Raw genomic sequence first — 144,179 nt, forward strand, 5'->3', positions numbered from 1 at the left:
AGAAATATGAAAAGATCAGAGAGAGCTACTTTCTTCTTTTTCTTCCAGTGTATTAAATAATTGGCCCTGGTGAGATCAGAGAATTGAATGTAACTCCCACATCCACATCCACATTTCTTTTTCTCTTACTTTTGGTGAACTCTGCAGGCAGTATAATTTAAGTCGGAAAGACATAGGATAGATGTAAGGAAAGCACACCTCTAACATATCCTTTTCAAGTCAGGTCTGGCCCATCGTCACTACATGCATTAACAGGAAAAAAAAGAGAACTCTTAAATTTTACACAGATGAGCACTATATCCTTATGGAGAAGTACATTTGTGGCTATCACATGTTGGTGCGATTTTTTTTTTAATGGGCAATCCACACTGAAGCGCCTTTTAGGATTTTCTTACAGTCACTAAACACCAATATTGCTTGTGCTCAGCTTTACATTATATTTCCCTTTCATTTTGAAGTAGTGATAGTACTGACCACAAATGTAAGCATAGGTTTCCTTTGTATGGGTATAATTTTTGAAATGCTAATTGAAAATAAAGTCACCACTCTGAGAAGGAAGCTCTCAAACTAAAGTAAAAAGAAATTGTAATTTCGGAATTAGAGATTTCTGATATTTACATTGGGGAAAAAAAGCCCTGTGTAGGATTTGGCAAAACATTTTTTTTGGATGTTTCGTAACTCAGGGAATTTCTGCTTCTTAAAAACAAAGCCACCCTTTACTTACAATCAGGAACATTCATGGGGAGGGGTCAAAAAACCAATATGGCCTTGTACTTAAAACCCTACATCTTTTTTATGTGCATGGCTATATACAATATAACAGGGAGAGGTGACCAGTCTTGCTCAGCATTTTGACTCCTGAGTGAATTCTAATGCTCTGTATTCTGCTGTGGTAACCAACAAATTTAACAAACATCCACAGCTTTCCATTTCACAGTAGAAAACTAAACCTTAACTGTTATCCCACCTTCTTTATCCAGGGTAACTAGTTTCTGAATTTCCAAAAGAAAGATGCAGAAGGATTTTGCAATGCTAGTTTATAAGCATTACTTGTTTGGGTGAACATGCTTTTCATTTGCAAATGCAAAATATAATTAACAATTGCACTCAGTATTTTTTTTCTTAGTAGTCAAAGTTTTCCTCCATATTAATACCTCCATTTTTGGTAACATTCATTATGAATGATTAATAATTAACTATTAAAATAATCCTTAAGCATTTCTATAATTTAATCCCTGATGTGCAATAATTTATTTCTTGCCTGTGTAACCATGACATGTGATAGCTACCTAGAGACTCAGCAAAAGAAAACAATTAGGAATTTAATTTATAGGAAACCATTTTGCACCAGCACTTTGCACTTCGTTCAGGTCATTTGTTAATTTGCATTAGCAAACCCAGCCTTTCTTTTAATTGGGTGTAATTTCTTGATTAGATAAAAAGGGGGATCTGAACAAGCAAAATGCCATTTATCTGATACAGCATTGCAAACCTGAAAAATTTTGGCCGCCTTGAAGAGAAAAATCTTCCCAATATTCCATTCCTGGTATGGTTTGATTTATGGAGTTCAACAGAATGATAATTTGTTTTCTTTATGGTGCTACTATATGCTCCTCACTCTTTAAAACCAGCCGTAAGTATATATTCATAAGACCCTGAAGTAAATTACAGCAGTGCTGACAAAAAAATACTACACTTGCATGCGTGAGAAACAATGTTCTCTTTTTAGCAAGGTGAAATGTCTTCTCACTTGTAGATGCTTGTTCGAATCTCTAGATACTCTTCAGCTTTTAAAAGTATCTTTTAATGTTTAATATGAGGAATATTTTTGCACTTATTTTTCACCCATCTACTGTATATTTCTCTCTTATTGCTCAAAATGGTCATGAAGCTTAATATAAAAATCTTTATCAAATACAAAACCCCAAAAGACTGGGTCTTTCACAACCCAGTATAATGTGGAATGTCAGGAATTCTCTTTTATATGCATCCTCTTTACTTTTCAAAATTTTATCCCTTTCTAGTGAGGCTGATTCTGCAAAGTCAAAGAAGATGGACACTGCAACTTTAATAAACTTAAATTCAAACTATTAAGAATATGTACCTTGCATCTATCCCCGTTAACCATGATGCCTATAAATGCCACACCAACATCTAGAAAACATGACTTTTCTATTTTTTATTCTCTCCCCTCATTCCCAAACGATAGGAAAGTTTATTACTGAACTCATTTTCCCCCCAACTTTATCCACATGTTTAATATTGCACTTCACAGGCTGCTAGGGTAATATTTTATTAGACATAATCAAAAATCAGAAGATCTACATTTTTTTAGCTATGTGGAAACTCCCATCTTTTAAGCAGAGGGAGGTGATTGATTAGGCTGAGCAAAAGAAAGCTATTTGGAATTAGATTAAATTTATAGCACTGATTGCCTCAAGTAAGGCCTGTAAATCATGTTTTAGACTATACCATCTTTCACATTAGAAAACAATGTATTGTATATAACTTAAATACTTCCTCTGAAAATTATATTTTAGTTTGCTATAACTTTGACACCTTGTTTTCAGAGCTAGTGGGGTGGGTTTAATCAGTGCTATAGATCTTTCCATTATCTTTATTTCAAAGCTGCTTCTTCATTTTTTTATTTGACTACTGTAACAAAATTCCTTCCTAATGTGTGAATGGTAATTTATGGAATGCATGAGGTGTATTTCTACTTACACTAATTTAGCCATTTATTCTTCTGCAACCATGATATACACTATAGAATGAATTAACTTATTTCTGGCATCTGTAATTTACAGACATTCGCAGAGGTTATTTTCTTATACCATTTGCAGACAGTTATTTTATTATACAACCATATAAGCAGGCAAGAAAAAAAATGCTATAATCCTTTTAAGGAAGATTCTTTTGTAACAAACTCTGATAAATAAAATTTGTGACTGGGTTCATGCAACACATTAAGCCATTGTATCAGTGGGTTGGTTTTGACCTAGTACAACATACGAACTCAGCTCTTGTGGCTTGTAAACCATGATTTATAGCTGAGCAGTATATAAAGCAGGCCAATACAGCTTGTTCCACAAACCATGGTTAAAATAAACTATGACTTGTGTGACATATGAAACCAGCCACTGTTATGTTATGTTAAATTAACATAACTCTTTAAACTTTATAACTTTAAGCAAAGCACAAATGGAAGTTAAAGGTGTCTTTATGCTACAGTTCATTATGGAACACTATTACAGTATTAATATAGATTGAGATTGAGCCTTTTTTATACCTAGCTTGTTTTTTTACCAGGATAATTCCACAATGTCTCTACCCTACAGATAAATATTCTGATTCAGAATATATTTTGTTTTTAATGTACTTACTTGCCATTATTTTCAATGGAATTAATTTACAAAATCCATATACTTTAGGATTACAGCTTTTGACAAAATCTAATCTATTTATGTCCAGAGCCAGTCAGGCTCAGCTTGGTGTCCAAAATTTGCATCAAATAACATTTCATGAGCTTGGTAGGCCTTCCATGGAAATAATGATGTGGACAGAATGAAGTGGCTGCTTTTTATGTACCAGATTCCCCGATTGATCTTTAATGGTTACATTTCTTCAGTAATGTGACATACATCACATCCCATGCTGACAGAGAGAAATGTCTTCTCAAACAGTATTTATAGTATTTGCCTAACCCTAACGATTGAATGACAAAGATTACTGACACCAGGAATTATTTGTTAAGCTACTAATGAACTCTATTGGTTCAAACAGTTCTAGTTTTTAGATGCATTTTGTTGAGATATACAAAGACAAAAATGAAAGCTATGTAAGTTTAAAATGTGTAAGGAACTGCAGCATTTGATCTCACATCTTTGCCTTTCTACAAAAGGACCAAACTACATTCTTAGGGGATTATGTCAACTGAATAGCACATATATAAATACCTCCTGATTTTTAAAACATTTATAAAATAAAAACAAGCAATATATTTTTTCACCATAATGATTGAAATCTGTTTTTCTTCCTTTATTAACAGTTAATTACAAAATATCTATATTGCTAATGCCTTGTTTTTATCCAAGCACATTGAGAGAGCAAATAAATTTTTAAAACCCAAATTATAGTTTGAATATGATTCAGACTCTGCCCCTTATGGCACACAACTGCACAAAATTGAAGAGGTGATACCTACAGTAACAACTGACTCTATGAAACAGGTAATATTTAACTTGTGCAACCTGTCATATATAACCTGCAAATGGATGAATAAACTGTACAGTAGATATAGGCAGTATATTATTGTGATTTTATTTTGTAATAGTCTATTTTAAAGCAGAGTTTTCAAATATTCTCATAATTAAAACTAAATACAATCCAGTCGTAGGATAAAACGCTAGCATTACCTATCAAAGCATGATGCTCTTATACAGTTTGGATGTATTGTTTTCTGCATGAAGAACAGTGCCTCCCCACACTTTCTGTAGATAATGTAGCTTATCTTGGTGTAATTTCAGTGAAATTGTGTATACAGTATTAATAGTTGGTATTTTATTTTAATTTAATTTAACTTCAACTCTGCTGGAATAGAAACTTATAATAATATGTTCGAAAATAGATTGGATTAAGTTGGCTGGCTTTGGCTGCTATATTGGTATTTCCATTTCCATATGTTTAACAGCAAAATTTCCATAATCTGCTAAGCACTGCTACATGGTGGTATAAGCAGTATAATTGTGTTTAAATAATTGCTATAACCCTTATGTTCGAGCCAGGTCATTTGTAAATATGTTATAGTACTTGTCTTTATATATCTAAACAAACAGCATGCATCTGAGGGTATGCGTGCAAATCCCTGGCACTTAGTGAATGTGAGTGACTGTCTGATGTTGCACTGTGATTGCAATAGCACTACTACTTTAATGAATAAATATAAGCACAGTATTATATTGATTATGTATTTTTCTGTATACATGATTGGAGATATAAAGACAGATGTTAATAAATCATTGCAACTGTCAACATTTTGATCCCTTGTAAAAAAAATCATGTTTTATTTTGAATGCTGTGTTTACCTTTTGAAACTGCAGTCTCAGCTTTTGCTTCTCAATCAGGACGTTGTGGTGATCTAACCCTTCAAGATTCCTCAAGTGTTCATTTTTCACTTCTTCACTGACCATAGTAACAAATCCAAATTCAAGGCAGTATGAGAAAAGACAAGACTTCTTTTTGAAGCATATTCTTTACTTGTTCATATTCCAGTGTTAATAGATCATGTGAAGAAAAATGATTGAGATAAAACTATGGTATAAAATATGCTTTCTTAGAGATTGTTATTTGAAAAAGGAGTCATTACATAAAGTTGAAATCAGGTAAAGCCAGGAAATTCAGGAAAAGGAGCAAAAAGGTCCCCAAATGTCATTTATGAAAATTTTGTGAGCCAAGTTGGAAAAACATACGTAACAGATCTCATATGAGTTATAAATCTCAGCACAAAGCTAGTTCTACTGCATTGCAATTGCATGCAAGATTCATTTCATGCTTTATATAATGTGTAAATTTAAATATAATTCATGATAACCCTGAATCAAATTAGTTACTACCCGTCTTAAATTCTCTAGTGCAATGTACCCAACCTCAAAAGCTTGAGATGTGTGGACTTCAATTCCTAGAATACCTGGGTGGGAGATTGTAGTAGTTGAAAGCCACATATCTTAGAAGTCACTAAGATTGGAAAGCAAGGCTGAAGAACTAGGTTGTAACTATTCCTCTTGACAGAACAAGGAACAGTTTTATAGTTGTAAACTGAATCTAGTTATTGCCCAAACATAGTTATATTATTTTGCTTCTGTAGGCCTTGAATGCATGGATATCATATAATTATGCATAGAAAGGGGAGATCCACTCAGTTCCAAGCTCTGCAGATATATTCAGCTAGGGGAATTATTGTGGTTATGATCTCTCGAGATCGTGGATCTTGTGTACATGACCTCTTAGACTGCAGTTAGTTGGTCACCATACATACAAAAGAAAGCACAAACCTGGCTTTGACTGTAATTAAAAATATTCATCTGAAAAATGAAATGGTGTATTGTATAATATCTATGCCATTTTGTGTACAATCTTAATACATGGAAATGCTAAATCTATTAATGTTGATTACTACAGTAGCAATGACTTGTTTACTACGCATTTTTCATAGTTCTTATCTCCTTTATAGCAATTATTTTCTTTTCCTGTGTGAACTGATTTCTGTAACTTGTATATAAAACAAAACTGGACATTCTTTATATACTGGAAATAATCAGCACAGACAGTATTTCACTAAATGTTGGATTTTTTATGTACATATCAATAAATGTGAATTCATAATTTTCATGGATAGAATCAATGTGAGTACATCTATTTACTTGCAAGCTCTAGACAGAATATGTGATGGAAGGATATATGAAGAGTTATAGTGCAGTAACAAATGTTTATTCGATATATGTATGCTAATTTGCCAATGATTGACATATCAAACCAACAGAGCTACTTTCACACATTACATTTGCAGTTCTGCAGATTTCTGTTCATCCATGTACTTTTATAAACAGTGAAGCTTCTCTAAAATAATTCAAGACATTTATGCTACCAAAATGTTAGGGTGTGTGTGTGTGTGTGTGTTTAATGCAGAAAAGCTGCCCATGAAAGTAAAAATGTACCCGCCCTGTTGTTCTTTAGACCAATATTGGCCATAGCATCTAAATGTGGGAAAATAGTTACACTTGAAGAAAATGCTTCATCATAGCAATTGCTTACATTAATTAGTCATTTTGTAAAACTAAGTTAGTACATTAAGTAATTATGTCTCAAATAATGAATTTCAAGCAAAAACAGGACAGGAGCACTTAGGTTAATGTACCTGTCAATCACATGGCTATAATAGAGCTAAGCCTCTGAACCCCTGCCCATCCGTTGCTCTTCTTTCCAATTTTTCCAGTTCTTCAATATCTTTTTTGTGTTGTGGCAAACTAAACATTAATTCAGGTATAGTCTTAACCACTGAAGCGTAAGGAAGTAATATCACTTCCAGTGATCCTGACATTATGCATCTGTTGATGTACCCCAAAATTAATTTGGGCAGCTGGTCATCTGTAGTCTACCAAAATACCCATACCCTTCCTGCAACTACTTCTAAACCAAGTGCAGGTAGTCCTCGACTTCCTACCACAATGAGCCCTAAAATTTCTGTTGCTAAGTGAAACAGTTAAGTGATTTTTGCCCCATTTTAAACCTTTCTTGTCACATATGTTAAGTGAATCACTGTAGTGGTTAAGTTAGTAACATGGTTATTAGCTTCCCCATTGAGTTCACTTGTTGGAAGGTCCCAAAATGGTGGGCATATGATTCCAGAACACTGCAACCATCACAAATATGAACCAGTTTCCAAGCATCCAAATTTTGATCACATGGCCATGGGGATGCTGCAATGGTTGTAGGTGTGCAAAATGGTCAGAAGTGACTTTTTTTCAGTAAGGGTGTAACTTCAAATGATCACTAAATGAACTGTTGTAAGTCAATGACTACCTGTACCTAAATTGTAGTGCATCTGTTTGTTTTGTCCTGCCAAATGGAGGACCTTACATTTTTCATTATTGAACATTTTATTGGATAGGACCAATGTTCAAGCCTATCAAAATCCTTCTGAAGCTTGAGCCTATCATCTAGGGTGTTAGAAAGTTTTCCAGCATGGTGTCAGCTGCAAATTTTATGAACAATCCTTTTAGTCCCTCATCAAAGTCAATTAAAGAACTGGGTTCTAGGCAGAGAACCCTGAGCTACCCTTTGCATGCTTCCTTCCATGTGGATGTAGACCTATTAAGGGCCATATGTTAGTTGTTGAGCCAGCTCAAGTCCATTTTGTAGTGTGATGATCATTGGTCCAGTTTATCAAGGTTATGGTCAAGTTTTTCAAATCCCTTTCTGAAATATAAAATGAAGTATAAAAAACCAATGAAGTCCATTTCTCCATGCACTTCTGATGTTATCTAGCCAGGTAATCTACAAGAAAAGCTGATTCAAATATCAAAAAGCCACAGAAGAACATGTTGCTAGGAATCAGAAGTAACATTTCTGATTAAAAGGAAAATTAAGTTTGCCATATAAACCGGATGACTGTTCAAAGTTTTATTCCAACATGTTTGAGCAAAGAAGTATATGGCATGAATTACTATATTGTAATTCAAATGGAAAGTGTGGTAGCTGACAATAAGTGTTTCCTTAACTTAAGCACATACAGGGTGATGGTTATACTCCAGGCATTCTTTCAGACTGAAAAACAATCCAATAAAAGTTCAAACAATTGTTTCTTATATCTGATCAGCTAAATTATCACAGTGGATTCCAAAATAAGGTAGTTAAGTCTATACTTTATATATCTATCTTATTACTAAAAAGCATAACATGACTGAAAACACTCAGTAACGCACGCACAACACAATATTCTACAAAATTGTCTCCAACCTTCAGTATCATATTTCTGGAAAATTGGGAGGCACATACAGTACATCCTACTAAAGGCACTTATTCTGTGTATGGAGATCCTGGCTGGATTTCAGCTAGTGGCATGTTTTCAGGGCAACAGAACTTCTGAATTACTTATTTCAAATATGTTTCATGTGTTCCTCCATTGTAAGTCATGACTGCACAGAAAAGATCTCACATAAATATACTCTGCTAGAACTGGAACTGTGTAGGAAAAGAGGTCCCCTGTTTTATTCTTAAGAATCTTTTTACTCTCTAGACTGTGACCTATTAATTCAGACGCAAATAGGAAATGGGTATTTCAAGGGAACGCAAACATTGAGGGACAGTGGGACAAGAAAAAAGGAATGTGTCTTGGTTTGGTCCCGTCCAAATATTCTAGGGTCAGTTCACAGCCCATAAGATAATGGGATCCCTAATAAATGGAATAAGATACACCAGAAGTACAGCAGGCTGACAAGGAAGGTGAACACTGAAATTTAAAGATAACATCACCACATTATTTAGATTATAGAGAATAAAAATTTATTTGCTATAAATCAGATTTGGATTTGGGGTTTGTTTTTTGGTCTTTCCACCCTTTTTTGGTTAGTGTGTTTTTAATATGGTGGAGATCTGTGGAATGTGTAAAAACATGCTTTTCATATTCAACTATTACAACATGTAATTCCAAAATATTAAAACATTAACAAGATTTAATAAACCTGACAATTTCTTAACTGACCAATAAAAATTCAATTCCAAAATCTATGAATCAAATCTCAAGATAGCCTATCGTCGTGAATTCCCTGGGAATGCATTTTATTATAATACCTTAATGGCTACAGATTCTGTAAAGTTCAAAAATTCTGTACGTCAAACTAAATAAATTTTGGTGTTTTGCCTTACCAAACTGATTGCAACTGGGGAACAAATACAAGTAATAAGATGATGGTCACTAATTTAAACTGGGCAAAATGATGCAATGTTGGGCAAAGCCAAAAATGACATGTTATTTTTGAAGCTGACCATTACAAAAGAAAAAAAACAAGAAAATGCTTAATTATGTTTTAAAGAGATCAGTAGCTCACTGCATTTCTGAGTTCTAGTCCCAGTTCAGTATGATGCTTTTTGTTTTCCCCAACTCTGATTCAATTTGATTGGCACAGCTTTCCTACATGCCACTCTTCAAGGGCACATCTTGTTGGTTCTGTGTTTCATCAATTGCTTGGAATTCGTCATGTGGGCCCTTTTGGTCTTCTGCCTTCTCTTTGTGTACCAAGTGCACCATTTCCTGAGATTTGCTGGCTTCTCCATTTAACCCATCTTTCTTTTTCTCATCTATGCCTCCTTTACCATTGTTGATCACAAGCTTCTTCTTCTGCCCACATCTAACAGAAAAGGGAAAAATTGTAAAGTAAAAATATTTAAAGACAGTATGTTATATACTGCCTTCATTTTGTCTCAAGTAGCAGATTACATTAAAAACATTCGTTCCTTGCTTATTTCTTAAGAACTTCAAAATTACTGCAGATTAATCTTTATTTCTGGTGTGTTGACATAATTGGAACAAAGCATAATTTATCAAAATAGCCTTCTAACAAATTCCTTAGTTTGAATGGAGGATAACTTTGGATTCTTCAGAAGGGTAAGGCTGTGTCTATGGTTCTCAAGTTACACATGGATTGAAGTAATTGATTATCTGAGGGAGGGAGGGAGGGAGGGAGGGAGGGAGGGAAGGAAGGAAGGAAGGAAGGAAGGAAGGAAGGAAGGAAGGAAGGAAGGAAGGAAGGAAGGAAGGACCCACAGTTATAAACTCATAACTCAAATGCACCATGTCATATATTTCAAAGAATGTCACAATTCATATACCAGTGCTCAAAAAGCAAATGCCTTTTCATCTTTTCATTTATCCACATGATCCGAGAAGGAATGGGCAAATATTTCTTGTCAGCAGTCTTCACCAAAATGTTCTTACCCAGTAGCAGCAATGTACATTAACAGCAGTTCTTACTATTATAATGGTTGTTCAGAAAAACGAAAGCAAATTTCAAAATGACATCAAAACTGAGATTCAAATGTATTAGTTGAAAACTATTTTTATACTGTGAGTTGGTTCATGTAACATTCAGAGATGGGAATACTAACTTATGAGTCTCCTTTCCCTTTCATTTGCATATCTGGTTTTAAATATTCAGAAGACAGCTGAAATGGGGGCATTTTGGGGGCAGCCTGGAATGTAGTATTTAGCCCTAGAATTTGAAGCAGGCTTTTATGTAGTTTTCCAATGAAACTGTAAAATCTTGCCCCTTCATTAAACTGAGATGTTTGATAAAAAAAAAACTTCTCAGACTGGGATAACAGACATTAAAGAAAAATTTATATGTGTTTCACATATTAAAAGAGAATTAAGCCATTAACTTTGGCATTCTATGATAGGGATGTGTCCCAATGTATTTTGGAAAAAATGTTTCATTTTAGAATACATCCATCCTAATTTCTTTAAAAGAAAACTCTTATATTCTCCTCCCACCGATACAATTTTGTTGAAAATTTTGGAAAGCTCAGTAACATGTTCTGATCCATTCATCAAATGGAGTATTTCTTCACTAACTTTGGAGTCAGTAACACATTACTACTGAAAACCAGATGCTACTCACAGAAAAATACAAATCGAATTTGCAATGAATGGTTTTTGTGGGTTCCAAATAAAGAAGTACATATCCTCTATGAGAAATGTTACAAATTGGCTTCCAGTTTGCGAGCGCGGCGCTTTTGGACGCGCAGGAAGACCTCTCTCCCTGCCGTCTGATCCTTCTTCATTGGAGAACCCTGAAAAGGGTCAAAAGTCGCCCTGGAGGGGCGACCACCACAAGGAGGCCCTCCTGTGATCGTGGAAGGGCGTCAGCCCTCTGCTTGAATCCAGAGCAGCTTCTTTTGGCCCAAAGAAGAGACTGGCCATCAAGATGGCCGATCATTAAGCTGTTCCCTGCCGAAAGCCAAAAGCACTACCTAGCACAACGAAGGAATCTGGAGGACCTGGGTGAGACCTTACCTTTCTTATCCCCCTAACTGCTGCCTGTGGGACTTTTCTGAAAATTTTCTCCCCCTTTTGTTTGAAACAATGGCATTTGTATACTTGGGGAATAACATTTTAAGCCTTAAAGCATGGAAGGGAAAAAAATCATCTGATTAAGCAAAGAAATTAAGCAATTAATTTCTTATTACTACCCATTAAAAAGCTCCTATTTTTGTGGGGAACTACTACCAAATTTTCTGTTTAAGGTGTGAATTACGGAAAAAAGAATGGACTAATTATACAAAAGCTTTATATTAATTTGGGGAAAAAAAGAACTTTACACCTTATTCTATATGCTATTGATGACATCTTGTAGCTAAACTTGGAATTGCAAGTAAACCTTTTGCTTATTGTGAGAGCTGACTGAATAACAGAGCTATCCTTGATACTATCTTCAAAGATAAGTGTGGGAACACCTTGCACTGAAAACAACTTTTAGGAGCATTGGAGGTGGAAACTTATTGACTCTTATTAAAATAGCCTCCATTGAAGACTTAGCTGTAAACACCAACAAAATGGATGACTATATCCCACCACTTAACTACAAATTGATATTGGACACAATCTTGGCTATAACTGAGCAAATTAAAGCCAAATTGCATGATAAACCTAACAACTTAAAGCCACTAAACCAAACGTTGTCCTTAAATGATGAATTGACAATTCAAAAACAAATAGAAGAAGTGGAAATTAACATCAAAATAGGAGACTTCAAAGAGCAACAAACGCAGCCTACAGAGAACCTTGAACTCCAAACTCCAACTTCAACTACAAAACTTACAACTCAATATAAAAACTGATTTTAAATTTAGGTTTTAGATCTTTAAAGGAAAACAAAATTAAGCTTTTAGAATAAAATTTTGAACTATACTATAGAATTTAGAATTTTAAAACAAAAGATAGTATTTTAATAATTGTTGAATGGTTAAGACAAAAATATTTTTCTAATAATTGGTGATTTGCTAAGATGAAAACTAGACTTTACTGGTAAATCATAAGTATGTTTTGTAATGAACAATGTAAGTTTTGTACACAAGAGAATTATTCTTTATTGAAATAGGGAATTGTGAGTTACCCAAAAATTAAGCTTTTTTCTGTATATTATAGGCTACTTTAGAGTATTTTATTGCAATTAGGTAAAACTTAAAAACAGGATTTTGATATGTATTAGTGAAATTATATTGAAAATTTTGTTAATTGACTAGGTCACAACTAGAAATGTATTAATTTGATTACTTTGACTATGTGAAAACTAAGGGAATCAGAGAGGGAATCTTTATTGATGCAACCTGAACTATTTACAAACAACTTGTTATTTGTTACTTTTAGTTTAGTTTAGTTTATTAAATTTTTATACCGCCCTTCTCCCGAAGGACTCAGGGCGGTGAACAGGGCATATAATAAAAATACACAAGTACAAAAGTTAAAAAAGAATTAAATTATTGCCCAAAGTAAAACAGTAAAAATATACAAATATTAAAACCCTGAGTTAACTCCCCATCAGGCCAGGCCAGCTTGTTCGAATAAATGGGTCTTTAACCCGCGCCGGAAGGAACGGAGATCCGGTGCCATCTGGAGCTCAACCGGCAGTTGATTCCACAAAGCCGGGGCGCCCACAGAGAAGGCCCTCCCCCTGGGGGCCACCAGCCAGCACTCTCTGACCGGAGGCACCCTGAGGAGGCCCTCTCTGTGGGAACGCACAGGGCGGAGGGGAGTCGACGCCGGCAGCAGGTGGTCCCCGAAGTATTCCGGACCCATGCCATGTAAGGACTTAAAAACCATCACCAAGACCTTGAACCTCACCCAGAAGACAACTGGTAACCAATGCAGCTCGCGGAGCAAAGGTGTAACATGGGAGTACCGGGAAACTCCCAAGACAACTCTCGCGGCCGCATTCTGTACCAGTTGGAGCCTCCGAGTGGTCTTCAAGGGAAGCCCCATGTAGAGAGCGTTGCAATAGTCAAGACGAGAGGTCACGAGCGCATGAGTGACCGTACACAGGGCATCCCGGTCTAGATAGGGCCGCAACTGACGCACCAGGCGAACCTGAGCGAAAGCCCCCCTAGTCACGGCTACTATGTGGTCTTCTAAGGCAAGCCGTGAATCTAGGAGGACTCCCAAGTTGCGAGCCCTATCCACGGGGGGTAAAGACTCACCCCCCATAGAAAGCGATGGAACATTTTGAATGTCCCGGGATGCCGGAATGTACAGCCAGTCAGTCTTGTCAGGGTTGAGTTGAAGTCTGTTCCTCCCCATCCAGACCCGAACCGCCTCCAGGCAACGGGACATCACAGCGAGGGCATCACTGGGGTGGTTTGGGGTCGAAATGAAAAGTTGGGTATCATCAGCATATTGATGATACCCAACTCCAAAACCACGAATGATCTCACCCAGCGGTTTCATGTAGATGTTGAACAGGAGAGGCGAGAGAACCGACTCCTGAGGGACTCCACAAACGAGAGACCTAGGGGCCGATCTCTGCCCCCCTGCCAACACCGACTGCGAACGTCCCAGGAGATAGGAGAACCACCGAAGAACCGTGCCTCCCACTCCCAATCCCCTGAGACGCCGCAGCAGGATACCATGGTCGATGGTATCGAAAGCCGCCGAGAGGTCTAATAGGACTAGGACAGAGGAATGTCCCCTATCCCGGGCCCTCCAGAGATCATTCACCAGAGCGACCAATGCCGTCTCCGTGCTGTACCCGGGCCTGAAACCCAATTGGTACGGGTCCAAATAATCCGCTTCATCCAGGACCAGAGGGAGCTGATGCGCCACCACACTCTCAACAACCTTCGCAAGAAAGCGAAGGTTGGAGACTGGGCGAAAGTTGTTCAACACAGCTGGGTCCAAGGCAGGCTTCTTGAGGAGAGGTCTCACCACCGCCTCCTTCAAGACGGTGGGGAAATTACCCTCACTCAAAGAAGCAGATATAACCGCCTGGAACCAGCCTCGTGTCCTCTCCCTAGCTGCATAAACCAGCCAAGAAGGGCACGGATCCAATAAACATGTGGTGGAGCTCAACCTCCCCATAATCCCGTCCACTTCATCAGGGGTCACAGAATCAAACTCCTCCCAGATAACATTGACAAGACCGCCCGTGTCCTGATCGTCAGACTCTGCCCAGCTGGAGTCCAAACCGGTCCGAATCCGAGCGATTTTATCCAACAGATGTTGACCAAACTCTTCGGCGCGACCCTGCAAGGGATCCTCCCTCACCTCCTGATTAAGGAGGGAGCGAGTCACCCTAAACAGGGCGGCCGGGTGATTATCTGCAGACGCGATGAGGGCAGAGAAGTAATTACACCTCGCCGCCCTCATCGCTGCAAGATAAGACCTAATATAGGTCTTATCGCCATATTGCTTCACAAATACATGTATATGTAAATATTAAACCAATAAAACTTGTAATAAAAAAAGAAATGTTACAAATTAAAATTACTACTAAAATCCTTTAGAATTCTTAATTGAAAATTTCCTGAATATTTTTCTGCAGAATTAAACCACAGAACTATTGCACATTTTCAGGAGATGCTATCTGTATTTGATTATCATTGATCAGCTTTAAAAAATATTTGTTTAAAAATTAGCAAAATGTGCCTTATTACAAAAACAATAGCATCAAAAGATCAAGATTTAATATAGATTAGTGAAGAGCAACACTTACTTAAATTAAGGAATTATGTTACAGAAAGCTGAACAAGCAGGAAATATGCTGGTTCTTAACTCACAGCTAGTGATTAATCTCCAGGCAAACATTTCATGTGAGAAATACCATCCAGCTATCTAATTACTTCAATATAATTTTGGTTTTTTATGTATACTATAACTAAATGGTCATTTTCAAATACTACTCAGCAAAATAATCCAGAGTAAATCCCAGCAGCTAACTTCAAGGTAGCTCTTTCCTCTGATTGAAGAGAAGAAGTTATCTGACAAATGTTGAGGCTGAAAATCCACTTTTGAATTGGCATGGAAAAGGACATATCTTACAATGAACATTGGACTAGGACAGGGGTAGGCAACCTCGGCTCTTTTATGACTCATGGACTTCAACTCCTGGGAGTTGAAGTCCATGAGTCATAAAAGAGCCGAGGTTGCCTACCCCTGGACTAGGAGATAAAGTAGTAAGCTTCTAATACATTATATGTTTAAAAACAGTTGTCTACAGCTTCCAAGTGTGCCTGTTGATTAAGTTCTCTGTAATGTAGGAACTGCTGTGTCTTTTGAATGCTCTAAAATTGCCAGTCCTAAAAATATCTCAGCAACAGACAGTTTTGGCACTGAGAAATGGAAAACTACAAAAGAATTCCTTACCTCCTTCGACTGTTTACAGCAATGCAAACACCAAGAATCAATGCCAGGGCCAAAAGAGAAGCAACTACAATAAGCCAATCTGCGGATAGAAAAAACATTACTCTGTTATCTGACCAGAGAACTGATATTCTCTTTAATATCTAATTTTACTTCCTTCAGAATAATGCCCATGAACTGTTATTTTTAGTTGACAGAAAACTATTCTTTATGATCTGGTTTTCACATAAGTAAAAGTTACGTTCCAGCTACTCTTAACAACAATTATATATAAACAATGATATTTGTGATGATAATTTATATCCATTATTGTATTGTCCTATGTGAGGTAGGGAACAATGACAGCTGCTGTTATTCAACAATTGGGAGTGTGGAACAAAATGTAACTCTGATTAAAAAAACATCTCATGGTTTCTATACTACTTTAGCCACAGTAAGATTTTCCAGAAAGTTGTATAGTCAAATGGCAGGGGGTGGAAAAAAACCTATAAGAAGGATAATAATCTAAGAATTAACTACATAACTTATTTTAATCTGACTTCAAAGCCAGTAATCAAATTACATGGTTTACAAATTAAAGTTCTGAAATTATAAAGTTATGATTCTTCAATAAAAGCAGTTTTCAATATTCAGATTAGCATCAATATTGCTGTGTTAAACATTTAAACAGCTATTCATTTTCTATGATAGATCGGACAACACTTATTGGGTACTGCATATATCACATATAAAAACTGTGTAAGAAATAAAGCAATTATGTAGTTGAACCATAAGATTTCACTTCTTTGCCATGGAGTTATTTCTGGATTACAGTTGTCATAGTTTCACCCATTCCATGCCACATTCTACCAAATTACACTATGTTCCTATATGCCAGTGAAATTGTGGCATTCTATAATGAAGTTCAACAGAATTTTCCCCTTGTTTGTACACTATTAAATATATGCATAGTTGAGCTATTTTTTCTGTTGGCAGTATTTTTCATGATTTAAGCCAAGTGTCAGAGAACTTTTAATTCTGATACATCCCAAGACATGGGCATATATACCTGTGGAGGTGGGGAGAAATGAAATGTGTGCAATAATATGACATCATTAGAATGTATATACTTAAAGGTGGCATTTGCATGTTTTAAACACAAAAGATGACAACAACAAAAATACAGGAACATCACAGTATGACGACTTCATGATAAGTACCAATGATAAAAGCACAGAAACAAACCTGGTATACGAGCCATTCGTGGTTGACTTTTTTCTGATCCTTCAGATAAAGGTGTCATATTTTTGTCTCTCGCTACACCAGAGTGTTTGTTTGGATCAGGACCTAGAGAAACGGCATGCATTAATCTCTGCATTATCAATATCTGTAATGTCTGCTTTTGTATTTGCAGAGGACAAAACAATGTTATTATTTAATCAGCATCTATGGACCGATGTGTTTCATTCATAACAAACCTTTAATTTCCATAAGCACTGTAAGCTATCACTACTTATGGAGATAGATTGGTCTTTTTGGCTTTTTCTTTACCCAAACAGGAATCATTATTTCACATATACCCCACAAAAAGGTTGCTTTTCTTTCAGAAGATGTGGGAGAGCTGTGCCATGCCAGGGAAATATCACAAAGCTTAATAATGTTTCAGTTTACTTCAGCACGTCTTTTGTAGGCAGAAATATCCAGACTGATTTGAATTGGAGAGTATAGCTAAATGCTAGGTGCAAATAAGTAAAAGACTATTCCTTTCAAAAATTGCTATTTCTAATATTATAAAACTATACTTGCCCCCACCTTTCCAACAGATCCTGCTGGTTTGTATTAGGAACAATGAAAATTGGTGATTTAAATGAATACAAAGGATAAAAAACTAAGTATTGGCATTTGAACACAAGGGTACAATACAGCATAACTGTGACAGTGAACATATGTTGCAATATATCTAATTCAGACAATTCCTAATGGCTACCAGATTATGAGCAAATCAAAATGAATCAACAAAGACTACACAGGGCTGATTAGAAAATCAGAAATAAAATACTCAAACTGATTTGTGAATTTGGAAAGAATTTATCCAGCAAAATATACTCTACACCAGATTAGGAAAACTGTACAGTGTCTGCTCTAGAATTCATGATTATAAATTCACATACAGTTCACAATTGCTATATTCTCGAAAAACAGACCTATAATTAGGATAAATTCTGTTTATTTCTACATTGATAGTTCACATTCTAAGATGTTGCTAGAAACCATCAAATGTAAATTATTATTAAATAACAAAATATTTTAAGTATTTTCTGCTAATGGAAAGATCAAAATGAGATATACAGGGTAGTGGCTTTTAATGGTCATACTATTATAAACATTCAGGATTCCAACCTGATCAAGCTCCTTTTATGTCTCTCGGTCTTAAGGGCCACCATGGATATCTCAAAAATGCCTTTTTTGCACTGAAAGGATCTAACACTTCCTTGCACTGAGATCTGAGCAAGCACAACAGAAGATGATGGAAAAGAAGGCCTTTTTAAGTATTGATCTGCTGTGGGAATTTTACTAGGAGGCATAGTGCTTTACCTAATCAATTCTGATATAAAAAGTCATTCTACAGGAGAATCTACTGCTACATGTTCTAGAACAGAGGTCTCCAACCTTTTGGGTACCAGGGACCAGTGCCATGGAGAAAGATTTTTCTGAGGACCAGAGGGGATGTGGTTTTGAATACTGCCTGCATGCCGAGGATGGAGCTTTGCTTGTTTGGATGGCCCGCTTGCTGGGATGCTGTGGACTTGTACTGGTCCACAGACCAAGGGTTGGGTACTCCTGTTCTAGAACTGGCAGCCCATGGGCCAGATACATCAGACACAGGCCATGCCCACCCTGGCTCCGCAAAGGCAAAAAACATCACGATACATTACGATACGTCACTGGATGCAATTGAGTTTGATACCTGTATTCTAGAATAAACAGCAGAACAAATACTGCAGGAGCTATCTGAAGTATTTATAAGGTAAGGTAAAGGTAAAGGTTCCCCCGCACATGCGTGCTAGTCGTTTCCGACTCTAGGGGCCGGTGCTCATCTCCGTTTCAAAGCCAAAGAGCCAGCGCTTGTCCGAGGACGTCTCCGTGGTCATGTGGCCGGCATGACTAGACGCCAAAGGCGCACGGAACACTGTTACCTTCCCACCGTAGTGGTCCCTATTTTTCTACTTGCATTTTTACATGCTTTCGAACTGCTAGGTTGGCAGAAGCTGGGACGAGTAACAGGTGCTCACTCTGTTACGCGGCACTCGGGATTTGACCCGCCAAACTGCCGACCTTCTGATCGACAAGCTCAGCGTCCTAACACACTGAGCCACCGCATATTTATACAAAGCCCATAAAAGCCCATAAGGTTTTTAAAGTGTTAAATTGGAATATCTGGAAAGCCCCATTTCCTCTTAAGCAGGAGCTGAACAAATCTCAGGTGACAGTCAGATGTAGCTGCTGCTATCAATTTGGAACCTCACTTGCTGATATCAAGGTTGACTTATTTGATTTCAGCTGGTTTATTAACATGGCATAATCTAAAGACTGGTAAACAATGACAGAAGATGCATTTAAAGTTCTAATTAAGGTAGCAAATATATTTAAACAATCTGCCTGCTTTTTCAAATTATTCTCTTGTACAGCTTTTAGACTGAAAATTGGCAATATTTCTGACCCCGAGTGTCCCACTCCCAAAAACAAAAAAGTGTGAAATATCATGCAATTTTATTACATCTTCTCAGAGCTCATGGAGCAATAGCAAGATTTTATGAGATTTTGATGTTCTCATGCAAGATTGTGAAAACCTGCAAATTACAGTATTTTATTATTTTAAGTGGGAATCTATGAAAATTCCCTAGTTTCAGCCAAATCAATTATATATAATCGGATTTACAAACAATAGTCAATTGTAAAACATTAGAAATTAGTTTCATGCATGTAATTATGTTCAAAGTGATACTACAGTAATTACTTATTCTTCGGAAATTCCAGAGTGAGGAAAGATAGAAAAATTATTACTCTAGCCGCAAAGTTAAAGAAATTTCATAGAGAATCACACACCTCCTGGTGGACAACATTCCAACCATATATCTTTATACAAAGCAATACAACAGAGAAGGTTTTATTAGTAGTAAGATTTCCAATGAAAATCAAGAGTGCTGCACTGCTTTCCTCATAATTTCTCTTTTTATTTTTATTGATAGGTTGCCCAGATTCATAAATTATGAGATAAGACCTCTAACAAAATGCACAAATAAAATTATAGGAATATATATGATAGGTCTTACTGTCAGTGGAAGGTGGATGTCTGTTTATAGGATCTTGACTGTTATTTACAAGAATTTAATCACTGGTCCATATAGGATGCCACTCTGGACCAAGATCTGATTTTTCATTTTTGTCTCCATCACTGGAGGCCACAACTGGGGTAACAATAGTTAAATCAATTATGAGCAGGATATATGCAGGATCAAAACTTTTCCCACCAAATTCTTACTTCTTCCACGTTTAAAAAAGTGGAAAAGAAGAGATGAAATATAACAGATATTCTCTCTTTTTTTTTACTGGCAAAGGCTGTGGCCTGTTACAATGCGTGCAGGATGATGGACCAAGTAGCAGATGAGGGACAGGAGGAAAAAAGAAAGAAATGCTTCGAATAACGCTCAGCATGAGGTCCATCTCCTACCTTACACTAGCAGGCAAAGTCACTTATATGTGTGTAGAGACATGAACATATATGAAGAAAGTTCATATAGTTTTACTTGTAATAAATGTAGTAACACCAGACTACAGTAATTGATGCTAAAAGCTACTGCAGTACATTGTATTTTCATTTTATTTCTTTTTAAGAAGGTAAACACAATATAGATAGTCCTCAACTTACAACAGTTCATTTAGTGACTGTTCAAATTACAACAGGACTGAAAAAAGTGACTTTTTTCACACGTACAATCATTGCGGCATCCCCGTGGTCACGTGATCAAAATTTGGATGCTTGGCAACTGGTTCGTATTTATGACGGTTGCAGTGTCCCAGAGTCATGTGATCAGCTTTTATGACCTTCTGACAAGCAAAATCAATGGGGAAGCCAGATTCACTTAATAACAATGTTACTAACTTAGCATTTGCAATGATTCACTCAACAACTGTGGAAAAAAAGATTGTCAAATGGGGCAAAACTCACTTAACAAATATTTCACTTAGCAACATAAAGCTTGGGCTCAATTGTGGCCATAAGTCAAGGACTATCTGAGTTTCATTCAACATTTTATCTCCACAGATAGATATTCTATGTATCACCACTACAAGTTATTTGAGGAATTCTTGACATGTAATTGGAACAACAAAGTAGAATGCACAATAAATACATCTCCTCTTATTAGCAAAGTTATGCATACTCTAAATGCCATTTTAAAAAAAGAACTGTAACGATAGCAGGAAACAATCCAATTATAAACAGGACTCCAAAAATTGCTATCTTATTACATTATCAACAGATATCCTCTGGTACATGAAATCTGCTAGTTGTGCTAACTTAAAAAAACATTTAAAGATATCACTAGGCACTGTGAAATGGTGTGTGTGACCTGAGAGCAAAATAAATGGCTTAGAAAATGAAATTTATAGATTCCAATATTTTATTTTATTTTTTATTTTATTTTAATTCCATTTATATCCCGCCCTTCTCCAAAGACTCAGGGCGGCTTACAATCTAAGCACAAACCAATGTGCTTAACAATAGCCTTCATTCTATGTATATGCCTGCTTATGAGGGCTTTCGCCCCCCCCAAAGCGGCATTATTACAAAGTCAGCTTATTGCCCCCAACAATCTGGGTCCTCATTTTGCCTACCTCGGAAGGATGGAAGGCTGAGTCAACCTTGAGCCTGGTGGGACTCGAACCTGCAGTAATTGCAGGCAGCTGGTGTTACTTAAGGAGGCATTAGCCCACTGCTCCACCAAGGCTCTTAGTTAAATGCAGTTCTATACAATATTGCATAAAAATTATCTAAATCATTTTAAAAATGAGTTTTAAATATATATGATACATGCTTTTCAAAATGTATACATCAGGAAAATGTAGCTCATTTCCTCATGATGCCAAATGTAAAGTTATTTTAATCCAGAATGGGCACTGAACTTTGAATGCCTCAGCAACATGTGATTCTTATGATCTTATTGGCCAAAAGCCAACAGAACAACCATGCCTATTGCATTCATAACAATCACATGCATTCTGGTATGAACATACTTATGCAGCTACTATTCTTCCACATAGAAAACAAATTTCAATGAAATACTACATTATATAAACATCTATATTACTGAAGATCTTGTGTTAGTCATTTCAAATCCTAATTACACTTAGTTCACTATTTAGTTAGTGAACTAATTACCATTAGTTCACTAGTTTCAGCTGTTGATTTCAAATTTTTCTTATCATCATCATGATGCAACAAATTAATTACCAATAAAGGAGAATATTTGTAGCTCAGGGTTGTAATGAGGGGTTCTTGTTGCTCTAGGAGCTTGGCTGTTTTCTTGCAGACATTTCATCACCCAGGCCAGGTAACATCATCAGTGCTAGCAGAGCATCAGAGAGCACCAAGGACCCCTCAACCGATTAATTATTTCCACCAAATAACTTGTATAACGCTAATGATACAGTAGGCTGAAATTTACAAATGAAAAGAGGATATAAGAATCAGCTTCTATTTATGTATTTGAGCACTAGAAATACCTGAAACAAAGATTACTGGCTGCATAACTTACAGAAATAAATAGAACCATTGAGACTACGAGTGAACCTCGGTTAAAGGAAAACTCTGCTTTCCAGACACTCGTTCTATCCAATGGAAAGTGACATACCTCATAAAGTGTTCGTAGACGCATTTTTTTTTACCTGCCTAAAATAGACACGGAAATTAAAAACAGAAGATTATCTCACCTAATAGAGGGATAAAAAAGATCCCACCACCATTCTAGTGGATACCTGTATGATCAGTTTTATTTTTTTGATTTATTCCTCTTCGAGGAACAATTCCGGAAAATAAGACATCCATTGTGGCTTTTGTAGTATACATGTCTTCACTAACCCATTGCCTCACTGGTTCTGGGGTTGAATCTTCTTTGGTCTCATAAAAGCCCACATCTATGGCAATGATAAAGCAATGGAGAATGAAACAAAACTATTAGCTGCATTTTCATTCCCTTGGCAGCATAGGTCCAATATTTTTTTTCTTGCAGAACAATAGAATACTGGTTATAATTCAGGCATACAAAAAAGCACACTATAACTCTAATAGCAAGTCCCATCCTAATTAACTCCTCTCTGTTTTCTTTCCTGTGTCCACCAAAGATTATTAGTGGTTATGGGTAGTAAATTTGGTATGTAGGTTTTCTATGTTTATTGTTACACAGTTTTAACAGACAACAAAATAATTCACAAGTAAGAACAATAATTGTCACTTAAAATTGGGATTTTTAAGGGTCTCCCCCCCTTTTTCCCCATCACTATTTATATTCTTGCTTTCGTAATATATCCTAATATATTTCGTAATATATCCTAAATCTAACCATCATTTTGCACACTCACGGCAAGTTTCCAACCAATTTGTTATCACAGAAATAATCACTGGATGCCATTGGAAAATTAGAAAAAAACATAATTACCATATACTGAATAAAATAATAAAAATATCAAAAGTATATTATAAGAGTAAGATTCAGAATGTATTTTTTGATTCAAGGCTTATATGAGGATTTATATAGAATCACAATGAAATTATACCATATAAATCAGCTGAAGAACAAAACAAATCAACGTAGAAATATTTAGTAAGTTGGTATATATTATTTGTATTATGATATGAATACTAGTCTAATATGAAAACCTTTCCAGGAGTTGTAATAATGAAAAATATATATACTGTAGGTACTATGAAACCATACTTCAATACCTTCATAAGAATCATGTTCATTTTCATGCAGTTTACTGATTTCTGTGCCATTACTGGAAGTATTAGTAGATTTTTCTTCACTGAACCAGTCTGGCTGGTAAATAGGAGGCGATGGTGATTGAGCTGAATCTTCAAAATCCTTGAGTATGGCAACTGTTTGATGAACCAATGATGAACATTTGGATATTTAAAATTTTAATCTGTGCATTGTCCAAATGAATTCCCATCCAAATAATCATTGCCCAAAATTTCTACTTCATTCATATTTTCTGTACTTTTTTTTAAAGAAGAGCTTTTGAGGATGTTTGCCATCTGGTCAATTATATTCACTGAATAAAAATAATCTAATGACTCACTCGATGTAATATATCCCCAAGGACCAGTGGTGGGATTCAGCTGGTTTGCAACACTTCGGCAGAACCGATAGCTAATTTTTTGTTGCCCAGGCCCAGAATGGACTTCCAGAAGCGGCATTTACAAAAAGAACCGCTTGTTAACATATTTGAATCCCACCACTGCCGAGGACCACTGTAGTTGGAAGTATATTAGCCATTACTATCCATATGAAAGGTTTTTGCTGCACTACTCTGTCCAGTTGATGGAATAACATGTACTGCTCCTGTGACTTTTGTGAGATTTTTATCTTCTTTATTCCATTCATCATGCACATTATGTATTACTTGATTATAAGTAGTATCTTCATGACTGGTATTCTCATTAATTCTCACAATTGTTATAATGATAGATAATTTTTAAACATCCCGGAACAGCTGCACAATCACTTTCTAACATTGTTTACAGTAGGTAGCACTATTTTTTATCTAGATAACTACTGTGAAAATGTAGCTGTATGAATTTAATCCTTGACTAAAGCAGGGAAAACTAGAACTGCAAAATGGTAGCCTACTAACTTTCATACTAAAGATTTGAACTTTGTATGCAACACCATATATCAGGGGTGTCAAACTGCTAGCCCATGGGCCGTATGCATCATGGCGAAACTGCGCCCACCCCATTGCCGGCAATGGAAAAAAAGTTGTGATACGTAGAAACATGTCATGTGATGTTGTGAGTTTGACACCCCTGCCATATATCATTACAAGTATGTAGACTATTTTCAAAACCTCATGCCAATTTTACATGTATAAATGCTTCATGTAACACTTATTAAAGACCATAGCTGTTTCAACAATAGAGTTTTGTCTAAATGCGATGCCACTTAAAACTATTCCACCCACCACATAAATGTCTTCCATGTCCTGAAGGACTTTAGCAGAATTAATTTAGGCTATTATTTAACTGATCTAGAATGGCAATATAGAGAAAATTAATTCTTTTTCTTCCTAGTACCTGTATGTGATGTTTTATTTTCTTGCACATTATCTGGGAGATTACTAATTCCAGGTATCAAATCGTTTATTGATGAATTTGTAGGATGAAGTTTCTCATTCAAATCAGGATCTTCTTTAATCAATGAATCTTGGGTAGAATCCTCATAATCACCAGCTTTCGTGGAATTCACATCTATTACAATATTATTGAATTGATTTGTATTTATTTATTTATTTATTTTATTATATTATATTTATATACCGCCCTTTCCCCAAGGACTCAGGGCGGTTTACAGGGTGGTTAAAACAAAAAATACAAAAGTTAAAAACAGATTTAAAAAATTATATTTGTCCCTGAACAAATAAAACCCCAGTTAAAATTAAAATTAAAATTCTCAGCCTGGGCCATAGAGCTCGAAGAGCCAGGTCTTCAGGTCCCGGCGGAACGAACGGAGGTCGGGGGCGGTCCTAAGCTCCACTGGCAGCTGGTTCCAAAGGGCAGGCGCACCCACTGAGAAGGCCCTATCCCTGGGTGTTGTCTGCCGGCAGTCTCTTACCGGCGGTACCCTGAGAAGACCCTCCCTGTGGGAGCGCACTGGACGAAGGGAGCTTGATGCCGGCAGCAGGTGTTCCCTCAGATAACCCGGACCCAAGCCATTTAGGGCTTTATAGGTTATCACCAGCACCTTGAATCTCACCCGGAGGGCAACCGGGAGCCAATGCAGCTCGCGGAGTAGAGGTGTTACATGGGAGTATTGGGAAACCCCCATCACAACTCGCGCGGCCGCATTCTGCACCAGCTGAAGCCTCCGAGTGGTCCTCAAGGGCAGCCCCATGTAGAGAGCGTTGCAGTAGTCTAAACGGGAGGTCACGAGCGCATGAGTGACTGTGCGTAGGGCATCTTGGTCCAGATAGGGTCGCAACTGGCGCACCAGGCGCACCATTTGAAACAACATAGGAGTGACTTTCACTAAATAAATTTCTAAAACATATATACATTACTTCTATCTTTCTGTCTTACACTGGTTGACACATACTGTATATTTTAATTTAAAAGTATTAATATTTCCCTAATTTGGGATTATGATGATGGAACATGGCTAATGAAGCATTCACAGCATTCATTTTCAAGTGCCTATTTAGCATTCTTCCATAAACTGATATGTAAATTATATGTCCTCTCATAAACTTTCAGAAATTGATGATCAGTTTAAGAGCTATTCAGCATCATTTCTCACATACTTTTTGGTTCTATTTTTATACAGATTATATGTTGAAATACCATATATTTATGGATTTTTTTTTGAGAAAGACCACAAACATGGCAGAATAAGCTGATTAAAATTGTATTTTCTGAGAAATACCTGTCTGAGTTGTTTCCAATTCAGGCTTTCTTTCAATCTGAATAATTTCAGACTGAACATCATCCCTAGTTTTGTTCTCAGGAAGATCATTTTTATTGTCCAGTCCTGGATGGATGTCATAAAATAATGGATTTTGTGTGGTTTCGTTGCCTTTGCCTTTTTCCTTGGAGACTACAGTTGCTGCAACAATTGATTTCAAAATCAATTCTCTTGATAGAATATTACTTATTATTTACAATAATAGATTAAGTAATCTCTTTACCTAGTTACCTACCTTACCTATCTACTAAATTTGGGGAGAAATTTTCCAGAGAGAAAATCAATTCTGTCAATTCTTCTAAATTTAATTTACAAATTTATCTAAAGTAAATAGAATATATTGTCTTCTAATTACAAATACAATCTTCATGGATAGAACAAAACCTATCCCTATACAGGTAGGATTTATTCTCACATTTTGTATTGATCATATATGAGAAAGTTTTATTGATAACAATTTACAATCCATATGGAACAATAATTAATGGCCTCACATTCTACTTTTTTAAAGCAATAACCCAACTCAACCAGAAAAATAATAGAAAACAAAAATTAAAACATATTGCTAATACCTATATGTGAAAGTTTATTGTCATGCTTACTTGCAGTTGGATGAAGAATTCCAGGCAGCAATTGCTCTCTAGATGTGTTTGTATGATATTTTTCTTCACTATCCTTTAGGTGTAATATTGAATGATGAGTCGGAAATTCAGAATCAGTACTAACACTGGAAACTACTGCTGTTACAAAGATGGCTGGGTCAGTTTTAAACACTTTTCAGAGCTACTTTTCCAGTTGCTCTTTTACATAGTTATAAATAGATAAAACCAAGAATAATATCTTAAAACTGTTTTAGTGGAGTCAAAATGTTTATACATTGTATGAAATATGTTTTTTATTTCCTTCCATTCAATCATGTCTGATTCCTGGAAACTGATTGAACAAGTCTCTGTAGTTTTCTTGGCAAGTTTTTTCAGAAGTGTTTTGCCATTGCCTGAGAAAAAGGGCTGAGAAAAAGTGGCTGGCCCAAGGTTACCCCTCTGGCTTTGTGACTAATGTGGGATTAGAAGTCAGTTTCCTGCATTCTAGCCTGAAACCTTAACCATGAGTCTCAATACAAAGTATTGTTGTTATCGTCATCAGTCATTTAGTTGTTTCCAATCCTCAAGCCAATGAAGTATATTACATCTCTATCTACAATGCCTAATTCAGCTACAAAAATTGGTGCAAAATTAATTCACGTTCTTTTCTTTCTTGACAGCAGAAAGAATACTGCTGTCCCTTTCCTGCTAGAAGTAAAAAGAGGAATGTTATATTGTACAGATAGTCCTCAATTAATATCTACCCCGTTTAGTGACTGTTTGAAGTTAGGATGGTATTGAAAAACTAACTTTATGACCTGTTCTCATACATACAATCTTGGGGTTGCTATCTGGGCAGTTTGCAAATGGCAGACATTAACAATTGTCACAGGGTCCAATGATCACAATTGCCATTTGTGCACTTCACAGCCAGCTTCCAACAAGTCCAGTCAACAGAGAAGCCAGAAGTAAAGACAAAATTCAGTCATGCATGTCTCACTTAACAATCACAAGTGACTCACTTAAGAATCTCACTGCTTAGTGACTGAGTTGCTCGTCCCAATTGTGGTCATTAAGCAAAGAATACCTATACAAGAACTTGGGAAAGTATAATAAACTCTAGAGCAAAAACAACAAAAAGGGAAATTATTTTTTTTTAACCTTTCCTTTTTCATGGCCATTTTCATCTGAAAAGTTATTTCAGCTAATTTCTAGCTATACTTTTAAAATGTAGACAAGGTATCCACCTATTTAGACAAGTGTTGACATCAACAGGTCATGAGAAGCAGACCTTTTGTAACAATGCTTGCAATTATGGTAAGACTATATTCACACAATTTTTCTTAATTCTCTTCTATTTCATCTAGCTCTATCTAGTGTATAAAAAATTCTGAGAAGCAGAACAGCATGATTAATACAGGTGAAACTCGAAAAATTAGAATATCGTGTAAAAGTTCGTTTATTTCAGTAATGCAACTTAAAAGGGGAAACTAATATATGAGATAGACTGATTACATGAAAAGCAAGATAGTTCAAGCCATGATTTGTCATAATTGTGATGACTATGGCTTACAGCTCATGAAAACCCCAAATCTACAATCTCAGAAAATTAGAATATTGTGAAAAGGTGCAATATTCTAGGCTCAAAGTGTCCCACTCTAATAAGCTAATTAAGCCATAACACCTGCAAAGGGTTCCTGAGCCTTTAAATGGTCTCTCAGTCTGGTTCAGTAGGAATCACAATCATGGGGAAGACTACTGACCTGACAGTTGTGCAGAAAACCATCATTGACAACCTCCATAAGGAGGGAAAGCCTCAAAAGGTAATTGCAAAAGAAGTTGGATGTTCCCAAAGTGCTGTATCAAAGCACATTAATAGAAAGTTATGTGGAAGGGAAAAGTGTGGAAGAAAAAGGTGCACAAGCAGCAGGGATGACCGCAGCCTAGGGAGGATTGTCAGGAAAAGGCCATTCAAAAGTGTTGGGGACTTTCACAAGGAATGGACTGAGGCTGGAATCAGTGCACCAAGAGCCACCACACACAGACGGATCCTGGACATGGGCTTCAAACGTCGTATTCCTCTTGTCAAGCCGCTCCTGAACAACTAACAACGTCAGAAGCATCTTACCTGGGCTAAAGAAAAACAGACTGGTCTGTTGCTCAGTGGTCCAAAGTCTTCTTTTCTGATGAGAGCAACTTTTGCATCTCATTTGGAAACTAAGGACCCAGAGTCTGGAGGAAGAATGGAGAGGCACACACTGCAAGATGCTTGAAGTCCAGTGTGAAGTTTCCAGTCTGTGTTGATTTGGGGAGCCATGTCATCTGCTGGTGTTGGTCCACTGTGCTTCATTAAATCCAGGGTCAACGCAGCCATCTACCAGGAGATTTTGGAGCACTTCATGCTTCCTTCCACAGACGAGCTTTATGGGGATGCTGACTTCATTTTCCAGCAGGACTTGGCACCTGCCCACACTGCCAAAAGCACCAAAACCTAGTTCAATGACCGTGGGATTACTGTGCTTGATTGGCCAGCAAACTCGCCTGACCTGAACCCCATAGAGAATCTATGGGGCATTGCCAAGAGAAAGATGAGAGACATGAGACCGAACAATGCAGAAGAGCTGAAGGCCGCTATTGAAGCATCCTGGTCTTCCATAACACCTCAGCAGTGCCACAGGCTGATAGCTTCCATGCCACTCTGCATTGAGGCAGTAATTGCTGCAAAAGGGGCCCAAACCAAGTACTGAGTACATATGCATGCTTATACTTTTCAGAGGTCCGTCCGATATTGTTCTATGTACACTCCTTGTTTTATTGATTGCATGTAATATTTTAGTGGATTTGGGGTTTTCATGAGCTGTACGCCATAATCATCACAATTATGACAAATCACGGCTTGAACTATCTTGCTTTGCATGTAATGAGTCTATCTCATATATTAGTTTCCCCTTTTAAGCTGAATTACTGAAGTAAATGAACTTTTGCACGATATTCTAATTTTTCGAGTTTCACCTGTAAAATAAAGAACTTATCCAGAAGAATGAACATCACTGACACATATAATTACCAAAAAGAACTCCATTTTTAGTCAGTAAACAAGGCCCACTTTCCCTAACTGCCAGAAAAAAAATAAAGGAAATTTCAAAGTTCCATTTGTACAATAGCATTTCCTTTCATGGAACAAATTTTAGAGGATGCCCACAGTGGAACCAATGGAAGCTGTTAATGGACACATCATTGGAAATAATTTTATATGCCACACAGTAACATTATTATAGACAGTCAATCTGCCAATACCTGACTGAGAAGATGCATTTTCATAATAGCTGTCCCTTGGAGGCACAAGTACTTGTACGAAATCATGGATTGTCCTGTTTGTGACAGAACTTTGACTCCTGTGTGAAACTGTATCAACAGCTGATGGCTGATGTTGATGTCCTTCTTCATGTTCAACACTTCCATTGAAGAATGTAACTGTTGCAGTTATGGTAAATAAGGCAGGAATAAATTTTGACTATTCATGTATTCAGTTGATGGTGTCTCAGATCCAAAGATCTGAGGGTGCTTTAACAAACAAATATGCATTTAGGCTTTCTGGCTCAGTTTAAAAGGAGCATATACAAAATTTTGCTTGCATGTTAGATCTCTAATATCAACAAGTTGCCAAGGTTATTAAGTTGTCTTGGGTTTTGTGTATTTCACAAATTTTCTGCCAGAATTAAAAGTAAGTAACTGCATGAAGTATAATTCCCCAAGTTATATGGCAACAGAACTAAGTCAAAATATTTGCTTTTTCTATGAATCAAATTTAAGCAACCAACTAGTTTCAGTGATTTCAGAAGGTTCAAATCACCTAATTCCAAGATTTTACTTCAATCAAATTGTATGCAGCATGCAGTACAAATAACTGCAAACGGGCATGAATCATTGCGCTGCCAGATAAGTGCAGCAGAGACCTCTAGTTTGTTCACACAGTAAAGTCTATAGCCCTCTATTCTCACAGCTGAAGCCTCTTATTACATCAAACCACTGACTCATGTACCCTATGTGACTTTCCAGGCCAGCCAAAGATATGTCATATATCAAAGGAAGAGCCTTGTTACCTGAAATGAACCTTATTGCTACTTATAAATTAGTACTGCAAACCTGTTCTAAGATGTTAGTAAATTCACAGATGAATTTACAGAGAAATACAGAATATAGATTCTGAGAGAGTAATTATGTTTGGAAACTGACTTCATATATCTAGTATATTTCTAAACCTAATGGCTTTGCAAAGTAACTATATAAATATATTTTCACATAATGACTTGCTGAAGTCAGTCACTATTTAAAAGTGTAAACTGCTGTCTAAATCAACTCTAAAATAATCAGAGTGAATTGAGGAGAAAAAGCAAAACTCAGCTTTGTGTGGAAGGGTAACATCTTTTGTTTAGAAACTTGGATGAGAAAATAAATGCAGCTAATTTAAAGAGAAAGTTGGCTCTGTAATGGAAGTATTCATATTGTTACCTGGATGATGGAAAGGGTCTTTTTCCAGGGTACTTTCATTTTCATTAGAAGTGGAAAATTCTGGATGCAACATGTCTGAAGTGTTGATTGCAGGGTATATTGTGTCTTCAATTTCCAGTTCAGGAAATGCACTCGTCAGTTGAGGCTGCTTTGAGTCTTCCTGCTTGAAGAAATCATCACTGGAGGACATAGCTGTTATGATGATGTTTTGAATCAATTCCATTTCTATGTTTGCTGAATAACCATCCAGATTATCTTGTTAAAAGTATACATGGCTTGCACTTTCATTTATGTGTGTTAGGCAGAGGAAGAGGAAAGTAGATACAATTTTGGAAAGTAATGTTGAATTCACAGGCCCCAGAATCATCACCACAATTTTCAGAAATGGTTGATTTTCCAGAGATGCCCGACACCAGAAACAATAGTAGAAGGAATGTAACAGCAATAGAGGCAGAAAAAAATGTGATAGCAGCTTGCACCCTTATCTGATCTATCAAATGTGTTTGATAGATGCAAAGGCTTTGTACCATCTGGATTCACAGTAGCATCTTAAGTCCAAGAACATGATCCTTTTCCTTCCTTTTCTTCTTTTATTTGGACATTTTCTTTCTTGAAATATTTTGGACACTCACTTCAGAGACATAGTCCAGATTTATATTTTCAACCCAAAGGCTTATTTTGAAGGGCATTCATTGCCTGGATGAAGTTCAGACAATTAAGCTTATTCAGTTCTAAAGGTGCTGCTGTAGAAATCCAAGGAAATTAAAGTAGAAATACTATGAAATACTGAAGCCACACTACCAGATTTATCCTTTATTGTCAACTTATTAAATCATTTAGCAGAATACATAATGCATTACACATTATGATGTCTAAATCTAAGAGAAAAAGCTTTAGATAGTGAGAAAAAATTGTAATTGATAACTCAAAAGAGAAAGCCCACAAAAAGCCCAGTGCAGTAAGAGAGATCTTCCCATCTTCAAGACAAGAAGATGTCAATACTTTTAATAAGAAATAAAGCTGCAATTATACAACCAGGTTTTTCTATCAGCATACAAATGCAATGTATTTCTCTTGTTCTAATGTTCGCAAAAGTATGCCTTTAAATAAAAAGCAACTATTATCACCCAAGTATTTGTTTGCAAAATGGTTTAAACCAGTGCTTCCAAAACATTTTCCTTGATCACACAAAACAACTTATCAAAAGTCCTTTTTACCCAATGTAGGTAACACTCTAAGTCAATTTAAATTTCCCTGTTGTGATTGGGAAATGGGTTTGTGGGTCGTTACCCAAAGAAAATCCACTTCTGAATAATTTACCCAGGTTTAGAAAACACACTTTTAATCCTGGACAGAGTAATGCACCAATTTGGCATTTCAGTTAACTTTCACAAAACTCTGGAGCCTGAAATAACATTAAAGTGCCGAGACTCTGGGTTCACCAAAGCTGCATAATATTTACATCTTTGATATCAGGGTTTTGGTGGATAAAGGAAACACATTTGGAAAACACATATGTTTGAGTCTATTTTCCTGTTTGAAGTAACCACCCTGCACACTCCAGTTAAAAATAGCAACACTTCCAACTACTAACTACATTCTGAGTTTTGATATTGGGGAAAGAAATTCTACTTCAAACTAATATAAATGAAAAATGTGTTCACTATCATGTTTAATTCCTCATACCGGTAGTGGTTGAATTTTGTTCATCATCACCTAGAGGAACAATTCCAGGTAGGACATCCGCTCTTGTGTCATTTGTTGAGTATCTGACTTCACTGTCCCTTCCAGAATATACAGCAGGTAGCAATATATCGTGGGCTGATTCTTCTTGTTTGACATCTCTGCTGGAGTTCACAGCTGTTGTGACAATGATTCAATTGACAATGGGTTGAATATTTGGAATCCCATCATCAACTAGCACTTGGGCTTAAGTTATTTTAGAGAATAATGTAACTGTATATGTTAAGACACAGGTTTCAGAAAGTACAGATCATACATGTACTTTCATGTACTCAAAAAATGTGCATATGTGAGCCCCCAAGCATGACGGTCTCCTCAGAAATGCACTATTTCTGGTACAGACAGATAAAATAATCAGACGTAAAAGAACAAGCAATATCTTCTTCCTAAGTTGAAAGCATTCACTGTGAGTTGTTTGTAGTCTGATGCCTTAACCACTACATCAAACTGGTTCTACATTAAAGGAAGTTAGGTTTGAGTCAACAACCCCAAGCATGTAAGTGTAATACTAAGATTAAAAAAAAGCTTCTGAACCTTGAATAGCTTCATGGTCCACAACATCTATACAGGTAAAGATTTTTTTTTGTTTGGCCTGGAACTACATAAGAGGAAAGTTTTCATCTGGCAAATAGTTACTATAGGAACAGAATCAGTCATGCTGCGAAATATAGAATAAAAAGAATAAAAGGTAACACCTTTTCAATATGTTCTCATATTTTAACTTCTCCATATAATGCTAGTGTGCATTAGCCGTGTAGTTCCATCACCAGTGCCACCTGCTCCCCAAGAGTAGTATAGGTAAAACAAAATAAATTAAAATAGAAAAAGGTAGCAATTAACAAGAAATTTATTCAGATTTATGTGTAGAGAACTTTGCAGCACGATAATAACCACCACCAAAACCAAAGCTAAACTTGTCAAAGAACATAGATGTTTACCAATTTGACATTTAATTTTGGATTTGCCAAGTGAAAGTATAAAACAGACATCAACGGAAAGCAGATAAGCCAGCTCTGAATTTGGCCCCTTCCCATTCCATTTCCAGCATTAGCCAAGACAGACATTTTCCAATGCAAAAGCTACTGCCAGCTATGCAAAATAGTCCATGCAGAGAATACCAAGCAAAATCATCTGCAGGTTTCAACTGAAATTTTGCTATTATTTACTACCTCAGATAAAATATTCTTTTGTAGATCAATACAAATTCTATACTACTGAAGATCTAAGCCTACATATAAATGGCATTTTGCATCAGCTTAATTATTTTCTATAATACAATGCACGGTAGGGATTAGTTCTTACTGGTATTTGATGACTGAAGTTCCTTATCACCACTGTTGTCCCACTCAAGAACTGTTTCAGCATTTTTTTGCCCAGACCCTTCTTCGTCATCATCATCACCACCATCATCATCTTCAAAACTCTGATCTATTGATTTATTGATGTAAACTTATGGTAAGATTTTTATATTTTCATCCAGTTATTCATTTCTCTGTTGCCTATATCATTAATATGCTCGTTTCACTGATTGGAATAGTGAATAGAATTGAAGAATGGGTTATCTAATTTCCGTTCCATTGTACTTACTCTCTCTCTCTCTCTCTTTGTGTGTGTGAGTGTGTGTGTGTGTGTGTGAATTCAAAAAACAACAACAAACGTGTTCACTTTAAATGAATGATAGAATCTGGATTGTGCCCTCTGATTGTGATTTAAGGAAGGCAAAATAGGTTTTGCTAGTAAACACATACAGAATGATTTTTACTTCAGCAACTGCAACATTTCAATGAAATATGAGGTACTTAAACTGTTTCAAATCACAAACTTAATCCTAATTCTCTTAAAAGGATCTCCCCAATAAAATGTAAGTGAATATGAATTTATTTGGAAAGCAGGGAATGGAATGGAAGCATTGTGTTCTCACATAAAGCTAATTAATATAGAAATAATAGCACAATAGGAACTATATTACATTCTGAGCTGACTATTCCGCTGACTATTCAGCTATTCAGTGAATGCACATCTCCCAGATTCACTGGGCTTGCTAAAGTTATGCAAAATCATAGAGCAAGGAATAAAATCTATGTATAGGCGAAAAACAAAAATTTCCTGCAACAAATCCAGTCGGGAGAATGTACTAGCATGTTATTAAAAAGCTGTGATTATCTTCAATACATTAATATGATAATATAGAACAGTGATGGCAAACCTTTTAGAAACTGAGTGCCCAAACTGCAACCCAAAACCCACTTATGTATCGTCGGGTGCCGGGTGGGTGTGGCCCATTGGGTGGGCGTGGCTGCTGTGGTAACGGCAGACTGGGTGGGACTAAAAAGTTCAATCAATCAATTCCAACTTTGCGAGATCTTTTTTTTTCCCACAAGAAGTTGAAATTGATTAATTGAACCTTTTCTTTTTTTTTTCACACAGCGGCAGAGGCCTAAAGCAAAAACCCAGCTGAAGGTCTAGGACTGGGGTGACAGCATGCATGCCCACAGAAAGCGCTCTGCATGCCACCTGTGGCACACTTGCCATAGGTTCACCACCACGGATATAGAATATATTTTTATTCCAAATAATAAGAGGTGATTTAATTGAATTTTCTGAATGAATTTGAATGAAACTGAACAGAACAATATTGAGATAATAAACTAAGAGTAATAAACTTAGCAATCAAAGACTCCTTCTGGTACTACTATGAAAGTTAATATTATGTACATCATTTAAGATTACATAGTTGCCTAAAGCTTATGCTACAAATCCCTAAATCAGTACTGAATCAAAGATACAAAAGGAATCAACCAACAGTCAACTGAATTGACATGTTAACTGTGGAAATACTGTCATTGATATCTGCTTGGAAAACAGGTAAATGAGTTTGCAGTATTTTTATTAAGTAAACTAACAATTCCTGATTAAACTGCAGAAAGGAATGTTAAAAGTCTTTGCAGTTCATTTCAACTCGTCACCAACTTGGCATTTGCACTTGAACACACACACACACACACACACACACACACACACACACACACACACACACACACGCCAGAGCAAAGATACATTAAGTTATGGAAAGCTTAATCCATTATAATATAAAGTAAAAAATTTCTTCCTCAAAACTAATATAAATTGGGAAATGATCAAGTGTAAATTCTCTTCTCTCTATTTATATTCTGGTGCCTATATTTATTCTTACACTTCATTTCAATGAGTATCCATGTTGTGTATCAGTTATGATCAATAGAACTTAAGAGATGCAACTGTAATTTGGTTTTCTGGGTACATGTTTCAAGGAGAAATAGGACAATATGAAAAGCAAACACTGTTCATCTTTGGCATCCTACTCATGTATTTTGCAACCAGGTATTCATATCAGAGTATCAATATGCTTACATGATAAAGCCCCATGTTGACTTTTAAATATATATTTCAATTCTTTTCTGGTAGGTAGGTATTTATAACATGGGTAGCATACAAAAAGTCAACTATAAATACAACCTCACCCCCACCCCCCAAAAATCTCACAATATAGTCAGGTAAAATATAAAATGGTAACCAGATTAAAATATGCTACACTATGATTGAGACATCCAGATTCAAAGGCCTGTGGAAGCAGTCAGATTTTAACTGTGGTTTTTTTCTCTCTGTGAAGACAGAATATTTCAGAGAAATATACATTTCTTCCTCCTGATAATGCTGATCCAGCTAATCTGGGCATAGCCTGATAGTTTTTCCAAAACTAATCTTGCTAAAAAGGGTCTGACCCTGTCAACCAGAGCATGACAATCATTTCATATTCTAGAAAGTATACGTCCAGAAAATTGCAGATCCATACTAAGACTGGATGGATTGATGTGACTGTGATCCAGTGGGAGAATAACACATTCCACAACCATTGATTGATAGCACAGTAGATATTCAGCTAATAAAATGTGGAGGAAAACTTCCCAAATGAATGGAGAAGCACAATGCAGGACTTTAGAAATATTTTGTTTTTCACCAATTATACAGCACAGTTTAAATCCATTAAGGAACCAGCTCATATAAGACATTTCTTTGTCATGTTGTCAAGTTTTTCCCCCCCTTTAAATTGTAACTTTTATAGAAATGGGCTGCTTTGAATAGTTATAATTTACAGTACACTTAGATAAACAATATTGCTGTAGGACCTGAGGATATGAGCTTTTGACTTACACGTTAAAAAGGAGATGTTTGCAGGATCTTATCTGCGTGTAAATTATATGACACACTTTATTTTTTAAAGGAAACTGAAAGGAAGATTTAAATTGGTCTAAAACAATTAACTGTTTAGAAACTGAGTCTATTAACAAGCAATGCCCCCGCGCTATAATTTTAGTTGAAGCAATCATATGTCTTTCCATACTATATATACAAGAGATACAGTATATGCCCATTAGCTTTTGTACATGTCGGCACATAGATTAATTCATAAAATAGCATGCCCTTAAACCATACTTAAAGAAGTATGCTCTTAAAGAAACAGTTTCATTTAGGTCCAAACAACAGACTTCTATATGACATAGCTGGTTACTTGGTTACCGGTATTACAGCTCATGTTTCTAATGCACCAATAACAGAACTATTCAAGCAGCACTCATGAAGAATATATGCCATATTTTTTTCCCAGGGAAACCAAACTTTTGGCCAGACATTGTGAAAAAAAGCAAGAGACTATGATTGACTAAAATGTTTCAAAAGTTTACCCTCGCTGGAGGTTGTATTCTGCATTCCTTTAGGTTCTTCAGGTGGCTGCCATAACGGAAAATCTTCAGTGATTTGCTGATCTTGACTAGAATTTGCATGATGTTTCCCATGATTTGAATTTTCTTCAGCTGTAATGATGGCAGAATAACTATAGTGTTGAATATGTGTTGTATCTTCGATCAACAGACCATCCTCATAGAAGATGAAAAAGGGCTACTTCCTGTGTCCTTAAACAGCATTACTGTTGTTGGGTTTTCAAATAATATACTCATACGTATTTTATTTGGGGAGTATCCTAAGGCAAGATGGGTTACACACTAACAATACAAACACTATGAACCCAAAATAAAGACTTGGGGGTTGGAGAGGAAATCCGAGTAATAAACATAGTAAGTTGAACTGGGTTATCTTTAAATCCAGATGTTTTGCTTCTCAAACAAATCTAATTTCATCATGGTTATATTAAAGGATAATAAGAATTTGCATTTCTATTGTCAATTCAGAAATAAAATGGGATATCCAGCATTCTTGAATTGAAGCTTCGTAATTTTCATACAGGAAGCTAGTTCAAGGATCACATTTCCATAGTTATTTTTGTTCAAATGCCAAGTCTTAAGTCTTTCCTCGTGGCAATGCAAAGTTAGAGAAGAGCATAATAATTTTCCACCATTGTAAAGTATAGAGATGTAAATCTAATGGAGATCATTTTCAGTGATAAAAAAGAAAGCAACAACAATACAAAGAACAGAAGCCTGCGAAGAGATGAAGATATTAGGAAGAAGAGAAAGAACCCACTGAAGTAAATATAGCAACTTTCTATTTCAGCACAATGGGAAGAGTGGAAGTGATGATGGTTAAGAAATATATGTTGGAATTCCATCACATATTTTCCCCTCACAGACACAAGTGATAGCATGTTGCTTTTATGCATAGTCTAAGAATGGAAACTCTTTAATTTTCAGTTTTGAGTTTCCAAACAAAATCAGGAATGAAACTTATTTGGCATAGGGATTGAACTGCAAAATATTTTTCTGGATTATCTAGTCAAGAGCCTTGGTGGAGCAGTGGGCTAATGCCTCCTTAAGTAACACCAGCTGCCTGCAATTAGTGCAGGTTCGCATCCCACCAGGCTCAAGGTTGACTCAGCCTTCCATCCTTCTGAGGTAGGTAAAATGAGGACCCAGATTGTTGGGGGCAATTAAGCTGACTTTGTAATAATGCCGCTTGGGGTGTGTGTGAAAGCCCTAATAAGCAGGCATATACATAGAATGAAGGCTACTACTGCTAAGTTTGTAAGCCGCCCTGAGTCTTCGGAGAAGGGCGGGATATAAATGGATTTAAAATAAAAATAAAAAAATAAAAACAATGTAATCTTCATTATCTGCCAATCCCATAATCTGAAGTTCATACAATCATAATTGTATAGAGTTATTTTAGAACTTTACCTTTTCTCTGTTCAATATACACTTATGCTATTTACATGGAAGTATCAAGGCTAAAGTTCAAGCCTATTCACTTTCTAAAAAGCCACATAAATGTAGCAGTATTAATATAAGCAAAGTTCCTTCCCCAAACCAAAGTTTCTTATGTAAAATATTTCATGTGATACAATCGTATTTTTTTCATGAATATACATTCTGTGCGCCAAGAATAGAATATTCAGTGCAATTATAATTTATAGCTAACAAAAAGTCAGTTGCAAAATAGTAACCTTAAAGCTGGGAAACTCCATCATATCACCCATGCATTCAACCCAAATGCAGAAAAACGCATACAAGCTACTGAGATATGCTTTTGACAGAATGAATCATGTGAGAGGGAGGAAGGAACCCAGAGTATAACGCTGCAACCAATACAGATCAATGGGATTAACATTAATCTTTGATCTAGGCACAGAGCAGAAGAGTACAGAAAAAAACATTCCCATTCACAACCACCACCTGGAATGTTTGGAAGAACTTGAAATAATAAATATTTGTCAATTCTATTTTAATGTTTTTTTTTACTATACAAGATAGACCACCACAAAGTTATAGGTTTTAAATCATATAGCTGCAAAAATTTAGCATGTAAAATTGCTTTAATTATTCCTAGGTATTTGAGACATCAGCTTTTCCATGAAATCGAGAAATGGATCCAGATTTTTTTAAAAACACACTAGTTTAAATGGCTTTATTGGCCAGAATTTCGAGACCTGTTTCCAGCTTACCTTTTCATGAACTGATGAAAATTGGCTTCTAAGTTTGCCAACTTTCACCAGAAAGAGGTTTATGATTCTAATCTCTGACAATTCTTGAAACAAACAGCTGCATTCAAAGTAAGCATTGCCAAAAGCAAATCCTCAAAATTTGCGATTGCAGATAAATATCCAAAGTAATAACAAAGGTTTTCATTAAAACTGCAGGAGCTCTGGAAAAAATGAAGGCTGTTGCATAAATTAAACCATCTTGCTCTATAGAAAAGAACATTGTGCATTGCACATATATACTGCTAAACAGGTTGAAAAATAGAAAAAAAGATGCACACTTATGAATTAATTAGATACAAATATATTGGACAGAGTGGCCATTATCTTGGAAGGAAAAAAAACATATACGAAAAGTTTTTCTAATGCTAGATCTCCATTAGATAGACTTATGCCTATTTGCACGCTTTTAAACATCAGGAGTTGAAAATAATCATTGGGAAGTTGGAGATTATTGACCAATCAGTTTTATGAAGACAATAAAAAGTTTATAATAATGTCACCTTCAGAATATCTTCTATTAATTAGCCTGTTGTATAATAATAACTTCTAAATCTAAAATTGCTGCTAAGCTTCGGAAAAGGGCGGGATATAAATGGAATTAAAATAAAATAAAAAATAAATAATGCTGAGAAAACAGAAACTGTTGCAATGCCAAATAGTTAGCACTTATGTAAAAAGATAAACAAGAAGGAAATGATCCATTAGATTAGAACAATTCATATAAAACTGTTATTTGGATTAACATGAAATTCTCTTTGGCTTCACTTCTGAGAATCCGAATATATTAGCAGAAAAATAGAAAAAAACCCAGTATATATGAAGAAAGGCAAGGTGAAAGCAATTGCAAGATGAAATGCCATCACAAAGCTGGATGACAAAATCTCAAACAGAAGTTCTTCCTTTAGATATGAAATATTATCATAACCCAGTAAACACTTTCTTTGCTTTATATACAGGCAGTGGTGGAATTCATATTCCTGAACAACCGGTTCTATTATGTGATGCAGGCCTGGGCCTCCAATGCCTAGAACGGACTTCCGGAAGTGGCATCATGCAGTTCCAGTGGGCCATTCTAGGCCTGCCTCCAATGCCTAGAACGGACTTCCGGAAGTGGTATTCATGTACTTCCGGTGGGCCATTCTAGGCCTGGGAGGCCTCCGAGGCCTAGACTGGACTTCCAGAAGCCAGCTGGTTCTCCGAATTCAGGTAAATTTAGCTACCGGTTCTCCTGAACCGGTGCGAACCGGCTGAATCCCACCATTGTATACAGATCAAATAACCATTCCTGGGGGTTTTAAATGAGCATTTTGGGTGAAGGATCCACGATGACATATACTTCCAATATAATTGTTAGAAATGCCAAGAAAAAAATCCAATTACTTCTTCCAAGAAGATTTACAAAAAGGACATGTCTAGACATTTATATCAGGCCCAGCCCCAAAGACAACAAATCCAGCTGAGTCCAATCTTTTATTGCTTACACCTAACAGACAGAATCTTGCCTACTGACACTCTAACCTTCTATACTAATAATATACACTGACAGATTCTGCACATATACTGTGCGGCTACCCTAAGACTCCTTGCCTTTCCTGGGACCACGTTCTCTTAAATTGGGCTTCTCTCTGGAATGTACTGCTTCCTCCCTGGGAAAGCTCTGCGCTGCCAAGACTCCCTTCTACTGCTTCTCCAGGTGCACATTCCATCAAGGTTTAACAGGTATTGGGGGGGCGGGGAGAGAATGGATATTCTTAATGAATGCCAGCGATTTTAATTTTAGTCACAGACTGTAGACTCTATTAGAGAAATATATCATTCAAAAATATTTCATAGAACAAAACATGGGCACAAAAGGAGCCAACTACTATCCCATATAAAATCATCTGTTCAGCCTTTACCCACGAGACTCATCCTCCTTTTTTTGGAAAGCAAATACCTAATGGCTTTACAACAGAGATATAAAACACTAATGAGCTCATTATTATAACATGTCATCTGTAGCAATTACACAATATAAAAACTGAACACACTGAACCTAAATGTTCTTGTCATATACCAGAATTTTCATTTCTTCTTATTCAAGGTACTCTTTACTTTGGAAGATACAAGAACTTAAATGTATAATTCTAATGTGTGTGTGTGTGTGTGTGTGTGTGTGTGTGTGTGTGTGTACACAAACACATACATACACGCACACACACACAACCAAGTTACAACAAATACTAGTACCATCACACTTACTAGGATTCTGATCTTCAGAAGGATTTCCTGGATGGTGGTAATGGGGCTCTTCACTTCCATATACTGCTGTAAATGTTGTGATGTCATCCTCTGTGTCATAAAATATGAATGAGCTGTACTCTTTTCATTTAGAAACCAACCAGCAACACAATTTTCAATCATTAAGTCTTACAACTGTGTTTTGTATTCATGATTTTGGGGGGACCAAATACTTGCTATTTTATGGCATTTTCTCTTAGTGTAATATTTTAGTTATAAAAAGATTGTACCATATGCTTTCTGTGGACTACCATGCACAATTATTCTATGTACAATTACCAATGTGTTATTCAATTAGACAGTTTTTCTCGCACTTGACAGAAAGTCTCATTTTCTTTTTCCAATGATAAATGCTGCACTTCAAGTTTCAGGAATCCTAATGAAGCCAGGGCTGATCAGCAGGAATCCTACTGAAGCCATATTTTCTCTTAAGCCCTTCATTTTATATATCCTATAAGGCAGACAAGGCAGGCTAATAGTAAAAGCTATAAAAATAAATATGTAATATGCAGAAAAATCTGAATTTGATAAACAGAAGTTTCCTTTTATACTGGGTTAGGTGATGGCACAGGAACAGTCACATGGATAATGGAAAGGTTTTCTGGCTGTTTTCTTGTGTTTTGCTTTGAGGTGGGATAGCTAGAGAAAATGTATTATATTATATGTACTGGAGTGCATAGTAAACCCCAAATAGATTTATGGTATCATGTTTTATGACTCTCCTTTAAAATTAGCCACTGATTCACTGTCTCGGTGGGGAGACCTCTGAATTAGTAAAAAAAATAGGATCAAAGGGTCCAGCTAGGGAGCAACAGATTGAGAGGAGGAGTGTGGATACGGTGAAAGGGGAAATGGACGAGCAGCACCCAAACTTACAAGTATATATTGCGGTATATGTGTTGATTTGTTTGTGGAAGAAATGGAAAAATAAAAGTGTGTGTGTGTGTGTGTGTGTGTAAATATATATATGTAAATTTTAAAAGATTGTAAATTTTAAAAGATTATATATAAAGATTGTCATTTTTTTCAGTCCTGTTGTAACTGTGAACAGTTACTAAATGAGGACTATCTCTAATGAAGGATTACCCATATTGAAGAACTTTCCCAAATCTATTTCAGCTCCCAGAAGCTTCAGTAATGCTGATGCTTGCTGAGTGATTCTGAGAACTGAAGTCCACTCATCTGGAGGCAATCTAAGTTGAGAAGGTCTACGAACTTTCCAAGGCACTATTTAAATGTCATTCTTAGAAGGCTGATCAATGCAAATACCTGGTATGAAGTCACTGGGATCTGTAGTTCCTCTGCCAATTGCAGAACCACTCCCCACACTACTGTCATCTTCAGTAACTTGTGGCCTTTCGGTGACCTGCTTTCCTTCAACATAACGTGATCCATCAGCATTGACAATTTCTGAATGAAAAAGGATATACAGTATTTAACATTACCCCGTTGACTGAAACTAGACAAATGGTGCAGGAAATATAGTTATATAGCACAATGTGAAAACTTATTAAATCCTTACTCAAACATAAAACAATATGCAAATATATTGCTCAGTTTAGATTCCGGCTGAAAAATATGAACCTAAGTGGTAAAAAGCTTCAAGCTATTAAGTTCCTCTCTCTTTCTCCGATATGGTCAGAATCAGAATATGTCTTTTTCTGGGGTTCACTGTTGCATATGACATTCTGATTAAATCTACACAATTATTCATTTATAAGGTACTTCAAAATTATATGATTTGGTCCTAGCTTGTTTCAATGAGCCATAATTTTGATTTAAGAGTGAACACTATTTCAGGAATCACAATTCTGCTTCAGAAACTTTGAGATGGTGGCTGCAGGAGCCAATCTATAAATGTGTCAACATGAAAATAAAAGATCAGTCCAATTTTCAGTCCATTTGGGAAAGGTTTGTAAGATTCTGCCAATTAAAAAGGATTTTTTTCCGCAATAGTACGTCTAAATTATTTTGACCACTATCATGAAATAATCCCTTAATAAATCATTATCTCTGCCATACAATAATGATTGTGCACTTTGTATGTATATTTACAAGAAGTACCTCTTTTCTATGAAAAGTGGAACATAATATATTTTGTGGATGTAACACACAAAATGACTAGAACTATGCCAACATAACACTGCACAAAATAACACGCCTCAAAGCACTATATATTGAGGTCTCTGGAATGCTTGATTTTTGTGAGACTTGTAAAGAAAAGGAAGTCTATTCAATTCCTTTTGAGCATCACTTGCTGAGTTTATATTCCTATCCTATGCAAAACACCCACAACTGCAACATCAAACTGTTTGTGATAAATTCTCACTAAAGACTCCCAGAGAAAAATGTATCTCACGTTTCTTAATTTTGCAACTGATTTCTGGTTGCAAATTAGTCTAAATAGACTTTATCACTTCAAGCCAGGCTAAGTCTCACCCAGGTTTAGTGACATATTCCACACTCTTCGTGCCCTTTAGTTTCACCAGAGGAAGGTTTTATATATTAAAAAAATGAAATTCAATCCTTACCAACACTGCTGTTATTATCAGGCAAAGCTGAATATAACTTTTTCACTGGTTCACAAACCACATCTCTTGATTCTAAAAATGGGGAGACAAAATGAGAAACAAAAAATCAACAGTAATAACTTTTGTAAAATGAAAAAAGAAAGTGGTAAAGGCCTCCAAGGCTACAAAATGTGGGAATGTGTTTCCTGTCATTGTATGTATGTATGTATGTAATGGATCCATAAAATTCCTGTGGATTATGATTTAGTTGTTTCTTTCACTGCTCGAGTTGCTTAACTACATTGGATTTTTACTTTTAGAGACAATAATGACAGAACCGTTAATCAAGACCTTTCCTTACTCCATATAAACAGCAAGTAAGGTTCATGTTTTGGAACAAAAGCAGCATATGGGAGATGAATCTGTGTTGTATCTGTCACATACATCTCCATAGTCTTTCTTCTCTGCAGACTTCTGCTATTAAAAGTCTGCAGCAGGATTGACACAGCCTGTGAGAAAACAAGCCAGCTTCAGAGACAAGAGGAGTGCTGCAAACTTCAACAACATATTCTATTTTTACTTTTGTTTTTGCTTGCTGAAGGCCATAATAACAATAGTGCTACAAAGTGCTATGAAGCAACTTATCAGACCACAATGTCTGATATCCAACAAATATTGTTCGATTTGTTCTTTTTCATGGATCATGAGGTATGCTGACCAGGAGCAAATGGTTTCTTTGTACACATTGTTCTCTCCTATCTTTATTCTATTGTATTTCTGTGTCAAATACAAGATTTTCCCAGCAGTAGTAGAAAATATGTGACCAACCCAAAACATACCTGATGAATTGAAGCAATATGCATCATATCGTTCAGAAAAATTTGAGGAAAGGACATAAATTCCAGTGCTGTTTGCTGCACAGAGAGAATAAGGAGTATGCCTGGGAAGTACAATTTTGTCTTCTATATAACCATATCTAGAAAAAAAGGGAAAAAACATTATTAAATCAATGTGTGAAACTATATAGCCAATATTTGCATATCAACTATATGGTGCAAAGCAGGGGTTCCCCAACCCCCAATCCGTGGACCGGTACCGGACCGCAGCATGCCAGCAACCAGGCCGCACAAACAAGCAAAGCCCCATCTCTGGTCCACAGAAAAACTTCTCTCCACGTAATCAGTCCCTGGTGCCCAAAAGATTGGGGACCTCTGGTTCAAAGCACTACAGAAATGTGGCAACACAAAATTATGACAGAGTATAACTCTCAGTGATAAAGAAAATGGAAAATGCAAGGGGTGTCATTGAATGTTATTCAAAATTAATATAGAACCGAATGCAATAATAATAAAAACAAAGCTTAAGGAAATGGAAGAGCATATTACATTCACATGCTGTGGTGTAACTAATTTAAAAAGTGTCCTAAGGTATTCCACTTTAAGTAATTTGAAAGGTCAACAAGATTGGGGCAAGTCTTACTCCTAGGGCAGGGCTTTTCAACCAGTGGTATGGGTACCACCTGTGGTACATTGGCACCTGGCAAGTGGTACGCGACCATCCTAGAAAAGTGGTAGTGGGGGAGGGCAATGAGCTGAACCAGTGGCAGCACCGCACAAGCCTGAGAGAGATGACTGGAGCTGCAGGGCTATCAGGGCTCAGTGGAAGTGCCAGGATCAGCGCTTCTTCAGGGCTGTCAGGGCTCAGCGGAAGCGCCAGGATCAGTGCCAGGCTCCTGGAGCTCAGCGCTGATCCTGGTCCTTCTGAGCCCAGAAGAAGCACCGATCAGCTGGAATGTTGCAGCCACTCCAGGGTCTTATGATTTACATTCAGATGCTTGGCAACTGATTCATATTTATGATGGTCACAGTGTCCCAGGCTCATGTGAAGTGACCAAAACCTGCTGCAACCACCCAGCAGATGGGGGGAATAAAAACCAAACACCCCCCCACCCCCACTGCCAATCCTCAACAGAAATGCTCACAACAATGGAAACCTCGGAGAAGAGGAAGAGCGCCGCCGGGCAGGCAGGCAGGTGTCTTGCTCGGCTGTGGCTTGGGGGGCACTTTTTTCAGTGCCACTGTAACTGCGAACAGTCACTAAGCGAACTGTTGTAAGACAAGGACTACCTGTACTTCATCACTTTTTTCCTTTTGGGGGGGGTCAAGTTTTTGACACCTTGCTAGGCGGTGGTACTCTGATGTTGCCATATCCTAAAAGTGGTACAGTGGGTGAAAAGGTTGAAAAGCCCCGTCCTAAGGGATGGGTGTTTCACAACATGGAAGGCTCCTTCTCTTGGTCTTTATTCTCCCAGATTTTACAAGTAATTCTCCCTGTGAAGTTAGCATTGGACAGAAATGCATGATATTGAGTTGTAAAGCTACAAATTTCATTTGTATGGCTTTTGTATGCTAAATGATTTCACAGCTTTGTAGAATGCAAACAAGGCAATGAAAAAGGATTAGTTATAAAAAAATAATCTACAACCATTTTGCTCATCTTCCTTAAATTTAAGAAGTACAAATTAGTACTGAGCAAGAATGAAGCAGCCATCCTCAAACCACTGAAACAGTGTGCCCCTCTTGAAGGCATTCAAGGTTGCTCTGAAGCTTTCCCCAGATTATTTCTGCAAGCATAATAAGAATCATAATAATTTAAATACGATATGATTAATAATAAATAAATGCATCTAGTATACATGCATGGACATTTTGTTCAAGATAAAGTCTCAGTGGAAGTGCTGTTTTACATGCAAAGAACCTGGGAAAAGTTGAAGAAGCTACACCAAGTCTTCTAGAACACGGAAGCTGCTTTAAAAGAATTGAAAGGTACTTTGTACCAAGAAGCTTTGCAAAAGGCTCCTTTTGTATCCTATTTATCAATCTAGCATCAATTACATAATTGTATGCATTATTTTCTCTCTCTCTCTCTCTCTCTCTCTCCCTCCCTCCCTCCCTCCCTCCCTCCCTCTCTCTCTCTCTCTCTCTCTCTCTCTCTCTCTCTCTCTCTCGGGAGCTGGGGACCCCTGGGGTATATGATAAAATTTTCCCACATATCGGTTAGGGAATAAATGTTAAAGACTCTTTTAGTCTTTTTGAAATTGGACTTTTTGTATTCATTATGTGAAGAAGAACATTCTGTTCATGCATTCAGGAAAGGGTAAGTACACTCTTCAGCTATCAAATAATACACTATCGCTTATTATACAAAGAGATATATTAGGCAGTTTATGGAGTTTTATTTTTATGTCTTTCAGCTCTATGATTCCATGATTCCAGAATCCCTGTCTCCCCTGATGCAGGAGACAGAACCACATCTAGTGTATCTGCTGAATGTGGAAAAACACATCCCCTCTCTAAACATTGTGATTTTGTAATAAAAATGCTAATGTGCAACACAATTTATTAATAGAAGGCATGTAAAAAATGTACTAGCCTTCTTGTTAATTCTCTGTTGAATGTAAGTATCCATGGAAGCTCATAAGTCAAGCAGAAATATTAATATTATGTACAGTTAAATGCATGCATAATTAAGTAATAAGTTACGGTACTCTCTACAACCTCACATTAACATTTCCATACTAATAGTGGATTTTATTCTCATTTTTTTTCATATTCATCTTCTTTTCCATTTGTGTATTTTAAATATTACAAAGGCTATAATCCTAACAATATTTACACTCTCAATGAATTCTGGACACACGTAGAATCACAATGTATTGTTTTCTAATTTAAAAGTGTTATGATGATCTACAGAACACTGCTCTTTCTATTTTTGTTACAGAATTAGGAAAAGAGTCATCATTGAAAAGGATTTTTTTTCATGCCCAGTGAAGCTAAATAACAACCACGTGAGCAGCACATGCAAAAGCATTCATGGGCAGGTTGATACAGGTAAACTAATCTGATTCCAAAAGATAAAGGCATTTATAATGAAAACAGAAGGGACGCGGTGGCTCAGTGGGTTAGGACACAGAGTTTGTCAATCTGAAGGTCGGCAGTTTGGCGGGTCGAATCCCGAGTGCCGCGTAACAGAGTGAGCGCCTGTTACTCGTCCCAGCTTCTGCCAACCTAGCAGTTCGAAAGCACGTAAAAATGCAAGTAGAAAGGTGGGAAGGTAACAGCGTTCCGTGCGCCTTTGGCATCTAGTCATGCCGGCCACATGACCACGGAGTTGTCCTCGGACAAGCGCTGGCTCTTCGGCTTTGAAACGGAGATGAGCACCGGCCCCTAGAGTCGGAAACAACTAGCACGCATGTGCGGGGGAACCTTTACCTTTACCTTTACCTAATGAAAACAGATTTCAATTAAACTCGGAAATACAGTGTCTATTGATGAACAAACCCAACATGTTTGTATGATGGTAGAGGGGTAAATGTTAATGAATGCTCATGTGAAGAGATTCTTATACATTTGGCTACACATGGAAACACACACACACATCCTTCCTTCTCAACAAACTCAAAGCAGCTGAGTTTTCTAAGATGGAAGAGTAAATCTCCTATCCCCAAGTTCTTCCTAATTTCCTAAAGTTGCAACTTCAGGAAGTCAGCAGGCAACAAATTATATACAGATAGTCCTCGACTTACAACAGTTCATTTAGTGACCGTTCAAAGTTACAACAGAGCCGGAAAAAAAGCGACTTATGACCATTTTTCAGTTACGACCCTTGTAGCATCCCCATGAACATGTGATCAGTGGGGAAGCCAGATTCACTTAACAGCCAGGTTACTAACTTATCAACTGCAGTGATTCATTTAACAACTGTGGTAAGAAAGGTCGTAAAATGGGGCAAAACCCATTTAACAAATGTTTCACTTAACAACAGAAATTTGAGGCTCAATTGTGGTTGCACAGGTAGAAGGCCCATCAACAGGCTGCTCAACTTTTGCCTAGGCCAGGGGTAGGCAACCTTGGCTCTTTTATGACTCATGGACTTCAACTCCCAGAGTTCCTGAGCCAGCAGTCCACTAGTCATAAAAGAGCCAAGGTTGCCTACCCCTGGTCTAGGCTTATGGACAGGATATTCTTTTTTAGTCTGGTGTGTTCAGGGTTGAGTTGGAGGTCAAGAGATTTGCATACATGTGCACCAAACCTAGGCTTTATGCAAAGCCAGCATATACTGGCAACTTTTTAAAGCTTTGTTTTTTTAAAAAAAAATCAGAAACACGTATAGTAGGCTATTACATCACAACAGAAACATCTATGTTACATTGGTCCATTATATCAATTCTTCACATGGCATGTAACACATACGAAAATTTTCTGAAAAGCTTTGGTACTGAAATACTAATTTCTCACTTACATTATGCTCCTGCATTCATTTAACCTTACACTGTTTTCTTAGCTCAGAAGAAAACAAACTATATGTAAGAGGGAGCTTGTACATAAATGTGCATTGTGAGTTGGAAAATAGTGAATCATTTACCCAAGACCGAATAATCATATAACTAAGCATGCATTCAAAAAATATTGGTTTTCTCTTTCTCCCACATTGTATATTATTTTGATTCTTTCTGAAAAATGGAACAGTGATATAAGTCAGGCCAAAGGTCAAACACGGCTGGCAATGATTTTCTGACATACTGATTATAATGGACATACTGGTTTTAATTTTTTTCAGGGGAGTTAAGTATTTTAGAATAACTGCATTAACAGCAACTTGCTAATAATCAAACTACTTTTTATGTTAATGAAGGTAATTACCTTACATACCACTAGATTTGTTATTTATTATTAATACTTTGAAAGTACTCTCATACAAGTCTGAACAACGCATGAAATTATAGCTTAAAAATTCAGAAGCAATAGCTCGGCAACTTTCCCTCAGAACATAGGCTAGGAATGTTTTCTACATTATATCATTTCTCTATCATCATTGTTAGAGAGACGAATGATTAGAAATGCTGACATACACGGGGGAAGGGAAGTTCCCTGAATATACCAACTAACTCAGGCATACCTTATCTTATGCTATAATTTTACTTCCAGCAATTGCCAAACACTAGTCATAAGCAGTAGTCTTTACAGGGTTGACATTGCCGGATCAGTCTTCAAGCTGCCCTCTGGCACAGATATCTACGCAGGTGAGCAGGAAGACACAGAAATATTTGCAAAGCTGATGATGAAAGCTACTATAGCACAATGACTAATATTGTACTTAGCCATAGAAACTGGGAAGTTTTAGGCTCAAACCTGGGTGGCCTTTTAAGAGAAACCACTATTCTCTTACCTTCCACAACTCTGTCAGGGAGATCATTATATCAATCTACTCTGCAGGTTTGCACTAATAATTACTTTAGTAATGGCTGTAAATGTGTTTTTTAAAATGATGCTCTTCAGTTGGAAGTTTGCGAATATCTCACATTAGTGGCAGGGTTGAATGAGAGAAAGATCTTGAGGTGTCTCAACATTTTATTTTTGTAAAAAAAAAAAGAAAAAAAGAAAAACTAGTTAATTCAAAGCTGAAAAGACAGAAAAAGACCAGCACAAGGAAGACAGAAAGAAATAACAAAGGCTTCCAAATCAGTCCTTAAAGAGTATAATAATTACACAGAGCCATCTGACTGTTATTGCTAAGATTTTCCGTATGTAAATCTTCCAAGAGAAATTGCAGGTGCATACAATACGTAGTTAAAAATAGATAATACTTCAGGCTACGTTTAATTTAAAAAGTTAGGTCCTGACACTGAACAGTTTGAAAAAATAAGGTGGCCTGAAGGACTATAAGTTTGTTATAATAATTAATTGTCAAAATCAATCCAAGAAGAGAAAGCACCAGGGAAAATTAGTGAAGGTAAATATATTGCACATTTAAGGAGAAAAACTGAAAAAAATGTAAAGGGTAGGTAAGCGAAACAACACATGGAAAAAAAATCTGTATCTATTCTTTGACAGTACATTTGTATCCATTGTATATTTGGAAAGGTTTCCTACCTGCAAGTTTCAAAACCGAGGGTGTAGGCTTTTTCCATTTGGTCCCATGTTGGGATGGTACTATTAAGTGCTTCACAAAGCTGAACGGCCTCTTCTCTCGTAAGGCTGTAGCGCTGATTCTTCTCTACATGGAAAACACCTGCATATCTACAACTTATATTCAAATCTGTTCATTGGGGAAAAAAACAGAAAGAAAAGAGCACCGTCATGATAAACATAGCAAAAAGCATTACAACAAATATTTTCAGAATGGGTGATTCAGAACTATTGTTTAATAAGATTATTATCTGGGTCTGGATGGGGAGGAACAGACTTCAACTCAACCCCGACAAGACCGAGTGGCTTTGCATACCTTCATCCCGGGTTTATTCGGACATTCCACCTCTCGCTATGGGGGGGTGAACTATTACCCCCTGTAGATAGGGCTCGCAACTTGGGAGTCCTCCTAGATTCACGGCTCACCCTGGAAGATCATATAGGAGCTGTGACTAGGGGGGCTTTCGCTCAGGTTCGCCTGGTGCGCCAGTTGCGGCTCTATCTAAGCCGGGATGATCTATGCACGGTCACTCATGCGCTCGTGACCTCTCGACTAGACTACTGCAACGCTCTCTACATGGGGCTGCCCTTGAGGACCACCCGGAAGCTCCAACTGGTACAGAATGCAGCCGCGAGAGTTGTGTTGGGAGTCTCCCGATACTCCCACGTTACACCTCTGCTCCGTGAGCTGCATTGGTTACCAGTTGCCTTCCGGGTGAGATTCAAGGTACTAGTAATGGTATTCAAAGCCCTACATAGCAGGGGTCCGGAGTACCTGAGGGAACACCTGCTGCCGGCATCGACTTCCCTCCGCCCTGTGCGTTCCCACAGAGAGGGCCTCCTCAGGGTGCCACCGGTCAGAGAATGTCGACTGGTGGCCCCCAGGGGGAGATCCTTCTCTGTGGGCGCTCCGGAGCTATGGAATCAGCTACCGGTTGAGCTCCGGACGGCGCCCGACCTTCGCTCCTTTCGCCGCGAGCTAAAAACATACTTTTTTGAACAAGCTGGCCTGGCCTGATGAGGGGATTGGGGGGGGTTGCTATTGTTATTTTATTAGATTTTAAAGATGTATTTTAGTATGTGGGCATTTATTTAATCTTGTTTTAATTTTTGTAATTTGTATTTTTATTCTTGCCCTGTTCACCGCCCTGAGTCCTTCGGGAGAAGGGCGGTATAGAAATAGTATTAAATAAATAAATAAATAAATATGAATGAATGAATGAATGAATGAATGAAATTATTGAATCCTTGAGGTAACCAGCTTTAACCAATTCCATGTATAAAAAGAAAAGCATTGCTCTGACCTGCCTTTTTTTTAACAATAAAAATCTGTATTTTATACAATGTAATTTATCTCTGCCACAAGGTGGATTGCAATGCACAAAGGTGTCTTAGAAATGATATTTTGTGACATAATGCAGATTTCCATGTCTTACACCAAGGCTATTTGACTTGTGATCCTCTTTATATGGTATGTATCTTCTACTTACGGTAATTCCCATTAGCATAACATTCCATTGTTTGGAAATTACAGATTTCCATTTCTTTTGCCTATATATGAATTTAGAATTTTATACAGATTTTAGGCATAAATCAATCACAGTATGTGATAGAAATTGATTCCAGCAGTGACTCTACATATCACTGCTATATAATAAAATTACATCATGTCAAATATATCATGTCACCCCCAAACCAACAGCATCAGCATGGGCCCCAACAAGTATACTCATAAGCTAGGCACCTTCAAATTTTTTCCTCCAATGTGAAATATGTCATTATCAACTAGCAATATCCCACACTAGAGATTCTACACACAAGAAATACGACCAACTTTTCACAAAAGAATTAATAACATGTTTGACATGAGGAGTCAAAACAAGGACAAAGTCATATCAGAGTATTTCAATTTTCCTCAACACTCCATAGCAGAAAAAAATCAGAAAACTATTGTGAGAAACTGTTGCACTTACATACATCAAAATGTTTCAGGCAATCTCAGATCTCAACAAGTAGTAGGTTTTTTTAACATACGGTATTACAATTGTTTATTGGGAAGACCTCATGTGTAACCTGCATCTGCATAGCCAGCCTATCTTCCTCTCAATTTAATTCCTACATAAGTCCAGCATCCCTGCATCTGATGAAGTGAGCTGTAGTGCATGCCTTATAATAAAATTTGTTAGATGGAAAGGTGCTACCAAACTAAACTTAATATGGCTCTCCTCCTGTAATAGTATGTTAGGTAGGTAAAAACCAAGTAAAAATGGAAAGAACTAGGTTTAATTGTTTTAATGCATGCTGCCATCTTAGGAAGGGAGAAGATCAACTAAGTATTTGATTATTGACTTTAAAAATACTTTAAAAATACTACTTAATTGAAATAAAATAAAAGAAAGTTACTCCCAGGAGGGAAAACAAAACAGCCTTGTGCCATTAACCACAGTTGGAACTGCACGTAACAGCAAAAGTTTTCATAACACAGAAACATGAATATTACTAATATTCATGTCACTGAACAAAGATATGGTTACTTTAAAAACATACTACCTAAAAGAACGCTCCACTCAATATAAGTCATTATTATTATTCAATTTTACTATGGCCACCTATTCCAAATAACTCTGGATGGCTTATAACATCCAAACACACAATTAAAAGAGTTAAAATCTGACAACCTGGACTAAAAAAAACCATAACAATAAAAAATAACACATGAATCCCAGGCATGGAAACAAAGCCAAGTCTTAAGGGTCTTCTGGAATCCCAGATGAGTGGACACAGTTTGTACCTCTGGGCAGATTTTGTTCCAGAGGCTGGGGCAATGACAGAGAAAGTACACTTCCCACAAGATCTAGTCACTCTTAGTTATAGTTATAGTTATAGTTATAGTTTATTTGATTTATATACCGCCCTTCTCCTTGGTAGGGACTCAGGGCGGTTCACAGGGCATATATAAAAAGAAAGACAATACAAAAATTAAAAAAAGGATTAAACCCATGCCCAATTAAAAACAGTAATACAAATTTAAAAAACAATTAAAAACCCATAATCCCCCATCAGGCCAGACCAGCTAATTCGAACAGGTGGGTCTTCAGGCCCCGACGGAAAGTTCGGAGGTCTGGTGCCATCCGGAGCTCCACCGGCAGTTGATTCCATAATGCCGGAGCACCCACAGAGAAGGCCCTCCCCCTGGGGGCCACCAGTCGACATTCCCTGACTGGCGGCACCCTGAGGAGGCCCTCTCTGTGGGAACGCACAGGGCGGAGGGGAGTCGATGCCGGCAGCAGGTGGTCCCTGAGGTATCCCGGACCCATGCCATGTAGGGCCTTAAAGATCGTAACCAACACCTTGACTAGATAACATGGAAGTAATTACTACTCAATCTTCTCAAAATACTTTCAATGACTTTTTTTACCCCCTCAGATGTGGGCATTTCAATTGCTAAGTGTGACAAAAAGGCAGAACTTTTGAAATGAATCATTATATACATAATCAGTGGATTTCTTTCTTTCAGTGAGTTTTACTTGCTTTTAGACCCAAATAAATTATTACTTCAGTTCCACAATATTTCTTTTTGAGACACAGCAAGCCACTGTACTAAGCAAAAAGCTGTGTGCCTAAAGCCGAGGCACATGTAATCTGAAGTAATCCCAGAATAGCTGATTTACAGTCACAAAAATATGAAGTGAACAAGTTTTAATCTCACTGTTATTTGTTTCTGACATAGTTAATGAATTTTAAGATGTTTATTGTAACTTGCTTATTTATTTGATTTTACAGTTAGCTACCATGAACATCCTTTTAATAGGTCAGATATAAGTACATGGATTTTAGGTATTGCCAACAAATGATGAGGAATTCTATGTAGCTGAATGAGTAACTGGCAAAGGTGGAACAAGGCATTCAATCTATTCCTATGCAAAAAGAAAAACAAACATTTGTCCCCACATAACTATTATAATGGCCTGGTGGGAAAAGGACTAATTACTCTAACCCTTCTCTACAAAGTACTAAGTAAAAAGATTTTCTAAAAAAGCAAACAAAAAGAAAAGTCTGACCTTTACTCAGTTACAAGATATTTGCATACTGTCCTTTGAAGATAAATTGGTTGTTTAATATAAGTACATAAAAATTTCAGCTAAATACATTTTTTTAAGATCTGTATTTCTACTTTAAGAACTGTATTTCCATAAAATGACAATTATTGTTACCATTACTAGGGAAAATATTACTGTGGACCTTTTTCTTCCCAGTATCTCAAGATCAGGAAGGCTAGGTCTGAGTGGCAGAACAAAAACTTTGAAACAGAAGAACCCAGATTGATCCCCAAGCATGGACAGACGATCATTGATAATGTCAATAATATTGAATCAGGAGTAATGTGACTTAGTAAAAGACACGACCATATTTACTCATGTTCTAAAAAAAACCATAGGAAAAGCACAATGGATTTATAAATAGAATATGATACCTCTGGAAAACTTCCCAAATAAAATTCTGTGAATTAGATTAAATGATTGCCAGCTTGAAGCATCCAATATTGTTACCAGCTGATATTATACTGCACTGTTTAAGGAAGGTTTTCTTCCTGTTGTCATTCAGATCAGCAATTAACGTTATTAGGAAATCACTGCAGTATACTGCACTGTACAGTATAGAATGTACAGTGCAGTATAACTGCAGTGATTCCCTAACGAAGTTAACTGCTTATCTGAATGACAACAGGAAGAAAAACTTCCTTAAACTGAATTTACACAAAAGATTTTGTACCATAGAGCAATGGAATTCTTATAAATTCCAATGAAGCACTCTGCAGAATAGTTACTATACTTGGACTTGAATTTACAATTTCTGCTAACAGAAATTAATCTGTAGATACACAATTCTTCAAAGAGTCTTTCAGCAGTTTCTGAAGAAATAAAACCAAGTTAATCTAAGTTTTAACTTGATTTTATCTCATACTGTAAACTGCTTAGAGACTTCAACAATCCACAGTATACAAATCCAAGTAATTGAATGAATGTCAAATTATTGACTTAATTGAATGAATAAGTAATTGAATGAATAAGTCAAATTATTGACAGAATAATCAGATTAGCTACTGGGGATCTGATTTTCATAATACAGGATCACTACAGTGTATTAAAATGTACATAACTTTGCTCACATGTATACCAGAAAAGCAACTAACTTTATAGAACTAAAAAACAAAAATGTATTTCAAATTGATTTGTGAAGACTGCAAGCCATTTTAAGAAGGGTTGAAGGATGAAGACAGTAAAACTTAAAAAAGCAACAGGATGAAAATGGTAAAGCTTAAAAAAGCAACAGTCTATAATTGATTATGGAGGAATTTCAGAAGCAGGGTTGGAAACATTCCAAGCAAGAATTAAAACTGCCTGTTTTCCTGTGTATTCAAAACAAAAACTGCAAAACAATTTAAGTACACTTTTAATGTTATACCTTGCAATGACCTCCAGTTCTATGCTGTTGATAAAGAAGAATCTGCAATATATGTTGATTCTTTCTCTCAACTGCATTTATATAGCAACCCTGATAACAACAGCTCTATTGAATACGGTATGCTTAACAGGCAATTCTAAAGTACTGATTCTATCCCATTTACACTGAAATCAAAACTAGGCCTCAATTTTTTTTAGTCGGCTCTTCACAGAATTGGCAAGCACTGACAGAGTAGTTACTCCCTGACACCATGTGATGTTCCAGAACTGAAAGCCAATATTGTTTAATAATGGCTCCTAAGAAAGGGCAACACTTGCATAACTTTCATTAATTGTCCTAATCATTAATCTCACCCAGAGCATGAGATTTTAGTGAGTCAGTGTGGAGTCATGAAATGCCCCTGAGCATGTTTAAATTTTAATGATCATAGAAATGTTTAACCCACCAGCACAAGCCACCTTCCTTTTCCTGTCTTTGGTACCTTATTCTCTCTGCAATAGGTTTTAAGGATAACTGTCTGTAACACTTATTGTGGGTGAGTTGACTAGAAATAAACAGTGGAGAATAAAATAAATTAAGTGCAGTTTCTTGCCATTGCTATTACTTAATCACTAATGCTGATGAATGACATACATTTTACAAAGTCTCACACTCTTGTCATGCATTCTGACCCAATGTTGCACTCACAGGGTGTCTTTGCCCTGATCCTCCATGTTTCAGCTACTTTACTCCTCTCCTCTATTCATCAAAATTCTAAATGTTTAGGCATAGAGCTATAGTTATTCTGAAGGATACAATCTAGGTTGGTCACCGGGACCACGGGTTTAGTCTTCCGAGGGCTCCAGCACAAATCCAAAAGCTCGGAAGACTAAAACTCTGGTCCTGGTGACCAACCCAGATTGAATCCTGCAACATTATCCTGGGACACACATATTTACCTTCATTCGTGCAGTTGTTCGCCCTCATAAATTGGGGTTTTCTCCAATCTCACATTGACATAATTCTTTATCAAGAGAGTTCTATGCTCAGCTTTAATATATTTATAAACATTTATACTTATATACATGTACTATATGCACACATACTCTGCACCATATATGTATGCAGTACACTTCCTGAAAGATACATTTGTTCTAGGTAATTAGTGCAGGTTTGAGTCCCACCAGGCTCAAGGTTGACTCAGCCTTCCATCCTTCCGAGGTAGGTAAAATGAGGACCCAGATTGTTGGGGGCAATTAAGCTGACTTTGTAATAATGCCGCTTGGGGGGGGGGAAGCCCTAATAAGCAGGCATATACATAGAATGAAGGCTATTGCTAAGCACATTGATTTGTGCTTTAGATTGTAAGCTGCCCTGAGTCTTCGGAGAAGGGCGGGATATAAATGGGATTAAAAATAAAAATACTGATAGCTAGACTTTCCATCCTTCAAGTCTTCTAAATGCAGTTTGAATGAAGTAGAGTTTGAGTATGTTGCTTTCACTATTTAACTAGAACATTTAAGATACATTTTCCTTCGTGAATCTATATTGCTCACAAAGAAATCACAATCAACTAGAGCTTGCTTTTCCCAACCATTTGATAAGTAGACAGCACTCAACTAGTCAGTGCTCAAATGCCAGCCAGTAAGGATCAGGGTCAGATTCCAATCCTCCCTCAACTATGGAAGCTTTTTTCAGCCAGCCACTATCTCAGTCCAGCCAAAATCACAGGATTGTTGGTTGTGGAGGGGGGAAAAGGGGGGGGTAGGGGTAGGAAGCACCATATGCAAATGTGCCATCTCCCCATTTTAGCAGGATACCAAAAACTGAGAGGCTAGGCTAGCTATGCTATGACTCACTACCAGCATTTTGCGCTTTGAAGTTACCTTTGAAATTTGAAACCTCAAAACTCCAGCAGGAAGATGCTGGGTGGGTGTTATCACTCCCAGTGTCAGTTTCTTTTAATCAGCAGGATCTTATTTCAGTTTAATGTTGCAATTGCATCCTTGTGCAGAAGAACTCTTAAAACATTTCATTATTAGATGATGCTTCACCCTTCCATTTTTTTTAACGCCTGCAAAACAATTTCTGGGCATCTCAATAGTAGCAAAACCTCCTTTGTGCATGGGTGGGATGCTTGAGATTACGGAAGTATAAACATGAAAAATCCTGAATTAGTGTAGTTCACAGAAAAGATAAAACAGATTTAGTTTTATTCCTTCAAGCATTTATTTAGGAAATAATCACACGGTTTTCAGAGACTATAAAGGCAAAGGTAGCAGCTAAAGCGTTTACATCCAAACCAAACACAATCATGCAGAACTAATCATTCACAGTTGCTAGAAGAGCTGTTCCATAAAGTTAGGGTTGAATGTTAGTAATAATGGTGGATATTCTTTTGCTGTTTAAGTATTCATCTGCAGGTTTCACATTCAGGCAGGGTATCAGCTGATGTTTTAAAACTGAAAACGGGTATCATATAATTTGAAGATTCAGAGGCCAGGCAAAATTTCTGCACCAAAAATGAGTTTGAAGAAATAGTGCTTTGCTTCATGGAAAAAAGCAACATGAACTGGTATTTAAACATGAACAACTGCAGTTTGTTGTCAAGGAGACCAGGAAGTGCTCATCTACTTGAAATTTGTGTGGTTAAAAACAGAGTAGCTGAGAAAGTGACAGGATGTAGGAAACCAAGCTTCGCTTTTTCACTGTATAGAACAGCCTTCTTAGCTTGGTGTCCCCCAGTTGTGTCAGGTTTACATCTCTCATACTACTACTATTGTGTCAGTATGGGAACTACAGTATTCTCCTAAGACATCTTGAAGAAATGAGAACATAATTTAATTTATCAGGAATTCACATTTAAGTTGCAGTGCCACATTTCCACCACCACCACCCACCCACCCCGATTTGGAACAGAAGCAGACATTTCCTCAATGAAGAGCACATAAAAGTTTACTTACTGTTCTATAATGCCAAGGAAGGACTGCATTAACCTTCATTTGACTTGGATACATTATTGTATTTTTATAGAACACTGTGGATACAGAAGCATTCCAGTTCTCTATTTTTGGAAATGGCTTTCATAGGTTATTTTAATAATATATCAAATCTAGAGTACCTGTGAATTACAGATAATCATCGCTTAGCAACCATTCAAAATTACAATGGAACCCCAGCCCAAAAAAGGTACTTAATAAATCAGTTGCAGAGTTCCAACAGGGACACACACACACACCCAAAGTCTCATAACTGCATTTTGGGTACTTGGCAACCGGCTCACCTTTATAGCTGGTACCAGTGTTTCACAGTCACGTGACCCAGTGTACCATTATTATTTTTTTGCTGGAAACTAGCCTTTTCAGCAAAAAATGCCCATAGGAATGCACTGATCTGCTTATCGACCACGTTTGCTTAACAATGGTGGGATTTGCTTAATGACTGCAACATTCGCTTAACAACTGCCACAGAATGGTCGTAAAATCAGCTCAGTCATGTGAGTACTTTGACTTAGTCTGTCATGACATACAACAGAAATCTCCCTTATGGTTGTAAGTCAGGACTATCTGTACTTCATTTATACACCATATCAGTTTTCTAGCAATTATGCTTTCTTTAACTGATATCTATATTGTTGCAGGTATTCTATTGCTATGATCCATTGTGGAATTTCTGAGGCACCCTCCTTTGGGCTAGGCTTTTCTTGGGAAATCAAATTGATTTGTACACGGCAGTCCTATAATCAATGACCTTGTGGTAAGAGCTACTCAGTCTAACAGGATTTAGTACAACACTTTTAAGGAATTTATCTGTGAGTTTTCTACAAATATGAAAAAACACAATATAGGAAGACACTGCTTAACTCAAATAGCAAAATCCCTTCAAGATTACTCAAGACTACTACTGCTGTATCAGCCTCCTTGCTATGTAGCAACCTCTGTGCCTAAGCTCCTAGACTCCATAAGTAGACTGGCACTGATGTTTCACAGGTTATGATGCTGTGAAACTTTGGTTTCCTTTTTCTGGGACTGCAATCTGGGATAGCTCAGGAATTCATGGCCTCCATGACAGTCATGGGCCCATCCCAGGTCATCCAGGGCCAGGCAAAAAACAGTGGTTGCCATGAAGTTCTCTGATGCTACCTCCCACTGTAAAGAGGCAGGATCCATTTGACTGATCTGCCCCAGGAGACTAATGGATCCCAAGGAGTTCCAGAGGGAAACTGCAGTTGTCCCGGATGATCTGTGTCATGGTGGGTTTAGATTTGGAATCACAAAAAGGGGACCAATGATGAGTATCCAGCTGGCCCCACAGGCAGCTTCAGAAATGCAGATAAATTATGAACAGCTAGCTCCAGTGCCACCAGATGGATTGCTGTCTGAGTAGGGAAAAGAGGTAAGGCAAAAGAACGAATAGCAAAGACAGCTGCCAGTATGGTCTGAAGATGAGTGTGCGGAATTAGTACTCCTCTCAAGACAACAGCTTGGCAGGCTGCAAACAGAGTAAATCAAAGGTGCTCTGTGAGACTGCTTCCAATTAAAGGAGTCTCGCCCTACTAAAAGCCTTTTGCTCCTACTCTGACTCTTTTATGGATCCAGTTGGGTGGTGGGCCTCCCAGGGTCTTCCCCATCCACAAGCTACTCCATGCTCATTTAACAACCTGCAAGTTTATTTAATGGTGGCATCAGGGAGAGCAAGGGATGGTGTTATTAAGCAAGGCTGTCACACTTAACAGTTGTCACCATTTCTGACCTTAAGGGACAGGCTCTATTATGGCTGTAGGTTGATTTTAAATTACTAAATGTGGATGGAATTCACTGCAAAGTCAAGGTTTCCCAATGTTCTTATAGAAGCATTAAGACTAAGCCAATCAGATTATTCTAAAGGTCTGACTTACTCTTCTCTATTTAATGTCATATATTTTGATTATAAAATGTTTTTTCAAAGACACATTCTATGAGGGGGAGAGGATCTCTATACCATACAGAGGTAATGGTATTGCAAGAATATCTAAACATACTGAAGTTACAATAACTTTATTTTATTTTGTTTACATTATGCCACCATGCAGCAATATAATCTAATTTAACATGGCCAGATATTGATTTATTTAGATTTTGATATACATTTATTATTTTATTACCTCAAGGTGGTGAATATACTTAATATTCCTAACTCCTATTTTCTGCACAACAACCCTGTGAAGTGGTTAAAGTCACCCAGATGTCTTAAATACCTAAAACTAGAACTCAGTCTCCTGATTTCTAAGCCAGCACCCTAACTACTATACCAAACTGTATCTCTTATACTTTCCAATAAAGCCTACATTTTTTCTTTGTGCCCATAGAAACACTGAAGGGGTGTTCACAAGACTGAGATATAGAGGGCTTTTACCATAAAAAAGTGATTTGGAAATAACCATGTCATGAATGCTCTCATTTTGTGGTCTGAGATCAAGAGAGGCTGATTCATGCAAAAATTCCCAGTGCGCACAGATGCTGTAAGATTTGAATCTAGTTTCCTACAGATACGAGATTAATTATGTGTTTACTAAATTCTACTAGGAATTTAGGGGAGGATATGAACCAAGCCACTCTGTGATGAGCTAGTGGTATAATTGTTAGAAAACTGAAGAGATTTGATTCAATCCCCTCATAGACTCACTAGAGGCCATTCAATTCTCAGTGAGACAAAGCAACTGTGAGAGAATAAAAAGGGAGGAAAAGGGAACCTTGTCTACCATCTTGGTCTCCTTAGGGGAAAAAAGGAATTTATATATAATTGAAATGAAATACCGTAAGTGAAATGAAATAAATGTTTGGATTAGCCCTACATTTCCATTGCACTGAATCAGAGAATGATGTAATACAGCCCCTTACACATAACATTAATGGGTTTTTTTCCTGGAAAGACTACTTGCTTTGAAAGATGAGCATGGCGACTGTGAATAATCAAGTCAAATTCCTCTCATCATCAAATTCCCTCCCTGTACCAGCTGCGTTTCTTCTTATCACACATCGGTTAACTGACTTAAGAGCACGGATGAACAGGTCCCCATCTAAGATTAATACTTTCAATGGAAAAAAATACTGTAATTTATCGATGCAAGTTTATATTTTAATCTGTCTACTGAATTACTGAATTGAAGGAATATCTCCCAACAACTAGCACCTTTATTTTTATCACATTTGCCAACACACTGCCCAGAATGCTAGATGACCCAACTTCATAAAATGTTGCATGGTTTGTGACTATTATATGGATCCTTTCTGCCTGTCACTTATTTTCTTTCTTGCAAGGCAACCATTAGATGGGATGAACCCAATGTTACTCATGGGTTTATCACTTTACTAATATTGCTCTACGGCAAATGAAGGAAACTTTCCTATGGCTTTCATAGGTTGTGTAAGTTTTCTGAATGTCCACTGTCTAGCAGCTGGCAAACCTAAATATCTCCCAATACAAACCCAACTTATTTAGTGCATGTAGAAATAAAGTCACTGAATATAGTGACTAGCAAAACGACATTTCTCCAAGATATCATTAATTTTAATTTTGGGTTCCTTAAATGCTTTAAGAATCTGGAGCTTCCTGTGACTCAGTGTGAAAACAACCACTCTTCTGACTTCTTTTAGTATCACTTGCCACCAATGAATCCTGTCCATTGGAAATATTGATGCTAGAGCTTTGTTTGACAGATTTTTAGATAAAATGTGGGGTTGTATGGGGAGAATAAGGACCTACCATATAATCAACATGGTGTTAAGATTTTCCCTAACAGTACAGAAAGATTTAATCCATAGAAAGTAAGTTAGCTGACTTTCAACAGCAAATTTCACATTTTTTCCCCCACAAACACCTCATAAGCAGGTAAGCCTGAAAAATATTGAGAGTTCATGATAACCTAATTAGATGAACCATTACAAATCTGAACCTCAGTCTTCCCAATACTGATATTACTTATCCACTAATTTAGTGTCTATGTATGTATGCATGAATTAACAAGTAACTACAGACATCTAACCTGGCACTATATATGATTACATCAGCCTTATTGCATATGAAGACAAATGAAAAAGATTGAGCAGGCGAATTCAGGCGCATTGTGAAGCTACAAGTAAGAACAAGATGTTTCTATCATTTCCTCAAGTACAGCTGCTTTGTTAAAATCATTGCTAATGGAGTCCATTTCTGTGTTAGAACTGCCGCTAATGGAGTTTTAAATATGTTTCGTATGTATGACAACCGTTGCTCTGGTAAACACACACTGAGATGGTCTCCACAATGTCAAAATGATAGCTAAACTTTCATCCTGGCTAACGTCCCATACAATAGCTCCAAAAATAGAATTTAAAGAGTTTTCAGATTGCATGAGAATACAGGGCAGCTGTGCAGTTTCTGCAAAATAAAACTGAAATGTTTAGGCTGTGAAATCATCATGATTGATTTTGACAGTGATTAAGCATGGCCCCTTGAGAAAAAAACCCCTATCATTAAAAGCCTACCCTACTAGCATTCTTACTGCAAAGTAATGCAGCCTGAACACAGACCTTCTAGTTTAATCCCAGTTATTATGCAAGCCATAACATAATTTTTTTTCTCTTTGGCTCTTTTTTGTGAAGCTTAATTTGTGAATAACAGTTTTCGATTTTTCCCCATCATATTTTGCACTGTTAAACCAGAATATAAATGAATATAAATGTACAGTATAATGAACTATTCATCCCAAAAGAGGAAGAAACGAAAATGCCTCCGAAGACTCCCTATAAATCAACTCAATTCAAAATGGGAAAAAAAACTTTTCATTTCTAGTACACAAAGCAATCTAAATATTGGTTATTTTAATTCTAAACTCACACATGGAAAGTTTGCTGCGGAGGAGGAAGAACAGGCAGTAGACAAATACTTAAAAAAAACCCAAATGTTAAAAACATCTGTCTTTTTCAGATGTTAAATAAAAGTTTTTGTATCAAGAGAACTGAAACAAAAGAGTGACGTGGCAGGGAAGATGAGCTGCCTTTTCAACATCATGAATTCCAGCCAGACAATCCAGGTATACAGGAGCAGAAAAGTAAAGGTTTCCCCCTGTCCAGTTGTGTCCAACTCTAGGGCACGGTGATCATCTCCGTTTCTCGGCCGAAGAAACCAGCATTGTCTGAACAGGAGCAAATTAGGGGAAAAATATAAAAGATGAGGCATTCATGAAAGGGATAAAATAAGCCTATCTTTGAGAATAAGAAGGGGATTGGATAGGCTAGATTAAATTATTATTAAATACAAAGCTTGGCCTTTCTCAATAACTTTCTATCTCCACAACTTTCCTGCAGCCTTTCTATAAAGCCCAGTATATCCAGCTCTTCTTCTATTGCCAGAGGACACAAAAATAGGAAGAGCAGTGGGAGTAGAGATTAAGAAAATGAAGAGTGAACAAGTAAATAGTAGAAGAGATTATAGACATGTAAACTTGCTTTACATATAATTATCAACCACAGGCTTGGCTATAGTGAACAAGCCTTGAAGCCACACTGTGTCCTTCCTTTGCATTCCCCTATTACCATAAACTGTAATTTATTAGGAGAGCTAAATGAGACAAATTGTATTTCGTGTAAACTTTAAGCCCTATTGAGGCTATATAAGATGTTTAAATTACAATCACATCTCAAAACTACAGGTTGAATTCTTATAAATTTCAAACGCTATTTATTTGGGGGCAAAGATTACTCTTACAACCAGCTGTTTGCTCCTAATGCCTTTTTAAACAATCTAAACCAAGCATGTATCCAGAGGGTGAACAGAAAGAAAATTCAATTAACATAAAGTTCAATTTATACAACTGGGGCCGAGCAATGCATCAAATTCTGTCTAAAAGGATGCTTTGAACTGTGTGGGAGCACAAATCAAGCACCACTCTATCATTCTTTAAAGTAGCCACCCCTTTACCTGGGTTCCCATAGCTGTTTTTAAAAAATGCAAACAGATGCTACTTTGCACCCCTGTACACATTTGTAATCTGAACAACTGCACAGCCAAGCGTACACTTTTGTACACATTCATTTCACCTGGAAGGCAGAATTTTGACAATAGGAACAAGATTCTATCTGGCAATTAAATCTATTGTAAGTCCCCAGGAAGACAGCAATAAAGAAATTGAGATGGTAAGTTTTTCTAAACTACTGTAAGTTTTGCCAAAAGGACAGCTAAAAGTTGTGAAATTACAAATAATTAAAATGCATGAAAAGTCTACAACAATTACAGACAAATAAAATCTACAACAAAATGCAGAACAAGCCCATAACAAAACAGGAATATACTTGTTCAACTAACTAGCTTCAAGTACTATACAAGGTGCTAGACATTACATTTAGGGTCTCACACAAATCAGTTCATCCTCATCACAATTTGTTTTCCTTTTCCCACTGATACTCAACATGGCATAACACTGAGCACGGTATTTATGGAAAACAAACTTATGACTTTTTGGTATAAGACCAAGCTTTCTGAACTATTTAGCTACAAACAGAGGACTTATGAGATGTCTAGGAGAGGTCTTGCACAGTAATTTGAGAACAATTTGGCTCTGTAGGACCGAAGGAAGTGGACAGGATCCTCTACGCTGTCAATGCAACCACCTATCAATTAGATCCTTGTCCCTCCTGGCTGATGAAAGGCTCCTGGATGGTGACCAGCAGGTGGGTTCATACAGAGATAAATTCCTCACTGGAGAGGGAACATTCCCAGGACCTTTTAAGGAGGCCCTGGTTTGTCCTTTCCTTTAAAAAACATCACTTGACCCCACCTGCCTGGATAACTTTCATCTAGCCTCCCATCTTCCTTTTTTGAGGGGGGAAGGTAGTGGAAAAAATTATTATTATTATTATTAATTTAATTTGTATACCGCCCTTCTCCCGAAGGACTCAGGGCGGTGAACAGGGCAATACATAATAAAAACGAGATACAAAAATTAAAAATTATTAAAAGTAATTAAACAGCGATGCCCGTAATAAATTAGTACAGATTAAAAGTTAAGCCAATTATAAAACCCAACCCCATCCCATCAGGTCAGGCCGGCTTGTTCAAAAAGGTGGGTTTTAAGATCGCGCCGGAAGGAGCGGAGATCAGGCGCCATCCGGAGCTCGACCGGAAGATGGTTCCATAAATCCGGTGCACCCACAGAGAACGCCCTCCCCCTGGGGGCCACCAGTCGGCATTCTTTGACCGGTGGCACCCTGAGGAGGCCCTCTCTGTGGGAGCGTACTGGGCGGAGGGAAGTTGACGCCGGCCGCAGGTGCTCTCCAAGGTATTCCAGACCCATGCCATGTAGGGCTTTGTAGGTCATTACTAACACCTTGAACCTCACCCGGAAGACAACTGGAAGCCAATGCAGCTTGCGGAGCAGAGGTGTGACATGGGAGTGTCGGGGAACTCCCAGCACAACTCTCGCGGCTGCATTCTGTACCAGTTGGAGCCTCCGGGTGGTCTTCAAGGGTAGCCCCATGTAGAGAGCGTTGCAGTAGTCAAGACGAGAGGTCACGAGCGCATGAGTGACCGTACGTAAGGCATCCCGGTCTAGATAGGGCCGCAACTGGTGCACCAGGCGGACCTGGGCGAAGGCCCCCCTAGTTACAGCTACTATATGGTCTTCTAGGGAGAGCTGTGAGTCTAGGAGGACTCCCAGGTTGCGAGCCCTATCTACAGGAGGTAATAACTCACCCCCCATAGAGAGGGGTGGGATATCCTGAATGTCAATCATGAATCCATGATTGTTCCAACAGCTCCAGGTGGTCCTGGATGAAATAGGTCTCCTGAGCCCCTTTGGTCAAGATTCAGACTTGGCTATGGAATAGATGTGGTCACATGGATGACCTCTGGTGTGAATGGGATGGAGATAGTGCAACCATTCTCATTCTCTCTGATCGCTCAGTGACCTTCAATATCTTTGATAATGGTAGCCTTTTGGGAATGGGTGGCAGGTTTGTGCTGATTCAACTCCTTTGTCCAAGGTTGGTCCAAATCAGTCTTGACAGGGAGTGAGAGATCCAGTCCCCGACCATTCACTTGGGGTGTCCCATAGCACTCAGTACTCTCTCCTCCTCTGTTTAACATCTACATGAAGCCATTGGGTAAGATCATCTGTCACCATGGGTTGAGAAATCATCAATATGCTGATGATAAACTCTGTTCTTTATCTCTATACCTGGTGAGCCGAATGATGCTATCTCTGCCGTCTCACAATGCCTGGAAGCTGTAGGGACCTGGCTGGGGAACATGAGATTTCCACTGAACTTTGAGAAGACTGAGACTGGCTTTCGGTGTCTGGAGCCTCAGGAACTGAGCTTTTGTCATCCTTACTGTAGTTCTGTCTAGGGTTGCATTACCCCATTCAGACCCAATTTGCAGCTTAGGGGTTCTTCTGGACTCACAACTCCTGCTCCAGGAGCAAGTCATGGGCATGACTGGGAGAGCTTTTGCACAGCCTTAGTTTGTGCATCAGTTGCGACCTTTCCTGGATCATGACTCCCTGCACTCAGTTATTCAAGCCCTAGCCGTTCAAGGTGTTGGTTATGACTTTAAAGCCCTCAGTGGCATAGGTTACTTGATGAATCATCTCATCCTGCTAGGACAAGCCTGTTTTATTTGTGCCAGCAGAGAGGGCCTACTGCAGATCCTGTCAGTCAAAGACCTTCGACTATCAGGATTCAGAAGAAAAGCCTTCTCTGCCACGGCATCCACCTTTTGGAACATCTTACTCTCTAGAGTAAGATCTGCCCCCAACCCTCCTATTTGTTCGCAGGAGCCTGAAGACCTGCTCTGCCAGTTGGCCTGGGGACTGAATGGGGGAGTCCCACGCTGGAGGCAGCTGGGAGCATCCACTTCCTCCCCTTGCCCTTTGCCCTCCACCTGTCCATCTTATGGTTATCATATTGATGTATTCTCACTGTTTTCTTTTATTTTTATTTCTTTTATTGTTTTATTATTTTCCTTTTGTTTTGTTTAAACTCCTTTAATTTCTTTCTTTTTATTGCTGAAAGCTGCCCAGAGTAGCCCCACAGTGAAATAGGTGGTAAATAAATTTAACAAATATATAAATAGTTCTTAGAACTGAAAAAAGCAGCATGTTTAGAATCATCAGAAATGAGATTTTCCTCTTCTAAGGAAGATGTGAAAATCAGACATTTGCAATCTGCTTGTGATTACACTGTCCATTTACTGAAATCATCTGGAGATCTATTAAATTTTCTCTTCTGCTTATTCCTGCATTAAATATATCATTTATATTATTTTGGAATGAATGTCTCCTTTCTCAAACACATAATTCTTAATCATTCTTACTAACAATATTTTTGCCACACAGCTTTTTTCACATCGACTTTATTTTATCTTTGAACATCTTTGATGTAGAGGAAACATAATTCTACTCCACATCTAGAATCTGAAATGTTCAACCACAGGCACTTGTTTTATTATATTTGTCTCAGATATTTCTTTATTCATGCCTATCTCCCAAAAGTCTTTACAAGAAGCTACAGTATAATAAAAATGAGATAATAACTGCTCTTGAATTTATAGCTGAAAAAGACAAGACACAAAAATAAAAGTCAATGAGATGGGATAGTGGTATCATTGTATGGAATAGCAACTTCTCTCTATATAACTTGAAATGAAAAGCTTGTTTGCATCAAACCTACATTATTTCACTATAACGAATGAATGCCAACTTCTGCTAACTGTATTCCACAGATTACAGCCCGTTTCATTGTACTGAAGCCGCACCCACCCCATTGCCGGCAATGCAAAAAGAGTCGTGACACATCACATGACGTGGCAAGTTTGACACCCGTGCTCTAAGGCCACCAAACAAGAACATAAAATAACAGAAGAATAAACAGAATCCTATGATCATTGAGAAGTTAGCAAGCACTGAAAAAAGGTTATTCTACAAATTTTTATGGATTTCTTGGGCAAAGCCTCAGAAACTGGCCCAACTGAATAGAACGGGGTCCTCAGATAAAATAGTTATGAAATATTTGCATTTCAAACTAGGGATGAGCGTTTCTTCCAAGTAAGTCCAGCTTTTGTGTGATGTGCACATGCCCATGAGTGTGTTGACTCCCGGCCACTGCTTGGACTAGCCTGCAGTTTTCTTGGCTAGGATTTACAGAAACGGTTTGCTCTTGCTTCCTTCCTAGGTGAACAAGAGTGATTGGACCAAGGTCACTCAGGTGGCTTTGTGCCTAAGGCAGAACTCCTCCTGATGCCTTAAGCATTATGCCAAACCGGTTCTCATAATAAATATACAACCTCCAGTTATAGTATGTAATGTCCTGATAATCTGCCAGCATTGCCAAATTTGTGCCTTCTTCTCTCTGAGTTTCCAAAGATGGGCTTCCTTTCTATTCTCTCATCATTAAAGACTAAACATTTTAAAAAGGGGTAGGGAAGGAACAGTAATTGCCACACAACTGGGGCATAACATATGAATATATTTGTCTATGGATTCAGTTCACATGTACTAATTGAACTTCTACAGATATGCCTTGTTTTATTGCGCTGCGCTTTAATGCACTTCGCAGATATTCGGTCAAAAACATTATGACTCGCTGAAGGCTCAGATGATGATTAACACTTTTTAGCAATGAAGTATTTTTTAATTAAGCTAGCTGCATTTTTTTATATATATAATGCTGCACACTTAATAGACTACAGTATAGTGTAAACGTAAGTATTATGGACACTGGGAAGCTAAAACATGTGTGGAACTCACTTTATTACATTATTTGGTTTGTTACAACGGACTAAATCAAATCTGCAATATCTCCGACGTATGCTTGTAACTACAGCAATGCAGAAGCCAATGCAGATATTCTTCCTTTACTCAGAGATTCCATCTTACAGTGTAAGAACAGAAAAATGCAGCAAGTATGTTTGAAACTTTCAATTTGGATTTTTTTTCCACGAGTAATTCAATTCTTGACGTCAGACTGACAATTTAGAATGATTGAGTTGAGCTTATTTAAAACCAAACTGATTTGAAAATTGAAAACCTTTTAAATTGAATTAATCTGATTTTCTGGTTTGATTCAAATTGGAATGGACAGGCCAATTTGATTTATTAATTTACTGGAGTTTTATAAGCTGCTCCAAACCAGACGGACTCTGATCAGCAAATAAATAAAAACAGAATCAATTAGATATGAGATGATTTGTATTTCACTTAAATACACACATAGAAAAGCAAAACCTTTTCATTCTCAGAATATAGCAGTATAATGTAATCATATATATAACTCAAGATTGTTTCCTTATTTGTGGTGGCTCCTTGTTGCTACGTTAAAGCCAATTATTAAACTGATTGATGTGATAGCTGAAAAAAGTGAGAGCTGCACCGAGTTAATTTTTGAAAAGCAGTGATACACTCATAGCTATCTACAATTGCCACAAGCAAGATGAATTCAAGTACTTGGTCCACCCAACAGTAGTCTAGTAAACCAGCTGAATCAGCAGCATTAAAGACAGTGCTAATGCAAATGATCTATCCCTTATTCCTAATTTGGAAAAACTAGAACATGAGGCAAAAAACTAAATCAGTAGTCATACATTTGTTTCACTGAATTATAAATTAATTAGTGATGTTAGGTCCTATTAAGAAGACATTACAAATCCTTCTCATATCTCTCAGAAAATAGCTTTGCTAATATTCATTTGTGGAGACAAGTAAATCCATGCAGTTGAGAAATAAATACCATATTTTCCGGTGTATAAGACGACTGGGCGTATAAGACGACCCCCTACATTTCCTGTTAAATTATAGGGTTTGGGCTATACTCGCCGTATAAGACTACCCCTCTTCCAACGCACACCAAATAAAAATTAAAAAACATCAGATTTGATTTTAATGTGCTAATTTTAATTTAAATGCTTATGACATGCAGGTGCTTAGTAGGAAAACTGTCACTTATAAACATAAGGCTGTTTGTCATCAAACATGTAAACATAAAACAGTGCAAGTGGATTAAACTATAATAATAATAATAATAATAATAATAATAATAATAATAATAAGAAGAAGAAGAAGAAGAAGAAGAAAAAGAAGAAGAAGAAGAAGAAGAAGAAGAAGAAGAAAAAGAAAAAGAAGAAGAAGAAGAAGAAGAAGAAGAAGAAGAAGAAGAAGAAGAAGAAGAAGAAGAAGAAGAAGAAGAAGAAGAAGAAGTAGAAGTAGAAGTAGTTGGAGGGGACCTTGGAGGTCTAGTCCAACCCCCTGCTAAGGCAGGAAACCCTATACCATTTCAGACAAATGGCTGGCCAGTCTCTTCTTAAAAACTTCCAGTGTTGGAGCATTCACCACTTCTGGAGGCAGGTTGTTCCACTGGTTAATTGTTCTAACTGTCAGGAAGTTTCTCCTTAGTTCTAGGTTGTTTCTCTCCTTGATTAGTTTCCAACCATTACTTCTTGTCCTGCTTTCAGGTGCTTTGGAGAATAGCTTGACTCCCTCTTCTTTGTGGCAGCCCCTGATTCCAGCAACCATTCCCTACTTTCCTAATTCACTTTTTCACTTTTCCTAATTCACTCTAAAGCTTTCCCTGCGCAGAGCCTTAAGTAACACAAGCTGCCTGCAATTAGTGCAGGTTCGCATCCCACCAGGCTCAAGGTTGACTCAGCTTTCCATCCTTCCAAGGTAGGTAAAATGAGGACCCAGATTGTTGGGGGCAATAAGCTGACTTTGTAATAATGCTGCTGGGTGTGTGTGAAAGCCCTAATAAACAGGCATATACACAGAATAAAGGTTATTGCTAAGCACATTGATTTGTGCTTTAAATTGTAAGCCACCCTGAGTCTTCGGAGAAGGGCAGGATATAAATGGGATTTTTTTTTAAAAAAAAAGACCAAATGGGAGATCCGCTCCAGGTTTTCCAGCTAGCCTGCCCAGTTCCTGAGTCAAATGTGTCCTTAGAGCTAAGCCGCTGCTCTGGCTGCTGGCTTCCCCACCTGCCTTTCAAGTTTTAGTTATTTTTATTTATTTTAATTCCATTTATATCCCGCCCTTCTCCGAAGACTCAGGGCGGCTTACAAGCTTAGCAGTAGCCTTCATTCTATGTATATGCCTGCTTATTAGGGCTTTCACACACACCCCAAGCGGCATTATTACAAAGTCAGCTTATTGCCCCCAACAATCTGGGTCCTCATTTTACCTACCTCAGAAGGATGGAAGGCTGAGTCAACCTTGAGCCTGGTGGGATGCGAACCTGCACTAATTGCAGGCAGCTGGTGTTACTTAAGGAGGCATTAGCCCACTGCTCCACCAAGGCTCTGTTAGGATATACTACAGCTGGTCTTCAACTTTAGAAGGAAAGACGCCCAGACCCCAGCCTGTAAAAAATCAGACTGCAGCTTCTTCTCCAATTGGTCCCGCTTTCCCTGCGCAGACTAAATGGGAGATCCGCTCCAGGTTTTCCAGCCAGCCCTGTCCCTAAATTTTCAGCACCCGGCTATAAGATGACCCCTGACTTTTGAGAAGATTTTCATGGGTTAAAAAGTAGTCTTATACACGGGAAAATACGGTATCTCTGCCAAGCAAACTCTGAAAATATTCAATGGGCAAGACCAAATTTCTTCATTAGTCACACTGATGTGTTCACTTATTAATATTAAGAAACTATTCCATCCAGTTGAAAAAAATGAAAAACCAATGATTTTCAGGAAAATATTATTAAGTCATGTAATATGACTCACTGAACGTACTGGATTATAACTTCCATCATTCCCAAGTCAGCATGGTCATTATTAGTCATACCAATGGGCTTCATATATCAATGATTGTATGACTTCTGTAAATGCCATATGCTAAACAAAATACTGAGCTTGGGGATGTGTTGCTGACCCACATATATACAAGACTGAAAGAACATAGATGTTTCCTGTGAAATGGAAACTATTCATCTGCAGATAATAATAATAGTGGAATATTTATTTATTTATATTTCATATTTTAGACTGCCCACCTCTCACAAAGAGGGGCTCTATATAAACATATATAAAGATTGAGGAGATTAAAATTAAGGAGTATTGCATGGAAAGGCCAATAAATGTCAACTTGGAAATGAAAAGCAATGAAAGTCAATACTGTTAATCCTCGACTTATAACCGTAATAGTCTTAAGTCGTGATGGTCATAAAATGTGTCGGTCATGCGACTGATCCAATTTTACAATCTTTCTCCGGCAGTCGTTAAGCAAATCACTGAGCTCATTAACTTAAGCAAATCACTGTGGTCATTAAGTGAATGGCGCAGTCATTAAGCGAACCAATGGTTCACTGTGGGTACAGCTTCAGCTTTTGCTGAAAAGCAGCACTTCTGGTTTTGAGCAAAACTTTTGTAAAACACAGTCATGTGACTGCAGGATGCTGCAAATAGCCATAAATGCAGCTGCATTGCTGAGTGCCAAGGTTTGGTCACGTGATGGGAGAACGACCGTTGAAACTTCAAATCCAATCATAAGTAGTTCCAAAGTAGGTCTATCATAAATGAACAGAAAACCCAATAATAAGTCAAGCACTACCTGCAGCCAAATTTGAAATAAGAAAAGCGAGTGTCTTGAAAGCTTGCATTATCAAAGAGAAATCCATTACATAAATTGGAGAAATTCTTTATCAGAAAAGGAGTTTTCCCTCAAAATACAAAATGCAACTTATCAATTATGCAAAGCATTTTATTAATAAAGATAGATTTAGAAATGTTTGAGAAAGTAAGTCTTTTTGGAATTTATTAATAGAAACTCCCCGCTGTTTCTACAGAATTCTTAGGCATATGCCTATCTAATTTAAAGAATTCTAGCTAAAAATACTGTGCATGTTTACTGTCCTAAATAGATCAGTGAATAAGTAGCCAGGTAATAAACAAAGAAATATGTAAACAGAGGTTGATAAGAAAAGTGGATGAATGATGTTAACAATAGCTGCCTAATAGCTGCTAAAGAAATAGGCAGAAATCCTTTAAAAGTTAAATTGGAAACTTAAAAATTAAATATTTTTAACAAAAATTGTGTGCTGGTTAATTTTTTTTATAACTAACTAAAAATATTGCCCAATAATTTGAAATAAATGTCTAAGTGCTTCTTTTCCACCTAAACTACAGTGTAATATGAGTCATGCAATGAAATAATTCTTGTTCCAATAATATGAGCATTATCTCTGACAGATGTATAGCATTTCATCAACTAGATTTATTAGCCAGTGTGTCACATGAAACATAACAGATACGTAAATGCTTCCCCCAAATTTTTAACTTTATTTGCAGCTGAATTCTAGAAAAAATTTAAGATATACTTCTTTAGAAATTACACCCATTCGTCTCTATAAAAATGTGAATGTTATTTCATTCATCTTTGTCATAGTTAAATAAAACCATTCCATTTTACTCAATTGCAGTTAAATTAAAAATATTCAAAGAATTAAGAGGGAATGAGTTTCAAGAATGTCAATATATCATGACTGAAATTTTTAGTATACTTTGTAGGAAATGAGTTTCCACCTCAACAAAATTGTGTACTTCCACAAGATGCAATCTCGAGGGCACAGGATCAATTGCTGATATCTCCTGATATAAAAAATGCCATTAAATCCCAACATCTGCTCAATGCTGGAATCCAAATAAAAGTATTTCTACAAGATGGCTGTCTAGCCTCCATTCAAACACATATAATGCAAGGAAAATTACTCCAGGTAATCCCCAGTTAACAATTATTTGTTCAGTGACGCTTCAAAGTTATAAAATGTTGCTATACAGGGAGATCTATGAGCCTTGTAGTTGCAGCCATTACAGCATCCCCACAGAAACATGACTGAGACTCAGCTGCTTGACAACCAGTTCAGAATTATGATGGTTTCAAGATTCTGTGATTGCCATTTGCAAACTTCTCTGCTGGCTTCCAACAAACAAAGCCAATGGAAAAACAGGCAGGAGACTGCAAATGGCAATCACATGTCTCACACTTAACAACCATGCAGGGTTCGCCTAAATTGCCATTGTCAGTGTTCTCACATATGACATTGTGGCTTATGACTATATATCCTAGTAACAAAGTTACTGATCCCAATTACCATTATTAACCAAGGACTACATGTACGTATTTGGATGTAGAAGGGAAAAAATCTGGTTTCCAGTCATAGGGAAGTTCTGAACTCCAAAAATCTTTAAAGAGAGTTAAAAGAAACAAATGGTAATTGCAAAATTATTTAACTTTTTATGGAAGTTAGCTTCTGATTTACCTGTATTAATGCAAAAGTTCTGGAATTCTTACTCCATAAAAGAAAGATAGGAACATTTTTGTTGTCCCATGTTAACTTTTTTTTAACCTTTAGAATTGATATTGTAGCTTATGCATCTTAACAAATGTAATTTTTTGTTTTATGTGGGTGTTTCACTTAGTCATTTAGGCTGGCACTATTCTATGGTTCTTGAAAACAGTTTAGAAATTTCTTAATTCAGAAATGCTAAAAATAAAAATCAGGCTGCAAAAAATAGAAAGTTGACATGGTCTGGGCCCAGTTTATCGTGTACTCAAAAAACCTTAGCCTCAACAAAGGGTACATATTTATAGAAGTCATCACAATAACCAGGCAATATGGAAAGTCTTAACTACAAAATCTAGAGGTCTAGAGTCAGGGCAGAAAAGTAAACAAATTAATTTGAGTTATTTGCCAAAAAGCAGTCAGAAGAAAGAAATTAAAAGAGGATACAAACGTAATTTAAATTGTATTTTTTTAGATTAGTTTTCATCATTTTCAAAGAAACAATTTACCTTTAATTCTTATTAATAATGGATGCCACCAAAGATTAAAAATATTACATAAACATTACAGAAGTCATTAGGTTGGAAAAGGAAGGAAAAGTGCTGATGTAGTCTAATGAAAGGGATTAGTTGTCCAACAGGATTGTTTTCAGGCCTTTTATTGTTATTCTTTTTGTTATTCAGCATAAATATTCCTATTTACTTATTTGATTTGCTTATATTAACTAGAGCAGCATAGATAGCACCTGCCATCATCTTTTGTCTCCACAACAACTTTGTAAAATAGCTTATGTTAAGAGACAGGGAGATCTAAATTACTTACTAAATCTCACGGCTGAATGGTGATTCCCAAGTTCTAGTAGAACCATCTAATTAGGCTTCTTCTTTACTTCCTCTTTTATTTCTAATCAGTACACAATATTATTTTAGCGATTAGCTGTGGAATCTCTTGCAAAGATTTTTCAAAGAAGTATTTCTTTGTTACAGAAATACATCATTATCATTTTCTGATTGATGTTGAAGCTTATGGGTATAGCAGTGTTATGAGCAGTCACTGGAATACTACTGTGAATTTACTATCAAAGCCAACATAATGCGTAACAGTAGAAACAACCAACCCAATCTGCTGAAATGTCTAGGCAAATGTCTAGGCTGTGCATATCGGCGTCTCGGGTTAACCATGTTATTCCACCTCTAATGATGGGGGGTGAGGTGTTACCCCCCGTTGATAGGGCTCGCAACTTGGGCGTCCTCCTGGATTCACGGCTCAATTTTGAAGACCACATAGGAGCCGTGACCAGGGGGGCTTTTGCACAGGTTCGCCTGGTGCGCCAGTTGCGTCCCTATCTGGACCGAGACGCCCTACGCACAGTCACTCATGCGCTTGTGACCTCCCGTTTGGACTACTGTAACGCTCTCTACATGGGGCTGCCCTTGAAGACCACTCGGAGGCTTCAACTGGTGCAGAATGCGGCCGCGCGAGTTGTAATGGGGGTTTCCCGATACTCCCATGTAACACCTCTACTCCGCGAGCTGCATTGGCTTCCGGTTGCCCTCCGGGTGAAATTCAAGGTGCTGGTTATCACCTATAAAGCCCTACATGGCCTGGGTCCGGGATATTTGAGGGAACACCTGCTGCCGGCATCAAACGCCCTTCGCCCAGTGCGCTCCCACAGGGAGGGTCTGCTCAGGGTTCCGCCGGTGAGAGATTGCCGGCGGGTGACACCCAGGGATAGGGCCTTCTCAGTGGGAGCGCCTGCCCTCTGGAACCAGCTGCCGGTGGAGCTGAGGACTGCCCCCGACCTCCGATCATTCCGCCGGGGCCTGAAGACCTGGCTCTTTCAGCTCTCGGGCCCAGACTGAGGAGGAATTTTTAATTTGGGGTTCTTTTTAACTGACTACAGGGTTAATTTAATATTTTTTTTAATTTGTTCTTAATTTTTGTATCTTGGATTTTTAATTCCCTGTAAACCGCCCTGAGTCCTCAGGGAATAGGGCGGTATATAAATATAACTAAATAAATAAATAAATAAATAAATTCTTAATAAAAAGTGCAAAGGCATCAAAATGTACCTCTCGCTATTCACTAATCACCTAACTGCAAACAGAAATTCAGAAGAGGAACATATGACAGTTACCGGTATATTTGGACAAGTTTTGGACAAGTAGGTATTATTTGAAAATAGAATTGGGAAATTGCTGTTTCAACAATTTTCAAATTATTTTATTCAGCTGTCATAAAAGATTCTGTGCCTGGCATCCTGAACTGTCTTCCGACAATTCAAAATATACACATATTTGCATGGAAGCTGATTGGCAATATTGGAAGACAGACTCTCTCTCTCTCTCTCTCTCTCTCTCTCTCTCTCTCTCTCTCTCCTCTCTCTCTCTCTCTCTCTCTCTCCCTCCCTCCCTCCCTCCCTCCCTCTCTCTCTCTGTCATATAGGCTTCCTCTGCTCATATGGAAAGCACTTTGTAGAAAATAGGATTCTCTGCATAGAAAAATGAGTGATAAAAAAATTCACTTTTAATGCTTAACATGTCTGACATGGCATACCACACCCTTTTTTTTTAGAGTATCACCAGTAGCAAACAAATGGAAAAACAAAACTGGAGAAGGAAAATCACCAAGTACTTCTTTCTCCACCCAGGCTGCAATTCACCCAAATCAAAAGCAAATGCTATTTCCAAAATAGAACCAGGCAATCCACTGTTAATCATTTCCTTTCTTGGGAATTTTTCATTACTAAGCCATGCATTAACACCAGAACTATAAACATTTAATCATGTTCTACTCCAAGTTAGAGTTGATGCTAGAGAAAGATATTATGATCAATATTAAAGGTGAGCTTTCATCATAAGCTTTGAACGACTAAACTATTATTTCACGTATAGTGGTACTTCTGTTTTTCAATGATAGTTTTAAACCCATTTGCTGTTTATTTTATATTAAACTACATTACAGAAATCCTAAGCAAAGATGAATGAAAGCAATCCTAATAAGATTTTGCACATTGTTTTGTGGGAGGAAGGTAGCCCTATCAGATCCATTTCATCTGAAATGTTTATGCTATAGACATTATCAAATATTGAACATGATTCAGTCAACATTAAGCATATTTAAAGTCCACTGGATTTCAGTTACTGAAATTTAAACATGAACTACGTAACTTATCTCACCCAAATCAACGACACCTTAATGAACTTCTCTTTCGTTGCGTAGCACAATACTATTTAGAATTAATAATCTTAACAAACAAACAGAAGAAAATATAAAATAAGCTGGCAATTGCAAAGCATTAGACCAAAGCAATAGAAGTTCCATTGTGTTGTGGGTTAAGGTAATCACTGCAACATGCTTTTATGGAACACAGTCAAATCCTATATGCTTTTACGTTTTGGAAAAGTGTTCCCTTGTGAATAAAAGTTAACACCGAATATATCCATGAATTCAGAGAGAGAGAGAAACTGTATAAATGTACTTATAATTAATTGGAATCTCCAGGTGATAAAGAAAATATTTTAAGACACTGCTTTGCTTGTTCCCTTTTTTTCTTTTCTCTGATCTTTTCATTTCTTTTGTTCTACTCCATTTAATTGACTTCCAAACATTCCTTTCATGCTGAGGGTGGGGTCATCAAAAGCAGAAGCAGGGAATTCACAGCCAACTGCTACTGATGGTACAACCAACTCATCACTACAAAAAAGCTTGATTGTGGTTTGACAATCAGGGAAGACAAGCCGTCAGATTTGGCATTCTGCTCTTTGCAACTGGGATTCTATGTGCAAATCTACTGAAAAAACACAAACTGTTTGCCAAGTTTTTACAGCCCAGAGGATGTTTGTTTGAAATTTATAGTGGAAACTTGTAAGAAAGGTCATACAGTTTCAAATGAAATACTATAGAAGGTGACCTACACTCAGTAAAGTTTTTTTTTAACTCTCTATAGGCCAAGATGTTCGTTAGTGAAATTTAAAAGACTATTCATATTCATAACAAAAAGAATAACAAAAAGCATTTCTGAATCAGAAAAAGACTAAACTTGCATATAGGTTATTATTTACAATGATTATTCCAGATGATGGAAGCCACAACCACTTTTGGCCTCCTAGTAAGCATTTTCCTAGAGTGTGCACGTTTGGTAAGCCAATGAATAGAGAGCTAACCTTGACTTACCACTACAACTGGGACCAGGACTGCTGCCATAAGTCAATGCTGTAGAGCAAGATGTCACATGACCATAATGACTTACAGCAGCTATTTCAACACTTGTAGTTGTGACTGTCAACTGAGAATCATGGATGGTTCAGCAAGTACCCACCCAAATCCAAGCCATTCTGGGCTTAGTCTTTCCCAGTCTCAAAGCCTCAGTAAAGAACTGCCTCCAGCTCTCCAATCTGCCTATGACCCCTCCCTCACCTTCTCTGCCCTTTTAATCACCAGGCATTGTGGGGCTTGGTAAGCAGCCCCAGAGCTTTGGCATGCCAAAAGGCCAACCCAGCTACATTACCTAGGAATTGCAATGAAAGAATCCAGTGGAACTGAGCCAACTGAATCTGATTTTTGCCATTACAGCACCTCCCTGTTCCTCATCATCTCTCTTCCCATTTGCCTGTTGGATTTTTCCCCAGGATAAATAGAGCAAGGGCATCTCCCAATTTCTTTGTCTCATGGCCCAATGGAAGAGCATCTGTCCCTAAAAGGCTGCACTTGAGTACAGATTCAACTCCTATAAGATGCTTACCAGGCAAACCTCCCTGAGCCAACCTCCAGCATTTTCCCACTGGGCAAAAGGGCTTCCAGCCCTCCCCATTTGTTGGCATTCTTATTTGTGTTGTCCTACTGGGCTGGGGAGTCATGTGCACTAAGCATTTTGCTGGAGAAGTTGAAACACCGCTGTTTTTTTAATAATACTTTCACTAAAGAGTATTTGTCTTGTAGAACCGGAACCCTGTGTTGGAGGAGTTGAAGCACCCCTTCAGTCCTATAGTAAGGGTGGATGAGCTGCCAAGAGCCTGAATTTTGCTAATATGACCCCAGCGATACTGCAATGGCTTAACTTCAAATGCTTTACCTTCAAACAGTCACTAAACAAATGGTTGTAAGTCAAAGACTATCTGTATGCCTTGTGAAATACACAATAGACTTTTTCTATTTCTGCACAGAAGTTCCATTACAGCAGAAGATGCAAGCTGTTATAGAAATTTTGCAGGCTGTAATACATTACTTTTCTAAGAGCCAATAACTAAACAACCCATAGTACCTTGAACTTTCCTAATTGCCTTTTAAACCGTGAACTTAGCACTATACTGCTAAAACCTCTCCCAATAATGGTTGCTAGGAAAACAAAAAGATGTGAATTTTTAAAAAAAATGCTCACTGAGATCCATGGCAAAGACATAACATTCTTTGATCTCTGATTTATTAGTAACTTATGCTCAAATAAACAATTCAGGTCCAGATAAAGAAAGGAGAAAAGACTTCCTTGAGTTGAACACAACTTCTGAAAATGAATCAATGTATTTATTTAGTTGGCAATAATAATGAAACTCTAGAACAGGGGTGTCAAACTCAATTTCATTGAGGGCCACATCAGCATTGTGGTTGCCCTCAGGGGGCCGGGTAGGTGTTGCCTGGGTGGGCGTGGCCTACTGGGTGGGCATGGCTAGAGTGCGTATGGCCTACTGGGTGGGCGTGGCCAGCTCTACATCGTTCGCATCAAGGGTGCCTATGGGGGCCTGGGCAGGAGTGGGACAGATCTGAGGGTCTCTGGCAGAAGGAGGGTCTCTAAGCCAGGGCCAAGGCAGTGGGGGCCGTTCCCTCACTGTTTCCAGGATGGCTTCATGGGCCGCATGAAACCACTTTGCAGGCCAGATCTGGCCCCCGGGCCTTGTGTTTGACATATCTGCTCTAGAACTTCTAGATCAGAGTTCCCCAACCTTTCCAGCTTTGCGAACCGGCGGGGAGAGGGGAATGGTTCTGCATGAACAACGGGCACAAGCGGGCACACACTCACCCGCTGCTCACGCTCGCCCACTACTTCTGCAGCCTGGTTCTGAACTGTTCAAGGCCTGGTAATGGGCCACACCCCGGAGGGTTGAGGACCCCTGGTTCTAGATGCTCTCATTCTTAAGTTGGTTAGTTACTGCTCCTTGGTTAGGTGATTGAAGAATTCCCCAAAAGACAAAAGTTCTGCTTAATATTGGAACAGGAAGACATCCTGGTTTGATATAATAGATTGGCATAGGTAGTAGCTCAGGTAGCACTGATGGAGAATGTCTTTTACGAGCTTAGGCAAAAAAGGCAGTTTTGATTCTACCTGAAAAGGCAGACTACCCAAAATTGTTTCATCAGTAGTTAAATTCAGATAGGCTAATATTACTAAATACATACAGGTTGTCCTTGACTTATGACCACAATTGAGCCCAAAATTTCTGTTCCTAAGCAAGACAATTAAGTGAATGTTGCCCTGTTTTATGATCTTTCTTGCCACAGTTGTTAAGGGCATCACTACAATTAAGTTAGTAACATGGTTGTTAGATGAATCTGGCTTACCCATTGACTTTGCTTGTCAGAAGGTCACAAAAGGTGATCACATGATCCCAGAACAGTGCAACTGACATACATGCCAAGATGCCAAGCATCTGAATTTTGATCATATGACCATGGGGATGCTGCAATAGTTTTGTGAAAAATGGTCATAAGTCACTTTTTTCAGTGCCATTGTAATTTCAAACAGTCACTAAACGAACACTTGTAAATCGAAGACTACCTGTAGGCTAATTTTAATGATAGTTTAAAAACTTCCAATTATTATTGAGGGTGATAGTGGGAATTAGACAAGCCTTTCAAATGACATAATCCCTCATCATTTGCTTTTCTTTCTATGTTTAGTTAAGATATTGCTTTGGATATTATAGGTAATCCTCTCAGTGATGACTCTCAACACAAGGAAGATGAAGGGAAGAACACTGAAGTATTGGGAGAAAGAGCTATGTGTCATGTCACCTGACAACACACTCCAGCTAGACTTCAGACACAGTGGCTGAACAACACTGTCCATCATCAGTGTTAGGAAAAGGTCCAATTGCCAGTTCAGGCAGTCTCTTCTTTTGAAGCATGCACAACCCTACTGTTTCCAATGAACACTTAAGACCGGAAAGGGGTATTTTCCTGACATTCACCTGGAATAGAAAAATTACTAGGATGATACCTCCTGATGATACCTCCATGTTTGAGGTCTTTTAAACCGGTTCAAGATTCATTGTTTCTATTTAATTTCCCTAATTGTCTGCCCCTATACTCTCTTTTAAGATCGTAAACTTCATTCACATAAGTGGGCCTGTACTTGCTCTCCTTAGCCAAGTTGCTCATGATGGGTACAAGGGCAAAGTCAAGAAGGAGGCCCACTCCCAATCCATGTGAGAAGACCCGGCTTTGTATCCAAAGCTTCCTTAGCAATAGGATGGGAGACCCCCCAGGATAGGCCAGGAGGAGGAAGCAAGAGGATTGTGAAAGGGCAGCAGGGCAGGACTTCCCTCAGACCCTCCCTCTCCTTCCTTCCTTCCTTCCTTCAAGGCCATTGACCTCACTCTACAGTTATCTAATTGCAATGTTGGATCCTATCCATCATCTTAGCTAGAAGCAACTATCATTTCCTTGTACCCTTCCTAGAATTCTTCATCCTCACCTGTTTTTCCTTCATCCTAGGGCAGCATATAAATTTAATAAAATAAAATAAATAAAAATAAATAACAAAGCCTTTTCTGCTGGCTGGGTTAGAACGTTCAGATCGCCTCTTCTATCCCAGAATAATTATTTATTCTATTTCATCATCCCATTAATTGGAAGCATTGGCATTTGAACACATGGATTTTCTTCCTTTTTATGTCTTTTCCACTACTGGGAGAACCCAACTATTACCATCCTTGAATGGGCAGGAAGCTCCATGGACATTTCCTTCCTTCCTTCCTTCCTTCCTACCTACCTACCTACCTACCTACCTACCAAGTGGTGGGAAAATATTTTGAGATGAGAGGAAGAAAAACAGGCAAGAAACACAGCTGGGAAAGTGTCATCCTTCGTGAGGAATCAAAAAAATGCACCATCGCCTGGAAGTGGCCAGCACATGGCCCTCGCCTACTTCACATATCTGGCTTGATGGGCTCTGGGGGAGGGGATGCCATGAGCAGCGTGAGAGTCGATGTTACCTGTGCAGTGCTGCCCAGCCCCCAGCCTGCCCGGTTTTGGCAGGCTGTGGGGTGCTCTCCTCACAATGCCGAGAGGCTGAGCTGGGTGGCACGAATCTGAAGAGAAGTGCAATGCTGCCCAGCCCCTAGCCTACCCAAAGTAGGCAGGGCCATATGCTGGCCACTTCCAGGCGATGGTGCATTTCGTCATTCCTCACAAAGGGTGATACCTCCCCAGCGTGCGCCCAGGGGGCAGTGCCAACGCAGCAGGGGCTGGTCCCTCACTGTTTCCAGACGGCCTTGTGGCCAGTCTGGGCTGGGGCCAAGGCAGCGGGGGCCGTTCCCTCACTATTTCCAGGATGGCTTCACGGGCCACATGAAACCACTTTGCAGGCTGGATCCGGCCCCCGGACCTTGTGTTTGACATGTCTGCTTTAAATGCTTGTGTTGAACTTCTTAGATGCTTGTGTTGTACTTCTCTGCACAAATTGTATCTGCTGATAATCGCTCAGTGGCCCTCTTCAGGGTGACAAAGTTCCTTCTGGGAAAGGAGGACTCGGAAGTCTACCTGCAGGAGAGCACTGGAGGAATTTACTGACTTTCTGGAAGACAAAATCAGTGAGATTCATTCCCAGTTGGATGTTGGTGGAGATATTGGTCCAGTAGAGATCCCTGGGGCAGGTGTTTGGCCAGTTATTTGTGAATGGTTTGACCCTGTTGGTCAAATGGACAGGATCCTAGGGAATGTGACCTCAGCCACAAGTGTTTTAGATGTGTTCCCCCTGGCTTATAAAAGCTTCCTGAGAAATGATGTGCAGGTGGGTTTCCCCCCCCCCTTCTTCAGAAACCATTCCTAGATCCCACTCTGATAGACAGTTTCCATCCCATCTGCAATCTTCCCTTTCTGGGAAAGATTGTTCAGAAGGTGATTGTGCTGCAGCTGCAGAGGATCCTGAGAAAAACATATTATTTGGACCCCTTTCATTTGGGATTCAGGTCTGGATATGAAATGTAAATGGCATTGATTTTTGATGATTTCTGATGGAAAGGACATTGGCAGAGGGGGGGGTTCCATCCTTGCTCTACTTGACATCTCAGTCGCTTTCTATACCACAGACCATGGTATCCTGGAACAGTTTTGGGAACTGGAGTTGGGAAGCACAGTGTTGTCCTACTAGTCTCCTTTTTTTCAAAGCCATTTCCAGTCATTGTTGATCGGGAGGAAGAGGCCTCACCCTCAGTCTCTGCTTTGCGGGGTCCCTCAGGGATTGGTGCAAATCTTAATGCAACCTCTCATTTTTTCAGGCTTATGAAAAAGTATAAAAATAGGCTGGCTCTTCTTTTAAAGCATGTACAACTCTTATTATTATGTTTCAAATGAATGCTTAAATTTCTTCTTTGGTTCTCAATACTTTCTTTCTTTTGAAACAGATGAAATGATCTAAAGAACAGATGTAGTTTGTACTTGTTGTTTGGATGCTAAATGTCTAGTTGCCCACTAATTTAATTTCATGTCTGCACCTTTAGTTTTTGAAAGTATTTAGACTAACTTTATAACTAAAAATTTTAATATCCCATAGAAGTTCCATGAGAATACAGCAACCTTTGCCCACTTCCCCCAAGAGAGAAAAATCTGAGACAAGAAATATTACAGAATGATGCTTAAGAAATTCTATCTCAGAATGAAAAATCATTCAAATGTATGTGTATTTATAAACTGTGAAAACTATGTTTAATCCTGCTATTACATTCTTTGCCTGAGCTATGTAACTTTGAAAATGTTTGTCTTCTATTGGATTCTGGATATAGTAGTGTATAATCCAAATGGCAAAAAATGAATCCACTGGAAATAAACTGGCCTTGATAAAAACAATATCCTCACATATTTCAGAATTTTATTACAATTCATTCCTCTAAACTTTACCACTTTTTTGTTTAAAATATCTCATATAGCTGATCTAGTCTGACATATATTGTTTTCCAACTTAAACCAACTACTTTTCTTGCTACATTCTTTATTGAACTACGAACTCATTAAAGAAAAAGACAAATATTAATAAGAAATCTGAAACCTTTAAATTTGTTCACTTTATCATATTTTGATATGGTGATATATGAAATATATTCAGAAATGAGGAGAAAAAATAACCAAAGACTATAATTTAAGTGTATATTATATTTTATTAGAACGGATTCAAAAGATAAAGTGATTAAATGTTTGAGTCTGAGGTTTATAACTATCTTATAGATTGAAAATAATGGAATATCTTGATATTCCTTTTCATTTAAATCAGTATTCGAATGGCACTGACCTTGAAATATCCTTTGCAATAGCTCAGAATGACTTACTGGATCTCTGTTCCGTGATAATAGGGATATTAACCCCTTTCATTTATTCACTATATTGGACTCATAATCCTAGTATTTTAAATTTCTAAAATGTCTCTCAAGTATTTTTCTTCTGCTATTATCCAACTCTGGAACTACTAACTTGAAAACTATACAGGTAATGTCCAAATTGCAAGCGTTCCCTTAGTGAACATTATAAGTTACGCGATAAGTGTCCAAAGTGCTTACGAGCAAATCCCAAAATTACGAATGTTGTCACACCACAGCAGTCATTCACCCTTACGAGCATCCGCAGTGGCTCTGCAACATTCACCATGGTTATTCCCTCCCTCCCCATCCCCGCCCTAGGTACTAGGCCTTCAATACTCACCCTGCGAATATTGAGATCCTTTGCTTTATTAGCTGCTCCAGGCCTTCGGTGCATTCGCACAGAATGGAGGCCTAAAGTAATGCAAGATCACGCGAGATCTCACACTACTGATCTCACGTGATCTCATGCTACTTTAGGCCTCTGTTCTCTGCAACAGAGAACAGAACTGAAGGCCAGGATCTGAGGCCAGGATACGCTTTCATGTGCTTCCAGAGACTGGATCCGGCCATCAGAAGCCTTTTCCAGGCCACTACCACCCAGAACTGAAGCCAGGGCACGCTTCTGTGTGCCTCTAGAGGCTGGATCCAGGCGCCAGAGGACTTTTCCAGGTCGCTGCTGCCTGGATCTGAGGCCGGGAGATGCGTCCATGTGCCTCCGGAGGCTGGATCCGGCTGTCAGAGGCCTTTTCCAAGACGCTGCCACCCAGATCTGAGGCTGGGGGACACTTCTGCAGCCCTCCGGAGGCCCAATCCAGGGGAAAGGCATCCGGTGCCCAGATCCAGCCTCCGGAGGCATGTAGAAGTGTTCTCCGGCCTCAGACCCGAGCAGCAGCAGCCTGGAAAAGGCCTCCAATGCCCAGATCCAGCCTCCGGAGGCACGTGGAAGCGTCCCCTGGCCTCAGATCCAGGCGGCAGCAGGAACCATGGCAGAGAGGAGACAGATCTTTTCAAGGTGAGTCCAATGCTGCAGGAAGGGAAAGCATGAGGTATCTTAGTGGGTAAAGGAGGCCTTGGGGGCCTGTTCCATCACTAAGCGCTCCACGGCCTTCCCCACCCTGAGATACCTCATGTGCATTTTACCGAGCAGGGAGTGATCTCGTTCAAGGTACGAGATTCACTCCTACGAGTTTTCGAGTTACGAACAAATGGGCAGGCTCTACTACATTTGTAACTCGTGGACTACCTGTATCTGATCTGGATTTCTATTCTTGTGTATGCTATGTATTTTACTGATAAAGTGCAGTGATGATACATGTTATTCCCTCTTTTCCATGTTTTCTTGTTCAAATTTAGTGTGTATTACACTTTTTTGTTTATGATCGTTCATGAATAACCCAGCTCATATGTTACATTGCTCTCTGAGGCTCTTTATTCCTTTCTTCATTCACTACCCATGCTTTTCTCATATTTCTTGACTCTGCTTCAGAAACATTTATCACATCTTCCTTTCCTTTTCTGAACCCACAGTGACTCCTATAATGGTCTCACACTTTCTTTAACTTGAGTTATAATAAATTTCTGAGGATTCTGATAAGGTAGGGCAAAACCAAAGCAATATTCAACTGAAATAAAATGAAAAATATTGCATTTAGGTATACTTTCACATTTAAAAATAAAAATAAAAAGCTCAGTCTAGGCAACATGTTTTAAGAATATTAAACATACTGAAGCACATCACAGAAAAGCAACCAGGAAGGTGTGGGGGCTGGATAACAAGTTCTAACGGAAACACTTGAAAAAGCCAGTAAATTTAGCCTGCTAGATTATAGCCTGAACACGTGAGGGCTTGTAAAATGGTGTCATGAAGGCAGCTCTGCAGATTGCCTACATTCAGTCCTGAAGTCTGAAGAAAGGTTTTGTGCTGACATCTGCTTGTAGGTTTTAAAGTCTGCTTTAAAACACTTGGAGTTCAAATCTGTTTCAAGCCTTAATGCAACCAGATGAATGCCAGAAGGCGGCCAATAATTCTATTTAATAATAATAATAATAATAATAATAATAATAATAATAATAATAATAATAATAAGAAGAAGAAGAAGAAGAAGAAGAAGAAGAAGAAGAAGAAAAAGAAAAAGAAAAAGAAAAAGAAAAAGAAGAAGAAGAAGAAGAAGAAGAAGAAGAAGAAGAAGAAGAAGAAGAAGAAGAAGAAGAAGAAGAAGGAAGAAGAAGAAGTAGTAGTTGGAAGGGACCTTGGAGGTCATCTAGTCCAACCCCCTGCTCAGGCAGGAAACCCTATACCATTTCAGACAAATGGCTGGCCAGTCTGTTCTTAAAAACTTCCAGTGTTGGAGCATTCACCACTTCTGGAGGCAGGTTGTTCGACTGGTTAGTTGTTCTAACTGTCAGGAAGTTTCTCCTTAGTTCTAGGTTGCTTCTCTCCTATTTATATAACTAAAAACGTGACATGCAAAAGATGCAACAGAACTGTTCTACTGTTCCTAAAACAAAACTCAAAACACTAGGTAGAAACTGCAAGAAGTAAAACTCTGGTTAAACATTACAAAAAAATTCCTAAATTTGTGAAATGTAATTGAATAAAATACCATGGAAATTGACAAATTCTACTTTGCTAGAGGCCTTTAAGTAAACTATCTTCAAACCCCTGTAGAAGATGCTGAAGGGGTTTTCTCATTACGTATTCTTCACTGAGCACAAATTGGACTGGATGTTCTCACCCTCTTTTACCTCTGTCAGGACCTCTAATTTCATCTGAAAAGGGATTTCAACTTTACCTATCATAGAAATACAACTACAGTATAATCATAGAAATACAACTACAGTATATACAAATGTGCAAAATTAAGTATCTCTTAATTTTAGAGTAAAGCTTTCTGAAGGTCAAGCTAATTGGGGAGACTGACTTCTTTGCTGGTCAGTATTTTCCTTTCTAAGATACTAGAGGGTATTGAGTGTTTTTTTGTTCTCCAAGTTATGATCAAATTTCTATGGGACAAGGCATAAAAATAAGATCAAAATACAAATAATATGCTAATGCTGGTCCAAAAATCATATAAAAGAAGCAGAAAAACAATCAGAGAACAAAAAACTGACTACGCATTGAATGACAAATAAAAATAGATCTTCTGGTATAATATGATAGGAGTTAAGCATGAGGAATTGCTTTGGAGAAGATGCAAGTGCAAAACTACCGAGGTCTTTTTTGCCTTTTGCTATCTATCTCTGTCACCTAATGGGTTAATCCACAGAAATGTCTCAGAATAACAGCTTGGTAGTCCTCTTATATATACACAAGCAGTCCCTTAGATACCCTGTCCCAAGCTGTGTGAAAGACCTTAAGTTATAAGCTAATAGTACAAATTGGATCAAGTAAATTACACATTAAGAATCTAAAGGAAAATGTGAAATTAAGTTTTGTTGAGTTCTGGCTCAAACACATCAAACATTTAAGGAAATGGAAGACAAAACTTCATACAGAAATAAAATGAAAATGAAAAAAAGAAGCTAAGAAACATGTTATGCCCATACCCAACCAGCATGACTACATTCACAGTAGTTGAGGCAACTTCAACACAACTGTCAACTTAAACAGCTTATCAGAAAAGATCTTAAATGAGTAAGTGTTGGAGATTCACCATCATACCTGGACCTGAGTTCACCAGATGAATGAAACACATTATGTTCCAATAAATACTGAGAATAGGGAACTGGAAAACTGATCCACATGGATAAGCTATGGCTATATTTTACTAGACAGACTTTCTGAAAATTGTACACTACCTACATCATATAGCTATTATCCTCTACGACAGGGCAAGAACTTTGCAATCACTGGCATCTTCACATATTTCTAAAATTCTGATCTGATGATATAACTTTATATAGCTTTTTAAATTATGATTGTCACATCATATTCCAATCATTTTAGGATAACTCATGTAAACATAGGGGTGGTGATTGTACAACGGCCTCCTATAGCATATATTAAATTTAAAGAAAGTCATGTGCCCAAGGCTGCTTAGTAAAGCTTTCTGGGTTAAGAAGGATTTCATAGTGAAGTTTTATTGGCCCATAACAAACAATATTGGGATTAGAATTGTAAAAACCATTAATGTGCCTATTAGTGAAGCAATATAAATGCTAGAAATATGTCATCTATCCTCTGGAAAATCCTTTTACTTACTTCCCACTAGGCTGAAAGTGGCTTGGGAGAGGCATATCTTTCATTTCTTATACATGAATTTCTGGTACTACTTTGGGTTCTGAATATAAAGTTTTATAGGACTTTGAAACCTACAAAACTATTCAGTAGTCAACGAACATGTGCATCACAAAGCATGATACTATACTTTATTCAGTCTTACTTCCCAGTGAAGGAATTCTATTGCGTATTTCCATCTCAGAACATAGGGAAGGAATAATCCATAGCTGCAGTCATTTCCGCCCACAAAACTGGCCTGGAATGTACTGCACTGCCTACCATCTTAAAATGTTATAGTTTTCTTAAGATGTACATGAAATCTCTTTTTCTCCCTTAACCTTACCAAGGAATGGAGTGTACAGGAGACTGGGGCTGCCCTTCCATCTTTGTTACAAAAGGTTGCACCAAGACTAATAGCAAGCTGTCCTTATTGATCAAAGATTTGGCAGTTCATAAAATAAGGTATTATTTGAGAACAGATAGAAAACTGGAAATATTATGTTATTTACTTGTGCACGTGCAAGTTACATGTATTGTAAAACTTATCTCACATGGATAACGATCACCTTCTACTGCCTTAAAAGGACATGCTCAAGGCCTCGATTTTATTTTAATTAAAGTCATAACAATCATTAAAGAAATACTTGCAGACACTTCCTTGGATATTTTATCTTGGTGATTCCAAAATTTATTGAGAAATGTGCAGTTTGACACACCCATTTACAAATCTGCCAGCAACTATTCCCTAATTCATTTCTTTATGTGAAACTAATATATAGGTACTGAGGAGGCCACAGCTGTTAAAAGTGTTTTGTCAGCCCCCAGCAAGATATGGGGTGCTGAGTAAAGGGAGAAGAAATAAGGGTGAAAGGATAATAGATTCCCTTCAAAACAGCTCAGGGCAATTACCATTAACAATGAGTCTCTGTTAAAGGCACAGTTATTTCTCTGCAACTATTTATGGCTCTGTATCACATCAAACTTTAAGAGCATTTTGACATTTTGGGCATGTGATTTTTTTTTAAAAACACACACACACACACACACACAAATCACTTTCGTTCCCAAACAAGCATTTCATTTTAGTATTCACGGAAAGACTAGAAAGGGCGCGGGGGGGGGGAGAGGAGGGGTAGAGGGGAGGATGAAGTTGAAAAAAAAAAACCTACTCTTTTCCTGCCAAACGAGGCTTAAAATCTGCTTCCAGTTCGTAGCAGCCTCGTCCGAAAGCAAACGAACACTGCTCACTTTTTCGTTATGGAGGAGGTTACTATGCTTTCTGTATCTCCTTCTGTGAACAACTAACTGGCTTCCCATCATACAGAGACCCAAGTCCAAAGTCAGGAGGGTTTGCGCTCTCTCTCTCTCTCTCTCTCTCTCACACACACACACTATTTCTCTCTCTTCCTCTCCTTCTCCCACTTCCATCTGCTTTACACAACGAAGGGAGGGGGAAGCGAATCCATAAGTGTCTTTGCCACTGCCGGACGCGCACAAGAGGTGCCAAAACTTGCGTGTCACAACTCTACAGTTCACTTGACCGATCCAGTGTTCCCTCTTTCAAGACTTTTTAACTTTTCGGACGTCTCTCCACGCGCGCCCAACAACCGCCACAGCTCTCCAAAGGGGGGAGGTGGGGGGAAAACGCACATAGAGAAACCATCCTTGGAGAGAGAGGGGGAAAAAACAACAGTAAAAACCCCACTCAAGGCGCCGGCCAGCAGGAGAAGTCTTTTTCCCCTAAATTAAAGCATTTTCCTCTAACCAGCTCAGGTCCCGAGAAGATTTCCATTCAGCCGTCCGTCACTTACCCATTCGGGCTGCGCAAAGCGGCTGCAACATGTAAAATCCAACGGCTGCACACAACCAGAATTTGCCCATCGCTCTTCGCTTCCAGATCTCGGACCCAAAGACGAAGGGCTTTCCTCTCGCAAGCCTTGCACGCTTTAAATCTCTCCAGAAAGCCGGCGTCTTCCTACTTCAGTGCGAAACGCTACTGAAATAACGACTGACCTAAAAAACAGGGAGGGGAAGAGAATCCGAAGTCACACCCCTGTTGGAACACAAAGTGATACAGCATTTAAAAAAAAGGAAAGAAAAAAAAGAGGAGGAGGAGGAGATAAAAGGCTACTACTTATGAGTAAGCACAACTGCCACTAATATCTCGTACAGGCTCCAAACGGCTTTGACTCAACGCTGCGCGCTCTCCCAGAGGCAGCCCGGCTGGAAAGCACCTCGTGGCTGGGGGCGGGGTGGAAAGAGTTTTCGGCGCGGCACGCGGCCCTCCCGAAAGGAGCGCGAGCGGCTGGCCTGCAACTGTGGCGTTTTTGAGCAAGGATTCCTAATCCCGGCTCTTGTGTGCGTTCCCTGGAAAGGCGGAGAGTTTAAGCGAGGAATGTTTTTTTTTTCCTCTGGGGTTCTCCCGGTCCTCTTTTCTCTCTCACCAGACCTTATAAACCGATTCAATTCAGGTTGCTTTTTTTTTTCTTCTTCTTCTTCTGCAACATCCCCTAAGTGGTGCTTGCACTTTTCATCAAGGCAAGGAGAGGAGGACCTTCGGGGGTTTTTTGGTTTGGTTTCTTTCAGAGATTTCATGCTGTAATCCTGGATTAATAAAGGAGAAACTTATGGGTGTGCCATTATGGGCTTTAAACATTAACACCGAGAGTGCAAAGAAAAGAAATCTAGGCCCTGTGTTTTTTGCCAGTAATAATAAATAATAATAATATAATAATAAACCTTTATTGTCAAAGTACAACATGTTTACATTGAGATTAGCTGAGCCCCCCCTGCTCTCTCCCCCCAACACACAGTGACAACAAACCCTCCATCCCACCACACTATCTATGTTAAGCAACTACACCACACACCGGCCTCCCAAGTCAATTCTGCATAAGATTATGTCCCATTTAAAAGCCTAACAGCCCACGGATAAAAGCTATTTTTCAGCCTGTTGGTATGGCTGGCTATATTCCTATATCTCCTACCGGATGCCAGTGTTTTGCCCTCAGAATTTACTGTCCCCAAACTCTTCAAAACAGACCAGAAAGGAGGAAGCTGACAAATACGGGTGTATTTCTTCTTTCTGTAACCACAAGTGTTGCTCTTTGACCCCTCTCCTTGTCTTCTCCACAATCTTCTCCCCTCTTGACTTTACTATTGTTATCTGCTATCCCTAAATTACACATTTCATTCCCTGCCTAACCGCATCCTTTCTGAACCTGCAACTTGAAATAGTATTTGTCCAGTGTTTTTCTAAATACGGTATTTAAATGTTCATTTCAAATAGCCTCTTCAATCTAAAGTCGTCTTCTGACTTTCCTGTTCTGCATCTTCCTCAAGTGTCCAATTATGTTCCCAATGTGAAAAAATATTATTTGTTTAAGTATAGTCCATATTTCTAAAGGGCTATAACCCAAAGATGCTTTTTCAAGAGGCAACTGGTCTTTCTTGTTTTTTTTTTTAGTATGTTTCACTTCTCATCCAAAAAGCTTCTTCAGCTCTGGTTGGTGGAAGGATTTTTTTAAAAATCTCATTTATATCCCGCCCTTCTCCGAAGACTCAGGGCGGCTTACAATTTAAAGCACAAATCAATGTGCTTAGCAATTTATACTCCTTGTAGACAGTTGGTCATTTGCATTCTTGCAGGGGTGTCAAACTGCCGGCCTGTGGGCCAGATGCATCATCTGGAAGCCGCGCCCACCCTATTGCCGGCAATGGCAAAACCGTCCTGATACGTTGCGCGATGTCATGTGATGTCGCGGGCTTGACCTCAGGGTCACCTGAGTAGTGCAAATGTGTGTGGAGCCTTGAGTCTAAGCTCTTGTACATTTCAGGAACTAGGACAGCTCAGTGCAAAGCTAAAACTGACTGCAACCACATTTTAAATAAAAGAAATTTGAAAAAAACTACTGTAGAAGAGGACAAACAATTCTACAAGATGGAAACTGAATAGCTTTTCTGTCACTGATGTGTACAAGCTCCCTAACCTGGTGCCTGAAAGCTGTTGATGATAAGTTCTCAAAAACTACTGAGTAGAAGACATTCATCATTCTGAGAGTACTTCCTTAGCTGTAAGCTTTACTTATTAGAAATCCTTGGGTGGCCAAGGATTTTCATTTATGGGAAGTAGACCTATATTTAAGCTGCCCCCTATTTTAAGTAATTTTTAAGCAGTTTCGAAGAAAAAGTAATCTTAGAGGAAAAAGGGGGGAAAGGGGAAGCTAGATACTCCACTGTTAGTATCTGTAACAAAAGGACACTATATGTCTATGGAGATTCTCAATCATCCAGATCATAGTTGTCCCAAAGGTACTTTTCAAAACTTCCTTGTTTATTTTTTCTTTGAAAACATTTCGCTTCTCATCCAAGAAACTTTTTCAGTTCTGGCTGAATGATGGGGAATCATTCTTTAGCAGTCATCTGGTCATTAGCACTCTGAATGTTGGTCTTTAACTCTCTGAAAGTCTTTGAGGCCACATGGGGGTTTATCTGTACCCTCAGGGTCATCTGAATTGGAGTGCAAATGGGTGTTGAACCTTTTGGGGACTGCTGAAAGGACTGTATCATAGACAAGAGATAGGTGGTGTCATATCCCTCCCACTGTTGAGAGAAGACTGCAATTTTAATATTTATGGCCTCTTTGACCAGATTTTAGAGGTCCTCAATTGGAAAGAGGCCATCTATATTAAAACTGAACAGCCTTTTCTCAACAGAGTGGGAGGGATACGACACCACATGTCATCAACACAGTTTCAGCAGTTTCAAAAAGGTTCCACACCCATTTACATTCTGATTCAGGTGACACTGAGGGTACAGATAAACCCCAAGTGGCCTTAAGGACTCTCAGAAAGATAACAACTGACCTGAATGCTATGGAATATAAATCCTTCCATTCCCCACCATTCAGCCAGAACTGAAGAAGATTCTTAGATGAGAACCAAAATGTTTTCAAGATAGTCCTGTTGCCTTTTGAAAAGCACCTTTGGGATTTAGGTCACTAGAATCCACATTACAAAAAGAATTTACATCTATATAAATAAATTATCATGGACAAACACTGTGCTACTCGATGCCATTTTTTCTTTCCTTAATGGAGATAGATGATAGACACACTCAGTTGGGATATGGACTTAGACTTCTGTTTTTTTACAAGTAGAACATGCTTATGGCAGATCGGGCAAAAGTATCTTTTTTTGTGGCGCCAAACACTATAATAAGATCTACAATCTAGTTAGTGCCAGAAACTATTTTCTTGTTTTGAGGAGAAAGCAGTTTGCTGGAATGCTGGATGCCCTTTTCTTCTCCTGCCAGCGGCTTTGTTCGGACATGTAAGTTATGGCCTGAGTCCTGCAGAGCAGTAAGGAGATGAACAGTGGCTTCTAGTAGTTTATGTTCAAAATCAGCAGTAACCTCAGATGTCCTTCTCTTCCAGTCTACATTTGTACAAAGTTCATGTTCACCTAATAATACAGAGAAAACTATATCAAAGATCATTCTACCATTATAATTTGTCAACATAACGAAGATTTCAAAGGAACTGCAGCTCTGACCATTAAGTTTATGGCACAGCTTAGAACAGAAAAAGCTATACCATTCTCTTCAGTCATCTACAATCATAGTCCCAGTGAAGGACCATTTCATATCTATAAATGTTACAGAATGTAAACAAGCAGAATTAAGGAATGGCATTGATAAGTCCAAGGTTCTGATATTCATTCTAATTACACTGATTTGAACGTAAGTTCTTCCCAATGCAGCAAGTGCATTACTAAGAAAACATAGATTAGATTGCAGCATAAATCAAAATTTTCATCTGTCAATTACATTGGAGGAGGAAGCCTTCCTACCTGTTTCTGTATCTGTATACAGTATCACTTGAAGAAAACTCTGTGACAGAGCAATAAAACTTAACTGTACAATGACCCTGATTCAATCCTGGATACCTCCAATAAAAGTTGTACTGGTGACAATAAAGATGCCCTTAAGTTGACCTCATATCCTGGTAATTACATAGAGATATCCATACAGTTTTCTTGGCACTGAATGCAAAAGTGATCATTTGTTTAACTTCCCAGTCTAGCCTATTTAATGGAATATGTTAAATATAATAATCATTGCTACAGTGCTGCCAAAAAAGCTCCATATATGAATGTGTAGTTGATTTCAACTTAGAGACTTTTGGGGTTTTAATTTATAAATGACGCCATCTATGTACATAACACTTGACAAGAAAACATAAGCTTTTTTAAAAAAAGAATTGGCTATGCAGGCTTAAGCAGGAGAGAAACTAGGAACTTAATACCACCATGAATTCTGCTGCATTCATCTCATTTTTGTACTTTATTGTTCCTAAGGCTTCGTTAAAATTAAGATCCTAGTGCACAGAATCCCAATATTTCAACTCATATATTAACACATATTCCCCACTAAAAGTGCTAGTCATTTCTATAACATTTTATTTTTACTGATAGCCATCCAGACACTTTTGATTTTTGGATTATTTGGATATTACCAATGATTCAAACAAAGAGAACAAAGAGTACAAGGGTAATAAACTGTGAAAGGAGACAACCACAATTATACAAGGCCACTGAGTTCAATATACACAACTCTGCATTTTTTCAATTGCTGATTAAGACAAGCAGATAAAAATCTGAAAATTTTCAGAGGCCATGTATTTTATTGGAGTAGATAGGAAAATAACATGTAACTAAGCAATAAGTAAATATGCTACATCATAAATACATTACTTCCTCTTTTTAATACCGGTACTTCTTTTTTCAGAAGGAAGAGTAGTGTTGTAATCATCACCTTTAGGTTCTGTTGCTTACTTACCCTGTTAGGTGCCTATTTGAAGCCCAAAGTGTTTTGTAAATGTGCTTGTCTATTCACTATTACAGTTGCCTTGTAAAGAAAGTTTCTTCCATTAAAGTTTTACTAAGACCAAGCATGGGTGTGCAATACTATGTTAGTTAAACTCATATAGGTCAATATTTGCAGATCAAGAGAATTGCATTTGGAGGCTGCTTATTCTATACGACTTTACATGATCTGTTGTCTGCCATGCCTGTCAATAGGAGGGCTTTCTTATGGGACTGAATAATAAATTTGCCATTTAATATATGTTGAACTTTGCTCTATTTATCCATTACTTGGAGTGACATTGCTGTTTTTATTGCTTTTCTGTTAAACAAAATGTGATAAAATGATGGCAAGTTTAGATTGAGAATTTAAAAAAAATAGGTCTCAGTCTGAAATGATATTCCTAATCCTTTCATTTCTGGTGAATTCAGCTATGTACAGTATGCCAGTTTAGATATTGGTGGGCTTAAGCAATTTTAAATTTTGGATGGAATTGTTTCTACACATTCAGAAATGTGTATACAACTTCATTTAGTTAGCCAAATTGCATTTCAGGGTCTTTCTCATTCCACTGTTGAGTGTGAGGACGCTAGACGTGTGCCCCAAATTTTTCCTTTGAGGACACTACAGGGGGTGAGGCTTAATAAGACATTTTAATAAATGCAGGCCTTCAGGCTGTTTTAAATGGAAAAATATCATTTGTCTTTGTCTTTATTATAAGTCATCTAAAATATTGAATTGAAAGCTGATATATAGAATTTTAAATAAAAAGCTAATTTCTCAGTTGCAAAATTTGCTGTACTTACTCCAGTTGTTACTAAGCTTTGTGTGGATGAATCTAAATGAAATAGCAAATTGAATGGATAATCTTCAGCTTTACAAGGGTCACATATTGCCCATTCCTATGTTTTACAATAATTGGAAAATAATCAAAATTCAACTCAAAATGATAAGAGACTGATTTTTCACAAAGTTTTTATACAGTTTGTACATTTACCGGTAATTTTATTTGGCATCCTATCAAACACCACAATGTTTGAGATCCCGACATCTTTGTTTTTACATTATTTTTCATGATTAAGAAGAGAATGGAAAAGTAAATCAGGTGGCTTTCCCCCACAATTCCCAATTTTTGTTTCATGTGCAATATTATATAATTCCCCTCTACAGTGCTACAAGGCACTGGGACATTCTGAATAGATGAAAAGGGAAATTCTAGAAACAACAAATGAATACTGTCCTTCTCTGTAGTAGGCACCCATCAAGGATTGAAAAATCTAAAGGTCATTGCTTTAAAAAGACCCTCTCTATTTTTGACATTTAGGGGTAGAGGATTTTAAATGACCATTGTTCACCTGCTCAAATCCCAGGCAGTATCAATTCAGTGTTTTCAAAACAGATAAGATGGCGGTTGGGCCCTACCTGTGTGAACTCATAAAACTCATTAAAAAAAAGAAATGTAGCTACTGCAACTGTCATCTCTCACTGCTGGGAAAAAGCCAGTCTCAACTGATTCAAGTGACTTTCATACACAAGAAAACTTGGCGTTCCTCTACTAGCCAATCCATACAGCTCATTTATATTAACAACCAAAAAATACGGAATTGAGAATTGAAACCTTTTGTTTTCATTAGGCCATTCACATGTTATATATAAACAGCCACCGTGGCTGGCATTTGATTTTCAGTGTATGACCCAGTGCAGAAAGAAAAAAGGGGGGGAAATTGTGTTATATGTTTTAGGGAAAATAATAAGCATTCATTTGCTTCCACTGACTCAGGTAATAACTGGTTATGTGCAGTGCTGACTGAAAACATATTCCAGTGACTCATATGTGGGATATAATAAGAGTTAAAAAGAGACTCTAAAGACTTTATTTTTTGATTCAAGATGTTGATTAAAAAAACCCTCTTCTTGTACTTTTTTTTCTTTCATATTCATTGATGAGGTAAGAATAAGTAAAGGACTGTGATACAGCTGACTTCTAGGACTTACTTTAAAACTTCTATTTTCTTAGCTTTTACTGACAGTTGTTTTGGGGGGGAAATGGAAAGGGAGGAACTTTATGTCCTATTACTATTGGAACAGGGATGCGGTGGCTCAGTGGGTTAGGACACTGAGCTTGTCGATCAGAAGGTCGGCAGTTTGGCGGGTCGAATCCCGAGTGCCGCAGAGCAGAGTGAGTGTCTGTTACTCGTCCCAGCTTCTGCCAACCTAGCAGTTCGAAAGCACGTAAAAATGCAAGTAGAAAAATAGGGACCACTCCGGTGGGAAGGTAACAGCGTTCCGTGCGCCTCTGGCGCCTAGTCATGCCGGCCACATGACCACGGAGACGTCCTCGGACAAACGCTGGCTCTTCGGCTTTGAAACGGAGATGAGCACCGGTCCCTAGAGTCAGAAACGACTAGCACGCATGTGCAGGGGAAACTTTACCTTTACCTTTACTAATGGAATAACAGCAAAATACAAATATATATTGAAACTCTCTCTGTGAACATATTTAAGATCCTGTCATTGCAATAAAAACCCCGTGCTCCTCATTCACTTCAACAAAAAATGTAAACCAACATTTTCATACTGTATGTAATTTTAAAACTCCTTTCCTTGCCAGATTTCAAACTAACGTGAAATTTAAATCAGACATGAATTTGTATTTTTCCTTATATATTCCAAGTAAACTAGCAAAGTGATGTAGGAAAATATAGATCTGTGTGCAACTTTTTAATGAAAGAAACTTTTTAGATGAAATGATCAGGTAGCTGCTTTAAAAATATGCAGGGTGCAGTGCACATTTCTTCTGAGTCAAACTATGCTTGTAGAAGGTGATGCAAGGTTTCCCCCCCCCATTCCCCACTTCCTTTCCAGTTTTCAGCTCCACCTCCCAATGTCACCAAGCACCCTGGAGCAATTTGCTTGTGAAGCTCTAAAATATCAAGAAAGAAGGAATGCTTCTTTTCCACAATAACCAAATAACCTATTTGGTGGGAGAGAAACAGCACTAACTCCGGAGTGATAAATTCCTGATTTCAAGTTTAAAAATGAACGATAGGCATAAAGGGTGATAGAATTACTGAACTCCAGCCTCATGATCTTGGCCTTTTAGGCCAATAAAGAAGTAGTAGTACACACTCCCTCTTTAAGAAGTTATTCCTGAACTGAAAAGTTCTGAAAAACATTTGTCCAGATCTCCAAATTCCATTTTTGGGGGGAAATTGTTGAGAAAGTTGTAAGGCTGTAGTTCAGAGGGGGCTGGAGAAAATATGTTATCTCGGTGCTATATATATATAAAAGGTAAAGGTTCCCCCGCACATGCATGCTAGTCGTTTCCAACTCTAGGGGCCAATGCTCATCTCCGTTTCAAAGCCAAAGAGCCAGCGCTTGTCTGAGGACGTCTCCGTGGTCATGTGGCCGGCATGACTGGATGCCAAAGGCGCACGGAACGCTGTTACCTCCCCACCGGAGTGGTCCCTATTTTTCTACTTGCATTTTTATGTGCTTTCGAACTGCTAGGTTGGCAGAAGCTGGGATGAGTAACAGGAGCTCACTCTGTTACGCAGCACTCGGGATTCGACCCGCCAAACTGCCGACCTTCTGATCAACAAGCTCAGCGTCCTGAGCCACTGTGTCCCTTATGGTGCTATATATACTATATCAGGGGTGTCAAACTCAATTTCATTGAGGGCCGCATCAGCATTGCGGTTGCCCTCAGGGGGCCAGGTGGGTGTGGCCAGGGTGGGCGTGGCCTGCTGGGTGGGCGTGGCTAGAGTGCATACGGCCTGCTGGGTGGGCGTGGCCAGCTCTACATCGTTGGCATCAAAGGTGCCTATGGGGGCCTGGGCAGGAGTGGGACAGATCTGAGGGTCTTTGGCAGAAGGAGGGTCTCTGGGCCAGGGCCAAGGCAGTGGGGGCCGTTCCCTCACTGCTTCCAGGATGGCTTCACGGGCCGCATGAAACCACTTCGCGGGCCGCATCCGGCCCCCGGGCCTTGTGTTTGACATGTCTGTACTATATCATCTAAGTGCTACAAACTAAGATATAGTAAAAGAGAGAAAAATGGAAAACAGGAAGAAAGCTAAGAGTGAGAAAATAGGAAAATAGAAAGAAAAAAGATACAAAGAAGTAGATTCTGATATTCTTCACAGCAGTTAAAAGTACATTTATTTATTTATCAAATTTATATAGCCGCCCATCTTAAAAAATGACTCTATAAAATATATTTTAACCTCTCTATCTAAAGTTACATAATAATTCTCTTCTTTCTATATTTTCCATTTTCTCAGTCCTCATTAAAATAGTACAAAATATATTTTAACTTTAAAATATCGAGCCGTGTGAAAAACAATTGCAACTGTTTTGTTTCTGGGAAAACTAACTTTAAAAAATGACATCATAACCTGAAATGGGACCAAAATGGAATTTGTGGAATGAATTTAGAATTTGTGGTAGATGTAACTGGTGTCAAATGTTACCTAATTTTCAGGAACAGGAGAATTGTCTGTTTTCTTTCCAATCCATCCCTTGGCTGAAGACACTTTTGGCAGTTTCTTTTTTTTTCTTTTTTCCATTTTTGAGGGAAGAAGATAGATTAGGCCTTTTTTACAATCAGAAAGGATTTTATAGCATTGGAATGATAGAGGCAATGACTCAGTGAATCACTGTGTCACCATGCAGATGAATGAAGGCTGCTATTCATATCCAAGGCCTTACTTAATTTTTCCCAAACCTATGCAAGGAGGGATATCCGTTCTCTTACATATTGTTAGATTGAAACAGTTATATAATTAATGCATGATAAATTATCTAAAGTAAATATTCATAAAGGTCCAAAAATATTACCAGCTTGTTGATTTCATACTTATATGGAAAAAAAAACCTTTACTGCTTATACCCAGGGCCCATAGCCTAGTTCTACATTTTAACAGGGATGTCTAATGTCAAAATGAATTGTATAGGCAAGGCTGGGTGAAGGTCAGACTGAGTCAGAGACAGCAGCAGATGTTGAGGAGGAAAAAAAAGAAATACCTGTTTGTAATAAATTAAACGTAATGTTAGATCAAGAAGTTATGTGGGGTTAGGGTCCAATTCGAAAGTAAAAGAAGTAGTTAAATATGGAAAGTGAAAAAGCAGTAAAAAGAGACTGGGTTGCAATTAAAGGTACTGTTTTTAACTTACACTGCTATAAAGGTATACCGTATGTGTTTCCTATTCTCCCCTATGATAACATCTTCAGAGATCACTTTCAAAGATCTAAGCAAAACACTTTCATTTATCACCAAGGAACAGTTTGATTATAGTGAACTTGACTTGTCATAAAACCTTTTGCGGGCCTAAGAAAATCCTTTCAGTTTTGGAAAGATTTGTTCATTGCTTTCTGCAACAAAGAAATTACTTGTATTTGACATCCATTTCAATCTAACAATATGCAAGAGCATCATGAGCCAGATCTGGAATGAAGGAGGAAGAAGCCAGCAAAAGAAAGATTGAGTACAAAAATGGGCTGAATTAGGCTGGAATGGAATGAGTTTGACCTCAAAAATATAAAGGGTTGGCTGCAGTACAATAATATTTTTGTATAAACTTTCTGAAAATTGTGGGGGCAGAGTTCATCTTTCAGCCTGGAATTGCTACTTGAAGAATCCATAAAGCACATCTAAAGATAAGATAACATAGATTAGATAAACCTTTATTGTCATTTTTTTTTACTGTGGACACAATGGCACACATCAAAAATGAAATTTAGTTGCTCGCTCTCAAAGTGGAACACATACCTAACCATACTATATATACACATATGTATAGACCCACACCCCTACATATACATAACAAATAAATATTAAATATTTAATACTGTCCATCTTAAATATATAACGGAAGGAGGAACCTTGGGAGTTCAAAAGGTTAATGCTGTATGGAATGAAACTATGGCTGAATCTGGATGTAATGCACATAAAATATCCTTGCCTTTATATCTCTAAATAAAAATCTTTCAGAAGAACTGTCTCAGAGTCAATTTGAATAGAAGATAAACACATATCTTCCACAGTGAAATATTTTCCTATGTCATGCATAGCTGGTCTTTCACTAAGCCAATTCAAGCTATAGTATTTTTAAGTGTTCTATATACTTGTCTGTAAGTCCACAAACTGTAAATCTTAGCAGCAGGTGTCACTTGTTAAAAATTGGCATCCTTTCTGTCGAACTGTTCTGCTTCTTAAATAGGTGCAACATTTGTAAGGAATAAGGCAGTGTTTTTATTAATGCCAGAACAGTGGCTCTTTGCCAATTTCACTAATTGCATTCTTCTTCAGCAAATATTTATTTTATGCCTTTATAAATTAAGAGATTTTGTTATAGAACTGAATAATTGAAACATGATTGCAAGTCTCTCTATTCAATTGTAGGTGATCTCTATTGGCAGAAATAAATGTTTTTTTCAGAATATAAAGTGAAAGAGAACAGCTTTGGGTCCTTTAGAGGTGCTTTATGGAATATCCAGGTAGCAATTCCAAGCTAAAAGATGAACTTTACATCCACAATTCCCAGACAGTTTATACAAAAATATTATTACGGTACACCCAACGCTTTATATTTTTGAGGTCAAAGTCATTCCATTGACAGATAATTGGCATTCTTGTATTTCATTTTTCCAAATGAAAAACATGAAGTTCATGGCCAATCATAATCTGTCATATTACCATTTGTGAAAAAGAAGCAAGCAAATTATCCAAACCAGAATTTCATTTGCACACAGAAAATAAAGCACTGTGGATGAATTGATGGTGTTAGGGCTTCTAAAAACAAGCAGAAAAAATACCTCAGATTATACAGCTTGGGATAGTTCTGGATTCTGGGATAACTTTATTCCCTCCTATAATTATGCACTTGAGAAACTAGACTTTGCTAAGCTAGATCCAGAGTGGCAATATTATAATTTAGAACCGCAGCTGCCCAAAACTCAGCTGTCAAAGTTTTTTTTAATAAAAAATAAGTCATAGCTTATTTCTGCAGTTTCTTCTTTGGTTTGCCTATTTATTTCCAGGAACAAACCCAAAAAACTAGCTAGTGATAACTTATTCTTAAGTCCCTATTTATTTAAGCCCTTTATATGGTGCTGGTGATGACCTATAAAGCCCTAAATGGCATGGGTCTGGATTATCTCAGGGAGCACCTGCTGCCAGCATCAGCCTCCCAGCGTCCTGTGCGCTCCCACAGGGAGGGCCTCCTTAGGGTTCCGCCGGTTAGGGAATGCCGACAGATGCTTCCAAGGGGGAGGGCATTCTCTGTGGGCGCACCTGCCCTATGGAATGAACTGCCGGTAGAACTTCGGACTGCCCCAGACCTTCGCTCGTTTCGCCGGGACCTTAAAACTTGGTTGTTTGATCTTGCTGGCCTGGACTGAGGGGGATTTAATTTTAATTTTAATTCTAATTTTAATTTTAATTTTAATAATTTTAATTTTAATAATTTTAATTTTAATTATTTTAATTTTAATTATTTTAATTTTAATTATTTTAATTTTAATTTTATTTATTTATTTATTTATTTTATTTATTTATTAAATTTCTATACCGCCCTTCTCCCAAAGGCCTCAGGGTGGTGTACAGGGCAATAAAACACAACATACAAAAATTAAAAATAAATTAAATTAATTTAGCCCCAACAATAAATGGTTAAAAATAAACCCAAACCCAAACCCAAATTTAATTTTAATTTTAATTTTAATTTTTAATTTGTTTAATTGTGGGCTAGTCTTATTTAATTCTACTTTAAAGTGCACTTATTTGTATTGTTTTAACTCACCCTGTAGACCGACCTGAGTCCTTCGGGAATAGGGCGGTATATAAAATCAATTAAATAAATAAATATGTGAAATTATCTCTCTAAGATTTATAAAACAATCAAACTAAAATTATCATAGGCTTTGCCAAATAAAATCTATCATAGCTCTTGTTCCTATGTTTGATGGATCCTTAAAATTTACATTTAGGATTTAAGCAGTTTTAACTCTGCTATTCTAGATTCATAATACACCACAGAAAGATGTGCTTTGCAACAGGTGATACTTAGCATATTCTCAAAGAGTTTTGGTAGAATTAATGTAAATTTTATTTGTAAAATCATGGGAAAACATTTGACTCTTGTACTAAGCAATTAGTCCCTTTTTCTAGAGTCTCAACATCTTTTTTATATTGTGGCAACCAAAACTGGATGCAATATTCCAAGTGAAATACCTTGTACAAATAGGAACATAGGAAACCACATTATTTTAATATGGTGGGTGAAATTATGGCCTTCTTGATTCTTAGTACCTGATTATCAACCCCTCTTACCGTATGCACACATATTTAAATAGCTACCCTGAAAGTAACTTCATGCAACTAATGGGAGCAGGTCAAGGCTTTCTTAAACAGTAGCTGCTTAAGTGAGTCTCTATATCCTAAAACTGCATGGCTATAAACCTGAAATGCTCCAAATGCTCAATGATGGCTGCAGTCACTCAAATTTGTTATGTAAAAGACTGACACACTCTCTCTCCACCACCCCCTCTCCCTCCCTCTCTCTCTCTCTTTATATATATACGATACAATATGATACGATATGATAGTATGATCAAGATCACTCAAAAGTAACAACACCCACAAAAGAGAAAATGCCAGATATCCTAGTGGAAGAAGCATCAAGTGCCCTAAAATCAACGAAAAATGGCAAAGCTTCAGGAAATGACTGTTACAGCTGAAATGTTTAAGTGTGTGTGTGTGTGTGTGTGTGTGTGTGTGTGTAAGTATGTATTTACATGTATATATACACACATACCCACACAGAATGTATATGTGCATATATGTATATTCTTTGAAGATTTAACTTAAACTTGCTTTGGAGTTTACAAGCAGCAATCTGATGAACAGCACACATTTCAAATCTCCTTCTAGCTCAATCCTGTCTTTCAAGTGCATGTAATTACATGACAAGTCCGGGAAGGAAATAAATAACCTTGCCAAGAGTTTGGAAGTTGATGTATTCTATTATAGTCAACTTATTGCACATCAGATGAGAACAGCAGAGCTTTAATTAAATACAAACAAAGACAAGAGAAAGTTGCAATTGTATTTATACAATTAATAAGTTGAAAGGCATCAGTTTCAAATGAATAAAAATGCCTGGGCTATGTAAAGTTCATATACTATGTAAAGTTCATATACTGTATTCATATATATGTACTGTATTCATATATATATATATATGAAGGAAGAAGGAAGCTAAAGCCTGATGATGACGGATGGGATTCCGTCGAAACGTTGCGCCTACACCTCTAGTTCTACGTGGGGAAAAACCCGAAAAACCAAGGATCCACATACAGGCACCCGCGAAAACCTCAGAAAACATATACTGTATATATATATACTGTATATATATATACAGGGGAGGGGATGGGGGGGTTTGCTATTGTTATTTATTGGTTTTAAGATGTATTTTAGTATGTGGGCATTTATTTAATCTAGTTTTAACTTTTGTAATTTGTATTTTTATTCTTGCCCTGTTCACCGCCCTGAGTCCTTCAGGAAAAGGGCGGTATAGAAATATTATTAAATAAATATTTTATATATATATATATATATATATATATATATATATATATATATATATATATATATACACACACACACACACACACACACACACACACATATATATATGGATCTTTGGTCATTCGGGTTTTTTCCCATGTAGAATTGAAGGTGTAGGAGCAACGTTTCGACGGAATCCCATCCGTCATCCACAGGCTGGTGGCTTCAGCTTCCTTCTTCTGGGAGAAGCATGTGGTAGTGGCTGTTGGTTCCTCTTTTTTAAACTGCCAGAGGGGGGTGTTCTGTGGGTGGAGGTGTGCTCTGATTGGGTGGGGGATTAGGTGTGTTCTGATTGGGTGGGAGTGTGTTTTGTGTCTTAGTCTACAAGAAATCCAACAGCTCCCTAGGACACACTATCTACCATAAAAAAACACACACAAACCGCTATCTGAACACACTCTCACACCACCACCCAGCACAGATCAACTCCGTAGCCAAGACACTCATCTCCAGAACAAAACACCTAGCAGACGAACAACACCTAAAATCTGAACTACACACTCTCACTAATGTACTAACAGCCAATGGATTCCAAAGAAACATGATTACCAACTTAATCCGAAGAGAGACACCCACAAAAACCCAAGACAGAGAACAAGAAAATGGCAAAGCCCTCCTCCCATACTTAAAAGGGACCACAGACAGAATCAGCAAGATCCTCCAAAAACACAACATCAAAACAGCATTCTACACAGACAGAAAAATATCCACCATCCTAAGAAACCCCAAAGACATAATTGGGTTAGAAAACCAAGGAGTATACGAAATCCCATGCACCACCTGCCCCACCACATACATCGGACAGACCAACAGAAGAATAAGTGCACACATTGAAGAGCACAAAAACTCACTCAGAAAGGGAGAACAAACTTCATCCCTGGTCCAACACTTTGAAGCCACAGGACATGAAATTGATTTAAAAAAAACCAAAACTATCACCAAAATTGAACATTTTAACAACAGAATAATCAGAGAAGCCATTGAGATAGAAAAACGCCCCCACAGCATGAACAAACGAGATGATACCTCTCGCCTACCAGCCATTTGGAAACCCGCCTTGATTGACAGACGAGTCCCAACCACCAAGAATGATACGAGACCCAAACTCATGATAACATCACATGACATCACCACCACACAACCATTCAAAAAGCAAATCCGAACCCACAATGATAACGATGCACAACCACAAAACAGAAACCTAACTACAGCTGCAACATCAGCCACTTTAAACCCCTCCAAACCACACAATAAGCAAACTGACAACCACTATAAAAACATGGCACCACCACAAACACGAAGCTGAACAAAAGCAGCACAACTCACCAGCTCAGGTCTAAGGCTGGCAGCTGAGACCAGCCCATCCACTCAAAACACACCCCCACCCAATCAGAACACACCCACCATTCAAAACACACTCCCACCCAATCAGAACACACCTAATCCCCCACCCAATCAGAGCACACCTCCACCCACAGAACACCCCCCCTCTGGCAGTTTAAAAAAGAGGAACCAACAGCCACTACCACATGCTTCTCCCAGAAGAAGGAAGCTGAAGCCACCAGCCTGAGGATGACGGATGGGATTCCGTCGAAAAGTTGCTCCTACACCTTCAATTCTACGCAGGAAAAAACCCGAATGACCAAAGATCCACATACAAACGCCGTGCAGGGCCACCCAAGACGGAAAGGTCATAGCAGAGAATTCTGACAAAGCGTGATCCACTGGAGAAGGAAATGGCAAACCACTCCAGTATCTTTGCCTTGAAAACCCTATGGACAGTACCAAAAGGCAAAACGATATGACGCTGGAAGATGAGCCCCTCAGGTCGGAAGGCGTCCAATATGCTACTGGGGAAGAGCAGAGGGCTAGTACTAGTAGCGCCAGAAAGAATGAAGCGACTGGGCCAAAGCCGAAAGGACGCTCAGCTGTGGATATGTCTGGTGGTGAAAGGAAAGTCCGATGCTGTAAAGATTCTTTCTCCATAGGAACCTGGAATGTAAGATCCATGAATCAAGGAAAGCTGGAGGTGGTCAAACAAGAGATGACAAGACTAAACATCGACATATTAGGTATCAGCGAACTAAAATGGACAGGAATGGGTGAATTTAATTCAGATGACCATCAGGTATACTACTGCGGGCAAGAATCCCTCAGAAGAAATGGCGTAGCCTTCATAGTCAATAAAAAAGTAGGAAAAGCAATACTGGGATACAACCCTCAAAATGACAGAATGATCTTAGTTCGAATCCAAGGCAAACCATTCAATATCACAGTAGTCCAAGTCTATGCCCCAACCACCAGTGCTGAAGAGGATGAAATTGACCGGTTCTATGAAGCCCTACAGCACCTTATAGAACTAACACCCGAAAAGGTCTCCGACCTGGCAGAGATGGCGAAGATTTCGGCCTATTTGAAAGATTACTCGCAAGAACGTTATATTATGGAATGGAGAAAATGGATTGAGTTTATCCAGAACAAGTATAGGGTTAAGAAGTTTCATGTAGCATTTGAATAAATCTTCTTTCTTTTTTAGTTTTTTCTATTTTAGTTTTTTTATATATATTTAATATTACTAAGGTTTGTTTTATCCTATATAAGCTAGAGAGTGATGGATTTTAGAGTTTATGGTTGTTAGTATATGGTTGTTTATGATTCTTTTTTTTATATATATACCTTGTATTTAGCTCTGGGAAGTCGGGGGGGGAGGGGGGGAGGGGGGAGAGGTAGGGGGGGAGGGAGGAGGTAGGGGGAGGGGGATTTTTAAAGAAAAATTGTATGTTAAAACTTTTCAATAAAAAAAAATGATGTCCTTATCATCATGGGAGATTGGAATGCTAAAGTAGGAAGCCAAAAGATAACTGGAATAACAGGCAAGTTTGGCCTTGGAGTACAAAATGAAGCAGGGCACAGGCTGATAGAATTTTGTCAAGAGAATACGATGGTCATAGCAAACACTCTTTTCCAACAACCCAAGAGACGGCTTTACACATGGACATCACCAGACGGTCAACACAGAAATCAGATTGACTATATGCTCTGCAGCCAAAGATGGAGAAGCTCTATACAGTCAGTAAAAACAAGACCAGGAGCTGACTGTGGCTCAGACCATGAGCTTCTTGTTGCAAAGTTTAGGCTTAAATTAAAGAAAGTAGGGAAAAGCGCTAGGCCAGTCAGGTATGAATTAAATCATATCCCTGTTGAATATACAGTAGAGGTGACAAATAGATTTAAGGAATTAGATCTGATAGACAGAGTGCCTGAAGAACTATGGACAGAGGTTCGTTCGCAACATTGTACAACAGGTAGCAACCAAAACCATCCCAAAGAAAAAGAAATGCAAGAAAGCAAAATGGCTGTCTGAGGAAGCTTTGCAAATAGCTGAGGAAGCGAAAGGCAAGGGAGAAAAAGAAAGATATGCCCAATTAAATGCAGAATTCCAAAGAATAGCTAGAAGAGATAAGATAGTACCAATAGTAATAGCCACTTTGAATGCAATTCCTCCAATATCACCATCAGTCCACATCCTGCAATGATAATTTTAACACCATGAAACAGCAATATCTGCCTATCTCAGGTTTTTGGGAAGGACTTGATATATGGATAGAAATGCCAAATCCTATCTAAATATTTGGCTTTCTATGCAACCAGCCATAATGATGATGATGATGGATTGGATAGGAATAATTAATTAATAAGAATAATTAAGAATTGGAATTAAAAATTGGAGAAGATCACAAAGTATCAGGATCTGGAAATCAAAATTGAAAGATTATGACATTAACTGTCTGTGGTGGTCTCAGTGGTTATCAGCACACAGGTGGCATTTCAAAAAATCTTGGATAGCACTTAAAAAATATGTGCATTAACAAAATTTTCATCTGTCAATTACAAAAGTCTGCATTGCTTGAATCCATACCTATATTATGTCAACGCATTACAACAAACTAGATTCTTGAGAAAACCAATACCAGTAAAGAAAGAACTGGTAGTTGTGATTTCACATTTTTGTCGATATACAATAATAATTTAACACCATCAAAAACAAAATCTACCTATCCCACAACTTAGGAAGGATTCAAAAGATGCATAAAAATGCCAAATCCTGTCTAAGTATCTGACATCTACCAAATTAGGGAATGGTGTGATTTCTGCAGGTGCAACTTTCGGAGCTTCCTTCTATAAAGATGTAGCAACCTACCTAATTTTGCATCATCTTGTTATTTGAGATGCTGTACAGTTACGGGAATCTTCATACAACACAATCCAAGCATTGCATTCTTCTCTTAGAAGCACATTTTAATTATACTCAGCAGAAGGGTTTCTTTGGCGTATATGCATAAGATTGCAGCTCTAGATATATTATAATAATTTATTTGGAAAATCTTACAGATAGAAGAGTGTTACCACTTGCAACTCACTGAACCAGTTGATATAATTGCTACATTAATCCTGATGACAAAAAGACCTACTAGCAGGCTATTCAAAGTAGGGATGTACACATTGGATCAGATCCAATTTGAATCAATTCAGTTTGGATTGATCCAATTTGAATCATCAGTTCAGTTTGGATTATTAAAAATGAATTTATTCAACTCATCAATACAATTTGGATTTCAAGTCTAAATAATTTAACCAAGCAAAACTAATTAGAAAGTTGAATCAGTGGGGGAATGGGAGTTTTGAAATATGAGCAAAAGGCTTTGATTCAATTTGGAGGCAACCACCTTGATTGACCATTCAGTCTGAACCAACAATCCAATTTATACAGTTAATTCAATTGGATCACCTTGGAATCAAATCTATAAACCCAAATCTTAGCCCAATTTGGTAACAACGATATGTAAATAATTACAAACCTTTAATTTTTTGTTCAGTTCCTAGCTTTTGCCTCTGACAAGTCAAGTCTTCTTGCACAATTTTAACTCCCAGCTGACTTGAAGATTGCAAATAGGTTGTGAAAGATTTAACAAAATGATTACAATAATATATTGTTTTTAGTATCCAAAATAAGCACCATGGTGAAAATCATTACGTAAGGAAGTAAGAAGGACAAGCCCAGTTAGGCAACAGGATGAAGTGACCTATTTTAGAAGAATGACGTTGAGTGGAATGATAGCTAAGTTAGGCCCTGAAATAACATAAAAGCCTGAATACACAGGAATACCCTGTGTGGCCGCGGCTCTCGGGGAAGCCCTGGCTGTCCGCTTCCTCGCTCCACGCTGCCATTCGGGGCCCGCGCGTTCCCCGGGCAAATCGCGGCGCCCAGCAGGCGAGAAAACACGCCCGCTCCAGTCGCCCCCCCTTCCCTCAGGAGACGCGAAGCAAGTGACCGCCCGGAGCTTACCGAGGACTTGCTTCGGTGCTTCCAGGATCGCGCGCACCTCCCCAAACCTCCCCAAACTTCGGCAGGTCTGCGGACGGCGGTGGTTTGGGAGAGGTGCGCGCGATCCCGGAAGCACCAAAGCCTCGGCCGCGCACAAGTCCTCGGTAAGTTTTTTTTGTTGACTGGAGTATAAGCCGAAGTGGAATTTTTCAGCCCAAAAAGTGGGCTGAAAAATTCGGCTTATACTCAAGTATATACGGTATATTTTTTCTACATAAGGCATTATATAGAAAGGTAGTGCGTAGGTTACTTTTGACAGCTAAAGCTCTTTGGCCTGTGCTGATTTGCAGACTCTGTTTTGTAAGTCTTCAAACATTTCTTTCATTTAATTTTAACTTTTTTTTAAAAAAATGCATGAAATATCATCTTTACCAGTTAATTCAGGACAACCCGAGTTAAGCAATATTAGTCATTCACTGAGTCAATCAGTTGGTCTGACAACTGCCAGCTAATTGGTTCAAAGTATAAAGCAATGCTGAGTCACATTTGTAGATGGCAACATTTGGTTTTTCTCAATTGCTGTTGCTGACCTTATCCTATAAAACTACATTTTGAATCTAGAGCACCAGAGTTACTTCCTTCATGGCCCTGGAATTCCTAATCAGTTTAGATGCCATGAAGTGCCAAGGTTTTTCTAAAGATGTTTATAGACAACTCCCTGACAGCATTATACAAATGCAGTGGAAGGCAGAAGGCATTAGCTTCAGAGGCTATTAACTACTCAGCACTGAAATTTCTAAACTAAAGTGACACTAAGCCCTACATATAAGAAATAAGTGATACCAGAGATAGCTTCAAGTGATATAACCCTTACTTGTTTGATCATCTTAAACCAGGAAATGTCACACCGTGCAGCTTCTTTGTTCTTTTCTATTTATTTATTGCTTGTTTGCTGATAATATCAGTCATGCCCTCGATTTACTATTTCCCATACTCATTTTATTCTGTGCTTAATACAGTATGTTGCTACACAGAAACCAGTTCTGGATCCCAGAGCTGAAATCTAACAAAATCTCTTCTAGTTCCCATCATGTGTATTTTTATCAATTTGCTGTCATTTACAAAGAGAGCATTTCCCCAGATCAACTTCAGATCAAGTAAAACCCCTGGATCTTCTAGTTATCTACAGAGAATATGTAGATAATTCTGAATTCTGAATGCTTTCAGAATTAAAGATTGTGAACAATTCTACTTGTATTAAGCAGCCACAGTGCAGATATACAATCAGTTTTACATAGCTATAACAATAACTTTACAAATGACTACTTAATTCAGTGAGAATGACTCCATACCTCCCCCAATCCTGTGGAACCTGGTTGTGGAAGGCAGTGTCTTCTCTCTCTCAATCACTCAACAGCCATGTAGGCTCTTCTTTGAACCCCAACACAAGTTAAATCCTTACAACTATTCATACAATTCAGCAACCTGAGTTGTATTGCAAAAGTCTCATGGAACAATTTCTCTTCTCTTCTCTTAGCTTTTCTGAATTCCTCTGGCACCTCTACCTCACTGGCCTCAATCTAATTCCAGGTGGCTGTTCATCAGTTCTTCCTCTCTGGAACTGTTCTTCAAGCTATCTTCTTCTGGGCACTCCACAGCCTCTTGACCTCAACCTTCTCTGCAGCTTTCACTTTGGGTGGATTCCTTCACAAGTAGGACTTGCCCGCCATGCTACTTCCCTCAAAACCAAGCTGTAAGCAGGCTCAGCAGAGAAAAAGCTTTATGTGATCCCCTCTCTGTTGTCAGTAGCCTTTTTAATCTCTTTGTAAATCTCTGGCTGCTTTTAGTTTCTTCACATTGCTTCAGTAATTGAACTTTGTTTCCAGACCTGGTCTGTGTCTCAATTAAACCTTGTTTTTGTGAAGCAGGGTTCTTGGGTTTGCATGCATGCATGCTCTTTGTAGTCCTGTAATTTCAATATCTTGTACAAACTCTACATTTCATTTTTTTTCTCTCAACTTCATGGAAGACTTCCCTTCCTACCAAAAGACTCAACTTCAGATTTTCTTGCAGGTTCCACTCCATCCTTTGCTCTTGCTCAGCTAAATTTAAACCCTGAGCACTCACACTCCTAGCACCCTTTTTTTCCATTGCCTTCTCTTGCACTTTGCACCAGTATCCTCATTTCTCTAACTTTTACCACAAACCCTGGGTTATGTATGTGGGTATGGAGGGGTCTATTTTATGGGGTCCTTGATGCTCTCTGAGCTTTACCCTACAGTTAAATTCTGAGCTACAAATATTCTACTCTATCTGTGTATTTTATCTTAATGTTATAATAATTTAACCCAATAATACCAAACAGTTTTCTATAAATAAGCAGGCAGTAAATAAGAGCAAGGTGGAGTCCTCTCCATCTTTCTTGGGTCAATCTGGGGACAGCTATAAAAGCCCTGCCACAAATACCATGAAATTAGAGTATGTTGAAAACAAAATAGAAATAACAACAACGACAACACTAATTTGTTATATTTGTATGCCACCTGAATCTCAATGACTCTAGATGGCTCACAATGATCAAAAGCTTCTAAGGCTGCATGTTGACACTTTCTAATTGTAAGTCTACTCTCAGGCTTTACTGGATAATTTTGCCTCCTATATTTCTTGAATGTTTATTCATATTACATATTAAAATTTGTAGCACAGAAGAAATAGAAGATGTGCCTGATTTTCCAAAGTAATTTCCAAATTACTTCATTCTTAGAGACACCTTATATTTTCTCATTCAGGTACCCTGTTTTACTGTATAGTCCTGTAATCCTACATATATTTGCTAACGTTAACATTCTAGTCACACACATTTAAGGTACTAACAGTCAAAGGAAGCATATTGTAAATTATTGATTTCTTCAGACAGAAGTGCCTATCCTGAATAGAAAATTGCTTAAAACATCACATCCCAAAAAAAACCTTACCCAAGGGAAAAAATGACAAGGCAATAGACAAATGCTGCCCAAACTTTGCATTTTCAAGTTGAGACATTTACTTCTTGAGAACAACAAACATCTGTGCCCAAAAGAGGAAGTTTTTAGTGATGATTAAGAGAACAGGAAGCATTTTGACATATTTAAAAAATTCTTGAATGATTATCAAATTTCACATGAGATTTTTGTAGCCTTTTTTTCCAGTGGAAAACAGTTACATACAGTTCTGTAACATTTTCATTTTCAAGAAGGCTGGAAACAAATCAGATACACTAATTGTAAAAGCCCTTTTAAAAACATTTTATTGGATTTTAAGAGCTAGGCTCTGGAAGCAATGTAGCATCCAAAGCCCCCAGGGTACTTATAGGGTCAATGAAGAGATGGAGAGATTTAGCTCTGCCTGGAAGCCACCACTGATTTTTTTTCTTCTTCTGCCATTAAACAAACATTAAGCATGCTCAAATAATTACAGATAGCAAGTCCATCTTTTTTGTAAAAAATAAAATAAAATAAGATCTTTACCCAGGAGAAATGAAATTAAGTAGGCCTGCAGAGTATTTTATTCATTTTCTCTGGATTGGAACAAAAATTGTCTTTACCTATAACAGATAGGCAGATAGCTAAAGCTTACATTGACTCTTTTATGAATGTGTACAGTTCAGACCAAATGGCTGCTTTATTCCAATTCTGACTGAAATCTTTCTATTAAGAAAAGTTAGCCTACTTTCATTCAAAAATAATGCTGTAATGACATGTATCTATGTATGTATGTATGTATGTATGTATGTATGTATGTATGTATGTATTCTAGACAACACATGCCCCATTGGGCCATTGTTTCAAAGATATTTTCTTACGCAAACAGAAAAACAAAATGATCAAGGACAGGCAAAAAAAGCAGTGGGAACACAATTTACTTCCAACTTCCTGCCAACATTGAAAATCTTCCTTCCTTCCTTCCTTCCTTCCTTCCTTCCTTCCTTCCTTCCTTCCTTCCTTCCTTCCTTCCTTCCTTCCCTCCCTCCCTTTTCAACAGGCAAGTAAATGGCCACTTCTGGGTGGGAGAGGGAGTGAGGGATTGAAAACTGACTGGGAAGCTGTCATAGAATGTTTTTTTTTTATTGAAAAGTTTTATCATACATTCATAGAATGTCATAGAATGTTGAAAATGAATAACAGTCTGCCACAGGTTAAAGCAGCAACACCTTTTCTCTAAACTATGTGGCTGCCTATGTAATCCCAGGAAAAGGTGCAGCTACTTAAAGCATCATAAATAGGTGCTATACCTTTCCACTCTTGGGAGATCAGTTGCAAAGTACTGTGCAGATCTAACAGATAGCCTAATACTATGCTTCAGTCCGGCTGGTTTTAAGGCTAGTGTGCAAGTTCACTAAAGGCCTCGCATAGAGACTGAAATTAAAAATATGGTCATACTTTCCTTCCTGAATTTGTTACATCTCTAGATTTCATTGGCTGATCTCCACTTGAAAACAAAGGATTGTAATGAGACAGATCTGAAACAACTTAAAAGCAAAGTGGACATATGTATCCAAATTATATTTTTAGTGTAATTGTGTCCTGAAAGATACAAGAATTTCTCAATATTCTTACTTCTTCATATTTTTAAAATATTTTGAGTTTTTTAATATTTTGTCAGTGTAAATACAAACAAATTAAGCAAAAAAATATTTTTATTCTATATGGCATTCCCATTAATGCTTTCTGCAACTGAGAAAACATTAGAGTTTCCTTCCCACATTTGCCTCAGACACTGATCCAACCTGTAAAACCAAATGGTCCAAGCTCTGGAAGAAGAGTAGGCAGTTTTGCCAGGACTGGATCACAACTCATCAGTAATTGTTGCATTATTTCTTCTCTCTTAGTTTTGTCATTTGGCCTCACCCAGAGGAGCCAGTGTTATAGGAATCAAATGCTAGCACTAATTGAGTTTCCATGTGTTTTTCCCTTTCCTTTCCAAGGGATCCTTTTAAAAATCAGGAGCATTATGGTTTTAAAATGTAAGATCTGGTAACAGCTCTCTGGGTAGCTTGTAAGGTGAATGAACAGATGGTTATTTAAGAGGATGTGTTTTGTTTTGTTTTGTTTGTCATCCAGAAGAGCCAGTGATATAGAAACCGAAACCTGGCACTTCTGACTGAGTTCAAATGGGATTCCCCCCCTCCCCATATTTCCCTTTTTAAAGAAACCATTTCAAGTAGGCAAAAAGGAATGGAATGGGCCTTGCCTCCAAACCAAAAGTCACAGTGGCCATTCCTTACCTTTGACATTATCTGTGGTGGCCCAGTGGTTAGAATGCAGTATTGCATGCTAACTCTGCTCACTGCCAGGAGTTCGATCCTGACTGCCTCAAGGTTGCCTCAGCCTTCCATCCTTCTGAGGTCAGTAAAACGAGGACCCAGATTGTTGGGGCAATATGCTGACTCTGTAAACTGCTTAGAGAGGGCTATGAAGCACTGTGAGGCAGTATATACTGTAAGTCTAAGTGCTATTGCTATTAGCTGAACAGCAGCACACCAACTCCTGATCTGAGGAAGATCTAAACTGAACAAATTTATTTATTTATTTATTATTTAAATTTATATACCGCCCTATTCCCGTAGGACTCAGGGTGGTTTACAGGGAAAATTAAAATACATAGTATACAAAATTAAAATCAATTAAAACTATTAATTAAATTACAGTCCCTGAAGTTAAACTAAAACCCAATTAAATTAAATTAAATTAAAACCCCTCAGTCTGGGCCAAACAGCTCGAAGAACCAGGTTTTCAAATCCTGGCGAAATGAGCGAAGGTCGGGGGCAGTCCTGAGTTCTGTGGGAAGTTGATTTCATAGGGCAGATGCACCCACAGAGAATGTCCTTCCCCTGGGAATAACCCGCCGGCATTCCTTAACCGGCGGTACCCTGAGAAGGCCCTCCCTGTGGGAGCGCACAGGACGATGGGAGGTTGATGCCGGCAGCAGGTGTTCCCTTAGATAATCTGGACCCAAGCAATTTAGGGCTTTATAGGTCATTACCAGCACCTTGATTCTCACCCGGAGGGCAACCGGAAGCCAATGCAGCTCACGGAGAAGAGGTGTTACATGGGAGTATTGGGAAACTCCCATAACAATTCGCGCGGCTGCATTCTGCACCAGTTGAAGCCTCCGAGTGGTCCTCAAGGGCAGCCCCGTGTAGAGAGCATTGCTGTAGTCTAACCGGGAGGTCACGAGCGCATGGGTGACTGTGCGTAAGGCATCTCGGTCCAGATAGGGCCGCAACTGGCGCACCAGGCGAAGCTGGGCAAAAGCCCCCCTGGTCACGGCTCCTATATGGTCTTCAAAATTGAGCTGTGAATCCAAGAGGACGCCCAAGTTGCGAGCCCTTTCAATGGGGGGAACACCTCACCCCCCATCATTAATGATGGAATGACCTGGCTAACCTGAGATGTCAGTATGTACAGCCACTCAGTCTTGGCAGGATTGAGACGAAGCCTGTTTCTCCCCATCCAAACCTGGACCGCCTCCAGGCAATGGGACATCACGTTGAGTGCATCACTGGGTTGGTTCGGGGTGGAAAGAAAAAGTTGGGTATCATCAGCGTACTGATGATACCCCACCCCGAAACCACGAATGAGCTCGCCCAGTGGTTTCATGTAGATGTTGAACAGGAGGGGAGAGAGAACCGACCCCTGAGGGACTCCACAAATGAGAGACCTCGGGGCGGACCTCTGCCCTCCCATCAACACCGACTGCAAGCAGCCCAGGAGGTAGGAGGAGAACCACCGTAAAACAGTGCCTCCCACTCCCAACCCCCTGAGACGCCGCAGTATGATACCATGGGCGATGGTATCGAAAGCCGCTGAGAGGTCTAAAAGGACTAGGACAGAGGAACATCCCCTGTCCCGAGCCCAGCAGAGATCATTCACCAGTGCGACCAATGCCGTCTCTGTGCTGTACCCGGGCCTGAAACCCGATTGGTACGGGTCAAGATAATCAGTTTCCTCCAGGAACAGAGGAAGCTGATGCGCCACCACACTCTCAACAACCTTCGCCAAGAAGCGGAGGTTGGAGACCAGACGGTAGTTATTTAAAACAGCCGGGTCCAGGACAGGCTTTTTAAGGAGGGGTCTCACCACTGCCTCCTTCAAGGCGGCGGGAAAGATACCCTCCTTCAGGGAAGCAGTTATTACTGCCTGGTCTCAAGCCTCGTCCGGAGAGCAGTCAATCAAGGAACCGAGACGAATGCTGAGTTCTTCAGGAACGGTTTATTGAGCAAAAGCAAATAAACTCCAAAAGGAACAAAGCCAGCGTTGGCTGCTACCCGCATCCAACGCTGTTAAATACACGTTGCATGTACATGCCCACGGCCCACCCGACCGCACCCACATCCGCCCATCCCTTACTTAACGCCCATTCCTCCCAAACACCTTCCTTTGGAGGGAACTCACCCTCCATCCCCCAGGTGAGTTCCCTCGTGCACGCCCTCCCCGTCGCCGCCAGACGCCACCCCCACACCCATCCCCAGCACTGGCACTTTCCTACCCGATGCTTTAAACGCTGCTCCCCCCAGCTGCTCTCCCCCTTCGCAGGACCGGCAAGCCCCTGGCTTCGCGTCCCCGTTTCACCAGCTCCCGGGCCCCAGGCTGATGTGTCCTGTCCGCCAACGCCGCGAGAGCCGGGCCTGCAGCTGTCTTGGGCCCATGGCCCTGCAAGGCCACCGTAGCCAGCAGGACGAGGCCGGGCCCATGGCCCTGCAAGGCCACCGTAGCCGGCAGGGCAAGGTCGGGCCGCACAGCGCACGCGCGCATCACCGAGGCCCCAGCTGGCTCGGCGCGCAGGTGTGGAGGTGCGCGGTCTTCAGCAAGCCGCCGTCGCTGCCGCAGCCAATGGGATTCTGCCACAGCCTGGGCCCCGCCGAGGACTGGAGTCGTGGGAGCAGGTGCTGGTGAGTGTTGCGCCCGTGGTGCCGGCGGGCGTCGAGCACGACATGCCGCCCCTTCTACCAGGGCCCCTCCTGCAGGGGAAGACATAAGAGGTAAGCAACTGTCCACCCGGCCCGCGGCATCCACCCGTCCCCCCCGTGCTTTGCTAGGGTGCAATCGGTGGAATGCCCGCATCAACCGAGGGGCATGTACATCAGCTTCCCCTACCCATGTTGCTTCCTCTATGGGATATCCATTCCACCTGATTAGGTACTGGAGACCCCCCCGACGGACCCTGGCGTCAAGGATCTCTTGAACCTCGTAATGCTTGCTGTGGATGGACAGCCCCCTCCAAGTGATGTCGCCAAAGTTCCAGTGCCCAGCACACCGCGAAAGCCTCCTTCTCCCATATCGCCCAGGACGAGGCCGGGCCCATGGCCCTGCAAGGCCACCGTAGCCGGCAGGGCAAGGTCGGGCCGCACAGCACGCGCACGCATCACCAAGGCCCCAGCTGGCTTGGCGCGCACATGTGGAGGTGCGCGGTCTTCAGCAAGCCGCCGTCGCTGCCGCAGCTGGTGTGATTCTGCCATGGCCTGGGCCCCGACGAGGACTGGAGTCGTGGGAGCAGGTGCTGGTGAGTGTTGCGCCCGTGGTGCCGGCGGGCGTCGAGCCCGTGGGGCGCGACACCTGGAACCAGCCTCGTGTCTCCTCCCGGGCCGCATAAACCAGCCAGGAGAGGCATGGGTCCAGTAAAGAAGTGGTGGAGCTCAGTCTCCTCATGATCCTGTCCACGTCATTGGGGGAAACAGGGTCAAACTCAGTCCAGATAACATGCTCAAGACCGCTCGATTCCTCCACATCAGACTCTGCCCAGTCAGAGTCCAAACCGGTCCGGATCTGAGCGATTTTGTCTAGCAGATGATGACTAAACTCCTCAGCCTGCCCCTGTAAGGGTTCCTCCCTCATCTCCCGATCAAGGAGAGAGCGGGTCACCCTAAACAGGGCGGCTGGGCGATTATCTGCGGACGCGATTAGGGCAGCGAAGTAATTAGACTTTACCGTCCTCATCGCAGCGAGGTAAGACCTTGTGAAGGCTCTTAGCTGCAATCGGTCAGATTCAGACCGGGTGGACCTCCAACCGCTCTCTAGACCCCATCTCCACAGAAAAACATGGGGCCCAATGGGATCTGTGCCGGGTCTGGGGTCGCAATGGTACAACACGGTCGAGTGCCTCGGTGGCCGCCCTTTCCCAGGCATCCACCAAGGCATCGACCAGGCTGTGAGTGAGAGAGATAGGTAAAGACCCAAGCACCATCTGGAACCGTTCTGGGGCCATTAGGCGCCTGGGACGGAACCACCTGGTCGGCTCCACCGCCCGGCGGCGGGGGGTGACATAGCGGAAGACCAGCCACAGGAGATAATGATCAGACCATGACAGGGGGACAATAGTTGGCAAGCCCCCTCCCAAATCATCCAACCATTGCCCGGATAGAAAAATCAGGTTGAGAGTGTGACCCGCCCCATGAGTCGGGCCCTGAATTACTTGGGTCAGGTCCATGGTCGTCATGGAAGCCATCAACTCCCGAGCTAACTCTGACGACTCTCCCAGGGAAGGCGGGTTGAAGTCGCCCAGAACTATAAGTCTGGGAAACTCCACCATCAACCCTGAGAGGGTGTCGAGCAGCTCGGGCAGGGCCGTTGCCACACAGCTGGGTGCCACGTATGTTAGCAACAGGCCCAACTGAGCCCGAGGGCCACATCTCATGAGGAGGGACTCACTCCCGCCTATCTGGACAATGGTGGTCTCCTGTGGACATAAGGTCTCCCGTATAACCACCGCCACCCCACCGCCCCTGCCCTGAGCCCGAGGCTGGTGTAGCACACAGAAACCCGGAGGGCACAATTCAACCAGAGGGACACCGCCCTCTGGGCCCAACCAGGTCTCCATAATGCATGCCAGATCCGCGTGTTCCTCCTTTATCAATTCCCGGACGAGGGGAGCCTTGTTCACAACGGATCTGGCATTAAAATACACAAGTCTGAGCTCAGGGTCCTGATCTCCCTCACCCCGGATAAAAGGGTACTAACCGGAGGGTCGGAACACGCCACCACTCGAAGACAGCGGGGGCGCGGTCCCAGATATTGATGCGGTTCTCCGTGTAACCGCCTGCTGCCATTCCCAGTCGTCGTGGGGATTTGCAACCCCACCCCAATACCAATGGAAACAAAAGCCCATGCCCCCAACCCCATCTCACCGGGAACTATTGTAGGCCCAGACTGACAGCCGGTTGATGAAACGCACTCCAATTCCCTCCCCTCCCTCCCCTTCCCCCTCTCTAACCCTTTAAAACAACCGGCTAATAAACATACCAGGGGCCTCTTAATGCATTTCCACCAGAGGCCCCCATCTTAGCCCAGCCACCTCTCGGGGTCCCAACAACTGGGCCCGTCCTTAAGGGAAGTAAGGGACATGGCGACAGGTCGTATCCAGAAGGGAGGAGCCCCCCTGAGAGCATACAAGTCCGTGCTAGAATATTGAATATGGGGGGAACACCTCACCCCCCATCATTAATGATGGAATGACCTGGCTAACCTGAGATGTCAGTATGTACAGCCACTCAGTCTTGGCAGGATTGAGACGAAGCCTGTTTCTCCCCATCCAAACCTGGACCGCCTCCAGGCAATGGGACATCACGTTGAGTGCATCACTGGGTTGGTTCGGGGTGGAAAGAAAAAGTTGGGTATCATCAGCGTACTGATGATACCCCACCCCGAAACCACGAATGAGCTCGCCCAGTGGTTTCATGTAGATGTTGAACAGGAGGGGAGAGAGAACCGACCCCTGAGGGACTCCACAAATGAGAGACCTCGGGGCGGACCTCTGCCCTCCCATCAACACCGACTGCAAGCAGCCCAGGAGGTAGGAGGAGAACCACCGTAAAACAGTGCCTCCCACTCCCAACCCCCTGAGACGCCGCAGTATGATACCATGGGCGATGGTATCGAAAGCCGCTGAGAGGTCTAAAAGGACTAGGACAGAGGAACATCCCCTGTCCCGAGCCCAGCAGAGATCATTCACCAGTGCGACCAATGCCGTCTCTGTGCTGTACCCGGGCCTGAAACCCGATTGGTACGGGTCAAGATAATCAGTTTCCTCCAGGAACAGAGGAAGCTGATGCGCCACCACACTCTCAACAACCTTCGCCAAGAAGCGGAGGTTGGAGACCAGACGGTAGTTATTTAAAACAGCCGGGTCCAGGACAGGCTTTTTAAGGAGGGGTCTCACCACTGCCTCCTTCAAAAGCCCATGCCCCCAACCCCATCTCACCGGGAACTATTGTAGGCCCAGACTGACAGCCGGTTGATGAAACGCACTCCAATTCCCTCCCCTCCCTCCCCTTCCCCCCTCTCTAACCCTTTAAAACAACCGGCTAATAAACATACCAGGGGCCTCTTAATGCATTTCCACCAGAGGCCCCCATCTTAGCCCAGCCACCTCTCGGGGTCCCAACAACTGGGCCCGTCCTTAAGGGAAGTAAGGGACATGGCGACAGGTCGTATCCAGAAGGGAGGAGCCCCCCTGAGAGCATACAAGTCCGTGCTAGAATATTGAATATGGGTCATAACATAATAATAAAGCTGCATAGGGCAATAAACCAAAAGAACAATTAGATGACTGTGATGATGTTATAAGGCCAGGATATGTATCTCAGTCCCCAACTCAGTTCAACTCGGCTCTCACCTGAGTCAACCAGGTGGAGCAACCGCAGCCACTCTCTCACCACTGCTAAGGGGAACCCACCTAAGGTGGACTGAGTCCAGAGTGCCAGGGAAACCCATCCCACTGATATCTCACATCAGTGGGTGGTTGATGAACAATCCAGGCCGCCCTCTCACCATGGCCTGATCCCGGTACCATATCAACTGGCAATAGAAAGCCTTAGGAGTAGGGACAAATGTTCATATTCCATCCTGCTCCAGCCAACCGGGCATTAAGAAGGCAGTTCTTCATGCCAAAAACAATATATGTCAACCAATCCAAGGGTCTCAAACCAGGGCCCCCAACCGAACAGAGCACCAGGGCCATGCCATGGAAAGTCCACAAGCCATCAAGCCATCAAGCCACCATCTTCAGCAGGAAGCGCCCGGCAGCAGTCCAGACTACAAGGGCACATCTCAGCTGGTATTTGGCCCAGCAGGCCGTCCAAAACAGAGAAGGGGTCTCCACGCCATCAAAAAAGGGCGCCCACCCCCTGTTCGTATCTCCGCAGAGCCAAAGGCGTCCAGCAATCGTCCCAGCCGCAAAGCCATTCTCCGGCCGATCTTCGGGCCGGGAGGCCTCCCAAAAGAAAGGAGCCTCAGCACAGTTAAACACGGCGCCCATCTGTTATCGGTGAAAGCGGCAGTGATCCGAACGCCACGGTCACATCCACGCCCTGGCCGATCTTCAGGCCGAGAAGCCTTCCAGGAAGAGAAGGGAGCCCACCTACTGTTTGTAAAACAGCACGACCACACCTTGGCCGATCTTCGGGCTGGGAGGCCTTCCAGGAGAAGGGAGCCTACCAGCTGATTCCTAGAGGCAGCGACGCTACAGCCGGCACACCATGCCATGGCCTACCTTTGGGCCAGCGGGATCACAAAAAGACAAGAAGAGTCCTCAAGCTGCTTAAAAGCGACCCCCCGACTGCTGTTAATGAAGTGGCTTAGCTCAAGGACCACTTGGAGACAGCCGGCTGCAGTTAACTGTTTATTGAGGTACCGGACAATCATCTGCTCTGCTTCTGCTCTTTTATAGCCAGCTGCCGGCTGGCTGGACCAATCAGCCATTCGTCCTCCTCCCACCTGAACTGCTGAACCAATCGGCTGCATCGGTTCCTTGACAGCTCGGAATCCTCGTGGCGGCTGCGCTTGCATAGTAGGTGGCTGTGCTGACAGCTGCCGCGCCTGCGCATTCGCCGGTGGCAGCTTTTGACAGCTGTCAAAAGCTGCCGCATGTACTCCTGTCACGGTTATTTATCTCACACAATGGTTAACATGAATGTATAACTTTAACACTTTAACATTAATACATCACACCCCTTACCCTTCCCCCGAACAGGTTTCTGCCCCGCCCCTCTGTTGTAGTTTGTTGCCTGCCCATTCGAAGTCTTGTAGTTAGGCTGGTGGTCTCCTTGTTCACCTGGAGCGACGTAGAGGTGTTTCTGCGCCTGGCTCCCCTTCCCCCTGTTCTGGTAGTTGCTGAGGGGCAGTCTCTGGTAATGCCTGGTTGGTTAGTTCTAGTTCAAGTTCTTGTGGGGCCCCTTCTTCTTCTATTGCAGGGTTTGCGAGTTCCGTTATGTTTTGGGGGCTCCTTTTTCTTAGTTGGTCAATGTGTCATCAGATGTGCCCATTGCGGCCAGTATCTATAAGATATGACAAGGGTCCTGTTTGGTCTATGACAACCCCCTGCACCCACTTAAGTCCCCCTGCATAGTTCCTTGCCCAAACAGTTTGTCCGTTCATTAAGGATCTTTGCGGAAGGGGTTGCTCTGCATCGGCATTAGTCCTGTCAGGGTGCATTCTGTCCAGCCTGGTGATCAGTCGTCGTCCCCAACGTAGTTCTGCTGGTGATTTTCCCGTGGTTGTGCAGGGGGTGGCGTGCTGGGCTAATAAGAACTGGGCTAGTCGTCGGTGCCAATTCCCTTTGATGAATTTCCTTAGGGCATCTTTTGTAGATCTCACCATAATCTCAGCCATACCGTTAGACGAGGGATGGAACGGAGCCAACGTGACATGCCTAATAGAGTTCTCCCTGGTGAATATCTGAAATTCACAAGAAGTAAATTGGGGCCCATTATCTGAGACCAAGACATCGGGGAGGCCATGTGTGGCGAAAAGCCCCCTAAGCACCTGTACTGTGGCGGCTGTAGTGATGCTGTTCAGTGGAATGACTTCCAGCCACCTGGAATAGCTACCTACAGCTATTAGGAAAGTTTGTCCCTGAAAGGGCCCTGCGAAATCCAAGTGTACCCGGGACCACGGATTCCTGGTTGTCTCCCATTTATGGACTGGGGCCTGAGGTGGGGCTGGCTTTGCTAACTGGCAGGGGTAGCATCCTGCCACATGGTCCTCAATGTTTTTATCTATTCCTGGCCACCACACATAGCTCCTAGCATGTAACTTTCATTTTCACCATTCCTGGGTGTCCTTCATGTAGTGTGCGTAATGTTTGTGGTCTGTGTTTTCCCGGAACCACTACTCTGTTGCCCCATAGAATGCATGCCAAGTGGGATGACAGTTCTTGTTTCCTAGTGAAGTATGGCTGGAATTCTGTCTCTGGGCACTTAGCTGGCCACCCGGCAGTGACCCACTGAAGAACTCTGCTAATGGTTTTCTCTTTGGCTGTGGCAGAGGCAATGTCCCTTGCGGATAAGGGGCATTCCGGCAGTTCTGAAATTGCTAGGATGTGTCCTGCCGGGGCTGGGTCGGGGTCATTGGTCGGCAAGGGGAGCCTACTGAGTCCGTCTGCATGGCCCAATTCTTTCCCCGGTTTGTGGACTAGTTTATATGTGTAAGCTGATAAAAAGGTCGACTATCTTAAGATTCTGGGTGACAGGATTTGTCCAATGTGAATATGCCTAAGAGGGGTTTGTGGTCGGTGAAGATGGTGAATTGTCTGCCATACAGATAATCGTGAAACTTCTTCACGCCGGCGACAATTGCTAATGCCTCCCTGTTAATTTGGACGTAATTTCTTTCCGCCTTTGTCAGGGTTCTGGAATAAAATGCTATCGGCTTCTGTATTCCGTTCCCCGTTAAGTGGCTAAGGACTGCTCCTATTCTGTAGGGGGATGCATCACAAGCGATGCATAGGGGCAGATCTTCTCTGAAAAGTGTGACCGTGGAGCTGTTACACAGGATGTTTTTTAGATTTCGGAAGCTGGCATCATGTTGTGACGTCCAGATCCATGGGCTTCCCTTATCCAGCAGTCTATGTAGGGGTTCAGCTATAGTTGCTTTATGGGGCAAAAATGCATGGTAGAAGTTCAACAGCCCTAGGAAGGCTTGTAACTCCTGTTTGTTTTTGGGTGTGGGGGCTGCTCTGATAGCCTTGATCTTGGAATTGGTCGGATGGATCCCTTGGGCATCTATTCTATACCCGAGGAATTCCGTGGAGGGAACTCCTATTGAACACTTTTCTTTTTGTAGTTTGAGACCGGCTGTTCTAAATCTGTTTATAACAGCTGTCAGTCTCTTTGCCAAAATTGGTTCTGATTCACTGGCGATGAGGACATCATCGAAATAGGGGCAGACCCCGGGGATTCCCTTCAAGGTTTTTTCCATTATTTCTTGGAATATCCCTGGGGCTGCCGATATGCCAAATTGTAGCCGCTTTACTTTAAAAGCTCCGCGGTGAGTGACTATGGTCTGCGCATCTGCGGTTTCCTGGGTTACCGGGAGCTGCAAATACACCTGCGCCAAGTCTAACTTGGCAAAGATGGCGCCGGATCGGATGGAAGAGAGGACGTCTTTCACCGCGGGGACTGGGTAAGTGTGCACGTTTAAAGCTCGGTTCAGGGTAGCTTTATAGTTGGCGTAGAGCCGAATTTGGCCATTAGGCTTGATCGGGGTGACAATTGGGGTTACCCAGCTTCCCTCGTCGGTAGGTTCCAGGACTCCTAATTTAACCAGGCGTTCCAGTTCGTCCTCAATTTTCTTTTTGAGGGCGAACGGAACTCTCCTGGCCCTGATCCTTATAGGTAGTACCTCGGGGTTGAGTTTTAAGGAGATTGGGCCCCCCAGTGTATTTCCCGAGTGACCCGTCGAAGACGTCTGCAAATTGATTGCAGACGGCTTCGAGGCTTGCGGCCTGTGTGGTATTTACTCCCATTATGGCAATGCCTAAGGCCTTGAACCAGTCTAGGCCGATTAGGTTGGTTCGGTCTCCCTGAGTAACTAACACGTTCAGTGGTCCTTGGAATTTTTTGAATTCCACTATCAATCTGGCCCTCCCTTTCAATTGGATGGGGTTTTTTTTGGTAATCTGCCAGGTGTATCTAGGGGGGTTCTAATGGGATACGCCTCCGGTTCTGTTGGCAAATTTCCCTAAAAGTTTTTAAGGAAATTAGGGAGACCGAGGAGCTGGAATCCACTTCCATGTCACAGGGGACCCCTTGTAGTTTTGCTCTAATTTTAACTTTGGGTTTAGTTGGTGGACTCCTTTTGCTTCCCTGCTCCTGTCTACAGCCTGCACTAGGAAACCTGGGAGCTTTTCGCTAGAGGCCACTGTGGGTCTCGTACCTGGGGAGATTGCCTCAGGTTCGTGGAGATTCTCGAGGTTCCGGCTCCGGCATACAGTTCTGATGTGCCCAGTTTTCCCACAGTTATGGCATTTGGCATTGTGGAATCGGCAGGAGGCTCTGGCATGGCTTCCTCCGCAGCTGGCACAGGTGGATCACTGTTCTTTGGGGTAGTTTCTTGGATAGTTGTTGTTTTTGGGTTTTGGCTTCTCCCCATGGTCGTTGCGGCGGGTTTGGAGTCTTTCGAATCGCCGTTGAATTGCATCCACGTCGGTCAGATCTTTGAGTTCGCCGTTGTCGCTGTGGGCTATCTCGTCTTGATGCACCGATCTTTGTTGTCCGTTCCCCGCCCGAGCGGAGTCTCCTTGGTGGCTGTCTTTGTACGCCAGAACTTCCCTGGAGACCTCCGCTAAGTTTAAGGAGGGTTTCGCGATGATTTTCTTTTGGAGGCATTCATCTTTAAGCCCGATAACTATTTGGTCCCTGATCCGGTCTTCTAAATCCAGAAATCGGCATCTTCGGGTGGCATACCGGATTCCTGCGATGAAATCAGTCGCATATTCATCAGGCAGCTGGCGCCGACGCGCAAATTGTACCCTCCAGTATAGCTCACAGCGCATTGGCATAAAATGCTTGTTGAGTTTCTCCATCAGTTCAGCGTAGGGTACTTCGGCTACTGGCTCCGGGCTGAAGAGGCCGACGGCGACATCGTATACCGCCAGGCCGCTTAGATACAGGAGGGCTGCCGCCTTGGACCGGTCCTCGGTGATCTTGCTGACCAGCAGGAACCCTTTGACTTGCCCCAGATGCGACTCCCAATGCTCTGGGTGACGAATGTTGAACTCTCGGACGCGTCCAAGGTTGGCCATGCTGTCTCGGTCCGTGTTTCTGCTTTGCCGCGTCCGCAGAAGTTATAACTTCCGTGTCAGTGACTTCAGCTGTGACTTGCTCTGGCCGCCAGAAATTTCTTTTTCCTCGGCAGGTGACTTCAGCTTGGCAAAGCAGATCCTACCTTCGTCGCCAGTGAAGTGGCTTAGCTCAAGGACCACTCGGAGACAGCCGGCTGCAGTTAACTGTTTATTGAGGTACCGGACAATCATCTGTTCTGCTTCTGCTCTTTTATAGCCAGCCGCTGGCTAGCTGGACCAATCAGCCGTTCGTCCTCCTCCCGCCTGAACTGCTGAACCAATTGGCTGTGTTGGTTCCTTGACAGCTCGGAATCCTCATGGCGGCTGCGCTTGCATAGTAGGTGGCCGTGCTGACAGCTGAGAGCTGTCAGCTGCCGCGCCTGCGCATTCGTCGGCGGCAGCTTTTGACAGCTGTCAAAAGCTGCTGCGTGTACTCCTGTCACGGTTATTTACCTCACACAATGGTTAACATGAACTTATAACTTTAACACTTTAACATTAATACATCACAGTTAATCGCTCCAACCTCTCCATCAGGTCGTCGCCACGGTTGTGCTTCCCCCAAAGCTCATTTGGAGCCCATCGCAGGGAGCACGGAGCTCAAGAAGCAACCGTCGCCATCTTGGGCAGGGGGAAAAAATGGCCATCTCTAAGGCAAATCTAATATAAAAACTTAAATACCTCAATTAACGACAATTACTTTTTTTCTGCAGTTGTGACAAGAATTTTATCAAATCTCAAATGTCCTTTAGAAAAAGTACAGTGTGTAAGATATGGGGAACTGAGATTATCAAAAACGTGTGGTTTGGTGGTTAGTCTTGGACTACAACCAGGAACACACAGTACAAACTCCTAAAATTATTTAGTAATTGTGGCCAAGTACTCAGCTTAAGATCTAGAGTGGCTCTCATGGGGGTAAAACTGAAGGTGATCGAGCCTCATGTACTAGAATAAAGGCAGAATATTAATAAGGAAACACATAATAGAAATTTAAACTCAAATCATTAACCTGGAAAGAGGTTTAATAGTTTTGGTGGTAACAAAACAGTTTCTTGCTGTGATAAATGAACAAATATCATTTACTTCAATTTTAAAAAATGGGAAAGCTAGGAGCATTCTGCAGAAATAAAATTTACAGATGACAGAGTATACAGGTATGATCAATGAACATCAGTCACTTAAAAGTTAGAAGATATGGCCAATTTAAAGTAATAGAAGAATAGAAGATTAACAACCATGGTGTTAATTACTTAAAATCCTAAACCAATAAGACAAAATAATATCAGCAGTCCAAATCTGCTGCTGATTTACATATGTAAACATTGCTTTTGTTTTTATAGTTTGAACCTCCCAGACAAGAAATATTTGGTCCAAGGTTGTTTACTTACAGTTCTCCAGTATGGAATGCAAAAATGCTATGCTGCTTCCAGAAATGTGTCTTACTTGTTTTTGTACCATGGATTTCTTCCCAAATTATCTGAGGGCATTTTCACATAAGGCTTTGTTTCTACTGCCACCTCATCTTCCCTGGCCAATCAAACCAAGAAAAATTATCTAGAATGCATAAAGGTACTCTAAATTTATGCTGGAAACATGGACAACAACAAATGTTATCATGCTTAGTGGATTTGCAAAAAAGGCTTCAATCAGAATCAATCAATCAATCAGAATAGAGCGGGAAGGGACCTTGGAGGTCTTCTAGTCCAACCCCCTGCTCAAGTCGGAGATCTTATACCATTTTAGATAGGTGGCTTTCCAGTCTTTTCTTAAAAACCTCCAGTGATGAAGCACTACAAGTTTCTGGGAGACTGCACAAGGGCCTCAAAAAGGGCCACCAGTTGCCTTAACCCGGTTGTCCTTTTCAGCAGTGGCAAAGGTCAGCTGGAGGTGGCATGGAGGTGGCAGAGGCAGGTGACAGAGAGCACAGTGGCCAAAGGGACAGAAATGGGTTGAGACTAGTTGAGGAAACTTAATAATAATAATAATAAGTTGGAAGGGACCTTGGAGGTCATCTAGTCCAACCCCCTGCTCAGGCAGGAAACCCTATACCATTTCAGACAAATGGCTGGCCTCACAAACTGTGAGGAAAAGCTGTAACAATCATTCATTCATTGCCATTGTAATTTTGAATGGTTACTGAATGGATGGTTGTTAAGCAAGGACTAGCTGACTTCTTTCACAACAATCAGTGAGAAATTATATGCTGAAAAAATGCTTTCTTGATGGATGGGTGTTTTCTTTTAATACCCAAAAATTTGCAGCACATAAAATGTGCTGAAAACCTGACCTACAGGGAAACATTTTTTTCTTTTTTCATATTTTCCCCCATAAACTATTTATTCAATAAATAATCCAAAAATGAAAACAGTTGTTATAAAAAAACTATAATTGTAAAAAAAAGAATTTTAATAGTTTAAATAAAAAACAACCAAAGAGATGCCTCTAACAGCTTTAAGTGTACATTCTATTCCTATGAATAAATATTTCATTTGTTACTAATGTTATTAATAATATGTTGTGGTTATGTCTGGTTTTGTTTAACTAAAAAAGGTCTAGGCAATTATTATCATGCTTGACTTTTCTTGTAAGTGAAAGTCATGTGACTTGAAGGTCATTCAGCTATAATGAGGCTTTTTAGAAACTCGACTCAGATATGTTGTACTTTAAGTTAGTTTCCCCTCTTCCCTGTAACCTATCCTTTTCTTCTTGCCTTCTATTATTCCATCCATTAAATTATAGCATAAGAACAGTCTAGTTCAGTGGTGGCAAACCTATGGCATCTGTGCCAGAGGCGGCACTCAGAGCCCTCTCTGTGGGCATGCACACCTTTGCCCCAGCCCTGCCTCCCCCCATGGCTCCTTCCTCACCAGCAGCCCCCTCAGTGGAGAGTTTCCCCCGGGCCTGGCCTGTGTGGAGCAGCGCAGCCAAGGACATGGCAGCCAGGACAAGACTCCGCCCTCGGGTCCCATTGCACGCCGATGATGCTGCAGGGCGTGGGTGGAGGGCGTGGCTGCCATGGTGCTGCTGGGCCACCTGGGTGATCTGCTGCAGGCCATGGAGGTGGTGGGTGGCCCTGCAGGCATGGCGTCGTGTGGAGTGGGGTGGTGGTGGGGGGCAGGGCGGTTTTGGGGCACTTGGTCTCTCAAAGGTTCGTCATCACTGGTCTACAGTAGTTCAATCCACATTGTACTCTAAGAGTATAATATAAATACTTTATGTTGCAAGAATTTCATATGACTTCATAAAGAACTGCTCTCCTATCATGGATGAGAAAAAACCTCACATATTATGGGCATCCTGTTTATATAGCTTTTCTATGTTGTTACTAATTTCCCACTTATTTGGTTTTGCTTGATTTACTTATGGGTAAGAGAAAGTTCAACTATTCTCCATCCAGTAATTACATTGCAATTTGTTAAACTTAAAAGTGGCCTGCAAATGCATCTTTGTCTCTGAGTATTCTTCTGTTCTTCTCCATTTGGATGCATTTCTCCTGCCTCTGTTTTCTATTTTGCCCTTAAGTTTCTATTTCTTTTCATTTGACATCTGCTTAATACTTCAGGTAATAATGGCATTAAAATCTAAATCTTGGTACTCCCTCAGATGAATAAACTTATCAATTTCTAAAATACATCTAGACATTTGACCAATTACTTCAAAATTTGCAACATTTTTAATTACTTTGCAAAATAATGTACTTTATTTTAATATATCAAATGCTTAGAACAGGGGTGTCAAACTCAATTTCATGGAGGGCCGCATCAGCATTGCGGTTGCCCTCAGGGGGCCGGGTGGGTATGGCCAGGGTGGGTGTGGCTACTGGGTGGGCGTGGCTAGAGTGTGTATGGCCTACTGGGTAGGCGTGGCAGCTCTACATCGTTCGCATCAAGGGTGCCTATGGGGGCCTGGGCAGGAGTGGGACAGATCTGAGGGTCCCTGGCAGAAGGAGGGTCTCTGGGCCAGGGCCAAGGCAGTGGGGGCCGTTCCCTCACTGTTTCCAGGATGGCTTCGCGGGCCGAATGAAACCACTTCGCGGGCCGGATCTGGCCCCCGGGCCTTGTGTTTGACATGTCTGGCTTAGAAGGATTTCTTAGAATCCACTTAGTTTTCTTATTAATTAAACTTATTAACTAATTTCTGATAATGCAAATTGATTTCAGAATGTATATTTATCTAGTTAAATGTTAACACACACAAAAAGGATGATTCCACCTTAGTCATTTATTAGCTATCTATAACTTTATCTTCCCATTAGTCAAAGCTTCCAGTTTCCTGGATCAGTGTAATGCTCTTCAATTTGTCCACATTTTCTGGCATTATAGATTTCTAGGTGCAAACACTTTTCTGAAACTGCACTTCAAAATAGTTTATTAATGAAATATTTAGCTAAAAGAATAGCCCTTTGAGCCATAAATTACTTTATTAATCAAAGGGAACTATAAACATATCAATAAAGTACTAGCTTTGGCTCATTTCCAACATTTATTATTATATCCTACTGTGATGGAAACCCTGGAAACCTCAAATATGAAAAAGAAAGGGAGTAAAAATATATCTCTGACATAATTTGAAATGATGTTCATTAATTTCTGTTGAATTTTTTAAAAATCAATTATTTACATTACAAATAAAATCAGTGTTTGACCAAAATTAACAGCTAACCTGTTTATACACATCAGCCATCAACAATCAGATTTACCAAACTAATTAGTTGAAATCACTGAATCCTACTCTTGGACAAACCCTTTGGAGATTTCTGAATTCCCATGATATGCTGGAAGTCACATTCCATGGGAATGAATCTGAGAGTCACTTCTAACATTCTACCGGTGGGATACTTCATCTTCTAGCAACGTGTGGTCTTCCACGTTAACTATACCAAAACTTTCTAAGTTTATAACGTTCATTGTTTTTCAGCGAGTAGCGTATTTCCCATAACTATTCTTTATTTTTTGTGTGTGTATGAATTCTTAACATACATCACTGGTTTTTTTTAAAAAATCCCTTCTCGCCCTTATGAGTGGTATGTTTCTTCTCCAATCCCACGTCTTCCACCAGAGCCCTGGGAATTTGAAAGTACTGTGCAGTATCTTAGCTGTTCTTAGCACTCCACTCTTCTTGACAGAGAGCTCTGGGGTTGTTCCTGGGATCCAAGTGTCAGCACTCCCAGCTATCTATCAGTGGTATATTCCATGGAGGCTCTTGTCTTGTCATGGCACTTCCCCTGCTTGATCTTCTTCCCATGACTGTTGCTGTCCTAGATATCCTCTCAACATATTTGGGTTCCATCTTTTTGATGTACTCCTGGATGATCTGGGTTTCATTTAGGACAGTGGTTTTGACATTCACTAAATCCTCTTTCTGGCTGATATACAATTTCTGGGTGTTGTACTTGTGGTGGAAATCTCTGTACATTGTGAGGAGCTTCTGAGTCTTTACATTAGCAGCCTCCATGTTCTCCTTTGGCCAGGTCACAATAGGGTATTTGGCAGAGTAATACATGTGGATCATGTGGATCATGTTCTTCCCATTTTTATGGCTCTTCAGGACCTGTCTTATCCTTGGAGGTATTAGGATATTTCTGTCTTCCTTGCCAACTCATTGTGGTCCCCATGTGATTATGTTGTAAACACTGTGCTACATATATAAGACAATGTTTTATGTTAAGAATCACATTTCCTGAAGTCTAGGCTAATTAAGAAACTAATTAAGAAAGGGTGATTGATTCAACTTGCAGGATCACTACAAATCACAATGCTGATTTTTTTCTATTTCAGTTCATAGTCAAACTTATTGACATCTCCAACCATATCCTTTTAATCATATACACATTTCAGTTACTTCTCAGTTATTGATTGATTTAGAACACCTTCAATTCTTTTTTCACTTCATGAAATATAATTCCAGAATAGAAGTATAAGAAGATGAAACAAACAAACAATATCAAATTGCTTTCCCTAAAATAAATAAAACAAAGCTATATAATCTCAACACATAATAATTTTACAGGGAATGAACAAAAATGCTCATTTGACAAACTTAAAATCTCTTTAATTGGTAATAACTCCTTTCATGATCCAGTGCCACCCACAAATGGAAAAGAAAGTCTAATTTATCCTAAATGTCTGCTGTTGTGTTCCTACACAATAAATTAGTAGCAAATGTGATAATATCAAAAAGATATTACCACCAGAGTTTAGTCATCAAGTTGCTATGTAAAACAGAAGATGGTTAGTTAAATAAAATGTTCTAAAACTGATCTGTATAGACCTGTATAGACTGAATTGATCACAGGTTGAAGTATAATGGCTAAGCTGCACCTGTCCAGGAATGACAAAAAACATTCATTGTCACATTCAGCTGTGCTGAGAATGATGGAATAAAGACATTTCCAATAGTTTGGGAATTCAGTTTACTGGCTACATTCATGTCATCCAGACATTGGCCCTGGTTCTGAACTATGTCTTCTGATTTAGATGATCCCCACACATAAATACAAAGAAACACACACATACACACATACACACACACATACACAAAGAGAGGACGAGAGAGACAGAGAAACAGAGACAGAGAGATGGAGAATATTCTTTCTTTTCTCTTCTGCTGTCTCCACGTTCTGCAACATCATTAAACAACATTAAAGAGCCTTGGTGGAGCAGTGGGCTAATGCCTCCTTAAGTAACACCAGCTGCCTGCAATTAGTGCAGGTTCGCATCCCACCAGGCTCAAGGTTGACTCAGCCTTCCATCCTTCCGAGGTAGGTAAAATGAGGACCCAGATTGTTGGGGGCAATTAAGCTGACTTTGTAATAATGCCGCTTGGGGTGTGTGTGAAAGCCCTAATAAGCAGGCATATACATAGAATGAAGGCTACTGCTAAGCTTGTAAGCCGCCCTGAGTCTTCGGAGAAGGGCGGGATATAAATGGAATTAAAATAAAAAATAAATTAAAAAAAACATCGACTATCCAGACTTTTTTATTTTTCTTATCAACTGTTGTTAAGTCTGGATGTTGTGTGGAAAATGCTTGTCTGTTTGGATTCTGAAGTCCCAGAATACTTTAGCTTCTTCATTTTCTATTACTTTGTCTATTTTTGTGGACTCACCGGTTCTTGCTTGGAGGCTAATGGTATTTCTTGAAGATCTTCCAGTGCACCATTGTTGCTACTTTGTCATGCTGTTGTTTGTACTAAGTCTGTGTGATCTTGCAGCAGCCAACTAGGTGGTCTATTGCCTATTCAGCTTCTTTGTAGAGGTGGCATTTGCTGCCTCTTTCTCTGTCTCAATTATGGCTTTGTATGCATTTAAGGCTAGGTCTTATGCAGCCAGAATTAGCACCTCTTTCTCTACAAATTTCTTACTCTTAGACCTTGTGTTTTGCCTACTAGTTTTGTATGTACAGTAATGATCATGTAAATACTTTGCTTGCAAGGTCTCTTTTCTATTCTTCATTTGATCTTTCTTGCAGGCCAGTTTGGTCTTTCTGATATTCAGTAATCTTCCATGGTACTAGCTTTAGTGCATCCTCTTCACTGTCCTTCAAATATTCTTCAGATGCCTTTTTCTTCTTCTTCAACCATGTGGTGTACTTGCAACATTCCATGCCCATCTACTGTATGTCCCTTGATAAATAGAGTAAGCCAACATCACTGCATGGATGAATGCCATGTTTCACTATCATGATTTTTCTCATCTTCCTATCCAGTTTTTTTAAACTTCCCCTTGAGTCTAGTCCACCATTCCAGCTGTGCATCTAATGACTGAAATTGCCCAGGTGTTAATTGCCTTGATGTTATTTTCTCCATTGAATTTGGACTTTAAGATCTTCTTCACTCTCATGATGAATTCACTTCTAACCTTTTTCACTGCAGTGTGCTTGAAGGATGCCCAGATATTTGTAGTGATCTTCTTCATCCACAATCTTGAAGTTATTTCCATAGGGCACTTTGATTCCTTCAGTTTTCATTATTTTTCATTATTTTTCCCTATTGCTTGTCCAGCCCAAACACCTTTGCAATATATTTCCTGTATGATCAGACAGTGTTGAACCACAATTCTCCTTCTAATGATATTTTTCCATATAGCTTCAGATTATCAATGTAAAGGAGGAGGAATAGTTTGGCAAATGTTTTGATGCTTGATAAGTGATGGACTGACTGAGTAATGTTGACAGAGGAATCAGTGCAAAAACAAACAGTAATGGTGATAGTGAATCTCCTTGAAAGTCTCCTTGAAAGTCTCCTTGAAAGATTCCTCTCTTGATAGTAACTTCTCTCAATCTATCACCATTGACCAGCATGTATGCCTTCATTGTGCCACTGATCTATGAACAAAAATTCTGATGTTTCTACTGATTCCTGTTATTTCGAGATTATTATTATTATCTGTTCAAAGGACTTAGCATCATTCTGGGTGGGCTGTACATTTCTTTCCAAACCTTCCTGATGCCCTGTTTACTACAGTTAACCAGCTACAGAAAATAGATTATTAAATTCTTTATTTCTCTCTTTGATCAAATATCCATACCCTTTGCATAATCTTGTTGAGAAACACATCTACCTGATCAAAGACTAGTATGTAAAATAGCTTAATCCTTTGAACATGCTACAAGCCATGGGTTCCACATTTTCTCACCACTCTGAAACATTAGACTTTTCTTTCTTTCTATGGCTTGCTAAATGAAATAGCTTCAAAATGACACCTGTGGATTTTAGTTTTTCTTCTGGTGCTTGAACATTTACAATTTCTTATGGTTTTACTACTGCCTGTTTGGCCCTGAAAAAACAAAACTTGAGATGGTCTTTGTAACACATGTGGTGATCAGCTGTGAAAATATGCATCTACTTTTGGTCTGGTGCCCACAAATTCATTTGTTCATTCATAAGTAAGAGACTTGGCATTTGATTCTGAGGATGAATGCAATTCTATCCTCTCTGCAAGAAAAAAAAAATCAGCTGAATTCAATGGGTTTTTCTCAAAAATAAGAACATACATATCTAAGAAGTTCTAAGTATTGTAATAAATGTCATTGACTGTTTAACATAATGTTGTTTTAGAAAATGAAAAAAAGAACTGGACATTGGAAAAACAGGAAAGAGAAAAGACTTTCAAATAACTATTTGGTGTGGAATAAACACTACATTTTTTATTCTACTGTCAAGTGACCTTTCCCAGTTTTAAAAAGTATGTGACTGTTAAAATTCCATGCAGTACAAAAGGGAATATTGGCAGCTAACTGAAGTCCTAAGCAATCTGGAACAATTTCAACAGAATTTTTCCTAAGATCTACAGCAGAATAAGACCTGACTCAAGGCTGGTTTTATTTTCAGCTGTTCCCAATCCAAAGAAGAAGCTTTTATTCTTTGCTTTTTAGCCATACATTTATCCCATTTCTTTGGTGCACGTCAATTGGAGAAAAGTCTCCAATTGATGTGCACAAAAAAGCTATAGCTAGTGAATAATCAACAAAGAATTTTAAGATAAAATGACCCATTTCCTTCTGTTGAAACCCACGATCTTGATACACAATGTAAAGCTTGTAAAACCAAATGCTTTTCAGATATTTCAGAAAGATATTCTTTTTTTTTCCAATCATCTGCTTGCTTTAAAATCTGAAATAGTGGTTTGTGTCCCATGCAGATCACAGTAGGACTTGGTGTCAGATGGGTTTGTACTTTGCTGGATCTTTCTTTTTCCCATTTTTGGAGATGCAGATATCTATCCTCCAGCCAGTGCAGTCTCTAAAAAGTCAAGTAATCTGAAGGAACTGAAAGTTTCAAAAATTTCCTAAAGACAAATGAATTGTAAAAATAAAAGCCAACATTGTTAACAACTTAATTGAATTATTTGCCATGTTTCTTAATCCAGCTTGTATCTTGGAGCGCCACCAAATAAGAAAGCAGATAGCCAGGGCATGCTGTGCTCTTGAAAAGGAAAATAATAACCTAAAATATTGTGCTTCTGCCAGCATAAGAATGAATCTGATCACATTGTTGTAAATTGTTGGCAACTCTGTCAAAACAGTGGCTAAAGAAGTAAGCAGCACAAAGAAATAGGTATCCAACCTGATAAACTGAAACATGCAGACTATTTTACCTAGCTAAAAACAATAACAACAAAAACAACACAACAACAGCAGCAGCAGCATATTAAAAATATATGCTGCCTGACTCCCAGTTACACTGGGTGTTTGCAATTATTAAAACATTTAAGAATAATGAACAATATAAAAAACATGAAAACAGTATAAAAGAAGGAACTAAGGCTGCAAGTGAAGGCTCGTTCAAAGCAAAGGCATTATTCTTTTTTAAAGAGTCTGCTTAGGTGCTGCAGAATACTGAAGTGGGAATTGAATTAATATTGGAGTCAGGTTAACATCTTTGAATACAGTTAAAGAATGAAACATATGACAAGTGGGTTTCTTCTCTTTTGTTTTGTTTTACTTGTAGAAACTAGAGATGTATGCAGCTAGGACATTTAATGCCAAGACAAAACACAAGTGAAAACAAAATCCCACTCTTTATATAGACCTGTTAGACTTGCTTCTCAGACTGATTTCTTAAAGCCAAAAATTATGGTATACATTTCCAAAACCTTTTATCAACAGCTGTATATTCTAAAGCCATGGAGTCTATTGATTGATTTTTGATTTGTTTCCAACAGGTTGTTGATGTTGATGTGATATGATATGATGGTCTTTCAGGTCTTGCAATGGTACAGCCATCACCAACTGAATCCATGTACTTTACTGCTGCTTGTACTCTTCTTTCATTCCCCAGCATTACAGAGGGAGAGGGAGGGAAGGAGGGAGGGAGAGAGGGAGGGAGGGAGAGAGAGAGAGAGAGAGAGAGAGAGAGAGAGAGAGAGAGAGAGAGAGAGAGAGAGAGAGAGAGAGAGAGAGAGAGAGAGAGAGAGAGAGACATCATTAAGCTGCACAAGGGAACTACTATTGAGGTGGCCTTGATGTTTTCTGAACTTGTTTTCTTGCAGACATTTCATTACCCAAACTAGGTAATATCATCATCATCATCACCCTCAGTTTATGTAATGAAACATCTGCAAGAAAACAATCAAGTTCAGAGAGGACCAAGGACCCATCATTTCAACCCTGAGCTACAAATATTCTCCTTTATCAGAACTAGTATCCAAATATTCAAAACTACTTGTTTCTTTCTTTATGAAGCAAGATAATTTGTGCCTGGTCATTTAAATGTTTAGTAAGAACACTGGGTTAATTAGTTTGATAATCCATTTGTTTGTTTTCTTGGCTTATAGAATCTATACTGTAGACTTAGTATTGTAACATAAAGTTGTTGCATTCAAATAACTATCTTGGTTTAGATTAACGTTAAATATCTTGTTTCTCCTGTAGACTATGTGAATACTCTATTCCAGAGCAACTGCTGACCAGGAAGATAATATATAATTGTCAGGACAAGAAGTTGTAGAGTTTTATGGTCCATAACACACTTAGATGTTCTAAAGTCATCTAGTCACCATTGCCATATTTTATTTCATGGACTTCATAGTTCAACTATCCAGTTTTTTGATAATCCTCTTTAGTTCTCTTTGATTTCAAATTTATCTCCAATATATATATGTTCTGTTAAGCTGCTGATTAATCCATATTTGATATGATGATGAATTTATTTTCATAATATGTTGCTGTCCTTACTTTTAGAGAAGGAGGAAACAAGGAGGGAGAAACAAAATGCAAAATTGCCTGAGAAATGAAACTTCAAGTACAGTGGGTATTTATGATCTTATAGTGGCAATGATAGCAATAAAAAGAATAACTACAACAATAACAAAATAAAAACTCACAATAATGATGTATTCATTTTTAAAATACGCCATTTTAAGATTGATTGCATGCTTTTCTAATAAAATTAATCATTAATAACAAATTAACACTGTAATGAAACTTTAAACTTAAGGAAATAAAAAAGCATTTAAAGCACCAGCAATATTATTTTAAAATTCTAAATAATGTCCAATATTTGCATTGGTTACAAAATATGTATCGATGAGGCCAAAGAGGAGGGAGTACCATCTCTATGAAGGCCTTATTTCTTGCACTTGACTCTAATAATTTAACCTGGCCAACCAACATTAAATACATTAACATTTGTATAGGCATAACTGGCATTGCAGATAACAGCCCATATATTTTTCATTAATCACTAAGGGAAGCATAAAAAAGACTGGAGGATTGCTCATTTGAACTGCCGCAGGCTTGGCTGATGAGAATTTCTATAATATATAAATATTGCCAAAGAAGTCATCTTTAATATTAATGCAAAATAAACTAGTTTAGTATTCCTGTCATCATTTCAAACAATTTCTTTAAATGAAAGAAATTGGAGCATGGAAAATATTTAGCTGTATGCTTTCTTTGCTGTGGGCTCTGAGGACTTGTGGCTTTTTATTTGGTTCACCTTCATTTTCTGCTTTGTCCTGTATAGGCGCCAGACCTCTGCTTTGAAAAGCTACTATGTAAACACAGCTCTGGTTATTTGGTTTCTCTCTGTTAACTCTTTGGGAGCAAAAAAAAATCATCATAGTACAGTATGCTAAACTATTTCAGTTGCCAGCTCAGAAATCAGCAACGGAAGTTTAGCTTCAAATTCTCTTAAAATCTACAGATACTTAACACTCAACCTTGTTTTAATAGTTGATGAAAGTTTGAAATGCTTCAAATGAAAATTAGCCTAAAATGAAGTAATCTCAAAACGTTAATAGCTTTAAAAGTGCAATTATACTGCCCTCTTATACGAGCTAATCACGTAAGTAAATTAAGGTTTCTCTGTTTATTTATTAATTCGTTTGATTTATATGGCTACCCATTTGCAGAGCAACTCTGGGCAACTAACAGGACATTTTAAAAAGTAACAAAAAGCCACAACAGAAAAATAAAACATACACTGCATCAGTAACAGAGCAGAACATATTTATATTTACAGCAGGTTCATATATCAACATGGTCCAATGCCTGGGGACAGATCCAGGTTTTCAAAGCTTTCTTAAAGACTGACATAATTTGGGTTGGCCAAATTTAATGGTAGGATTGGGGATTGGTAGGAAATGCTGTTCCATATGGCAGACTTTGAAAATGAGAAGATGCCTTCTCGATCCCATCAGATGCCAGTTTAATTGATGGGACCTGAAGCATGCCAACTTTGTTGAATCATGTAGGATGGGCTGAGATAGTTGGAAACAAATGACTCTTCAAATATCCAGGTCCTAAGTCATGTAACAAACCACCAGCACCACCTTGAATTGTGCTCAGAAGACATATACCACAATATGTAGCAGTGTTACATGGGTGTATTAAGGTATGCCCATAAATAATCCTCCTCCTCCTCCTCCTCGATCAAACTTTAAACTGCCATAATGAAGCTACTTTTTGGCTTTGTCATTGGCCAAAAATAAGTCATTTTTGGTACATGTTTCTGGTAGTAACTGACATACCAGGAGATGGTCCAGGCTCTGTGTGTCTCTCTACATTCACAAAGCATGTTGTTATCCACTATGAGCCTGCACTTGAGCATATTGATTTTAT

General features: G+C 39.2%; 1 protein-coding gene across 1 annotated transcript; it reads right to left on the reverse strand.

Annotated features, from left to right (window-relative positions):
* Window positions 1–8,284: 8,284 nt before the first annotated feature.
* On the reverse strand, window positions 8,285–94,469 carry CD44 (CD44 molecule (IN blood group)). Its single transcript, XM_083356390.1, has 19 exons — window positions 93,519–94,469; window positions 52,154–52,319; window positions 46,061–46,197; window positions 45,243–45,314; window positions 43,981–44,121; window positions 42,673–42,762; window positions 38,183–38,311; window positions 34,764–34,889; window positions 33,405–33,578; window positions 31,719–31,910; window positions 30,504–30,680; window positions 27,228–27,362; window positions 26,587–26,766; window positions 25,242–25,415; window positions 23,892–24,044; window positions 22,925–23,083; window positions 17,132–17,233; window positions 15,911–15,989; window positions 8,285–9,905 (listed from the first exon to the last, which is right to left on the reverse strand). The coding sequence occupies exons 1-19, from the start codon at window positions 93,586–93,588 to the stop codon at window positions 9,689–9,691; spliced, it is 2,673 nt and encodes an 890-aa protein (XP_083212516.1). The 5' UTR covers window positions 93,589–94,469; the 3' UTR covers window positions 8,285–9,688.
* Window positions 94,470–144,179: the final 49,710 nt, after the last annotated feature.

The sequence above is a fragment of the Vipera ursinii genome (assembly GCF_947247035.1).
Source record: "Vipera ursinii genome assembly, chromosome: 1".
Taxonomy (NCBI): domain Eukaryota; kingdom Metazoa; phylum Chordata; class Lepidosauria; order Squamata; family Viperidae; genus Vipera; species Vipera ursinii.

What these genes read in the sequence shown, in the direction of transcription:
- CD44 (XM_083356390.1), bottom strand. Translation starts at nt 93,588, where the DNA reads ATGGGCAAATTCTGGTTGTGTGCAGCCGTTGGATTTTACATGTTGCAG. An exon ending in ACAAAATTCAACCACTACCG is followed by an intron (nt 31,911 to 33,404) that starts GTATGAGGAATT and finishes TCATCATAACAG; the next exon opens with CTATGTCCTCCAGTGATGAT. An exon ending in GCTGTAAACAGTCGAAGGAG is followed by an intron (nt 9,906 to 15,910) that starts GTAAGGAATTCT and finishes CTTTTCTGTTAG; the next exon opens with ATGTGGGCAGAAGAAGAAGC.